This window comes from Nannobrachium achirus (assembly GCF_963921795.1).
Source record: "Nannobrachium achirus genome assembly, chromosome: 5".
Taxonomy (NCBI): domain Eukaryota; kingdom Metazoa; phylum Chordata; class Actinopteri; order Myctophiformes; family Myctophidae; genus Nannobrachium; species Nannobrachium achirus.
The window spans coordinates 62,634,279-62,763,840 of record NC_137814.1 but is presented as its reverse complement, the minus strand read 5'-3'; the positions used below and the strand labels follow the sequence as shown (position 1 = coordinate 62,763,840).

The 129,562-nt window shown below is 41.6% G+C and overlaps 4 protein-coding genes across 4 annotated transcripts; 2 read left to right on the top strand and 2 right to left on the bottom strand.

Annotated features, from left to right (window-relative positions):
* Positions 1–14,438: 14,438 nt before the first annotated feature.
* On the bottom strand, positions 14,439–24,783 carry LOC308285255 (extracellular calcium-sensing receptor-like; the record flags this gene model as incomplete). The annotated part of the gene is made up of 7 exons (XM_080725973.1): positions 14,439–15,352; positions 16,270–16,393; positions 17,505–17,732; positions 18,000–18,179; positions 20,430–20,699; positions 21,666–21,752; positions 24,523–24,783. The coding sequence occupies 7 exons, from the start codon at positions 24,781–24,783 to the stop codon at positions 14,439–14,441; spliced, it is 2,064 nt and encodes a 687-aa protein (XP_080582099.1).
* A 6,301-nt stretch (positions 24,784–31,084) lies between these two features.
* Positions 31,085–45,331, bottom strand: LOC308285254 (extracellular calcium-sensing receptor-like; the record flags this gene model as incomplete). Its single annotated transcript, XM_080725972.1, has 9 exons — positions 31,085–31,998; positions 34,795–34,918; positions 35,003–35,230; positions 37,442–37,717; positions 38,430–38,633; positions 38,926–39,195; positions 43,628–43,714; positions 44,157–44,451; positions 45,126–45,331. 9 exons carry the CDS (start codon positions 45,329–45,331, stop codon positions 31,085–31,087), a joined length of 2,604 nt encoding a protein of 867 aa, XP_080582098.1.
* A 16,000-nt stretch (positions 45,332–61,331) lies between these two features.
* LOC308285253 (extracellular calcium-sensing receptor-like) lies at positions 61,332–67,458 on the top strand (the record flags this gene model as incomplete). Its single annotated transcript, XM_080725971.1, has 9 exons — positions 61,332–61,441; positions 61,581–61,875; positions 62,460–62,546; positions 63,090–63,359; positions 64,160–64,363; positions 64,482–64,757; positions 65,476–65,703; positions 65,797–65,920; positions 66,545–67,458. The coding sequence occupies 9 exons, from the start codon at positions 61,332–61,334 to the stop codon at positions 67,456–67,458; spliced, it is 2,508 nt and encodes an 835-aa protein (XP_080582097.1).
* Positions 67,459–81,504: 14,046 nt separating this feature from the next.
* Positions 81,505–117,127, top strand: LOC308285252 (extracellular calcium-sensing receptor-like; the record flags this gene model as incomplete). The annotated part of the gene is made up of 12 exons (XM_080725970.1): positions 81,505–81,526; positions 89,987–90,283; positions 95,126–95,563; positions 96,801–96,866; positions 97,416–97,481; positions 106,580–106,728; positions 107,251–107,337; positions 108,063–108,251; positions 110,139–110,414; positions 110,672–110,899; positions 114,935–115,058; positions 116,214–117,127. The coding sequence occupies 12 exons, from the start codon at positions 81,505–81,507 to the stop codon at positions 117,125–117,127; spliced, it is 2,856 nt and encodes a 951-aa protein (XP_080582096.1).
* Positions 117,128–129,562: the final 12,435 nt, after the last annotated feature.

Sequence of the window (129,562 nt, the reverse complement as noted above, 5' to 3'; positions counted from 1 at the left end):
AATAGGCCAACAATACAAATGACGCTAGTTTTGTGGATTAATCTATTTTCAATGATTGGGCCACACCAAATGGCCCCCACCCCATTGGAACTACTTAATATTCATTAGAAACTGACCAGAACTCTGACCACGGGACTCTGGTAATCAATTAATAAATTTTTAACCACTGTTTTAATGGCAAGTATTTCACACAGCTTTATGTCAAAAATAGGTGAACTATCACTTTAACATAAAATGTCTCATAAACAAATAATGTGATTGACACAGTATCTCAGAAGGGCTACATTGGCCAATATTCATTCACTTTTGGTCATGTATTATGGAGTTTGGAAAATCATTTATATTAAAATGGCAATTTTTGAAACAGTTTGTATCGGGAAATTAAATGAGAGTGACCAGCTGACTTAAAACAGCAGGTTCATTATAAATCGTAGTTGCAACAGTCATATATTATGGGGAATGTAAAATGTATCCCGTCTTGAAAAAGCCCCCAACCTTACAGAACTTGCACTACAAAAATGGAATACTTACAGGAATAGTTCACCCAAATGATGACACACCCCATGAAGCCTTGAATTCATGGAGTCACTCCGCAAGTCTCCTACCGGAGACTCCGCAGGTCATCAAATTATTGATTGATATTAATGTGTTAATGTGAGGAACTCTCATATGTTATTGTCTCCGACAGGCCGAAGGTGTGGCCGAGACTATGTTTTCGACCCTGTCCGTCCATTTGTCAGTCCGTGAGTGTGTCTGTCTGTGAGAATGCTGAGCAGCTAATCTCAAGCAAAAAAACCTTTGGACAAATTGGCCTGTAGCACCACCATCAGGCTGACTTTTGCAGAACACGCTTTTTTGAGCGGTGGTCACACCACTCCTACAGTGTTTGTAGCTTTGTTACAATCTTACTATCTATGCGTGTATGTAGCCTGAGCATGCTGCAATACCGCTGGGGACCAAGTGGCGCTGTTGCGTCACACACACACACACACACACACACACACACACACACACACACACACACACACACACACACACACACACACACACACACACACACACGCACCACCTCTCACTTCAAACGTGGTTTGATTTTCTTTTATATTACTCCTAGTGACTTTGTCCAAAAATCATGCAAATTGGTGGGGCCTACACATTACCTCTTTAGTCATTTGATCAAGACGGATCTGTCCAATTTCAGAGCAGCTATAGCTCCAACATCGGGCTTTGTCCGGTCAAGAACTGATGGGAAAAACGTTTAAAAAAATGTCCGGGGCTTCTCCTTGGAGACTTCCCTGCAGCCTCCGACGACACACTGCAGAGCCAGCAGCAGAGCCAGAGCAGTTAAAGGACAACTTTGATTTGTCTCCACCAGCCGAAGGCAGGGGGAGAGTATGTTTTCGCCCCTGTCCGTCCGTCCGTCCGTCCGTCCGTCCGTCCGTCCGTCCGTCCGTCCGTCCGTCCGTCCGTCCGTCCTCCGAGTTTGTGTACAGCTAATCTCCGGCACCGTTGGCCCGATCGCTGCCAAACTGAGCACACACACTCCCTGGATGCCAATTCAGAACCTCTGCCCCACATTTTTCAAATGGCCTTGTTCTAGCGCCACCATGAGGCCGATGTTTGCAAAACACATTTCTGTACACTACTCCTACAGATTTTGTCCAAAAATCCTACAAATCGTCAGACAGTATCTCTACAGTCATGTGATCATCATGGATACGTCCGTTTTTCCATATTCCGTCCTGATTGGCTACAATTGGCTTCCAAAGTTTGCAGGATTGCTCCGTTTTGAACAAAATGCCTCAAATCATGAACACAGCGTGCAATCTTGGTGAAATTGAGCGTGCACGTTCCCACTAGGTAGAGGAAGAAATGCCTCTTCAAATTTCTCAAATCAGCCTCATGGTGGCGCTATAACAGGGCAATTTGTGTGGCCTGGTGGAGACCTGTGCTCGGAAGAGCACTGCTTCTAGTTTAGATTCTAATTAGAGAAAAGAAAAAGTGAGTGTCAAAATGTTTTCATTTGCTTCGTTCTATTGTTTTATCGCGTTTACCGTGGTAAAATTTGGGGCATGCGTGCGCATGGGGGCATGCGTACCTGACCTGCCAAATACCTGTTCTCGGAAGAACACTGCTTCTAGTTTTTCTTTGATTTCTTTTCCCACTTTTCTTACTTTTACTGCTTTTTCTGCGGCTTTTTTCCTTTCCCACTTTTTCTGGCTTGGCCACTTTATCGCTGCTTGCAGCTATATTTAAATTTAAATTTGTCCTAATGGAAACACATATTTTCTCAAAGATTCTGGACAGTAAGCCTATTTGTCATATAGAATTTGAATAAACCAAGTATTTGTCTACCTCCCATGTTGATGTAAGTATTAAATAGGGATGTCCGATATTGACTTTTTTACCGATAACCGATAATATCCAACTCTTAATTCCCGATACCGATATTAACCGATACCAATACCGGTATGCTAATATTTTATCTAACAGTGATTCTCAACCATTTGAATTTCAAGGACTCCCAGTTTGAAATGCATTAGGCTACTGACCCCCATTTAATGGCATTTATATATCGCTGGGACCTCAATTTATATTATAAAATCATATTAAGAGTGTACAAATGGAATGGGTCCATTTGGTTCCATTTGTACACTAAGAGTTACAGACCTGTAAGGGTCCATTTGGTTCCATTTGTAAACTCAGAGTTACAGTCCCCCAAGGGTCCATTTGGTTCCATTTGTACACTCTAGAGTTACAGCGGTCCATTTGGTTCCTAACTATCTAACATTTAGCTGGGGACCCCCTGGAACGCCCTCAAGGATCCCTGAGTCCCCAAACACTTTGAGAACCACTGTAACACTGTGTGTGTGTGTGTGTGTGTGTGTGTGTGTGTGTGTGTGTGTGTGTGTGTGTGTGTGTGTGTGTGTGTGTGTGTGTGTGTGTGTGTGTGTGTGTGTTGCTAGAAACTAGCCATATTATGCTAATATCGGCCGATAATATCGTGCGGCCGATAATATCGGACATCCCTAGTATTAAATATCTGTTTAAGGTCGTTTTAGAACAGATTTTATATATATATATATATATATATATATATATATATATATATATATATATATATATATATATATATATGGTGCATTGAATGATTGCAGTCTCCCACAGTAATAAGGAAAAGAAAAAAAAACATATTAGATTTGTTCATTTTAAGCTCAAGGAAGCCCAAAATGAGACTGAATGCCAGCAGAACAGTATTGCAGGCCATTTTGGCAAATCTTTGGTCGGCGCTTTGGTCGACGTTTGGCTGTGTTGCTCATTCAACTTATTTAGCTATACACATATACAAATACTCTTAGCTAATTATTCTCTGTCTGCTGTGTTTTCTTTTAGTTTAACCTAGGCTCAAAACCTAGATATGTTGGATGAAAATGAGCTCCCAGAAAAGGCATGCAACATTGGCAATTGCAGTGATTCCTCAAAGTGAGAATGATGCTGTCCTCAGTGATTGTGATAGTGATGGGTCAGACATGGGCTATGAGGGGCAAACAGGCCATTTGCCAGCCAGGCTGGTGGATGCAAATGCTAAAGTCATGCAAGTAGATGAGTGGAACGATAATCCCAACACCACACCCCTTTCCCACATCCACCATACCTGCTCTCCCACACCCAACCATAACAATGCGAGCCAGCCAAAAGACTCAGCCGCCACCAGCCGCCAGAGGGTCCAGTCAGAAGACTTAAGGGCCACTAGCCACCGTAGGGACCAGCCAATGTCTCAGCTGCCACTAGCCGCCATAGTGGCCAGTCATAAGACTGAAGGGCCACTGGCCACCTTAGGGGCCAGTCAGAAGACTCAGCAGCCACTAGCCCTCAGAGGGGCCAGTCAGAAGACTCTAGGCCTAGGGCCACTAGCCGCCATGAGGCCAGCCAGAAGAGCCAAGAGCAAAGCTTGATGTGGTCAAAAATAAAGATAGAGTGTTCAAACGTTCAAAGAGGCCTAGCACCGCTGAGATTCCAGAACACATAGTATACAGCCCCAATGCTGCAGAATATGTGAAAAAAAAGCTGTCCCAACCCAATGGACTTTTTCCTACACATGTATCCACCCACCCTGAAAGAAATCACTGTTGAAATGTCCAACCTCTACTACACCCAGACCGAGGGCAAGCACCTGAATCTGATTATGGATGAGCTCCTCACCTTCTATGTGATTCTCATCACAAGTGGATACAGCACTGTACCAATAAGACTCATGTACTGGTCGGCTGACAGTGATGTACACAATGAGATCATTTCAGATGTGATGCGGAGAAACCGCTTCGATGAAATAATGTCCTCAGTTCATGTGGTTGACAACACAAAGATCACTGATGACCCATCTTTTAAGGTTATACCAATCTTCTCTGAGCTCAATCAGTCATACAAAGTCATGCCATTTCAGGAATGGCTGTCAGTGGATGAGAGCATGATCCCATACTATGGCCGACATGGATGTAAGCAATTCATCAGAAGTAAACCAATTTGTTTTGGTTACAAGCTATGGATTGCACACCCTCCTCCACAGTGGTGAAAGTGAGCCGGAACGGCCGGAACCCCCGTTCCGTTAAAACATTCGGGGCCGGAACGGCGTTCCGTTAAGAAGAGGAGAAGCCAGCTGTCAAAATCCCATGTTAAATAGCCAGCCACAAACGCACGTCAAGGAAGAAAACAATAGCCTATACTAAAGTCAGATTAACATACAGTACACAAGTGTTACTAGTTATATTTTCTGATAAAGTGCTTCTAAATTATTCCCGTGGGTTTGTGTAGGTCAGTGTGATCCAGTCTGTTTGCGTTTCAGTGTTTGTTTGACACGGAGCGAGTGGGTGGGACGTTCGCGAACGAATCGAGTCTTTTGAACGGCTCTTTGAAATGAACGATAGGATTCGGTTCACAGTAGGGAGCCGTTCCTTTCTAATGAACAGTGGTGGGAAAATTACTCAATTTCTTTAGAAATATCAATACTGCAATCAAGTAGAAGTTTGGAATGTTAATGTACTTGAGTAGTAGAAGTATCAAAATGTAGGCCTACGTCTTTTGAACGGCTCTTTGAAAGGAACGGATCCCAGAGATCCGGCTCACTTCAAAGAGCCATAAATCCCATCTCTAGGAGGACTCGTGTCTGTGCCTTCTTATTATAACTCTATGGTCTGTGCCTGCATGCGGCAATACATGCAGAATGGACCAAAATGATTCAATTCTGCATCTGGAAATGGGAGATGTAGTGGAGTAGAATTAAAAGTATTGGAAATACTCCAGTAAAGTAGGCTAGGCTATACTTAAAACCTGTACTTAAATACAGTACTTTAGTAAATGTAGGTCTACTTAGTTACTTTAGATAACTGGTTATAATAATATTAATAATAATATATATAATAATAATATATATATATATATGCTTACCCTTCTGTATGGAACAATGAACAATATGAAGAGGCTTATTATAGAAGGGCAGCTAGGTGGGCCTCCCAAAATGCAGTTTTCTATGCATTTCAGGGGTTTTGGGGGATTAGAGCCTCCCAAAAAAAATTCGGCCGCGCGGCCAATTTATGACAGTTCCGGCAAGAATTTCAAACCACTTTCACCACTGCTCCTCCATGAAACAGGGCTGGGTCAGGGACCCAGTGTTGTCCTCGGTCTGGCAGAGCAAGCTCAGGTACCTCAAGGTGTTCATCCATGACAACTTGTTCACCACACTTTCACTCCTCGATGAGATGACAAAAAGAGGATATGGGAGCTCTGGAACGCTAAGGCAGAAAAGCCTGTTTGGAATCCCATTCACACCACAGATATGACTTCATGAAGCTGCCCCGGGGAACCACTGATGTACTCTGCCAAGGAGAGAAGCTGCTGGTCTTTTGGAAGGACAACAGCATTGTCACAGTGGCAAGCAACAGTGAGACTACTATCAATAGATGGAACAGGCAGCGACGTGCCATTGAGCAAGTCAAACAACCAGTGTGTATCAGCAGATACAATAAGCACATCGGTGGTGTTGACCTTCATGACCAACAGGTGTTAAGGTGCCATGTGGTGGTGGTGGCCCATCTTTGCATTGTCTCTCAACAGTGCACTGGTGAACAGCCACCTCTTTTACAGAGATGTCATCGGAGGGACCATCAACACATCGTTGCACAGTCTCTGATGCAAAGGTTTGGCACAAAACCACTGAGCCACCGGAAGGAGATCTCTAATGGCTGCTTCTGTGGAAGATCCGGCAAGATACGACGCACTGGCCAATAAGCACTACCTATGCATGTGAGAAATGCAAGCACCACTACACATTGAGTGCTTCAAGATGTACCATGGACTGTAAGAGTGAAGAGGAACTTTTTCCTCTGCTTGAAAACCTGTTCCTAAGTCCTTTGGGTTTCTGAACAATTTAGCTGAATTAGCCACTATATTTATTATACACTCTAAATGGTTGTACAAATTTCAAAAATAAACATGATTAATTATGTATGTCAAAGAGTTACTAAGGACACATGATTTGGATATTTTTATGTCTGGAAAAAAAAATCTGGATGCTGGGCACCTGGTGTGTTAAAGGGCATGACAGGCGCCACACTGATTACAGTTTACAGTTTAGGCATTTAGCAGACACTTTTAATCCAAACCGACTTACAATAAGCAAATAAACATCACAATAATAAACAAGATTAAGTGATTGATTTGATTACATTAACGGCCAAACACACCCATGACTCATACAGGGCCTTTTGCACTCATCACCTTCCCGTAGTGTGCACACTACTTGATTGATGTCTTTAATCCACGTAAATTGCATTTCATGAGAAGCGTGTATTTTGGAAGACACCTGCATGCATGCATGCGTGCGGGTGTTCTGCACAGACTCTGCGCAGACTGTACGCATCATGTACAATGACTTCAAAATGATGTTCTATCACGATAACACGCAGATAGCCAGGGTAGTGGTATTGACAGTTGACACAAATGCCTGCTTTGCAGGCGTTTCCCCGATGAGACTCTACTAGATCAGTGGTTTTCAACCCTTTTCACGTCAAGGTCCTTTAAAAGTTGATCAAAATAACAGTTCTTCTACATTCTGTAATTGTGTAGACTTCTTGTAAATTAAGTAATGCAGATGTTGCAATAATTTAACTCTTGAAACCAAATAGACCCGTAAGGGTCAATTTGGTCTCATTTTACGCTCTAAAGAGTTAAAGATCTATAAGGGTCCATTTGGTTACCAACTCTCCATCATTTTACTGGAGACCACCTGGAACCCCCTCAAGGACCACCGGTGGTCCACGGACAAATGGTTGAAGCTGTGTCAATTATTAGTTAGATAGTTTAATCTAATCTAATAGTATCTGCCTATTTCCCGTGTTGACTTCTGTGGTCTTCTTCTTTCTTTTTACCACTAATTGCGTGCTTTTATTTTTTATTTATTTAATTTTACATATATATTTCATCCTTTTTTTCATGTCTATCTAATTTAAATTGTGTTTGTGGTAACACCATAAAACAGTCCATGTCATCCCTTGTGTCACCTAGAGCAGTGGTTCTCAACCTGTGGGTCGGGACCCAGGTTCCCCAAATTATTTTTGGAGGTCTCCAGATGGTTGTGCAACATTGTTGCAACATTGTTTTCTCACTCAACAGTAAACGAACCAACATAAAGTTTAAGTGTATAGAGGGTATCTGCACATTTTGACAATTGACAATTTAAGGACTTTTTAATACCTCTAAAATGACAAATCAAACATCAACCAAATTGTCAAATATTAGAGGCAGAAACTGTGAAAATAGCAGATCTACATGCTCACAACGCGGTGTTGTGATCATGTAGATCTGCTATTTTCACAATAGAACCGTGATTTACAAAATGTAATTCCTCAACTCTTAGTGCTTGTAAGGTTGGAGGGTCCCCAGTTAAAATATGATTATTTTGGGGGTCGCGGCCTGAAAAGGTTGAGAACCACTGCCCTAGAGGAACAGGCTGTTTGTGAGCTCCAGCACCTGGGAAATTACCAGTGAGTCTCTAAACACTAAAGAATGATGTAATCTCTCAGCTTCCATTGCTAAAACTGGGTGGAAACAGTTTGAGACATTAAACTGCATGGCAGAACCAATCCAAAGGATTAAGGGCGGTCCTTCAATTGGGGTGTTGATATGATTGGTTTCTAAAGCAGTGGGCGTAGCTTTGTGTTCTTGTCGGTGTTCTTTCAACTACCTCGCATTCAGAGGTGTCCAGACATATCGGTAGGCGGACGTCTCTGATCGTCTGGCAACAACAGACTATTCCCAGGTGGATACAAATTAAACAGCTGCTGCCTGGGCAAGCAAAGGCAGGCGTGTGTTTACCACTGAAGATATCTGGCCCAGGGGTGATGGAAATAGTGGCTCAACAATATTGGTGCACTGTTGGAAATTAATTAATGTTCAGATCCAATGAGACCATTGAGTCACAGGAGATTGTTTCAAAACATGCTAACATAAGGACACAAAGTTGCCATGTTTACTATTGTAGCTTTAGGTCTATTGTTCTTTAAGTCTATGGGTCATACAGAATGAGATGACCAACAGAACAGAATCGTAAAAGGAAAATCATAACACATATTCCCCACACGTCAACAAATGCCTTATATTCTATCTCACTACCTAATCAGACTGCGTACCACAGCAATAGTGTGTATCTTTGTATCTTTGTCCATCTGTAACTCCACGTTCAGCAGTTGTTCAATTGTCTAAAATACATAATACAAAACACACGCCTACACCACACAGTAGGCGTTGCAGGGCCGGACTGGGGGACGGGCCGGACTGGGGCACCACACAGTCGGTGGAGGGCCAGAACTGGGGCACCACACAGTAGGCAGTGCAGGACCCGGCTGGGGCCGGACTGGGGTAACACATAGTATTCGTTGCAGGGCCGGACTGGGTTACCACACAGTAGGCGGTGCATGGCCGGACTGGGCCACCACACAGTAGGCGATGCAGGGCCGGGGTAAACAAAGATGTCTGCCATGTTTGAAAGATGGGGTTGCTATGGGGGTTAAACATGCAATTTCGCGATTGCTATCATGCCTACTACATTTTTTTTTTTTTTTTTTTTTTTTTAACGGGAAATTCTCTGGACTATCGGGCCTGGCAGGTAAAGACATTGAAATAATCTTGGGACTATCGGGCCTGGCATACAATGAGTTAACAACATGTGGGCACTTGGAGAGGTGGGCACCTGGAAAACTGGCCACTAGGGACTTGTGGGCACCTAGACAACTGGGCAATAGGGGCATGTGGGCACTTGGTGAGGTGGGCACCTGGACAACTGGGCACTAGGGACATGTGGGCACCTGGACAACTGGGCAATAGGGGCATGTGGGCACTTGGAGTGGTGGTCACCTGGACAATTGGGCACTAGGGACATCATGTGGGCACTTGGAGAGGTGGGCACTTGGACAACTGGGCACTTGGAGAGGTGGGCACCTGGGCAACTGGGCACTTGGGACATGTGGTTACTTGGAGAGGTGGGCACCTAGAATACTGGGCTCTAGGGACATGTGGGCACTTGGAGAGGTGGGCACTATCAGTTGGATCACTTATGCAACGTGGCTGTGAGCGCCTGCAAAGCGGGCGCGATCTCTAGATGTGAGCGGACCGAAGGGCCGCAAACTTCTAGTTTGCATAATTAGTAACACACACACACACACACACACACACACACACACACACACACACACACACACACACACACACACACACACACACACACACATTTTATGGGAAATCTCGCTCTTTCGATGGGTCATTCTTTAGACTATGAGCGTCAGCAAGTTAGCTACTCACCCGTGTCACGGGTTAGGGTTTGGGTTAGGTTTAGGCATAGAGGTTCACATTCACCCACGTCGACAGATTAGCTACTCACCCACGTCGGCAGGTTAGCTTTTCACCAGGTAAACATTCCCCCATGTCGAAAGAATGGACCGTCAAACAGATGCTATGTCGCAATATCGACACGCTTCCCCTTTCATAGCAGGGTCATCTTGCTCAAATACCCCCCCCCCCCCCCCCCTGCGCGTGTGTGTGTGTGTGTGTGTGTGTGTGTGTGTGTGTGTGTGTGTGTGTGTGTGTGTGTGTGTGTGTTTGTGTGTGTGTGTGTGTGTGTGTGTGTGTGTGTGTGTGTGTGTGTGTGTGACCCCTGAGAGGCCTCAGTTTTCATGTAAATATGTTGAACATACAAATGATACAATTAAGTAGCATATGGTTTTCTATTCAGTAACAGCTGTGCTAGTCAACAATACTTAATTTGGTTTAAAGCTTTTCAGAGCAGCACTTTCACATACATATAACATAACAGTGAAATAAACGTTTCCACTTTCCATTTTCTCTCAAGTATCCCCTGCAGTGCATCTGCGTACCCCTATAGGGGTACACGTACCCCCATTTGAGAAACACTGGTCTAATATGTGAATTGAACCAATACTAGATTTTGCACCGGATGCTGCTAAATGTGGAATTAGACAGCAATAAGGATTTTAATAAAATGTGAAAAGACACCAAATATCTACCCATCCCATTTTATCCATTATTTTGATAATGGTTTTGGAGCTCTTGCTTAGGCATTTACCTTGGGGACCTCTGTCCAGATTACAATTTAAAATAGCATGCCAATTTCCAGCAATTGTGATATTTAAAGATGTAAAGGGAGATGTCAATTCAGCCATATACTAGAAGATTTGGCAGAGAATTTGCATATACATTCAATATAAGAGTGTTTTCATATACATGACCTTGAATCAACACAAATATAGAATGGTAATTGTTTCCTAATGAGGATGTTGGTGGACTACCGCTAGCCATAGCTTTAGTTATAGCATAAGCATAGAAGGAAGGTAACATACAAAAAGAAAAAAAAAGAAAATAACTTTTTCTCAGATTAAATCTGTCCTTAACAATCCGCCAGTAACGGGACACAATACAGATTTGTCACGTACGTCATACGTATCCCATTGGAAATTATTGGGATGAGTGCGATCACACGGATTTCACGTAGTCTGTGTGAAAGATAATAATAATGTTTAAGTGATAGGAATCGCACAAAGACATCCGACCAGACCCAAAAACCCTGAAAAACTGTGTTTTTATTGCACATTATGATCCACATATTAGAAAGCAATGCAGGAGAGCAGAAAGGCACATGTTTCAACAGGAATACAGAATATTAAAGCTCTGACATTGAACCAGAAGTTGAAAACATGCTTTAGAAAACTCTACACTCTACACAGTCGGCACTTGGACACTGGTTGTAGTGGTATGAAACATTCATGCTGTACATACACATACACGTATATATGCAAATATTCCATTTACATAAAGAACCTATAGCAATGTGATGCATGGAGAAGAGTAGGTAATTTGTTCTTAATATATGTACAGTAGGTGGGGTGCATATTACTTTTCTTGCCGATCCGCGTTACCATGGCGACGTAATTCGCCAAAAACTACGCCCAAAAAACCCATTGACAAAAAAAAGGAAACTTTACCACCACATTACTTTACTTTACTTTTGCCTAGCAACGTGATTTCAGCTTTAAAACACTCACCTGACTTTGGACTTTTTCCGGGCAATAGGGACGAGCTGTAATTGATTTAGCACCGCCCCCTCTGTATTCCTATTGGCTGGGCTTTAAACAGCCAGAACTCCAGTTCACAGCATGGTACCGTCTTGAAACTTGGCCCCGACCCCCTTGGCCCCGACCCCTCTTAAGCCCCGCCCTATCTTCCTATTGCTGAGCTTTACACAGCTACCGTATAACTCCAGTTTGCATAACTGTACCGTCTCAAACTCGCTGTGTGTACTTAGACAGCCAATAGGAATGAGCTGTAATTGCTGAAGCCCCACCCCCTCTCTTCCTATTGGCTGAGCTTTAAACAGCCCACCAAACAGGAAGTGACCCCTCCTCTGGTCGATACTTGATTGTACCTTTTTTGGCTTTAACTCATCAACCGTTGTCGTACAAAATTGTGGCTGGTGTCATTTGACTCGACTAAGAGTCCTTCACCTTAATTGGTTTAACTTAGCACCGCCCCCTCTTCTGATTGGTCGAAACTTGATTATTCCTCACCATTGGTCGTACAGACATGGTGGTGGTGTCATTTGACTTTTTTCAGAGTTCTTCACCTTAATTGGTTTAACTTAGCCCCGCCCCCTCTTCTGATTGGCCGAAACCTTATTTGGCTATAACTCATCAACCGTTTGTCGTACAAACTTGCTGGTGGTATCATTTGACTTGTTTCAGAGTTATTCACCTTAATTGGTCTAACTTAGCCCCGCCCTCTCTTCTGATTGGCCAAAACTTTATTTGGCTATAATTCAACCGTTCTTGTGGGTGGTGTCGTTTGACTTGTTTCAGAGTCCTTCAGCTTAATTGGTTTAACTTAGCCCCGCCCTCTCTTCTGACTGGCCGAAACTTTATTTGGCTACAATTCAACCGTTTGTCGTACAAACTTGTGGGTGGAGTCATTTGACTTGTTTCAGAGTCCTTCAGCTTAATTGGTTTAACTTAGCCCCACACTCTCTTCTGATTGGCCGAAACTTTATTTGGCTATAACTCATCAACCATTTGTTGTACAAACATGTGAGTGGTGTCATTTGACTTGTTTCAGAGTTCGTCACCTTAATTGGTTTAACTTAGCCCCACCCTCTCTTCTGATTGGACGAAACTTTATTTGGCTATAACTCATCAACCGTTTGTCGTACAAACTTGTGGGTGGTGTCATTTGACTTGTTTCAGAGTTATTCACCTTAATTGATATAACCTAGCCGCGCCCCCTATTCTGATTGGCCGAAACTTTACTTGGCTATAACTCATCAACCGTTTGTTGTACAAACTTGTGGGTGGTGTCATTTGACTTATTTCAGAGTTCTTCACCATAATTGGTTTAACTTAGCCCAGCCCTCTTTTCAAATTGGCCAAAACTTTATTTGGCTATAACTCATCAAGCGTTTGTCGTACAAACATGCGAGTGGTGTCATTTGACTTGTTTCAGAGTTCCTCACCTTAATTGGTTTAACTTAGCCCCACCCTCTCTTCTGATTGGCCGAAACTTTATTTGGCTATAACTCATCAACCGTTTGTCGTACAAACTTGTGGGTGGTGTCATTTGACTTGTTTCAGAGTTCTTCACCATAATTGGTTTAACTTAGCCCAGCCCTCTTTTCTAATTGGCCGAAACTTTATTTGGCTATAACTCATCAACCGTTTGTCTACAAACATGCGAGTGGTGTCATTTGCCTTGTTTCAGAGTTCTTCACCTTAATTGGTTTAACCTAGCCGTGCCCCCTATTCTGATTCGCCAACACTTTATTTGGCTATAACTCATGAACCGTTTGTCGTACAAACTTGTGGGTGGTGTCATTTGACTTGTTTCAGAGTTCTTCACCGTAATTGGTTTAACTTAGCCCAGCCCTCTCTTCTAATTTGCCGAAACTTTATTTGGCTATAACTCATCAACCGTTTGTCGTACAAACTTGTGGGTGGTGTCATTTGACTTGTTTCAGAGTACTTCACCTTAATTGGTTTAACTTAGCCCCACCCTCTCTTCTAATTGGCCGAAACTTTATTTGGCTATAACTCATCAACTGTTTGTTGTACAAACTTGTGGGTGATGTAATTTGACTTGTATCAGAGTTCTTCACCTCAATTGGTTTAACCTAGCTACGCCCCCTATTCTGATTGGCCAAAACTTTATTTGGCTATAACTCATCACCCGTTTGTCGTACAAACTTGTGGGTTGTGTCATTTGACTTGTTTCAGAGTACTTCACCTTAATTGGTTTGACTTAGCCCCACCCTCTCTTCTAATTGGCCGAAAATTTATTTGGCTATAACTCATCAACTGTTTGTTGTACAAACTTGTGGGTGATGTAATTTGACTTGTATCAGAGTTCTTCACCTTAATTGGTTTAACCTAGCCACGCCCCCTATTCTGATTGGCCAAAACCTTATTTGGCTATAACTCATCAACCGTTTGTCGTACAAACTTGTGGGTGGTGTCATTTGACTTGTTTTAGAGTTATTCTTCTTAATTGGTGTAACTAAGCGCTCTCCCTCTTCTGATTGGTCGATATTCAATAGTACCTGTAACCTTTCAACCGTCTGTCATACAAACTTGTGGGTGTTGTCATGTGACTGGTGTAACTTAAGCTAATGTTAATTATAATGCTAATGATTGAAAAGTGAATGCTAATGCTAATGTTAAAAATTCTAATACTGATGTTAAAATGAATGCTAATGTCGAAACTAACGCTAAAAATGCTAATGTTAACACCCACCGCTACACAAGGTTGCACATACTTAGCGAGCTGCAGGCACACTTAAAATGTCTTAGAAATGTTCTTTTCTAGTTGTTATAAAATACAGAGACGATGAATTATTTGTTGGCACCGCGACCCATGATGGACTTCTTAGTGTTTCTCTCAGGTCTCAGCAGGATGGTATAACACTTTGGGCCAAATAGTGCTGTCAATAAACCAAAACTAGATGCTAAAATAGCAAATACCTCCACTACATCTGCATATTTGCCAGGAGAGCTTATATATGCTGGGATGAAGGCTATCCACACGGCACAGAAGATCAACATGCTGAAAGTGATTAACTTGGCTTCATTGAAGTTGTCTGGAAGATTCCTTGCCATGAATGCTAAGACGAAGCTGAGGAGTGCCAGTAAACCAATATAACCCAGTAACACTGCAAAACCAACTGTTGATCCCACATCACACTCATAGACTATCTTATCACTGCTGCTGTATTGTGTGTTTTTATGAGGAGTTGGTGAGGCAGAGACAAGCCAGACTGTGCAGATAATTCCCTGTAAGGAAGTAAGAGCCAGAACGGTTCCTCTCTGCTGCACAGCACCAAACCACTTCATAATGTCTGCTCCTCCAGGCTTGGAGGCCTTGAACACGGCCAACACCACCATAGTCTTTACCAGAATACAAGAAACACACAGGACGAAACTGATCCCAAACACTGCATGTCTCAGCTGACAAGTCCAGAGTCTGGGACGACCAATGAACAGAAGAGAACACAGGAAACACAGTTTGAGAGACAGCAATAGTTGGAAACTGAGTTCTGAGTTGTTGGCGCGGACCATGGGAGTGTCTCTGTGATAGATGAAGATTCCCAGGACAACGGCACAGATAAGTGTGCCTATCAATGAGATGGTTGTCAAGGTGATTCCTAGGGCCTCATGGTAGGAGAGGAACTCCACCCTCTTAGGAACACAGTGGTCACGCTGGGGACTGGACCAGAAGTCCTCTGGACAACTGGTGCACTCTGTGGAGTCTAACAAAGACGGCAAGATTAAAGGTCTCCACCAGGTTATGTTCAGAATTCGACAGCTGTCTGTGAGGTTGGGCAAAGTTTGTACGAGTAATATACAAACATCTGCCTCCTGGTGGCGCTATAACAGGACTATTCATCGCCCTTGTGGGGATGTGCATGCAAAGTTTCAAGGCAATCGGACACATTGAGTAGTGCTGCATTCTTCTTGCTCAAATGTGAATCTCGATTTTCCTCCACAAGAATTTAGATCACAATTCTCACATGATTCCCATTTTTAACCGTAGATAAACCGTGATCTACGGTGATCTACGGTCGCAATTACTACTACTACTATTACTATTACTATTACTATTACTACTAATGTTACTACTGTTACTACTACTACTACTATTAGTGCTATTACTACTACTACTACTACTGTTCTATTATTACTATTACTACTGCTTTGTAAAAATGACCTCCTGGGTGGTGAGACTGCTGACATCAGAATCAGATGTGTAAGTGGGACAGACAACAGTAAATGTATATTGACAGTCAGAGTTGCTAAGAATCAAAGGTTCAAAGATTTTGAAGAATAACACCCCATAAATCAAACAGCCAACATAAATCTCTCTCCTGTAGCAAAAACATCAGTAACTCAAATGAATTGGACAGCCATCTGTGGCTTTAAACAAAGTACTTAACTTAATCTCAAGTCTCTCTGGTAAAGTTTAGTTGCCAATCTTTGTCAATCAGGATGGAATATGAAAAAGTTGTCTAACTAAGTTAACTTTATACATATTAATGAAACTGCACTTGACAGTGAAGTGCTAATGTGCTCTGTTCTATCACCAAATAAACAAAATCAATCAATCAATCAATCAATCAATCAATCAATCAATCAATCAATCAATCAATGCATCAATCAATCCACCAACCTGTCTGATTGCTGATCTCTCCCTCAGAACAAGCAATGCAGTCAAAGCAGCAGACAGGTTCTCCTTTCCTTCTGGCCACACGGCTTCCAGGAGAACAGCTCTCACTGCACACTGACCGAGGAGGCTACAGAGGAAAGGAACAATGATCAGTTTTAGTAACAGAGTTACAGTTACGCCATGTAGTCGGGGATCCACAGGCCCAAAAGCTCAAGGAATAGGGTTGAACCTGTGATGTCATGCCGTACTTTTTTATTTCTGTTTTATCTATTAGTTCGGTCATTAACTCATTTCCGGCGATCCCCGCCGAAACCGTTGATTTCCCGCTGTACCACGCTGCGATGCCCGTCATTCCCGGAAATGTAATTAGCTTTAATCATTATGAAACAATTAAAAGTATGATCGCTGTATATCGCCGTTTCGGAGTCTTAGGCCCGCCCCCTAACTGTATCCGGTCGTATTTCCTGTTTAGACCGGATCTAGGTTTCCATATCCGGTCTGAGAGCCCATCGCAGCTGCGTTTTTTTTATATTTGATAGTTGTTTGATTCTTGTGCCCGCCTGGCATATGATCCGCGCACATATCGTCTGCTATGTGCGCGAACGTGCCCACGTGTTACCATAGCGCACAGCTGCTGTTTCCAACGTTTTCTTATGTAAATACTGGCGGATTCAGCAGGATACTGCCTGGCAATGGATTTGTCTATTCCAATGTTTTTTTTTTTTTTTGTTAAGGTCCACATAATGAGAGACCTGCTCTGCCGGAAACATCACGAAAAAAAGTTATGGCCATTTGTATATTCACTGCCCCATTATTATTATTATTATTATTATTATTATTATTATTACCCTGATTATTATTTTCATGATTCTGAATCCATTGCAAGCATTTGTTTTGCATGAAAAACATTCCTTGGGCTACAAATGGCCCCACAAAACTATGAAAAGTGATGAGTCATCACTTTTCTTTGATGAGTCATACATTTGTAGCCCAAGAAATGTTTTTCATGCAAAACAAATGCTTGAAATGGATTCAGAAAAGTCAATGGGACAGTGAATATATAAATGGCTATAACTTTTTTTTTTCAGGCCTCTCATTCTGTGGACCTTAATGACCAAACTAATAGATACAACAGAAATAAAAAAAAGTATGGCATGAGATCACAGGTCTTCTCACATTTTGGGTGACCGGATCCCCGACTAATGAGTTCAATAGTTATTTTAAAAAGCCTAAGTGACCTTTTTGGTTTCAAAGTTCCAGAAGATTTTGTCTTCATCAAGGATGAGTTCTTCATCTCCAGAAACTAACTTCTTGACCACACCCACATTGTGAACCATCATGCTTCCATCAGGAAGCCACACCCAGTTCATGACATCATAGATTGGTAAAGGATCACCATTCTCATCAAATGATATATCATCACCAAATGAAGTCGTGAAGTGGACCTTTTCCAGGTAATAGACAAGCTAGAAAATTATGAAGAATTATGAAGATTTTCACAATTCATTTTCAAACATTTACTTGTGTAATTGTGTAACACTTACTGTGTTACATTTTTCATTTGTTTTACCAAAGTCATATTTACATATTCACAATCATCAGTCTAAAAAAAACAGGTAACTGAATTCAAATCATACCTGCCATGGCTGTATTGTCTGCGAACTGGCACAGCTGTGCTCAATGAAAGGCCCTCTTCCTGGCACACATTGCAACATGTCATGGAGGGCATGTGCCAGAGAATACACAGCCTTGTACACATTATACTCTGGTCTGAGGTCAGACACATCCAACAGTGATGTTTCTGATGTTGCTAGGTCTTCTTGTCCAGTACACACCCTTCCACCAGCATCGACCCACTCAGATGGAAGGGGTGCAAACTTACACCTAAATGTGTGCTCCCAAAACCGCCTCATCTGAAGAAACACAATTAAGACTTAAGCATAAATATACCAGTTAAATATGAAATTAACCAAAATACTTACTATGCTATTTTCAGGTCTGCTTTCAGGGTCTTTGTCAGGATGTATTTTCAATAAGAAGTCCTTGAGACCTGGTATCTCTCCACGACGGATGGCGACACCCAGGGTTCCTCTCATGTACGGCATGAAGTGAGGAGTCTGAAGTCCAGTATATGTTGACCAGGCCTCACTGGCCATCCATTGCAGACCTGTAACATTCTGTTTTACCACCTATACAAAATGTATTAGTATCATGTCTTTGTCGGTTCGACAAAGAAACCTTTATACTGTATGTCCAAAACCGAACCTGTGTTCAAATTAATCCACTAGTAGTCATTATTTAGTCACAAGGGGCCCGATTCATCAATCTGGTCGTAAATATGGTGTATTTTTTGCTTAACTTTCTGTAAACAACGAGAACGCAGCTTCCATTGTAATTATGGCAGGACCATGTATGGTAGAGAGCATGAGCACTCTGTAGCCTGCTCTGGGAACCCATTCACACCATATAGGCTACTAGAAATTAATCACAACTTAAACTTGGCTATGCTGTTGAACTTGTGTCTTGTAAAAAAATAATAATAATAATAATAATAATAAAAAGGTGATCTATAGTGGAGAAAAAAGAATAGGGTGCCTATTCTTTTTTTCTCTATAGATCGGCACATTTACGTACACTGCCTATTCTTTTTTTCTCTATAGATCGGCGCATTTACATAAGGCTACAATTAGTCCCGGGCTACAATGGATTACTGTCGGCTTGCACAAATGGTGATCAGGGACCCCTAATAGATCTTTAACTCGAGCGCAAAATGTTTCACCCGCCATCTTGCTGTCGGTCAGTGATATAAAGCCATGACCGTTCTACAGTATTTTCCTCATGCAATGCAACTGATAGTACTGATAGAAACTATATATATATATATATATATACAAATCGGTGAAATTGCATGCCTATATTATGCAGAGGCTGCGCAAGCAGATATATAAGGGTCCACTTGGTTACAAACTCAGTGACAGCATATCCATGACTGAATATGTAATTGTTTGACATATTCTTTTATTTTTTAAATGCATGTGTTGGCACATGTTGGGCAGAATGGGCACATACATATTTTATTTGATGTTTGGCACAATATAAATTGATTTAGCATGAAGATAGACCGTGGTCGGATGGTGTATTTCCCGACCGAAAAAAGCATCCTAAATATAAGCAAAGATTTACAACATGGTCGGAGGTGACGTATTTCCCGACGTATTTCCCCGCATAAATCCAAAATAAATAAAAAAACATTGCTGAATCTGACCCCGAAGTTGAGAATTGTCCTAAATTCCGGTATGAACAAAATATGGTCGTATTTTGGTCGTAAAGTGCTTGATGAATCGGACCCACGCTCTTAAATTGCATTGCATAAAAACTAAATGCTTTTAAAAATGAAACCTGTTTTATTTTATTCTTAAAGAATGTATACCAGAAGGACTCCCTAAATCGGGAGATAAGCGACCGTCAGGTCGCATACACAAACTTTATAAGGCAATGGTAGCCAATCAGGAGGGAATATGGGAAATGGGGCAGATTCATGTTGATGACATAACTTTAGAGATACTGTGTACCACTTTGCGTGATTTTAGGGCAACATCTGTAGGAACAGTTTCCAAAAATGTGTTTTACAAAAATCAGCCTGATGGTGGCACTAGATGGGACAGATGAATGTTGATGACATGAGTGTAGAGATATTGTGTACCGCTTTGTGTAATTTTAGGGCAAAATCTGTAGAAGCAGTGTCCAAAAATGTGTTTGAAAAAATTGCCCTGATGGTGGCACTAAAAGGGACATATCCATGTTGATGATATGAGTCTAGACATAGCCTACTGTGTACCACTGTGCATGATTTTAGGGCATAATTTGTAGGAGCAGTATCCAAAAACTTGTTTTGCAAGAATCTGCCTCATGGTGGCGCTAGAAGAGGGCCATGTGAGAAATGAGGTGGAGAAATGATGGAGCCAAGGAGTGTGTGTGCAAAGTTTGGCATGGATAGGGGCAACGGTGGCAGAGATATGAGTAGGGCAAAAGTGTGACGTGACGTGACGGACAGACAACCGGTGGAGGTTTTGATAGTAACTGCGACCTGACGGTCGCAACAATTCAATCAATATAGCTAATATCATATTCCTTGATGCTGCATCATCAAACATAAACCAAACCTCCTCCAGGAGTTTAAGCATACGGCTCTTAAAAACAAATGCAATGACGACTCGAGCTGTGGACTTCTTCATCACAGTGACAATCCTCTGAAGCTCATCTGGGTCAGAGTCCATGGGCACAACCTCCATGTACGCTAGACAAGCCCAACCAGACTGGTCCAGATCAGACTGTAAGGACCTGGCAGCATTGTGTCCATAGTCATTATCAATCAGCAGCATTCCTACCCAGGTCCACCTGAAGCGCCTCATAATCTGGAGCATAGCTCGCACCTGATGGAGGGATAAGTGATTAGGCTAGAGAGGTCAGCAACCTTAAATGTCAAAAGAGCCATTTTGGACCAAAACATTCATACAAAATCTCTCTGGAGCTGCAAAACATAATTGATGTCTATTCTCGTTTTAGAGGGGGGCCCGACATAAATAGATGTTACAATTGTTAAATGTATGCAGATAGACACGACAAAATACATGGACAGAACAAAAACCACACACATACAATAACATTATGAACCTTGGCAAACATCACAGCATTAAATCAACATTAAATCCTATAATACAGTAGGCCTATATCATATCACACATTGAGAAATATTTTATGTTCAAATACACACAAATATACTGTCTGTTTTCTCCAGTTATCTTAAATGTTTTGCATTTGGAATCCATAGCGTAGCAGGAAATCACACATCGGCTGGCATCTCGCCAATAAACGTGTATATGTTTTACATTATTGGAGAACGTAAGAATGCATGTGTCATGTTTGGCCTACAAAACAACGGTTAATGAAAGTTAAATTGTGAATTTCCATCAGTGAATCTCCTTCACAGATGCCACAATAGAAAAGGTCTAATCGTTCTCCTTTGATGCTGTCAATAAAGACCTTTAGCAACCAGCGTATTACTAAGAAAGATATACAATACCTTATTAAACTCAATAGACAGAGGTATTTGTCAAATGTATAGAACATGTACTACTAGTACTAAAGTGATTCTCAAAGTGGGGACCAGGGTCCAAGGGTCCTTGAGGGGGGTTTAACCATGTTAACCTTTTAGACATTGGCTATTTAAAAAGAGCCAACATACACAACAGGGTGAGCTTGTGGATATTTTATATAAAAAAAAAGAAGAAGCATCTAGAAACAAAATATGTGAACATTTTTAAATACTGTGGAAACAAATGACATGCATATGAGAACCAATGTTCTACTATACAGATGAATAGTCTATATAAATTCACCTGGAAGGCATCACTTGGGATTGTTCTAAAGAAGGATGGGAACTGGCTATGGTCACTCAGACAGGCACAGGTGGCATAGTAACTTACCTACAAAAGGCACAGAACATCTGTTAATATATTCAGTCATCAACAACTGTCCACTGAAAACAGTGATTATAATACAACAATCCCTGTATTATTGGGCCCGAAGGTCACATTATACCCTGAAAAACCTCGTAGCTTGTCTGTCTGTCTGTCTGTCTGTCTGTCTGTCTGTCTGTCTGTCTGACTGTCTGTCTGTCTGTACGTACAGGAAGTGATGTCAGTGTGATGTCAGTGAGTCACAGTGATGTGGTACAGAATGACTCATATATGGGCATAAAAAGGATGTCACGTGACTTCACTTCCTGTACTGACAGTCAGACAAGCTACGAGATTTATCAGGGTATAAAAGTCCATATATGGTCATTCCCAGAAAAAGATAAAAACCTTTTATGTCCATACATGGAGATTTCTGATGTCATAAATTCCAAGTAGAAAATTAGAATGTTAGGGTACCATATATGGCCCATATATGGAGATCCACAGGCATCAAACCAAGGCCCTAACTCACTAAGGCCCTGCTTGGCATTACTAATTAACGTACATTTCTTTGATGCCCATCTCCATGTATGGGCATAACATATATTGTATGTATATGGATACGTATCTATCTATAAATGCGACAAATCTCTGCGTGTCTGTCTGTCTGCGTGTATGTAACCCGCGTATCTCGAGAACCGTTCGTCCCACCGGCTTCAGATTCGGCACGCGCGTTCCCCGCCGCGGCACGGAGTGCAGTGCCGGGTCTCGACCCGACCCGACGCGCGGTTTTCCCGAACCGGCGCGAAACGTTCGGAATCTCCTTATGCGGGGTTGATTGTTGACATCAGGCTGTTCCGGAGGAAATCGGCGAAAGCTCTGACTCATTGTGACATCACTTCATAAAAGGCTCTGACATCACGTACGCCACATGAGTCAACAAAAAATCGTTGTGATTGTGTATGTATGTATGTAATCCGCGTATCTCGAGAACCGTTCGTCCCACGGGCACGCGCGTTCTCCATATATGGGCATAAAATGAATGCCCCCATATATGGGCATAAAATGGATTGCAGACAGACAGATACAGATATCTCCATATATGGACATAAATGGACAGAGGCAAACAGATGGTCAAAGATCTCCATATATGGGCATAAAATGGACACAGACAGACAGATACAGATATCTCCATATATGGGCATAAATGGACACAGGCAAACAGATGTTCAAAACGGGTCCTATGACAACAGGTATAATGAGGTTTGCATTAAAGGGGGAACCGGCACTGTGTCTGCAACACAGTTGGAGGCACAGACAGATACTCCATATATGGGCATAAAATGGACGCAGATAGACAGATATCTCCATATATGGGCATAAAATGGACCCAGAACTATAACTGCAGTGATCTCCATATATGGACATAAAATGGACGCCGACAGACAGACAGACAGACAGATACAGATATCTCCATATATGGGCATAAAGACAGATGGTCAAAACGGGTCCTATGAAAACAGGTATAATGGGGTTTGCATTAAAGGGCGGGGCATTCATTCCCTATTTACATTGTTCCGAGTTGGCCAGGTCGCCGACTAGACGCTGCTTCTAGTTATTATTAATAAAGTTTAAATTAAAATAAAAAGTCCATATATGGTCATTCCCAGAAAAAAAAAAAAAAAAAAATGTATGCCTATACATGGAGATTTCTGATGTCATAATCCCAGGCCGAAAATGAGAATGTTAGGGCATCCCCTTATGCCCATATATGGAGATCCACAGGCATCAAACCAAGGCCCTAACTCACCAAGGCCCTGTTTTGGCATTACTTATGTACGTTTTATGCCCTTATATGGATATTCCTATATTGTCAATATTAAGGACATTATTAAGGATATTATGTTATCAATATTAAGGACATATATGAGCGGCGTGTTCCTCCCTCCGCGTCATCAGCGCACACACCCTAGGTGGGGTTGGCGATAGGGCCTTTCTGTGTGGAGTTTGCATGTTCTCCCCGTTTCTCCTAGGGTTGATACCCTCACAAAAACATGAACAAACTCCCCCCAGAATGACAACAACTAGAATCGTCAGAGAAACGCTGTGATTGGCCAGATGGCCAAGAATTGGCGCGACCTCGCCCTTTAGGGCCAGGTCGCATGTCACCCTGAGGACGCAACCCTGAGGTGTCTCTCTCTCTCTCTCTCTCACACATGCTTAGTCTAGCTGAAAGTCATATCATCACTGTTGGTTGGAAGCACCCGTTGGAAGACTCTTCTGTCCAAAACAGTTACTTTTCAAGAAATGGGGAATCCAATGTAGTTATTATTTAGTCACAAGCTGTTGATACTTTTCATTGTTCAATATTTATAAAGATTTTCAAAAATACCAAATAAAGCAAGGGGATAGCTTCGCTGTTTCTACATGTCATCTGTTCGACACCCAACTCTAACCCTAAACCTAACCTCCGTGGGGTGAGTCGCTAACCCTCCCGACGCTCCTTTGTCGAAATGACGGTCGTTCGAAAGAGCGATGTTTCCCCTAAAGCAAGATCTATGAGCTCAAAACCAGGTTGTAAGCTTGTAGATCGGCTATTTTTGGTACTTATATGTGACACTGTAGTATGACAAGTAGGGCATTTATGTATGAAAAAGGTTTCTGCTCGACAGCAACAATGTGTTTTATGTCTTTAAAAGACTCTTTTTTTTATTATTTTTTTATTAGTAAATAATCTAAGTAACCGAAATTAGGCATAAAATGTCATGGTAAAAGGCGGTTAAAATAGGAAACTTACCTGGGGCACTCTATATACACCTAATATTCTAGCAATAGCAATAGAACTTGTTGAGGCTTCAGTACCCACAATTCCTAGAACAGGAGGGGGGCCAACACATTTCTCATCCAAGTAAAACTGATCCTCTCGCCCAGTGACCAGTGACAATGCTGCACAAAATGTAACTCCAAGCGTCTGACAGGTGTCATAGAGACTATATCCCAGAGTCACATTGGGTAGTAGGCTGCTGTTTCTGTTGATCTCATTAATTGCAAAAGCCATGGTCTGTGCACAGCTGAAGCCTTCAATGTGAGACCTAACACACATAAATCCATTGTAACTAACCCAGTGTTGATTATTTCAACTAAAACTGTGATGGAAAGTTTTATAAAATGTAAACTATGACGACTACAACTAAGACTAAATATATTGACAATTTTGACAACAAATAAAAACTAGACTAACATGTTAGCGAGGGTGGAGAAGAGATCCAGTAGAACTAGAACAGTCAGCATGCAACCAAGTGTTAAATCAGGCATTACACTCCATCAAGGTTGAATCAATGTTGTGTTGATAAAATCAACTGTAGATTTAGTCGATTAAAATTGTATGCTATTTAGTAGATTAAAACTCAACTTCTGAGATGACTTAACTATGACGTATGAGTGAGACACACAGACATCCATTGTTCAAGGTTCAAGATTCAAGGTTGTACTTAAGTAGAAAGATGAGAAAAAGAGAGTGCAAAAGGCAAAAGAGCAACAAGAAAAGAAAAGAGCATCCTCAAATGTACATGTGCATAAAGTTTGGCATATTCTATACGCCAACAGCATATTGTAAACCTCTTCATAGTATGTTCAACAGGTTAGTTAGTATATAACTAGTATAAACATATTGTAACTAACCATAAATCTTTATCTTGGCAGAAATATACAAAATCAACTAATCCTAGTACTATATGGTGCTATCAATATATATATATATATATATATATATATATATAAAAGACAATGGTGTCAAATGGTGTCAAAAGACACCATTGTCTTGCTTGCTAAAGTATTTGTGATACTCACCCATAGCAAGTGGCCTCCTTTTGCTTGGAGGTGAAAGACAATTCAGAGTAGACAGAGTAGGCATGGAAATGAAACAAGCCACCCAGAACAAAGTCTCCAGCCTTGTACATTCTGTTCAGATTAAACTGTTCCCGTAACTCACAAGAAGAGGAAGGTGAGGAAGACGTAGCAGAGAATGAAGAGAACAATATCAAGGTCAAGTACATGTATGAAAGCAGGTGTGTGTCTAGAGAAGACCTCATGACTGTCCTCCTCTGTCTAACCCCCTCCCCCCTTTCTGAATCCATTGTCCAGTTGCTGCATTTTATACACAGTGCTGTACCGTCCCCTGTGCCGCCTTATGGCATTACGTAATCTTTCACACCATAGGCAGTAGAGGCATGCCTTAGCATGTACACTAGCAATCCTTTCATATAAAAAAAAAAATCATGAATGCTTTTCCCTTTTAAATTGAAGATATTAAATAATATCTTTAGTATTACACACATTACATATAAATGTGGTTAATGTGTGTGTGTGTGTGTGTGTGTGTGTGTGTGTGTGTGTGTGTGTGTGTGTGTGTGTGTGTGTGTGTGTGTGTGTGTGTGTGGTGGCCATGATCAATCAATAGCTAGCTGTTCTAACCATAAATTAGCCAAAATTCAACACTTAGCAGTTTAGTATTCACAATCACCAAGTCAGCATTTATCAGCATCGACAAGTTAGCATTCACAATCACTAGGTTAACATTCACAATATACATCATTAGGGTTGGGTATCGTCGGCGATACTTTTAAGGGTATCGGTATCGGTTCACGTAAAAGCGAACGATACCTTGTTTCGATACTTTTGAATGCACCCCTTGCCGGTCGCATCTGTAACAATTGGGCTACTGAGAGTTTAATGACTGCTTTAGTAGGCTACACTCGTTACTGTGAAAATAGCCGAGAATAGCCTATAATGTTTATTATTATGATAATGATCCAACGTCTATAAAATAGCCCATAGAAAAAGGCAAATAATAATTATAATAATAATAATAAATAAAAAGTATCGAAAATGGTCTAGCTAACTCATCTCATCATCATTAATGACATCATAATTTTGGTAAAAAAGCAGTCTATAGGAGCGGTTTGCACCGCTCAAAAATATATAAATATACAGTATACTACTAGTAAGACGCCTAAGGGCGACACACACCATGTCTTGGCCGTCTGGCCAGTGATGTATCGGATCAGTTACCCATATATGGAGACCCCTGGTACCCATATATGGAAATCCATGTATTGTATTTAGAGATTATGCTGTGAGACCCCAAACATTCTTACTCAGTTATTAGTTATGTGAAAGTCCTATGACGTCTATCACATCTGACATCATACATACAATCCCTTTTATGCCCATATGGAGATCCCTGTTTGTAAAACTAGCCACACAGATATGGGCTGTCTTCCTCCATGTATGGGCATTCCCATATGAAGTCCTGTTAGATATGGGCTTGATATCGATGACATCAGGGATCTCCATATATGGGCATGAAATGGATTCTGTTAGTGTAGTTCCCCTGACATCACAGTGATGTCAGAGTGTGGACGGACAGAGGCCGGGCGGATGGACGGAGTGTGTGTGTGTGTGTGTGTGTGTGCGTGTGCGTGTGCGTGTGTGTGTGTGTGTGTGCGTGCATGCGTGCGTGCGTGCGTGCCCTCGCGGTTTATAAATGCCATTGCTTTTATCAATATTTTCTTTCCCCCCCACGTGAAGGTATTGATATTTGTTTTTCCCCATTATTCTTTTAGGGCATAGTGGAAGGCAACAATGTTTCAATCTGTTTGTGCATGTTACACTTTAGCCCTGGAATTTACTCTTTTGACCACAAGTTGGTGTTATTGTACAGGAGCATTTAATGAGGTCATGTACAACTCAATGTTCATCTCCATAGAGAAATTACTTCCGGGAACCAAGGGATGAACGCGAGACATCACGGCTTCGCTACTCTATGACACGTTACCAGAGATGGCGACTCGAGTTGAAGAGTCGGACTCGAGTCGCACGACAGTGGGGACCACGGTTTTTCCAATGAACCTAAGCACAATGGTGGGGGCCAGTGGAGCGCTTCGCTGTGTTCACTTGGACCGCGCAGAGCGCCCCCACCGTTACGCTTGGGGTCGTTGGGAAAACCGCAGTAGCAAGGCAGGACAGCTGCTGCATGCGGCCGATTTAACCTTTAAGTTCGGTTCAGGTCATTTTGACCCGTTTTACAGAAAGGTAGAATTTTATATTTTTTCCACCTGAAACTCACTGGCCTTAAAGATTCCTCTGTGATTAACATGTAAAAATATATTTTTGCACTACACCCATGCTACACCCCCGTCATTTTTGTTGACCCGCTAATGCTGTTCGCGGGTCATTTTGACCCAGGGGATATTTTGTTTAAAAAACAACACTAATATAAATTTTAACTTAACAAATCATAATCATACATTGACTGTGTATCAATTCCAAACAATCCAAATGATAGAAATGGTAAAATGAACAGTGAACATAGAGTTGAAGCATCTGGCAAGAGAAAGCACTGTTCAGTGTGTCCTACAAAAGCAGACAGGAAGACAGACTGCTTGCAGGAGGTGCAAGAAGCTCATTATGTGCCTCACATGCAGTCTGCGTTTGTGAAGCATTTGCTTCCTAGTGTATACATACAAGTGTACATTCATATTTGACATTAATGTGTGTTCCCATGTCCACATATGTGTTCAGCTCTTGTTATACATGAATTTCAACTATCAGTAAAAACGCCTAGCTCTTTCAGTGTTTAATGTGATATAGCAAAGCATAAATGCAAACATTTACCATAAATATCATATGAATTGTTTGGAATTGAGACAAAGTCAATGTATGATGATGATTTGTTAAGTTAAAATTTATATTAGTGTTGTTTTTTAAACAAATATCCCCCGCATATGTGCCTTGTATGAACATTTTATTCATAATGTTATGCTTTTATACATTAAATATTTATTCATTTCTCTAAAATGTTGTTAGTGGTAGCAAACAACAGGCTGGTTCTTTCAACATTAGCACCTGGAGAATTACCAGTGAGTCCCTAAACACTTCCTTCGAGAATGATGTAATCGCTCAGCTTCCATTGCTAAAACTGGATGGAAACAACAAGAGTAAAACAACACAAATAAAACACCAATCCAGAGGCTTAGGGACGGTCCTTCATTGTGGGGTGATGATGTGATGGCTTTGTTTTAGCATTTCTAAAATTTAGCATTAGCATTAGTTAGCATTAGCATTTGTTAACATTAGCATTCATTTTAGCATTAGCTAGCATTATCATTTCTAACATTAGCATTAACATTTTTGCATTAGCATTTTTAACATAAGCATTTGTTAGTATTAGCATTTTTAACATTAGCATTTGTTAGTATTAGCATTTTTAGCATTAGCATTAGTTAGCATTAGCATTTGTTAACATTAGGATTAGCATTTTAGCTTAGCATTAGTGGAAGTAGCAGTTAGCATTATCGGTTAGCTGTTGGGACTGTGGGACCACCCACCGAGTTTGAAACCAGTAACGTGTTGGGAAGTGGAGTTATGGATGTTTAAAGCCCAGCCAATAGGAAGGCAGAGGGGGCGGGGCTTAAGCAATTACAGATCATTCCTATCGGCCGTGTAAGTACACACACCAAATTCCGAGACAGTACAATGCTGCAAACTGGAGTTAAGGGTGTTTAAAGCTCAGCCAATAGGAAGAGCATTAGCATTTATTAGCATGTGTTAGCATTAGCCTTTTTAGCTTAGCATTAGCAGAAATAGTGGTTAGCATTAGAATTTAGCCGTTGGGACTGTGGGACCACTCACCGAGTTTGAGACCAGTAACGTGTTGGGAAGTGGAGTTATGGTTGTGTAAAGCCCAGCCAATAGGGGGTGGGGCTTAAGCAATTAGAGATCATTCCTATTGGCCATGTAAGTACACAGCGAGTTTCGAGACGGTACCATGCTGCAAACTGGAGATATGGCTATTTAAAGCTCAGACAATAAGAATATAGGGGTAGGCTTAAGAGGGGGCGGGGCTTAAGCAATAAGTCCCTATTGGCCGTTTAAGTCCAGACACCAAGTTTCAAGACGGTACCATGCTGTGAACTGGAGATATCGCTGTTTAAAGCCCAGCCAATAGGAATACAGAGGGGGCGGGGCTTAATCAATTACAGCTCGTCCCTATTGGCCAGAAAAAGTCCAAAGTCTTGTGAGCATTTTAAAGTTTTAAAGCCCCGCCCCCTCTCCTGATTGGTCGAAACTTGATTGTTCCTCTATTTGCCTCTAACTCATCAAACGTTTGTCGTACAAACTTGTGGGTGGTGGCATTTGACTTGTTTCAGAGTTCTTCACCTTAATTGGTGAATGTCAGTCTCTGTGGGGGGTATTTATATGCAAATATCGTGGCCAATGGCATTGTAATACTAAACAATAGGATTTAATTGTGATGTTAATGTGAAAAAAGAACAGGAAAACTAATTAAAACATTTTTTGAAAAATGATTTAAAAAATGTTGCCAAAAAGCAACGCTGGGCCTTGCAGGGTTAGCCCCGCCACCTCTTCTGATTGGCCGGAACGTTATTTGGCTTTATCTCATTAACCGTTTGTCGTACAAACTTGTGGGTGGTGTCATTTGACTTGTTTCAGAGTCCTTCTGCTTAATTAGTTTTACTTAGCCCACCCCCTCTTCTGATTGGCCGAACATTTATTTGGCTATTACTCATCAACCGTTTGTCGTACAAACTTGGTGGTGTTGTGATTTGATTTGTTTCAGAGTCATTCACCTTAATTGATTTTTACTTAGCCCCGCCCCTCTTCTTATTGGTCGAAACTTTATTTGGCTATAACTCATCAAACGTTTGTCGTACAAACTTGTGGGTAGTGTCATTTGACTTGTTTCAGAGTTCTTCACATTAATTGGTTTAACTTAGCCCCGTCTCTTCCTCTGATTGGTCGAAGCTTTATTTGGCTTTATCTCGTCAACCGTTTGTCTTACAGACTTGGTGGTGGTGTCATTTGATTTGTTTCAGAGTCATTCACCTTAATTGGTTTAACTTAGCCCCTCCCTCTCTTCTGATTGGTCAAAACTTTATTTGGCTGTAACTCATCAACCGTTTGTCGTACAAACTTGTGGGTGGTGTCATTTGACTTGTTTCAGAGTTCTTCACCTTAATTGGTTTAATTTAGCCCCGTCTCCTCTTCTGATTGGCCGAAGCTTTATTTGACCATAATTCCACTTCCAAAGACGTTACTGGTCTCAAACTTGATGGGTGGTCCCACAGCCCCAACGGCTAACCACTAATGCTAACCGCTATTTCCGGTAATCCTATGCTAATGGTAAAAATGCTAATACTAAAAAAATTCTAATGATAACAAATGCTAATGCTTAAAAAGCTAATGTTAAAAATGGTAATTGTAATGCTAATGTTAACAAATGCTAATGCTAACAAATGTTAATGCTAATGTGTTAATGTTACAAATGCTAATGTTAGCTATGTCTTGGTGGCACCACGCCCCATGATGGACATCTTGGTGTTTCTCTCAGGTCTCAGCAGGATGGTATAACACTTTGGGCCAAATATTGCCATCAATAAACCAAAACTAGATGCTAAAATTGCAAATACTTCCACTACATCTGCATATTTGCCTGGAGAGCTGATATATGCTGGGATGAAGGCTATCCACACGGCACAGAAGATCAACATGCTGAAAGTGATTAACTTGGCTTCATTGAAGTTGTCTGGAAGATTCCTTGCCATGAATGCTAGGATGAAACTGAGGAGTGCCAGTAAACCAATATAACCTAGTAACACTGCAAAACCAACTGTTGATCCCACATCACACTGATAGACTATCTTATCACTGTTGTATTGTGTGTTTTTATGAGGAGTTGGTGAGGCAGAGACAAGCCAGACTATGCAGATAATTCCCTGGATGGAAGTAAGAGCCAGAACGGTTCCTCTCTGCTGCACAGCACCAAACCACTTCATAATGTCTGCTCCTCCAGGCTTGGAGGTCTTGAACACGGCCAACACCACCATAGTCTTTACCAGGATACAGGAAACACACAGGACGAAACTGATCCCAAACACTGCATGTCTCAGCTGACAAGTCCAGAGTCTGGGACGACCAATGAACAGAAGAGAACACAGGAAACACAGCATCAGTGACAGCAAAAGAAGGAAGCTGAGTTCTGAGTTGTTGGCGCGGACCATGGGTGTGTCTCGATGATAGATGAAGATTCCCAGGACAACGGCACAGATAAGCGTGCCTATCAATGAGATGGTTGTCAAGGTGATTCCCAGGGCCTCATGGTAGGAGAGGAACTCCAGGCTCTTGGGAACACAGTGGTCACGCTGGGGACTGGACCAGAAGTCCTCTGGACAACTGGTGCACTCTGTGGAATCTAACAAAGACGGCAAGGTTAAAGTGACAGACAAGGAAAGTACTGTATTATTTTAAAGATAACCTAAACTGCTATATCCCTTGTTGTTTTGCAGGAAAATCATGTTGGCAAGGTAACCACATTTCACTGAGATTGTGAAATTAAATCCACAGAGAAAGTAAATGAATGAATGAACGAAAAAGAAAATAAAATAGATTTTTTTTAAGTGTGCCTGCAGCTCGCTAAGTGTGTGCAACCTTGTGTAGCGGTTGGTGTTAGCATTAGCATTTTTAGCATTAACATTAACATCAGCAATAGCATTAGAATTTTTAACATTAGCATTTTAGCATCAGTATTTCTATTAGCATTAGCTTTAGCATCTAACATTTAGTTTTTAACATTTTTTGCATTTGCATTAACATTTTTAGCATTAGCTAGGATTAGCATTTTAGCATTAGCATTATTTTTTTTTGCATTAGCTAGCATTAGCATTTTTAGCATTAGCTAGCACTAGAATTTCTAACATTAGCATTTCTAATTAGCATTAGCATTTCTAACATTAGCATTAGCATGTATTAACATTAGCATTAGCATTTTTAACATTAGCATTTGTTAGCATTAGCATTTTAGCATTAACATTAGCATTAGCTTTTTTTTGCATTAGCATTTGTTTGCATTTGTTAGCATTAGCATTTTAAACATTATCATTAGTATTTTAGCTTTAGCTTCAGCATTAGCGGAAGTAGCGGTTAGGACTGTTGGTCAACCCACCAAGTTTGAGAGCAGTAAGCAGTAAGTGGAGGTATAGATGTTTAAAGCCCAGCCAATAGGAAGGCAGAGGGGGCGGGGCTTAAGCAATTATAGATCATTCCTATTGGCCATGTAAATACACACACCAAATTCCGAGACACTACAATGCTGCAAACTGAAGTTATGGTTGTTTAAAGCTCAGCCAATAGGAAGAGAGGGGTGGGGCTTCAGCAATTACAATTCATTCCTATTGGCTGTTTAAGTACACACAGCGAGTTTCGAGATGGTACCATGCTGCAAACTGGAGTTATAGCTGTTTAAAGCTCAGCCAATAGGAATATAGGGGTGGGGCTTAAGAGGGGGCGGGGCTTAAGTAATAAGTCCCTATTAGCCATTTAAGTCCAGACACCAAGTTTCAAGACGGTACCATGCTGTGAACTGGAGTTATGGCTGTTTAAAGCCCAGCCAATAGGAATACAGATGGGCAGGGTATATAAGAAAAAGAAGGTGCGCATCAGCAATGGTTTTCTCAATGGAGTGCTAGACCTAAAGTCAAATATACATAAAAAAATGGGCAGGGCTTAATCAATTACAGCTCATCCCTATTGGCCGGAAAAAGTCCAAAGTCTTGTGAGCGTTTTAAAGTTTAAATCACTTAGCTAGGCAAAAGTAAGCCAGAGTAATGTGGCGCCAAAGTTTATTTTATTTTTTATTTTATTTTTTGAGTCCCCCATTCAAAGTCAATGGGGATTTGGGCGTAGTTTTTTGCGAATTACGTTGCCAGGGTAACGCGGATTGGAAAGAAAAGTAATAGCAACCTATTTCCGGCCAAGCCGCACGTTTTGATCATAGACTGTAAAAGAAATATGGACGATGCGAAGCCATTGGTATCAATGCCACGAAAATTAAGCTTTTTTTATTACGCTGTATGGGTGTCGCCATCATTGTTTGAATGGTACCCCAGGAATCATAAGGAATGCTGTTGGCTGCCAACGGTCACGTGCAACCGCAGGGATACATGTGAGAATGTGGTCGGAGCCTCCCGAAATACAGCACACGAAGAAGAACACAGCCGGCTGGTATCAGTTTAGTTGGCCACGCCCCCCGCAACTTTATCTTCAAATTTTACATACATGGGACCATATTTGCTCAAAACGCATATCATGGTAATTGAAAGGCAGTTTTTTCACTAGTGACAGGGACCATAAAGTATTTATGACGATGTTTATTAAGGTTAGAAAATCAAAGATGAAAATGAATGGGGTCCAGTGGAGAACAAATCTTTTTGGTACCTCGCGGGGGGAAAACATCGCAAACTAGCAGCCAATCATGGGATCTTTCTCTTCCGGGAAAGCTTCATGAATAATCCAGGCAACAACACCCCTGGTTTTGATGTATATATTGTGCGGGTGGCGTAAATCGTGCAGCAGTTATTACATGCAGAAATTTGCGGGAATATTATATATATATACTTATATATATGAAACATCGGACAGTTCCGTCTTGATCACATGACTATAGAGATAATGTTTACCGTTTTGCATGATGTTTGGACAAAATCTCTAGGAGTAATAGGACAATCAAAAATGAATGTTGCAAACATCTGCCTTCTGGTGGCACTATAACAGGCCAATGTCAAATGAAAATTTGGGGCAGAGGTTCTGCTCTGGCACCCATGGTGTGTGTGTGTGTGTGTGTGTGTGTGTGTGTGTGTGTGTGTGTGTGTGTGTGTGCGTGTGTGTGTGTGTGTGTGTGTGTGTGTGTGTGTGTGTGTGTGTGTGTGTGTGTGTGTGTGTGTGTGTGTGTGTGTGTGCACAGTTTCACATCTATCGTGTCAGCGGTGCCGGAGATTATCTTTTTACAGACAGACAGACGGACACACAGACGCACAGGGTGAAAAACATAGTCTCGGCCACGCCCCTATGCCTGGCGGAGACAATAACTCTTGGATTGTTTGGATTGTATACTCAATTTACAGTGTTTATACTGTATGTCCAGTCCAGAGGACGGCGATGAAAATAAGTATTTTCTGTGCTAGCCCCAAATAAACCCAATCCATGAACCAACCTGTCTGATTGCTGATCTCTCCCTCAGAACAACCAATGCAGTCAAAGCAGCAGACAGGTTCTCCTTTCCTTCTGGCCACACGGGTTCCCGGAGAACAGCTCTCACTGCACACTGACCGAGGAGGCTACAGAGGAAAGTAACAATGATCAGTTTCAGTCTGAATTACACCATGAGTTCAATATTAGTCGTTTTAGAACGCCAAAGTGACCTTTTTGGTTTCAAAGCTCCAGAAGATTTTGTCTTCATCAAGGATGAGTTCTTCATCTCCGGAGGCTGACTTCTTGACCACACCCACATTGTGAACCTTCATGCTTCCATCAGGAAGCCACACCCAGTTCATGACATCATAGATTGGTAAAGGATCACCATTCTCATCAAATGATACATCATCACCAAATGACGTGGTGAAGTTGACCCTTTCCAGGTAATAGACAAGCTAGAAAGTGTGATGATGAAAAACATGTATATAAACACACACACACACACACACACACACACACACACACACACACACACACACACACACACACACATATATATATATATATATATATATATATATATATATATACATATATATATATATAAATGCGAGAAGTCTCTGCGTGTGTGTCTGTCTGTCTGTCTGTCTGTGTGTCTGTAATCCGCGTATCTCGAGAACCGTTCGTCCCACCGGATTCAGATTCGGCACGCGCGTTCCCCGCCGCGGCACGGAGTGCAGTGCCGGGTCTCGACCCGACCCGACGCGCGGTTTTCCCGAACCGGCGCGAAACGTTCGGAATCTCCTTATGCGGGGTTGATTGTTGACATCAGGCTGGCGGAGGAAATCGGCGAAAGCTCTGACTCATTGTGACATCACTTCATAAAAGGCTCTGACATCACGTACGCCACATGAGTCAACAAAAAATCTCTGTGAGTGTGTATGTATGTATGTAATCCGCGTATCTCGAGAACCGTTCGTCCCACAGGCACGCGCGTTCTCCATATATGGGCGTTCGTCCCACGGGCACGCGCGTTCTCTATATATGGGCATAAAATGAATGCCCCCATATATGGGCATAAAATGGATTGCAGACAGACAGATACAGATATCTCCATATATGGACATAAATGGACAGAGGCAAACAGATGGTCAAAGATCTCCATATATGGGCATAAAATGGACGCAGACAGACAGATACAGATATCTCCATATATGGGCATAAATGGACACAGGCAAACAGATGTTCAAAACGGGTCCTATGACAACAGGTATAATGAGGTTTGCATTAAAGGGGGAACCGGCACTGTGTCTGCAACACAGTTGGAGGCACAGACAGATACTCCATATATGGGCATAAAATGGACGCAGATAGACACATATCTCCATATATGGGCATAAAATGGACCCAGAACTATAACTGCAGTGATCTCCATATATGGACATAAAATGGACGCTTACAGACATACAGACAGATACAGATATCTCCATATATGGGCATAAATGGACACAGGCAGACAGATGGTCAAAACGGGTCCTATGAAAACAGGTATAATGGGGTTTGCATTAAAGGGCGGGGCATTCATTCCCTATTTACATTGTTCCGAGTTGGCCAGGTCGCTGACTAGATGCTGGGCCGCCCAAAGGGCGGCCCAGCTTCTAGTATATTAAATGGGCCCTGATGCCACAACGTTGGGAACCGTTATGGGCATATGCACTGATAAACATCAATCTCACCAAGGCGATTAGTATTACTTTACAACTGTTCCTGGCATAAGCAATATAAGTGGTTGCCTAGGGTCACAACCACTAAGGGAGCACAAATAACAGGGAGAATATTATTATTTTATTGTTTTACATATTGTTACATTATTTCATGTTTCTTCTATCCAAAGACTTGCGTCATTATTTTAATATCCAATAAAATGAAGATCTCACACAAGACACAACAGAATAAGTCAATATGCCTCCAAAATGAACATTTAGATCTGGTGCTGCAGTGGTTATGACTGTGTGTGTGTTTCTGAGCTGCCAGTCACGCGGCTGCTCCAGTCACTGTCGGTAATGAATCAATGTGTGATATACCGGTGACACCTGTATCCAGCCATATATATATATATATATATATATATATATATATATATATATATATATATATATATATATTAGGGCTGGGATGCGATTAAACATTTTAATCTAATTAATCACAGGCTCTGTGATTAATTAATCGCAATTAGCCTAATCGCATTTTAATCGCACATCGATATTTGACCTGAGAAGCATTTTCTTTTTTAAGTAAAACACATTTTGTTGTACGAGTGAATCAACGAGTGAGTTTTTTAAATCTACATTTTGCATCCACTGGGCCAAGCTATGATCGGTATTGGTAGCTTCCTTCAGCCAAATTGATATCATGCAAGTTCAATGCATTTCACTCAAAATGTATTCGCTTCGTGTTTTGCACTAATGTGCATTACGTTTTTTTTTTGTTCAATAAAGCCTCAAAATCCACCTCGCATAAAAGCTTTTGCGGATAATTAAAGTTTATTCGAATTTTGTGTTTCCATTAAAAGATTTAAGCACAAAAGCCTTAATGCGCATTAAGAGGCTTTATGGAAACGCCACAAGTGAGTACTGCATTTTTCAAATTATGAATTAATAATTCACCTGCCATGGCTGTATTGTCTGCAAACTGGCACAGCTGTCCCCAATGAAAGGCCCTCTTCCTGGCACACATTGCAACATGTCATGGAGGGCATGGGCCAGAGCATACACAGCCTTGTACACATTATACTCTGGTCTGAGGTCAGACACATCCAACAGTGATGTTTCTACTGTTCCTAGGTCCTCTTGTCCAGTACACACCCTTCCACCAGCAACCACCCACTCTGATGGAAGGGGTGCAAACTTACACTGAAATGTGATCTCCCAAAACCGCCTCACCTGAGGAAACACAATTAAGACTTAAATAAACCTTGTAAAACAGACATCACAGTGTTAAATTGCAGCTTAACCCTTAAGTTCTGTTCAGATTCACTACACCTTCGTTCTGTTCGGGTCATTTTGACCCGGTGGATATTTGGTTTAAAAAAAACAACACTAATATAAATTTTAACTTAACAAATCATCATGATACATTGACTTTGACTCAATACCAAACAATTCATATGATATATTTGGTAAATGTTTGCATTTCTGCTTTGCTATATCACATTAAACACTGAAAGAGCTAGGCGTTTTTACTGATTTAGCTGAAATCCATGTAAAAAAAACTACTTCATTTAATACTGGGCAATATTGCTCATGCTTATAGGAAGGGGGGGAGGGTTCGGAATGGGGCTTCGGAAGGGGGGTGTTAGAAGTGGGGGTGACTGTGTGTCTGTGTTTTGGCATAATACTGTGTATTTCTGTGCTTCCGGGTCAAAATGACCCGAACAGCACTTAAGGTTCAAAAAATATGAGGGGGGTGTAGCATGGGTGTAGTGCAAAAATATTTTTTTTACATGTTCATCTCAGAAGAATCTTTAAGGCCAGTGAGTTTCAGGTGGAAACATTTTTAACTTCTACCTTTTTTTTCCAAATGAAAATGTAAAACGGGTCAAAATGACCCGAACAGCACTTAAGGGTTAAATACAAAATGAAACAGAAATCTCACAATGCTATTTTCATTGCTTTCATGGTCATTGTCAGGATGTATTTTCTTTAAGAAGTCCTTGAGACCTGTTATCTCTCCACGACGAATGGCGACACCCAGGGTTCCTCTCAGGTATGGCATGAAGTGAGGAGTCTGGAGTCCAGTATATGTTGACCAGGACTCACTGGCCATCCATTGCAGACCTGTAACATTCTGCTTTATCACCTATTGTGTTGAACAGAATATAGTAAATTACCATTGAAGCCGATGGAATGCTTATTAATAGTTACTTGCACCAGCAGAGCGTGCAAGTACTGCGTTCAGTGCCGTCTGTTTCTGGCCGACAGTACAAAGGCAGATAGGGCCACACACCTACAAACTAAGCACCGATCGCAGTACGTGTGTGCCACAAGTGCAAGTATTCGAAATTTAAAATGCCTCAAATGTGTACTTAAGTACTGTACTTTAGTAAATGTACTTAGTTACTTTACATCACTGAATGCATCTTAAACCTAACCTCCTCCAGTAGTTTAGACATACGGCTCTCAAACACAAATGCAATGACGACGCGAGCTGTGGATTTCTTCATGACAGTGACAATCCTCTGAAGTTCATCTGGGTCAGAATCTATAGGCACAACCTCCATGTACGCTAGACAAGCCGAACCAGACTGGTCCAGCTCAGACTGTAAGGATCTGGCAGCATTGTGTCCATAGTCATTATCAATCAGCAGCATTCCTACCCAGGTCCACCTGAACCGCCTCATAATCTGGAGCATAGCTCGTACCTGGTTGGAGGGATACATCCTTAGTAGGGGTGTGAAAATACAATACAATACAATACACGTCACAATACAAGGTTGGCGATATATGGACAATAATCGTTCATTGACAGCGATACTATATGATAACATTATTTAAATACGATTCAGTAACCTATCCATTACATCTATCTGTGTGTAATGTATAAGTGTAGTAGAGGATTTGTCTTTAAGGGACAAAATAATTGCCATGGGTATAACTAAGTAAACTATGATTCACATTTTATTCGACCAAATTTGAACAATCTCACACCTTGACAGGCATGCAGAGATTCCACGCATTATAGATATGATACTGAATACAGTTAGGCCTATATGGCGTAAAGTCATTAAACCCCTCTTGTTTTAACATTGCTGTTTACAAGAAGTTCTTAGTATCGATAAAAAAATATTATTTGCAAGGTGTCTCAACTTTAGATTGTTTATTGTTTATTTGGATCCCCATTAGCTACTACCTTAGCAGCAGCTACTCTTCCTGGGGTCCACAGAGATAAAAAAAAAATCCATTACAAAACATTAATACATTTCACAGTACAATATAAGAAAGTTAAAAAATTGTCAAAATACAACCAAAATATAAAACAAATAAATAATTATGGTGAGTATTGAATATATGATACAAGTCACATTAAGTTCTGTTCAGATTCACTACACCTTCGTTCTGTTCGGGTCATTTTGACCCGGGGGAAATTTGTTTAAAAAAAAACTAATATAAATTTTAACTTAACAAATCATCATCATACATTGACTTTGTCTCAATTCCAAACAATTCATATGATATATATATGTGTTTGCTTTTATGCTTTACTATATCACATTAAACACTGAAAGAGCTAGGCGTTTTAAACTGATAGCTGAAATTCATGTACAATAAGAACTAAACACATATGAACATGGGAACACACATTAAATATATTTACATTCATAATTTCATAAAATATATATATAAAATAATATATTCATAATATATTCATAAAAAACAAGAGTAGTAAGATAGTATGAGGGCTGACTCACTTGCCAGAAAGCTGCGCAACAATAGCTGAGTTGATTTTTGGCAAGAGGTCAAGTTGTTAAACAACAGTAAAATGTCCCTGCCATCGTCCATTTCTGTTGAACAGGCTGGAGATGTATGTTACCATATTGGACAACCAATTTGGTTTTAAAAGAAAACACGGCACAGATATGTGTATTTATGCTTTAAAAGACATTATATCAAAGTATAGGAATCAAAATTCCACTATGTTTTTATGTTTTATTGATGCGTCTCGAGCATTTGACAGACTGAATCACTACAAGCTGTTTGATAAAATGTGCCAAAGAGGGGTACCTAGGTACATAATCAGAATTTTAGCATTTTGGTATGCACATCAGACAACGCAGGTGAAATGGGGTAATACAATGTCTGAACACTTTCTTGTTCGTAATGGGGTGAAACAAGGTGGGATTTTGTCCCCTTTTTTATTTAATCTGTACATGGATGATCTGTCAAGGGATTTGAACCTCTGTAGAACTGGCTGTGTCAATGGCAATATAGCTGTCAACCATCTCATGTATGCGGATGATTTGGTAATCTTTTCCCCGTATAGTGCAGGGTTGCTTCTGAGGATTTGTTCCCAGTATGGCACAGATTTTAATATTAAGTATAATGCCAAGAAGATTAGCATCCTGATTGTGCATAGTAGAGATGATAAAAGGGCTGTTTTCCCTAATTTTATCCTCAGTAACAATACTCTTATAGTATGCAAAGAGATTAAGTATCTCGGTCATCATATCTCTGACGATCTCTCTGATGACAAAGACATCCATAGACAACGTTGCAAACTGTATGCCCAGGCAAACATGTTAATGCGTAAATTTCACAAGTGCTCTGTAGATGTCAAGGTATCACTTTTTAAAGCATTCTGTACACCTTTGTATACTGCCCACTTGTGGAGCAATTACAAGGCTAGCAGTATGCAGAAGTTAAAGGTGGCTTACAATGACGCATTAAGGTTACTGGTTAGGGTACCAAGATGGCACAGTGCCAGCCAGCTGTTTGTTAACTTGGGGGTGCCTACTTGTCAAGCCCTGTTAAGAAACTTAATGTATAAATGTATGCGTCGTCTAGAAGAGTCTGAAAACGGTATCATTGTGATCTTAACTAACCCTGTGAAGTGTTCCAATCGGTTCTCGTCCATGCTCAGGAGACATTGGCGTAATAGCCTCTACAGACTGTGAGCATATATTTATTATTCTCTTTTATCTGACCTTTGTAATTTTTTAATGATTTTATTTTTATGTTGTTACCGTTTTTATGTTTTATGTTTTGTCATTTCTATGTTATATGGACCTGAGTCTGAAATAAAGATTGATTATTAATGTCACATATGAATGTATGTATACACTAGGAAGCACATGCTTCACAAACACAGACTGCATGTGAGGCACATTATGAGTTTCTTGCACCTCCTGCAAGCAGTCTGTCTTCCTGTCTGCTGTTGTAGGATACAATGAACAGCGCTTTCTCTTGCCAGATGCTTCAACTCTAAGTTCACGGTTTATTTGACCATTTCTATCATTTGGATTGTTTGGAATTGAGACAAAGTCATTAGAGGGTAAAACAAATGAGGGGTTGTAGCATGGGTGTAGTGCAAAAAGGTTTTTGTACATGTTTATCACAGAAGAATCTGTAAGGCCAGTGAGTTTCAGGTGGAAAAATATAAACTTCAACCTTTTTCTTTCAAATGTAAATGTAAAACAGGTCAAAATGACCCGAACAGAACTTAAGGGTTAAACAATATGTTGCTGCTTATGTTTTAAATCTATGGTTTGATCTGACATTTGGCCAAAAAGTCAGAAATTGGAATGTTTGGAAATTGGGTTTATGCTATAACTTACTGCAATAGAATGAAGTTTTATGACTATAGTACATTTTTTCTTGATCACCACCAAGGGGGGTCCAGGGACTGCAGATGAAAATTAGCCTACGGCTAACTCTGGCTCATTTACATTGAAGTGAAAAACTGACATGTCGATTAATGAGTACGGTCCCTGTCAAATAAACAAACTTTCAACTTTACATAAGCCTACCGATATAGTTTGATCATTGAAAGTAAAATAGTTTGATCATTGAAATTCAAATTGATTGCTTAGGCTAGATTATTCAAATAGTGAATCTCCTTCACAGATTCCACAACAGAAAAGGTTTAGATAAACTTTTTGTTTGATGCCATCAATAGAAAAGACCTTCAGCAGCAGCAGCAGCAGCAGCAGTATAGTAAGGGGAACATAAGAAAATTTGCGAAGTAAATCGTTGCCAAGAAATTTCTTCACCAATGTGTTTCTAATGGTGTGTAATAATATGTACTAAAAGGTTGAAATTCAACTCCTGGGGGAAACCTCATAAAAAAATGATTTGTGTTTATGTCCCATTAACTTTACTATACAGGAAAAAACACAGAAAATAAATATGCTTTAAGTAACATGTGAGGGGTCAAACTAGGGGTTTTTCATGATGCTGAATCCATTGCAAGCATTGTTTTGCACAAAAAACATTCCATGGGCGACAAATGGCCCCCACAAAACGGTGAAAAGTGATGATTCATCTCTAAACCATCGTTTTGTGGGTCCGATTTTAGCCCAAGGAATGTTTTTCGTGCAAAACAAATGCTTGCAATGGATTCAGCATCATGAAAAACCCCTAGTTTGACCCCTCACATGTTACTTAAAGCATATTTATTTTTTGTGTTTTTTTTTCCTGTAGGCCTATAGTAAATTAATGGGACACAAACACAAATCAGTTTTTTTATGAGGTTTCCCCCAGGAGATGAATTTCAACCTTTTAGTAAATATTATTACACACCTTTAGAAACACATTGGTGAAGAAATTTCTTGGTAACGATTTACTTTGCAGATTGGTCAAATCTTATAAAATCCCCTTACTAGTAGTAATACTAACAATCAAATCAGAGATGATGCAATGTCTTATTACACAAAGGGAGGTATTTGTCAAGTGTGTGGAACATGTACATTACAATTCTCAAAGTGGGGTCAGGGGACACCATTGACTATTAAATAAATAAACAAATCTTGGAAGAAAATGGGACGGTTTTGAAATATTTTGGAAACACAAATCTTGTATGGAGGTCCCTGGCACAAAATATTTTCAGATTCCATGGCCAAATACTTTAGGGCCGATGCATACTCCTACTCCGCTTTTAGAGCCAACACTCTAAACTACAATATGACGTCTTTCGGCTGTTCGTTGCCACCATGATTGTGTGACTCCCCGAACCGAACAGAAATAAATTTGTCTCTAAAAGTGGAGTATGCATTGGCCCTTAGGGGTCCTTGACATGAAAAGGTTTGAGAAACGCTGTACTACTATATAGCAACAGATCTAAAGTCCAAAGAAATTAACCTGAAAAGCGTCACTTGGGATCGTTCTAAAGAAGGATGGGAACTGGTGATGGTCACTCAGACAGGAGCAGGTGGCAAAGTAACTGACCTGAAAAGGTACAACACATCCGTTCTCTAATAATACAAAATCTATTTAACAAAATAGATTTTCTCTGCAAACAGAGAATATGAGCATATGGCAATATGAGAACAAGCTTAGTGGCATTGTGGTTAGAGTGTCTGCCCTGAAACTGGGAGGTTGGGGTTCGATCCCCGGCCGGGTCATGCCAAATACTCTGAAAAATGGCACCGAGTGCTTCCCAGCTTGGCACTCAGCATCAAGGGTTGAATTGTGGGGATGAGTCCCTGCGACTGACTAGCGTCATGTCCAGGGGGTGTTCTTGTACATGAAGCTGCCTCACGCTACATAAACAGGAGATAGGCTCTTTTCCCTATGGGCCTCATGGCTGGGCAAGGCTTACTTATAATATGAGAACATAACAATAAGCATGCAATATTGTAGTGAAATGGGGTTCAAGTAGAATACTCACCTCGGGCACTCTGTATAAACCTAATATTCTCGCAATAGCAATAGAACTAGTTGAGGACGCAGTACCCACAATTCCTAGCACTGGAGGGGAGCCAACACATCTCTCATCCAACTGAAACTGCTCCTCTCTCCCAGTGACCAATGACAATGCTGCACGGAATGCAATTCCAAGCGTCTGACAGGTGTCATAGAGACTATATCCCAGAGTCACATTGGGTAGTAGGCTGCTGTTTCTGTTGATCTCATTAATGGCAAAAGCCATTGTCTGTGCAAACCTGAAGCCTTCAATGTCAAATCTAACAGAGAATTCCACTGTAAGCAAACATGTCTTGGTAGAAAAATACTTCAACTACTCCTATGATACTATATCATCAACAACGGTACGGTCTTGCTTGCTATTGTATTTGTGATACTTACTAGTGGTGTAACGATCCATTTTAACAGCGATACGATACACATCAATACATGGTTAACGATATGATACATGGACAATTTCATTCATGGCAATATGATACAATTCGATTCAATGATTTAAAATTGATATAGTAACTATTTAGCAAAGAAATTAAATCAGTGTAAAACGTGTAAAAAATCTTATTATGGAAGTAAACACTGTGATTATCTAGCAAACCCTTGGACATTATATTTCAACACATATGGACAAACCTACCTTGACATGAACACACAGATTACACACATTTATCGATAGAACATGAGTATCTATATGGAATGGAAAGTATAATTGCTGTAGACTCCTCTTTTTAATTTTCTTTCTTAAAATTCAATTATTTGATCAATTACTTGCATTGCAAAACGATTCGATTCCGATTGCCGCATTTTAAAACAATACGATACGATACAAAGCCAAAACGGTACGATGTTTTGCTTTTGCATACAATATAGTAGATCATTGCAAATTAAAATCGATTTTTCGATTCAGTTACTATATCGTTACACCCCTAATGCTTACCCATAGCAAGTGGGCTCCTGTTGCTTGGAGGAGAAAGACAACTCAGAGTAGACAGAGTAGAGGTGGATATAAAACAAGCCACCCAGAATAAAATCTCCGGCCTTGTACATTCTGTTCATATTAAACTGTTCCTGTAACTCACAAGAAGAGGAAGGTGAGGAAGTCAAAGCAGAGAATGAAGAGAACAATATCAAGGTCAAGTACATGTATGAAAGCAGGTGTGTGTCTAGAGAAGACCTCATGACTGTCCTCCTCTGTCTAACACACCCGTCTCTAAATACATTGTCCAACTTTATACACAGTGCTGTGCCATCCCCTGTGCCACGTTATGGCATTACGTAATCTTTCACACGACCCATCTGGGCAGAGGAAGTAGAGTAGAGGCAGTGCTTAACATAAAATGTCTCATAAACAAATAATGTGATTGACACAGTATCTCATATTGGCCAATATTCATTCACTTTTGGTCATGTATTATGGAGTTTAGAAAATCATTTATATTAAAAAGGCAATTTTTGAAACAGTTTGTATCGGGAAATTAAATGACAGTGACCAGCTGACTTAAAACAGCAGGTTCATTATAAATCGTAGTTGCAACAGTCATATATTATGGGGAATGTAAAATGTATCCCGTCTTGAAAAAGCCCCCAACCTTACAGAACTTGCACTACAAAAATGGAATACTTACAGGAATAGTTCACCCAAAAGATGACACACCCCATGAAGCCTTGAATTCATGGAGTCACTCCACAAGTCTCCTACCGGAGACTCCGCAGGTCATCAAATTATTGATTGATATTAATGTGTTAATGTGAGGAACTCTCATATGTTATTGTCTCCGACAGGCCGAAGGTGTGGCCGAGACTATGTTGCTGCCCCTGTCCGTCCATTTGTCAGTCCGTGTGTGTGTCTGTCTGTGAGCAGGCTGAGCAGCTGATCTCAAGCAAAAAAACCTTTGGACAAATTGGCTTGTCGCACCACCATCAGGCTGACTTTTGAGCGGTGGTCACACCACTCCTAAGCATGAGTGTGTTTGTAGCTTTGTTACTATGATACTATCACTATGTTACTATCTATGCGTGTATGTAGCCTGAGCATGCTGCAATACCGCTGGGGACCAAGTGGTGCTGTTGCGTCACACACACACACACACACACACACACACACACACACACACACACACACACACACACACAAAAAAAAACACACTTTTGCACACGCACTCACACACACACACACGCACACACACACACACAAATGTGCATGCACACACACACACACACACACACACGCAACCCTGAAATGAACTGCTACACACACACACAGCCACGCGCGTACACACACACACACACACACACACACACACACACACACACACACACACACACACACACACACACACACACACACACAAACACACACGCACCACCTCTCTCACTTCAAACATTAGCCATTTGATCAAGACTGATCTGTCCAATTTCTGAGCAGCTATAGCTCCAACATCTGGCTTTGTCCGGTCAATAACCGATGGGAAAAACGTTAAAAAAAATGTCCGGGGCTTATCCTTGGAGACCCAATTCACTGCAGCCTCCGACGACACACTGCAGAGCCAGTGCAGAGCCAGCAGCAGAGCTAGAGCAGTTAATCTGGAAGAAATCTCTTCAATCCTTTACATTTTATTATAGGCCTACCAAATAATGTATTTTGCATCATAACTCCTGAACCAAGCATGATGATACAGACAGTGTTGTACCCGAACCTGTTCAATGAACGATCGTTCATGAACACGTTCATATTTTGGGCGAACGTGAACTGAACGTTCTTTGTTTTCGCTTGATGAACGATATTGTCGAACGCGTTCATTCTGACGCCCGTGAACGGCGTTCGTCGGCCGTTCATGCGGCGGTCCGCGCCTCCGCGGTCGTCTGTCCTCTCGTCTCTCTTTTCATTCACATGCTCCAATAGCACGCACTGCAAGCAGCTCCTCGCGAACGTTGATATGCGGTGCTTTCTGCAGCTGGGTGCTTCATCACATGAAGCACTGTGAATCTCCTCGTTACGTCTCGCAGTCGCAACTCGCAAGTAAAGCCTGACTATACTTTGTCGTATGTGTGTTGCACAGCGAAAATAGCTGATCTGTAAGCTCACAACGTGTCGCATCCACGAGACGTGAGCTTGTAGATCAGCTATTTTAACCAACGCGGAAACATGCTGTGCGCGAGGTTTCGAAACTTCTGCCTTCAGCCCTTCACAATAAGGGTGCAGGAAGACTGGGCACCTAAATATTGTGGGCACCTCAATGTTAAGTTGGATGAAATTATTGCTGTGTGTCGTTCTATATGGGCTGTGTCAATAACCTTGACAAATAATAGCTTGCAGCAACGTCTAAACATTTGTTTTCCCTTTTTTTTTAATAGCCAAAAGTATAAAACATATTATGGTTAAAAAAATAACTTCATTTTAGAAGTTTTAAACTTGAACTTGAACTAGTTCATTTTGAAAGTGAACTTTCCCAACACTGAATACAGAATATGTGATGTCTACACCTATGTTTTGATGGCCAAGGATGACAAATCATATCATATCATATCATATCATATCATATCATATCATATCATATCATATCATATCATATCATATCATAATCTGTCCAGGTGAATAGTTAGTGGTCAATTCATTGACAGAAAGAATATACATCTTTATCTTTTGCATACAAGTTGTGTAGATTTTTAGAAATATAAACCTTTGGTTCATTGCCTTAGGACCACAAGGTCATGGGTATGATCCCGGGCATTGCTAACTCAGTATATGAGTAGCATCGTTTGGGTGTGTACATTTTTGAACAGTACTCCAACGTATTTTGTCTGAAAATCAAGGAAGTTAGTAGACAGTATCTCTACAGTCATGTGCTCTAAAGGAATCTGTCCCATTTGCCATATTCTATCCTGATTGGCTAAGATTGGCTTCCACATTTTGCAGATTTGGTGCGTTTAAAAAAAAAAAAAAAAAAATCTCAAATCATGAACACAGCATGCAATTTTGATGAACCTGTGCAAGCACATTCCCACCAGGCCGAGGAAGAAGTGTCAAATCAGACTCATGGTGGCACTATAACAGGCCGATTTGTGTTTTTACCTATTACTCCACCGATCAGTGTAAAACTTTGTTTGCGCACTTCCCAGAGGCCAAGGAAAAAGCTTTGCCCTGCATTTTTCACATTTGCCTTTTATAGCGCCACCAGGAGGCCGATGGTAGGTAAAACACATAATACTCCTTCAGATTTCATCCAAAATGCGTGAAATTTTGCACACAAATTCCCACTAGGTCAAGGAACAGATGCCACCCTTCTCACATTGGCCTGTTATAGCGCAACCAGCGGGTCAACTTTTGCATAACATACTTTTGGAACAAAATGCCTCAAATCCCGCATGCAGCGTCTGATTGCCGTGAAAGGCCCAAGAACACGTGGCACCCTTTTCACTTTGGCCTATTATAGAGCCACCAGGAGGCCAAAAAAAACCTACCTGACCTGCCGGAGACCTGTTTTCGGAAGAACACTGCTTCTAGTTTTTCTTTGATTTCTTTTCCCACTTTCCTTACTTTTACAGCTTTTCCGCTGCTTTTTTCCTTTCCTACTTTTATCTGGCTTGGCCACTTTATCGCTGCTTGCAGCTATATTTAAATTTAAATTTGTCCAAATGGAAACACATATTTTCTCAAAGATTCTGGACAGTAAGCCTATTTGAATAAACCAAGTATTTGTCTACCTCTGTTGGAGGAATCAAAGAAAGACATTTCCTGTTAATGGCCAAACCAGGGAGTTCATTGTATACTGCTGTGACATTCTATCTGACTTCTATTTGTTATTCAGAAATACTCTTCCTCATAGAAACAGATGTTACCATATTCTCAGAAGTTGAAGTAAAGGTTGTTGATAATCATTACATAGAGAGTCCAAATGAATATTATTGTAGTAGCACATATAATGGATTGTAGCCTATATAATTTCCGGATGATTACAATATATATATATATATATATATATATATATATATATATATATATATATATATATATACACAAACATTTATATGATAAATAGGGGAAAAAATGTCTTTACAAGTCTAAATAATTCAAATAGATAAACTATGTAGGCTACAATATTATTCCTCTTTGAAAGCTATCTAATCAATATACATTTATTATTGCCTTTATAAATGTCTTTACAAGTCTAAATAATTCAAATAGATAAACTATTATTATTCCTCTTTGAAAGCTATCTAATCAATATACATTTATTATTGCCTTTATAAAGGGTGAAGGCTCATTGTCATTGCACATTGCAGGAATGCTCTCAAAGCTTTGTAGAACTAGACACCCATAGACTGAATAGACTATTCACATAAAACAATGAATAACAATGTCTAATGAATATGCCATACAGAGACTTACATAAAATGGGTTTGGAACACAAAATCGAATGGTGAAAAAATGTTGTACTTTATTGTTATGTTTTCTGTACAGGTAGTACAACTTGTTTTTGTTCAGCTTCCTTTCAGACAATGCATTCATTATTCCCCATTACTGCTCAAATGTTTAAGAAAAGAATAGAGGTGGAAGGGAAGATGTAGAAGCGTTGAAAATCCTTGGAGAATGAAGAGACGATCCAATACGCTGTTTATAGTTGCCTTAAAAACTGAAAAAACTACGCCCCTAGTGTTGGAAAGGAGAACTGTCCCAACCACACTCACGTACGCCTGGTTCTAGGAGGCTGGCGTCATGACGTCATCAATGTTTATACAGGAACACACTGGAAGACCAGGGGACACGAGCTGAAGTGGAATTTTGCACTTTTATCAAGTTTATATAAACGGATTTGCCTATGACCGCAGGGATGCCGTTATGAGGTGAAAATCGTCTATGCGGTCCGGCCGAAAATCACAACAATGCAGTAATGGATGTAAACAACACCTGGACCCGTTTTTTAATTACAAAATGATATAAAAAAAAAGGTAAGAGACCCTTTTAGGGAGGAATTCTCCTTTAACCCTTAAGTTCTGTTCAGATTCACTACACCTTCGTTCTGTTCGGGTCATTTTGACCCGGGGGATATTTGGTTTAAAAAAAACAACACTAATATAAATTTTAACTTAACAAATCATCATGATACATTGACTTTGACTCAATACCAAACAATTCATATGATATATATGGTAAATGTTTGCATTTCTGCTTTGCTATATCACATTAAACACTGAACGAGCTAGGCGTTTTTACTGATTTAGCTGGAATTCATGTAAAAAAACGACTTTATTTAATACTGGGCAATATTGCTCATGCTTATAGGAAAAAATGAAAATCAGACAGGGGGGGCTTCGGAAGGGGGGTGTTAGAAGGGGGGGGGGGCTGTGTGTCTGTGTTTTGGCACAATACTGTCTATTTCTGTGCATAATTATGTGCTTCCGGGTCAAAATGACCCGAACAGCACTTAAGGTTCAAAAAATATGAGGGGGGTGTAGCATGGGTGTAGCGCAAAAATATTTTTTTTACACGTTCATCTCAGAAGAATCTTTAAGGCCAGTGAGTTTCAGGTGGAAAAAATGTAAACTTCTACCTTTTTTTTTCAAATGAAAACGTAAAACGGGTCAAAATGACCCGAACAGAACTTAAGGGTTAAGGTAGTTTTAGAACAGATACATAATATACTTTTAATTTGCGATTAATCGCGATTAACTATGGACAATCATGTGATTAAACAGATTAAATATTGTAATTGATCCCCAGCTCTAATTTTTACAGCTTTTGTTCATTTTAAGCTCAGGGAAGCCCAAAACGAGAGTGAATGCCAGCAGAACAGTATTGCAGGCCATTTTGGCCGACGTTTGGCTGTGTTGCTCATTCCACTTATTTAGCTATACACATACAAATACTCTTAGCTAATTATTCTCTTTTTGCTGTGTTTTCTTTTAGTTTAACCTAGGCTCAAAACCTAGATATGTTGGATGAAAATGAGCTCCCAGAAAAGGCATGCAACATTGCAGTGATTCCGCAAAGTGAGAAAGATGCTGTCCTCAGTGATTGTTATAGCGATGGGTCAGACATGGGCTATGAGGGGCAAACAGGCCATTTGCCAGCCAGACTGGTGGATGCAAATGCTGAAGTCATGCAAGTAGATGAGTGGAACGATAATCCCAACACCACACCCCTTTCCCCCATCCACCATACCTGCTCTCCCACACTCAACCATAATAATGCGAGCCAGCCAAAAGACTCAGCCACCACCAGCCGCCAGAGGGTCCAGTCAGAAGACTTAAGGGCCACTAGCCACCGTAGGGACCAGCCAATGTCTCAGCTGCCACTAGCCGCCATAGTGGCCAGTCACAAGACTCAAGGGCCACTGGCCACCATAGGGGCCAGTCAGAAGACTCAACAGCCACTAGCCGTCAGAGGGGCCAGTCAGAAGACTCTAGGCCTAGGGCCACTAGCCGCCAGAGAGGCCAGCCAGAAGATCCAAGAACAAAGCTTGATGTGGTCAAAAATAAAGATAGAGTTTTCAAACGTTCAAAGAGGCCTACCATCGCTGAGATTCCAGAACACATAGTATACAGCCCCAATGCTGCAGAATATGTGAAACAAAGCTGTCCCAACCCAATGGATCTTTTCCTACACATGTATCCACCCACCCTGAGAGAAAACACTGTTGAAATGTCCAACCTCTACTCCACCCAGACCAAGGGCAAGCACCTGAATCTGAGTATGGATGAGCTCCTCACCTTCTATGTGATTCTCATCACAAGTGGATACAGCACTGTACCAATAAGACACATGTACTGGTCGGCTGACAGTGATGTACAGTGTACACAATGAGATCATTTCAGATGTGTGGCGGAGAAACCGCTTCGATGAAATAATGTCCTCAGTTCATGTGGTTGACAACACAAAGATCACTGATGACCCATCTTTTAAGGTTAGACCAATCTTCTCTGAGCTCAATCAGTCATACAGTCATGCCATTTCAGGAATGGCTGTCAGTGGATGAGAGCATGATCCCATACTATGGCCGACATGGATGTAAGCAATTCATCAGAAGTAAACCAATTTGTTTTGGTTACAAGCTATGGAGCCTTGCCTCATCTAGTGGATACATGTACCACATGGAGCCATATGCTGGATTGCACGCCCTCCTCCCTGAAAACAGGGCTGGGTTAGGGACCCAATGCTGTCCTCGGTCTGGCAAAGCAAGCTCAGGTGCCTCAAAGTGTTCATCCGTGACAACTTGTTCACCACACTTTCACTCCTCGATGAGATGACAAAAAGAGGATATGTGAGCTCTGGAACGCTAAGGCAGAAAAGCCTGTTTGGCATCCCATTCACACCACAGATATGACTTCATGAAGCTGCCCCGGGGAACCACTGAAGTACTCTGCCAAGGAGAGAAGCTGCTGGTCCGTTGGAAGGACAACAGCATTGATCACAGTGGCAAGCAACAGTGAGACTACTATCAATAGATGGAACAGGCAGCGACGTGCCATTGAGCGAGTCAAACAACCAGTGTGTGTCAGCAGATACAATAAGCACATCGGTGGTGTTGACCTTCATGACCAACAGGTGTTAAAGAGGTGGTGCCATAGTTTTGTACTTTTTCTGTTTTTCATGTGTCTAGGAGGTTGAAAGTACTTCATTAGACCCCCTGATGTGTTTTTTTTTTTGTTGAAAAATGACGTATTCTCTTAGTATTTGTTTGTTTTCTCTTGGAGGCTGCCACCTTGTGGCCAAAAGTGTCAGTTAAAAAACACATATACTAAGGGTGTCACAGTATCAACTCCCCAATTGCCATTCACCCAACACTGTGGGGTGATATAGGCCTATATCAGCTGGGTCACCACCCACCATGCCATCCATGCATACTTAATGAACTGGGGGTGTGGCCACATAAAAACCCAATTTTAACGCTTTCTGTATACTTTTTTGGAAAAAATCTTCCTCCTAGTATAATCATAATACCTGATAATCATGTTTTAGAGGGGGGGGGGGGGGGGGGGGATCATGGCACCACCTCTTTAAGGTGCCATGTGGTGGTGGTGGCCCATCTTTGCATGGTCTCTCAACAGTGCACTGGTGAACAGCCACCTCTTTTACAGAGATGTCATCGGAGGGACCATCGACGCATCGTTGCACAGTCTCTGATGCAAAGGTTTGGCACAAAACCACTGAGCCACCGGAAGGAGATCTCTAATGGCTGCTTCTGTGGAAGATCCGGCAAGATACGACGCACTGGCCAATAAGCACTACCTATGCATGTGACAAATGCAAGGCACCACTACACATTGAGTGCTTCAAGGAACTTTTTCCTCTGATTGAAAACCTGTTCCTAAGTCCTTTGGGTTTCTGAACAATTTAGCTGAATTAGCCCTGCTGTAGGATAACTATATTTATTATACACTCTAAATGGTTGTACAAATTTCAAAAATAAATATGATATGATTAATTATGTATGTCAAAAGGTTACTAAGGACACATGATTTGGATATTTTTATGTCTGGAAAAAAAATCTGGATCCTGGGCACCTGGTGTGTTAAAGGGCATGACAGGCGCCACACTGATTGATTTGATTAAATTAACGGACAAACACACCCATGACTCATACAGGGCCTTTTGCGCTCATCACCTTCCCGTAGTGTGCACACTACTTGACTGATGTCTTTAATCCACGTAAATTGCATTTCTCCACACATGAGAAGCGTGTATTTTGGAAGACACCTGCATGCATGCGTGCGTGGGGGTGTTCTGCACAGACTCCGCGCAGACTGTACGCATCATGTACAATGACTTCAAAATGATGTTCTATCACGATAACACGCAGATAGCCAGGGTAGTGGTATTGACAGTTGACACAAATGCCTGCTTTGCAGGCGTTTCCCCGATGAGACTCTACTAGATCAGTGGTTTTCAACCCTTTTCACGTCAAGGTCCGTTAAAAGTTGATCAAAATAACAGTTCTTCTACATTCTGTAATTGTGTAGACTTCTTGTAAATTAAGTAATGCAGATGTTGCAATAATTTAACTCTTGAAACCAAATAGACCCGTAAGGGTCAATTTGGTCTCATTTTACGCTCTAAAGAGTTAAAGATCTATAAGGGTCCATTTGGTTACCAACTCTCCATCATTTTACTGGAGACCACCTGGAACCCCCTCAAGGACCACCGGTGGTCCACGGACAAATGGTTGAAGCTGTGTCGATTATTAGTTAGATAGTTTAATCTAATCTAATAGTATCTGCCTATTTCCCGTGTTGACTTCTGTGGTCTTCTTCTTTCTTTTTACCACTAATCGCGTGCTTTTATTTTTTATTTATTTAATTTTACATATATATTTCATCCTTTTTTTTCATGTCTATCTAATTTAAATTGTGTTTGTGGTAACACCATAAAACAGTCCATGTCATCCCTTGTGTCCCCTAGAGCAGTGGTTCTCAACCTGTGGGTCGGGACCCAGGTTCCTCAAATTATTTTTGGAGGTCTCCAGATGGTTGTGCAACATTGTTGCAACATTGTTGTCTCACTCAACAGTAAACAAACCAACATAAAGTTCAAGTGTATGGAGGGTATCTGCACATTTTGACAATTGACAATTTAAGGACTTTTTAATACCTCTAAAATGACAAATCAAACATCAACCAAATAGTCAAATATTAGAGGCAGAAACTGTGAAAATAGCAGATCTACATGCTCACAACGCGGTGTTGTGAGCATGTAGATCTGCCATTTTCACAATAGAACCATGATTTACAAAATGTAATTCCTCAACTCTTAGTGCTTGTCAGGTTGAGGGGTCCCCAGTTAAAATATGATTATTTTGGGGGTCGCGGCCTGAAAAGGTTGAGAACCACTGCCCTAGACTCTATAGGAACAGGCTGTTTGTGAGCTCCAGCACCTGGGAAATTACCAGTGAGTCTCTAAACACTAAAGAATGATGTAATCTCAGCTTCCATTGCTAAAACTGGGTGGAAACATTAAACTGCATGGCAGAACCAATCCAAAGGATTAAGGGCGGTCCTTCAATTGGAGTGTTGATATGATTGGTTTCTAAAGCAGTGGGCGTAGCTTTGTGTTCTTGTCGGTGTTCTTTCAACTACCTCGCATTCAGAGGTGTCCAGACATAGGTAGGTGAACGTCTCTGATCGTCTGGCAACAACAGACTATACCCAGGTGGGTACAAATTAAACAGCTGCTGGGCAAGCAAAGGCAGGCGTGTGTTTACCACTGAAGATATCTGGCCCAGGGGTGATGGAAATAGTGTCTCAAAAATATTGGTGCACTGTTGGAAATTAATTAATGTTCAGATCCAATGAGACCATTGAGTCACTGGAGATCGTTTCAGAACATGCTAACATAAGGACACAAAGTTGCCATGTTTACTATTGTAGCTTTAGGTCTATTGTTCTTTAAGTCTATGGGTCATACAGAATGAGATGACCAACAGAACAGAATCGTAAAAGGACAATCATAACACATATTCCCCACACGTCAACAAATGCCTTATATTCTATCTCACTACCTAATCAGAATCAGAATGCGTACCACAGCAATAGTGTGTATCTTTGTATCTTTGTCCATCTGTAACTCCACGTTCAGCAGTTGTTCAATTGTCTAAAATACATAATACAAAAATCAATAACGCTTCTGCCTTGCTGACCATCTACTTTTCCACCTTCAGATGTATCTCTACTTCTCATAATCACAAAATGTTTAAACATTTTCCCCAAATATTGGCCTGTAGGCGGTGCAAGGCCGGCCCTGCAACGCCTACTGTGTGGTGCCCTGTGGGCCGGACTGTGGAACCACACAGTAGGCGTTGCAGGGCCGGACTGGGGCACCACACAGTAGACGTTGCAGGGCCGGACTGGGGCATGAGCCGTACTGGGGCACCACACAGTAGGCGTTGCAGGGCCGGACTGGGGGACGGGCCGGACTGGGGCACCACACAGTAGGTGGAGGTAGAACTGGGGCACCACACAGTAGGCAGTGCAGGACCCGGCTGGGGCCGGACTGGGGCAACACATAGTATTCGTTGCAGGGCCGGACTGGGTTACCACACAGTAGGCGGTGCATGGCCGGACTGGGCCACCACACAGTAGGCGATGCAGGGCCGGGGCTGGTTGGCTTCCTGGGGCCCCAAACAGTCAGGGGCTTTTTGGCCTGTAGGTGGTGCCACCAGTGACATGTGGGCACTTGTAGAGGTGACCACCTGGACAACACAGCACTAGGGACATGTGGGCACAGGGAGAGGTGGGCACCTGGACAACTGGCCAGCAAAACCATATAGGCCTTAACAACATGTGGGCACTTGGAGAGGTGGGCACCTGGAAAACTGGCCACTAGGGACTTGTGGGCACCTAGACAACTGGGCAATAGGGGCATGTGGGCACTTGGTGAGGTGGGCACCTGGACAACTGGGCACTAGGGACATGTGGGCACCTGGACAACTGGGCAATAGGGGCATGTGGGCACTTGGAGAGGTGGTCACCTGGACAATTGGGCACTAGGGACATCATGTGGGCACTTGGAGAGGTGGGCACTTGGACAACTGGGCACTTGGAGAGGTGGGCACCTGGACAACTGGGCACTTGGGACATGTGGGCACTTGGAGAGGTGGGCACCTAGAATACTGGGCTCTAGGGACATGTGGGCACTTGGAGAGGTGGGCACTTGGGCAACTGGGTACAAGGGACATGTGGGCAAGTGTGCAAGGACTGACAGATACAGATTTCCATATATGGCCATATCAGTTGGATCACTGATGCAACGTGGCTGTGAGCGCCTGCAAAGCGGGCGCGATCTCTAGATGTGAGCGGACCGAAGGGCCGCAAACTTCTAGTTTGCATAGTTAGTGACACACACACACACACACATTTTATGGGGAAATCTCGCTCTTTCGATGGGTCATTCTTTAGACTATGAGCGTCGGCAAGTTAGCTACTCACCCGTGTCACGGGTTAGGGTTTGGGTTAGGTTTAGGCATAGAGGTTCACATTCACCCACGTGGACAGGTTAGCTACTCACCCACGTCGGCAGGTTAGCTTTTCACCAGGTTAACATTCCCCCATGTCGAAAGAATGGTCCGTCGAACAGATGCTATGTCGCAATATATCGACACGCTCCCCCTTTCATAGCAGGGCCATCTTGCACAAATACATTACTTAGCTACATTGCCATTTGCACAATTGAGCAAATGCAGCATGCGCAATGGTTTCTCAATAATATGTCATGTTTTAACAAATTTCCTTAACAAACAATCAAAGGGTATAGCCTACTGCACAAAAATGGGTAGGCCTAATTCAGATTAATCTTTCATGTCCATACTGTCTCTGACCACCAAACTTCTCACCGGAAAGTTCTGGTTCAACTACAAGATGAGGTCAATCACATCTTCTGAAAAGCATTACCCCGAATCAGAGTTCGGAAAGCTGCATGTCGGAAAGTCGGTACTCTCTGACGAAAAGTTTGGTGGTCGGAGACAGTATGGACAGGCCTTTAAGTTAAGGCATAAGAGCTGGTACTTAAGACAATCAAAATACAGCCCTAAGGGTCTGGAACTCTGAGAGTGAATAAATGGAACCAAATAGACCCCTACTGGTCTGTAACTCGGAGAATGTACAAATGGAACAAAAATAGACTCTTACTGGTCTGTAACTCGGAGAGGAACCAAATGGACCCTTATGTGTCTATATAACACCAGCCAGAAGGTTGTCTTGAGTGTTTGTACCAGCTGACTCTTGCTACCATAGCAAGAGTCAGCTGGTTGCTTATCTGTTGTAGAACGTACAACCAAATCATGGTCTGAATGGGAAAAGAAGAGGGTAGGCTATGCCATTCATGAACTGGGGCTGGAACCTGTGAATGTTTCTTCCGACAGTCTCTTGAAGATAATTCATTGTAACAGCTCAACAGCCTGCAAGACACTCCGCTGCTCTCGTAGAAGGTATGAACTACCATATACCATATCAATGTTCATTGGTTCTTTATATTGTGTATTTGTTTTATGTGGGCCACAATGAAAACAAGCTTCGGCTTTCTTGAATGTCCACATAGGTGATTTTATGACATGACAACATTGTTGTAATTTCCTTTATGTCAATAAAGTATTCTATATATCTATATACTTTGGTCTGTTCTTCCAGAGGATTCTGAGGATTGCAATGAATAGTGCTCTTATAAGACAAGTATAATGGGTGGGTAAAACTGGCTTAGTGGATTACTTGACTGCTTTTACGGTAGTTATTCAAGCCCTTGAATAACTAAATAACTAATAACAAGGCCTTTTCTCCCCCAATTGTGCCTATTATTTCCCCGCCACACACACATTTGTGTGCCGCCCCAGCCTGTAGGAGTATGTGCAATCATTCTCTCCTCCCGGCTTCCCTCCCCCGGGCCTAATATGTTCGTTCAGACGCTCGACAAAGCTGGATGCACCACGGTGGATTAGAACCATAGACTGTAAAAAGCTTGTTTTGCCCTTGTATGGATGCTACCATCATTGTTCTAATGGGTACCATTAAATGCTATTGGCTGCCAACGGTCACATGCAACCGTAGGGATACCTGGGTAAATGTGTTGAGCCTGCCTGAAAATAAAGCACATGAAGAAGAATCATCACAAGCCTATGATCACAAGCCCCTCCTACAGCATACACTGCTTTAAAGGACAACTTTGTTTTTTTACAACAAGGGTTCATATTTTAGATTGTAATTAGAGAAAAGAAAAAGTGATTGTTAAAATGTTTTCATTTGCTTGTTTTATCGCGTTTACCGTGCTAAAATTTGGGGCATGCGTACGCATGGGGGCATGCGTACAAGTGGCTAAATATGTCTTTTTAGACACAATAAGCTAGCAGTTTCTTTATTGCTATTTACAGTAACACTTCTAGCCCCATAAGTCACATCCAACCATGAAAGGTTGCGTTGTATCTTGGGAATGGGCTTATTGTGTGTAAAATGACATATTTAGCCACTTGTATGCATGCCCCCAACCACTGAAATAAGAATCTCTAAAACAATAGAAAGAAGTAAATGAAATAATTTTAACACTCATCTTTTATATTCTTTAATTACAATCTAAAATATGAACCCTTGTTGTAAAAAACTAAAGTTGTCCTTTAACATCAATTATAACATAAATTGGACTATATTTTCAAACAAAACGCGTATCAAGGTGATTGAAACAAGGCTTTAAACTAGCGACAGGAACCATAAAGTATTTATGACAATGTTTATTAAAGTAAGAAAATCAAATTTGGGGGAAATGAATGGAATCCTATGGAGAACATGTTGCTTCTGGTACCAGAACAGCGCAACTGGCGGCCAATAGGAACTTTCAGTTCTGTGTTTGCTTCATTTGAAATCCAGACAACTGCCCCCCTGATTAGAACCCACAACCTTGGTGGGCAGGCAGCCACAACGCCACATTAATGTTCATTTCATGGGGGCACGGTGGCACAGTCGGCACCTCACAGCTCGATTCTGGCCGGGGAAGCTGTAGGCAATGGGGGCATGTTCTCTCCTCCGTGTCACCAGTGCCCACACCCTAGGTGGGTTTGATGAAAGGGCCTTTCTGTGTGGAATTTGCATGTTCTTCCCATGTCCCCTGTGGTAGGTACCCTCACAAAAAACACACAGTAATCCTTTTCTCTATACTGCCTCCGCCTGGTCAACCGGTCTGCCTGATGGAGGGGGAAGGAACTGGTTGGAATAACGTGTTCCTTCCACGCGCTACGTTCTGCCTGGAAAACTCCCCCTTGTCAGGTGATAAGAGAAGTGGCCTGTCAGACTGTCACTGAATCCTCTATCATAGTCCAAGGTGAAGAGCCATCACCTTGGATTATGATGGAGGCTTCAGACTATCCTCACTCATTGAAGAAAGCATGAGCTCAGTTCGGGGGCTCTCCCCAGAGGGAGAGTAGCGCCCAGGATTACAGCTTAGGGCACTTGGCAATCGGCACTGGGTGAAAAGTTTGTTACAAAATCGTGGAATAATAATGTTTATTTTCAATTATAAAATAATTTGTTGTTTTTATATATTATTATAACAATTCAACAAAAACAAACTCACATTCCCTGAGCCCTTAAACCTAGGGTTAGACACACAAACACTTTTTATTTTTACTTTTGAGCAAATGGTAGGCCTACACAACAACAAAAGTACATATAGAAACAAAAAAAAAACAACAAGATTAACCCAAAGCCAAACCGTACCAATGCAACTAATTGAAACCATTATCCCCAGTGGCAGTTGCAAGGAGTTGCATTGGTGTGACGTGGCCTTTAAACAGTTTTGTTGCAAGGAGTTGCGAGTAGTTACATTGATGCGGTATGGCCTTAAAGGAGTAGTTCACCCCCAAAATGACTTTTTTTCTATTGATTAGTCACGCCATGGAGACTAGAGTTCAATAATATTTTTATTTTTTTGTTCCGGATGGGGACCCGTTTCGTCGGAATCAATGGGGGTAAATTTAATCGAATAAAAATTTTGACTTAGGAATGTGACAAAAAACTAAAAATATACTATATATCTACTCTCCATGGCATGAGTAATCAATAGAAAAAAGTCATTTTGGGGGTGAACTACTCCTTTAAGCAGGGACGTGCAGAGAATGTTAAAGAGGCAGGGGCTGACATTTCTAAAAGGGCCTTTTGGTGAAAATACTGAATTGCTCACAACACGTCCCAGCGCGACACGTTGTGAGCATGGAAGTCGGCTATTTTCTATACTTATTCATGGTCTGGAGAGGGCACTTTTTAAAGACGGGTAAAACGCCCCGGTTGATGTCTACGTGTGTGCACGTGCCTGGCCCAAAGAACAAAAGACAAAAAAGAGGACACTTAGGCAGGATCTATGACCATCACAAAGCAGGGATAGTTAAGTCCTGCCTCTACCGCCTCTGCCCGGATAGGTGCTGTGAAAGATTACGTAATGCCATAAAGCGGCACAGGGGACGGCACAGCACTGTGTATAAAATGTAGCAACTGGACAATGGATACAGAAAGGGGGAAGGGGGTTAGACAGAGGAGGACAGTCATAAGGTCTTATCTAGACACACACCTGCTTCCATACATGTACTTGACCTTGATATTGTTCTCTTCGTTCTCTGCTATGTCTTCCTCACCTTCCTCTTCGTGTGAGTTACAGGAACAGTTTAATATGAACAGAATGTACAAGGACGGAGACTTAATTCTGGGTGGCTTGTTTTATATCCACCTCTCACCTGTCTTCCCCGAGTTATCTTTCACTTCCAAGCAACAGGAGCTCACTTGCTATAGGTGAGTATCGCAAATTCAAGACAATAGGTAACGTTTTGAAGTACAATGGAGGATTAGTTGATATTAGTTAGTTTATTTATTAGTTAGTTGCATATTTCTACCAAAATATGTTTGCTTACAGTGGAATTATCTTTGTTAGATTTGACATTGAAGGCTTCAGGTGTGCACAGACCATGGCTTTTGCCATTAATGAGATCAACAGAAACAGCAGCCTACTACCCAACGTGACTCTGGGATATAGTCTCCATGATACCTGTGTGACGCTTGGAGTTACACTCCGTGCAGCATTGTCATTGGTCACTGGGAGAGAGGATCAGTTTCAATTGGATGAGAAATGTGTTGGCTCCCCTCCAGTGCTCGGAATTGTGGGTGCTGAATCCTCAACACGTTCTATTGCTATTGCTAGAATATTAGGTCTATACAGAGTGCCCCAGGTAAGTTTTGTACTTGAACCATGTTTTACCATTTTGGTCATTTGGTTGTTTACAAATCTTAAATATGATAAATAATGCATTTGGTCTTTTTCACAGCTTGAGAGACATAGAACATAATTATTGTCGCCGTCGGGCAGAACATAATTATTGTCGCCGTCGGGCAGAAACCTCATATCTCCATATTCTAATTTCTTATGTTTTTCTGTAATGTGTCATATTTGTCACACAAAAGTGGCAAAAAATCTACAAATTCAACATTGTAGGTAGGAAATTGTTTCTGCAGGATTTATAGATATTGAACCGATCAAAAGTATTAACAAGAGCTTGTGACTAAGTAATAACTACATCGGGTGCACATCTTTTGTTTTCTCCCTTTTCCATTCAATGTCTCTGTAATCTGCAAAGTCTGATTGCTAATTCCTTGTGTCAGGGAGGCTTTTTCTTAAATCATCAGTCAATTTGAAATGGAAGTGTTGGCTTCTGGCCGCTTTACAGGAGAGAGTGGGGATTCCGGTGATTATACCACAGGATGTATTGTTGTATTCTCATACAATATGCTCGTATACATTTTGTAACTTTTGCAGGTCAGTTACTTTGCCACCTGTTCCTGTCTGAGTGACCATGATCAGTTCCCATCCTTCTTTAGAACGATCCCAAGTGATGCCTTCCAGGTGAATTTATATAGACTATACATCTGCTGGCATATACATTTAGTTATACGGTAATACATATCATCACTGTCTGGCAGAAATCTTGTATCTCCAAGTTTCAAATGTGTATGTTTTCTTTTTGTAAAGTTAAGCTCTGCTTCATCATACAAGACTGCCGGACAAAGCTAGAGAAAATAACCGATCTACAGGCACGCACCGCCTTGAGGTGCGAGGCGTTGTGTGCTCGTAGATCAGCTATTTTCACTAGTTGAAATAATTTTTAACGTGATACAAAACGAACAGTTGTGGACATACAAGGTTTCCACCTGTCAACAACGATATAATGTTCCACACACTTACAAATACCGCCCTGTAGTGTGAGAAATACACATCTGATGCTTGTTAGTAGTAGCCTACTGCGGGTGCTGAAGGTCTTTAATTACAGCATCAAAAGGAAACGATTAGAGTAGACCTTTTCTATGGCGGAATTTCTATAGATGTATTGATTCACTGTGTGAATAATCTAGCTAGAGATTCTATCTTAACCACCTATCCCTCCACCAGGTGCAAGCTATGCTCCAGATTATGAGGCGGTTCAGGTGGACCTGGGTAGGAATGGTGTTTGCTGATGATGACTATGGTCACAATGCTGCCAGATCCTTACAGTCTGAGCTGGACCAGTCTGGTTTGGCTTGTCTAGCGTACATGGAGGTTGTGCCCATGAACTATGACCCAGATGAGCTTCAGAGGATTGTCACTGTGATGAAGAAGTCCACAGCTCGTGTGGTCATTGCATTTGTATCTAGGAGCGGTATGCCTAAACTCCTGGAGGAGGTTTGGTTTATGATTTATGAAGAATACATAATGATAAGGAATATTCAATAGCTACTGAAGTGAACAGATTCTTTCAGAGTGAAACAAATAGATTTGATTTCTCATAGCCTCACTATGTAACTTTTTTAAATGGATAAAATGTGATTTATCCTATCTGTATGGAGTGTGTTAATTGCAAATCCAGGATGCGAGTTTCTAAATTCTAGGAGAGCTATAGCAAGGAGCGCTCGTTTTCACCAGCGTCGGCAGGTTAGCTACTCAGCGTCTGTTTTACTGAGGTTAAGGTTAGGGTTAGGGTTAGGGTTAGAGTTAGGGTTAGGGTTAGGGTTAAGGTTAGGGTTAGGGTTAGGGTTAGGGTTAGAGTTAGGGTTGGGGTTAGGGTTAGAGTTGGGGTTAGGGTTAGGAATGGTTAAGGATAGGTTCAGGTTTTGGTGCACCTCCGCGGTCCAAGTGACTACAATGTAGCGCTCCCTATCTCCGGTTCAGCCAATCACAAGCTTCAAAAATGAGTCCGGGGCGTGGTTTTGCCTTAGCTCTCCTAGAATTTAGAAACTCGCATCCAGGATATATAGAGGAAAGTGACATAAGCCTCTTTGAGTGGTGCTAACCACTCCTACATCTGGCTTTGTACGTCCTGCGTCTGTCTGGACTGTCATTGGTCAATTGGTGTCTGTTTGTACGCCCAGGTTCACATTGGCCAAGCTTAAATTGCCCCCTATTTGCTTTTGCCCACAGCACTTAGCTAAATATTGAACCAATGCAAGTATTAACTACACAATCTTTATTATCCAACACAATAGGTGATAAAGCAGAATGTAACAGGTCTGCAATGGATGGCCAGTGAGTCCTGGTCAACATATACTGGACTCCAGACTGCTAAGTTCATGCTGGTCCTGAGAGGCCTGGGTGTTGCCATCCGTCGTGGAGAGATACCAGGTCTCAAGGACTTCTTATTGAAAATACATCCTGGCAATGATCCTGAAAACAACCATGAAATTAGCATAGTGAGTCTTTTGTTTAATTTACTGTTTAAGTTGCAATTTAACACTGATGTCTGTTTTCAAAAGTTTACAAGGTATATTTATGTCTGTATTGTGTTATGTTTGTATTGTGTTCCTTCAGGTGAGGCGGTTTTGGGAGATCACATTTCAGTGTAAGTTTGCACCCTTTCCATCAGAGTGGGTGGATGCTGGCGGAAGGGTGTGTACTGGACAAGAGGACCTAGCAACAGCAGAAACATCACTGTTGGATGTATCTGACCTCAGACCAGAGTACAATGTGTACAAGGCTGTGTATGCAGTGGCCCATGCCCTCCATGACATGTTGCAATGTGTGCCAGGAAGAGGGCCTTTCACTGGACACAGCTGTGCCAGTTTGCAAACAATACAGCCATGGCAGGTGGGATATTATAACTCATTTAACGCGGTCGGATGAATTTGACAAGTTATTTAAATAGTCCAGGCCGACATGGGATGGGTTTTACAAGTTCGTTATTTTAACGCTGGATGGCGCTGTTCGCTAGCTTATGGGTCCGGGGTACTTGGAAGGTCACCTGCTGCTATCTTTGGAGTGGATTGTCACGAGTGGACAGGGATTATTTTCCAATTCAAGGACACCCGTGCGCTCTTTGAGGGCTCCCGCGAGCAAATCGGAGCGAAGCAGAATGTTCTGAAAATCTCTCCGAAAGCGTGGTAGCTGACATACTGTAAGTCGAAAAACAATGTTGGTATTCACTGAGTTACAGTAATTCACAGTTTGCCTGTTCATGTTTCTAGTTGGACTCACATTTAGCAATTTAGCAATAGTGAATATGACTTTGCTAAAACACTTAACAAATGTAGTATTAACGTTCTTATGGTAATGTTAGGCAATACTAATTGCGTGGCAGCAAATTATTATCAGTGTTTGGAGCAGCAAATTGAATATTTGGTTAAAACCTAAAAGTTAAAGCTCTACCATATTGTGATAGTAACCGTGGCTACAGACTAGAGTAACAATTCCCATTAACCGTTTTGGATCAATGCCCACTTGGAATATCTTTGTGGCCCACCAGTTGTAGCCAGCCCAAATGTTTATAAGTCTCGCTCGTCATAATTTTTCTCATCACATTTTGTAGCTTGTCTATTACCTGGAAAAGGTCAACTTCACCACGTCATTTGGTGATGATGTCTTATTTGATGAGAATGGTGATTCTTTACCAATCTATGATGTCATGAACTGGGCGTGGCTCCCTGATGGAAGTGTGAAGGTTCACAATGTGGGTGTGGTTAAGAAGTCACCCTCCGGAGATGAAGAACTCATCCTTGATGAAGACAAAATCTTCTGGAGCTTTGAATCCAAAAAGGTGACTTTGGCATTATACAATAATTAATGTTGACCTCACAATGTGAATGTAATTTAGTGTTTAGACTGAAACTGATCATTGTTACATTCCTAGCCTCCTCGGTCAGTGTGCAGTGAGAGCTGTTCTCCTGGAACCCGTGTGGCCAGAAGGAAAGGAGAACCCGTTTGCTGCTTTGACTGCATTGTTTGTTCTGAGGGAGAGATCAGCAATCAGACAGGTTGGTTCATGGATTGAGTTTATTTGGTGAAAGCACAGAAAATACTTATTTCCATTGTGGCACCCTGCACATGTTTATATAGACTAATACTGTCAATTTAGCATACTGTACATCAAAACAATCCGTTTCTATTGGTCTTCAGAAAGAAGCTTTCAGCTTTACCCATTATGGACGGGAACCCCTTTTTGTGCATTTACCCCTCAGGCTGGGAACACATTTTTGTGTTGTACAGTAGGCCTACATGTACAGAATGTAGCAACATATTTGTTTTTGTAAATGGGTTTTTAAGAAACACTCCAAAAATACACAGGGTTGCCGTTTATAAACACAATGAGGTCTGAAGGAGTACAATGAACTCAACAGCCAAAAAAGAAACAGGCAATATCATTAAAATCATGGTAGTCCATTTAAGTTGGGAAAAGGGCAGTGCCCATGTGCAATATCAGATGGATTGGTCAATTCACTGAGGAGATTAATGGATGAGGACAGACTAAACAGAGAGACAGACAGACAAAGGATAGACTGGAAAGTAGGCCACACTACAATAGAAGGAAGTAGCAGTGTAGGTTATCTTTAGGATGATACAGTACTTTACTTGTTTGTCCCTATAACCGTTTTTGTTAGACTCCACAGAGTGCACCAGCTGTCCAGAGGACTTCTGGTCCAGCCCCCAGCGTGACCACTGTGTCCCCAAGAGCGTGGAGTTCCTCTCCTACCATGAGGCCCTGGGAATCACCTTGACAACCATATCATTGATAGGCACACTTTTCTGTGTCATTGTCCTGGGAGTCTTTGTCTATCATCGAGACACTCCCATGGTCCGCGCCAACAACTCAGAACTCAGTTTCCAACTGTTGCTGTCACTGATGCTGTGTTTCCTGTGTTCTCTTCTGTTCATTGGTCGTCCCAGACTCTGGACTTGTCAGCTGAGACATGCAGTGTTTGGGATCAGTTTCGTCCTGTGTGTTTCCTGTATTCTGGTAAAGACTATGGTGGTGTTGGCCGTGTTCAAGGCCTCCAAGCCTGGAGGAGCAGACATTATGAAGTGGTTTGGTGCTGTGCAGCAGAGAGGAACCGTTCTGGCTCTTACTTCCACCCAGACAGTAATCTGCACAGTCTGGCTTGTCTCTGCCTCACCAACTCCTCATAAAAACACACAATACAACAGTGATAAGATAGTCTATGAGTGTGATGTGGGATCAACAGTTGGTTTTGCAGTGTTACTAGGTTATATTGGTTTACTGGCACTCCTCAGTTTCATCCTAGCATTCATGGCAAGGAATCTTCCAGACAACTTCAATGAAGCCAAGTTAATCACTTTCAGCATGTTGATCTTCTGTGCCGTGTGGATAGCCTTCATCCCAGCGTATATCAGCTCTCCTGGCAAATATGCAGATGTAGTGGAGGTATTTGCTATTTTGGCATCTAGTTTTGGTTTATTGATGGCAATATTTGGCCCAAAGTGTTATACCATCCTGCTGAGACCTGAGAGAAACACTAAGAAGTCCATCATGGGTCGTGGTGCCACCAAAACGTAGACGCAGAAATGAAATGTTAACACATGGTCTATGTATTTTATAACAATAATGTATAGATATTTGATTGATAAACTTGAAAAAAAAAACAGTAATCCGGTCAGAGCAGTAAAAATGTATTATCTATCACAAAGAAAAGTTGGTGAAAAGTTGATGACTGTAGTAATGGTTAGCATTAGCAGTTAGCCGTTGGGCCGTGGCACCACCCACCAAGTTTGAGACCAGTAACGTGTTGGGAAGTGGAGTTATGGCCAAAAAAAGCTTTGGCGAATCAGAAGAGGAGACGGGGCTAAGTCAATTAACCCTTAAGTGCTGTTCGGGTCATTTTGACCCGTTTTACATTTTCATTTGGAAAAAAAAGGTAGAAGTTAAAAATGTTTCCACCTGAAACTCACTGGCCTTAAAGATTCTTCTGAGATGAACATGTAAAAAAAATATTTTTGCACTACACCCATGCTACACCTCCCTCATATTTTTTGAACCTTAAGTGCTGTTCGGGTCATTTTGACCCGGAAGCACAGAAATACACAGTATTATGCCAAAACACAGACACACAGTCACCCCCACTTCTAACACCCCCCTTCCGAAGCCCCATTCCGAACCCTCCCCCCCTTCCTATAAGCATGAGCAATATTGCCCAGTATTAAATGAAGTAGTTTTTTTTACATGGATTTCAGCTAAATCAGTAAAAACGCCTAGCTCTTTCAGTGTTTAATGTGATAGAGCAAAGCAGAAATGCAAACATTTACCAAATATATCATATGAATTGTTTGGTATTGAGTCAAAGTCAATGTATCATGATGATTTGTAAAGTTAAAATTTATATTAGTGTTGTTTTTTTTAAACCAAATATCCACCGGGTCAAAATGACCCGAACAGAACGAAGGTGTAGTGAATCTGAACAGAACTTAAGGGTTAAGAAATGGTAATGCTATAAATGCTAATGTTACAAAAATCTAATGCTAATGCTAACACCAACCGCTACACAAGGTTGCACACACTTTCTTAGAAATGTCTTCGACATATTCTTTTCTAGTTTAGTATGTATATTAGAGGTCTTCACGTGTCCAATATTAACTACCCCAACCCAAAAGGACCCAGGGAAAATGGAGCTGGACACAAATGGTCCCGTTACCCGTTTTTCGTACAGACTTGTGGGTGGTGTCATTCGACTTGTTTCAGAGTCCTTCAGTTTAATTGGTTTAACTTAGACCCGCCCCTAGGCCTGGGGCGGTATGGACATTTTGTTACCGCGATTACCGTCTTCCCATTTACCGCCGGTACTGCGGTAATTACCGCACCCCCATATCTATTAATTAAGGTTCGGCGATAAGCCAAAATATTGCAATCATCTTCCCAAAAGTCGCCTCTCCACAGTGGAGAGGCGACACAGCCTGACTGCCCGAGTTATACTTCTCCGTACAGCACAGCGGGTCTGGCTTTCAAAGGAGCAGATCTACAAGCTCACAACACATCGCATCCGCGATGCGTTCTGAGCTTTTAGATCTGCACTGTCGGGTTACCATAGTAACGTAGGCTAGCTACTTGGGCTTTACAGACACAAACAGCTGTGTGAACAAACCAGAAGAGGAAGGGTAGTCAGATCGTGTACAGTGATTCTGTAAACTCACGTCACGTCTCAACTCTCAAATCGCAGTGATTGAGTGCTGCTATATACAGGTTTTAGTTACAAGACTTGACAGAAAAGGTTATAAAATCGCCGACGCGCCGCTGGACGGAGCACAACGTGCGACGCGGTGGAGAAAGTAAAATAGTTTCATTTTCGCTTTTAGTCCACGCGGCCCGCGCTCCGCCAGTAATCCGTATGAATAAAAAAAGATATGCCACAACACAAGGTATGTATTAACATCCTTGTGTCGAGTGGATTACAGAGAAAGTTTATGCTGCTCTGTCATAGAGTTGTGCTCCGTACTCTACTGCCCTGCGTGCACTGTGTGCACTGTGCAGGTCTGTGTGTGAGTGACGTATGTGGCTTCCAACGTGTGGTACACGGCCCAGAGCAGAGCGGCATGGAGCGCATGCGGTCCTCGCTTCTCCCCCGTTTTAAAACTCGCTTGTTTTCCAATAAAAAATAGACCTTTTTTTTTGTCTTTTTACCGCGGTAAGCACAATGACACCGCGGTAGACCTCGGTATACCGCGGTACGGCGGTACGGCGGTTACCGCCTCCAACCCTACCCGCCCCCTCTTCTGATTGGCCTGAAATTTATTTGGCTTTATCTCGTCAACCGTTTGTCGTACAGACTTGTGGGTGGTGTCATTTGACTTGTTTCAGAGTCCTACAAATCAATTGGTTTAACTTAGCCCCGCCCCCTCCTCTGATTAGCTGACAATTTATTTGGCTTTATCTCGTCAACCGTTTGTCATACAGACTTGTGGGTGGTGTCATTTGACTTGTTTCAGAGTCCTTCAGCTTAATTGGTTTAATTTAGCCCCGCCCCCTCTTCTGATTGGCCAAAACTTTATTTGGCTTTATCTCGTCAACTCTTTGTCGTACAGACTTGTGGGTGGTGTCATTTGACTTGTTTCAGAGTCCTTCAGCTTAACTGGTTTAACTTAGCCCTGCCCCCTCTTCTGATTGGCTGAAACCTTATTTGGCTATAACTCATTAACCGTTTGTCGTACATACTTGTGGGTGGTGTCGTTTGACTTATTTCAGAGTTCTTCACCTTAACCCTTAAGTTCTGTTCAGATTCACTACACCTTCGTTCTGTTCGGGTCATTTTGACCCGGTGGATATTTGGTTTAAAAAAAACAACACTAATATAAATTTTAACTTAACAAATCATCATGATACATTGACTTTGACTCAATACCAAACAATTCATATGATATATTTGGTAAATGTTTGCATTTCTGCTTTGCTATATCACATTAAACACTGAAAGAGCTAGGCGTTTTTACTGATTTAGCTGAAATCCATGTAAAAAGAACGACTTCATTTAATACTGGGCAATATTGCTCATGCTTATAGGAAGGGGGGGAGGGTTCGGAATGGGGCTTCGGAAGGGGGGTGTTAGAAGTGGGGGTGACTGTGTGTCTGTGTTTTGGCATAATACTGTGTATTTCTGTGCTTCCGGGTCAAAATGACCCGAACAGCACTTAAGGTTCAAAAAATATGAGGGGGGTGTAGCATGGGTGTAGTGCAAAAATATATTTTTTACATGTTCATCTCAGAAGAATCTTTAAGGCCAGTGAGTTTCAGGTGGAAACATTTTTAACTTCTACCTTTTTTTTCCAAATGAAAATGTAAAACGGGTCAAAATGACCCGAACAGCACTTAAGGGTTAAGCTGAGTAATTTATATAGGAATAACATGTAGGGAAAAAATAGGACCACAATTAAGTTCTCTTTTAAACCAAACAATCAAACCAACAGCTGACATCCTCCTGTGACTTCTACCTCTCTGTGTCAGCATGATCTGTACTGTCTGTAACTATTTCTATGTTGCTTTATCTTTAGAACATAACCTTATAAGACCATGTTACCATGTTAGAAAATGTTAGAAATCAGCTTGAGGAAGGTCTACCGACCGAAACGTTGCTTTTAATAAATTTATACTTGGAACCTGCAAGTGGCAGTGTGCGGGTGTATTTTCTTCATTGAAGATTCATTCATTCAACCATGTTAGAATAGAATCTCTGTCAGAATGGACTATAAGAGCTGCATGATAATGGTGGAGGGGAGGGTTGTGCCCGGAGGGGCTGACAGGAAAGGCCAGGAGGCCTGCTCCTCTGATGCCGTGAATGCTGTATACTCTGTTCAACTTTTTGCCCTTTTGAATAAATCTTTGTCAATTCTTCAAATCCTTCATCCTTGTGAAACATTAATTAATTTCTAAAACACTTGACGATATTAAGTGATAATAGAAAGATTTATTCACAGCGCTGTAACAGTCACACAACTTACAGATACATAATTTGCTAAAGAAAACACAATAAAATATTGGATCACCTCTACTGAGCTGTTTTTAGTTGTAAAACAAGGGTGTAAAACTCTTCCTGGTGGCAGTGTGACCTGCAACCTGTACTCACAGCATTCTGGCCCTATCTAAGCAGATAGCAGACTTAGCCCTGTTTCTCAGTGCATAGCCTTTTAAGAAAACAAGCTCATCAATGCTAAGCAATATATATTTGCTTCATCAGCACCTAGGCTCTAAGGTAGCCTGGTTCGAGTCCTGTTCCTGATTATCTCTAGTGCATTGTGTTTTTTTATTTTTACTGTATGTCACATGTACTCTTTCTGTGCTTGGGGGACTGAGCATTGGTTCGACCCCCCGTCGGTCGGACCAGGTTAACATTCACCAGGTTAGCATTCACCAGGTTAGCATTCACCAGCAAGGTTAGGGTTAGGATTAAGGTTAGGTTTAGGTGGTCGGACCAACGAGAGGTGGAACCAATATCATGTTACCCTGTGCTTTCACCAAATAAACTCAATCCATCAACCAACCTGTCTGATTGCTGATCTCTCCCTCAGAACAAGCAATGCAGTCAAAGCAGCAGACAGGTTCTCCTTTCCTTCTGGCCACACGGGTTCCAGGAGAACAGCTCTCACTGCACACTGACCGAGGAGGCTGCAGAGGAAAGGAACAATGATCAGTTTCAGTCTAAACACTAAATGACATTCCCAACATGAGCTCAACAGTAGTTAGAATACTTTAGAAAGCCAAAGTGACCTTTTTGGATTCAAAGCTCCAGGAGATTTTGTCTTCATCAAGGATGAGTTCTTCATCTCCTGAGATTGACTTTTTGACCACACCCACATTGCGAACCTCTGTGCTTCCATCAGGAAGCCACACCCAGTTCATGACATCATAGATTGATAAAGGATCACCATTCTCATCAAACGACACACGATCACCATTTGCTGTGGTGAAGTTGACCTTTTCCAGGTAAAAGACAAGCTAGAAATTGTGACAAGGAAAATCATGAAGACTTCACCAAGTAGCCAATATACTAGTCCAAACACTGATGAACATTTACTGCCAGGCAATTAGTATTACTATAGTATTACTATACTGGTATTTTGTTATGGTTAATATCATCTTTTTATCAATTCATATTGACTGATGGATATGATTTATGATACATAAAGGTAAGATAAGATTAATGTATGAGGCTCACATGACCATAAAGGTACATTCTGTGAACTACTGTCTGAACTTACAGTATGGGTCATTGTTACCCTGAGACCATGTCTTGGTTGTACTGTAAGTTCTGGCTAGTGGAAAGTTACCAGCACTCTACGTGTCTCTGTATTCTTGTTATGATATGGGAACCAATCAATGAGTCCCACGATCTAACTGTCATATATTGTATTCTTTACATACTGTATGTCTTACCACCATCTTTGGAAGAGAGAATAAAATGCTGCCACCAGGATGGTGGCAGATGGTGGCATTGTATTTAAGTTATCTAACAGTTATCAATATACAAATATTAATTCAAAGGTCAATTAAAAAGTCATGTTTCATCCTACATCATTTTTTTCTCATTCAACCATTGCAATGTTATATTGGCATATTCACTAATATCCCACCTGCCATGGCTGTATTGTCTGCAAACTGGCACATCTGTGCCCAATAAAAGGCCCTCTTCCTGGCACACATTGTAACATATCATGGATTGCATGGGCCAGAGCATACACAGCCTTGTACACATTATACTCTATCCTGAGGTCAGATACATCCAACAGTGATGTTCCTGCTTTTGCTAGGTCCTCTTGTCCAGTACACACCCTTCCACCAGCATCCACCCACTCTGATGGAAGGGGTGCAAACTTACACTGAAATGTGATCTCCCAAAACTGACTCACCTGAAGAAACACAATGAAGACTTGAACATAAAAATAAAAACAGACTTCAGTTGAAATTGCTTTAAATACTAAATGAAAAGACTCACAATGCTATTTCCGCGGCTATTGCCAGGACGTATTTTTAACAAGAAGTCCCTGAGACCTGGTATCTCTCCACGACGGATGGCGATACCCAGGGTTCCTCTCAGGTACGGCATGAAGTGAGGAGTCTGGAGTACGGTCGATGATGTCCACCCCTCACTGGCCATCCATTGCAGACCTGTCACATTCTGCTTTATCACCTTTTGTGTTGAAAAAAGTGTATTAGCATATTTTTGCTGTTTTACAGAAACCATACACATCCAAAACCGTTGGACACAGGGGGCAAAAATAAAAGTTATTCCAATGGATTGAATTGAAAATGTTTTTCAAAATATTAAAAACTGGCAAAAAGATACTGTATAACTGTTCTGATCCCTGCCTATGCAGACCTTTCTTTTCACTATTTAAACCACTTTTTTATTGTTAAAATGTTTGATCAGTTCAAAATACAGTAGCTAAGTTCATGCTCTTTGTCATCATGAATGCATCACAAATCATGAAGCAAACCTCCTCCATGAGTTCAGACAGATGGCTCTCAAACACAAATGCAACGACCACGCGAGCTGTGGATTTCTTCATCACAGTGACAATCGTCTGAAGTTCATCTGGGTCAGAGTCCATGGGCACAACCTCCACGTACGCTAGACAAGCCAAACCAGACTGGTCCAGCTCAGACTGTAAGGACCTGGCAGCATTGTGTCCATAGTCATTATCAATCAGCAGCAATCCTATCCAGGTCCACCTGAAGCGCCTCATAATCTGGAGCATAGCTCGTACCTGGTTGGATATAATGGGATTAGTGCTGCTGAGGCTACATTATTCACCTTGTGAATCTGTGAAAACGCACCATTTGATTGGAATAATCTCTCTCTCTCTCTCTTAGATCCATTACATGATTACACCCTTATATCACTTCAAGACTTACCCATATTCACATCTTGATACAACTTGTTTAACAGCTGGTGGTATGAATGTATCTGTATACTTGTATTGTATGTGGGCCACCTCGAAGATGAGATGCTCTATCTCAAGGGACTATCCCTTAAATACAAATCTGTGAAATCAGTGAATATCCAACGCAGATTTCACAATAGAAAAGGTCTAAGTACCTGAGATGAAAAACAGTCTAAGTCCATATTTCAACATTTTGAATATAGATATTTTTTTGATTTACCAGACTGTAAACCACAAACTAGTAGTTTTTAATCTGTTAAATTATTTATGCACTCCCCCCTCATTTTGTTGAATTAGATTTTTTTTGTAGGCTATATATGATGGGTGAGTGCATTAACAATTTAACAATGGACTTAAGCCCTTTGCACACAGGACAGTTGCGTTTTTTTCGTTTGCGGCATGAATAAAACACATTGGATTTGGTGTGCAAGGCTGTGCGGAATCGGCGCTGCGGATCCAAAAAGGAGTCATAAAAGGAGTGATGAGTTTTTTACCGCATGCGACAGGACGCACAAATCGAACTGGTTTCCATCGAGAAAAAAACGCACGGCGGCAGCCACTCGTCGCATGGCTAATTCGGAGCCGGTGTGCATGAGGTCATGGAGAATCATTGTTTTCTTTTCAAAAAATGATATTGTCCGTTTTATCCGTGCGGTTAAACGCGCCTGTGTGCAAAGGGCTTTAGACTGTTATTCGTCTCAGGTACTCAATTGTTCTCTTTTGATGCTGCCAATGAAGACCTTCAAGCAGCAGCAGTAATACTAACAAGCAAATCAGATTTGATGCAATGTCTTATTACTCACTATAGGAAGGGATTTGTTAACTGGGTGGAACATGTTCTAACTACTAACTATACAATACCAACAGAAACATAGAAATTCACCTGGAAGGCGTCACTTGGGATCGTTCTAAAGAAGGAGGGGTACTGGTCGTGGTCACTCAGACAGGAGCAGGTGGACCAGTAACTGACCTACAAAATATACAAATCATCACAAATGCCCCCTGCAAACAGAGAATAATGAGCTTAAGTGCAAATTGGGTGGAAACCGTACAGTATGTCCAAAACCGTCTTTTTTTTTTACGATTTAAAATAGTGAAAATAGCCGATCTAAAGTGTGTGCCTGTAGATCTGCTATTTTCACTACTTTTATGTGACACTTTTGTATGATAAAGTAGGGCTTTAATTTACCAAAAAACATACACATTTGAAACTTGGAGATGCAAGGTTTATGCCTGACAGTGACGAAATGACAATCCCCCTCTCCTCAAAGCATTTGAGTGGACACTAAAGCAATGTGCTGTAAAGCAGCAGAAAGTCAAGATTTCAAATTGTAACCTTTGATTGATTGATGATACAAAACCATAACTGACACAACTAATTAACAATCAGACATTGCCAATTACAGAGAAATTAGAATCACGGAGATATGTTCTGCATACCTGTTTCAATGCATTTTGTATAATAGCATCGTTGTAACCTTATTATGTTTTTTTATCACAGTGATGTAAGGTTTAATGTTTCAGTTTATCACTGACAGGCACGTGTGCACCCCTGAGTAAAATCCTGTTCCTGAACCTAGTGTTATTTTAATATGTGATATTCCTCTAAATATGGCTATTTATGTGCCAAAAATTCTCGCCGGCACCCAAAAGGTGCCCCTCTGATCATGAGACAGTGGGGGGCAGTAGGACACCTACTCTCAGGTCCAGGCAAAGAATCAAACCTCGAACACACGATGCACTGTACTCTAACCTTTTGAAAACCTGCTTCACTTACCAGTCAAATTATGCCTGCTCTGCTCATATGCTCCAGCTGAAAGTACATATTGTTGATGTCGGCTCGTAAATGCTCATGAGAAAATATGTTACTTGTCAGAAAATGGTGTTCCAGTGTATGTTGTGTATTATGTATTGTGTAATTTAATGGTTAATGTAGTTCTTATTTAGTCATCTCTTTCATTGGTTGAACATTTGTGTGCTGAAGTGTGGGTTCAGGCAGCATTATAAATAAACGTATGTATTTATTTACAAAAAATACATATAACAGATCTACAAGTAGGGCATGTATTTATGGAGAAAAATATTAATAAATACATAAAACCGTTTTCTATAATTATCATGCAAATAACAGAGTCAATCAAGAAAAAACGTCATGGAAAAGGTGGTTCAAGTAAAGGAAACTTACCTGGGGCACTCGGTATAAGCCTAACATTCTAGCAATGGCAATAGAACTTGTTGAGGTTGCACTACCCACAATTCCGAGCACTGGAGGGGAGCCAACACAGCTCTGATCCAATTGAAACTGCTCCTCTCTCCCAGTGACCAATGACAATGCTGCACGGGATGCGACTCCAAGTGTGAAACAGTTATCATAGAGACTATATCCCAGAGTCACATTGGGTAGTAGGCTGCTGTTTCTGTTTATCTCATTAATGGCAAAAGCCATGGTCTGTGCAGACCTGAAGCCATCAATGTCAAATCTAACACACAGAATTTCACTGTAACCTAACATATTTACCTTGGTAGACATATACAATCAGGGGCGTCACAAAGGGGGGGAGGGGGACTGAGTTACTAAGGCCCGAGGTGGAGGGGCCTTAATTATTTTACACTATAGCTATTGAAAAATAGCAGATATACAAGCTCACAGCGCGGCTCCGAGTGCCATGCTGCAAGCTTGTAGATCTGCTATTTTAGAAAATTTGTGAAAATGTGTGCAAATCTTTGAGATGCGGGTTCGAGGCCAAATACATATCATTTTGGGGGTCCTTCACATGAAAAGGTTTGAGCACCTAGATATAGACATAGACATAGAAAATAAATCCTTGTACCCAGGGCCCAGAATTAGGTGCGACACCCCTGTATACAACATCAACTATTCCTATGGTATCATCTATCAAAACATGTTACCTATTGTTTTGCTTGCTATTGAATTTGCGATACTCACCTATAGCAAGCGAGCTCCTGTTGCTTGGAGGTGAAAGACAACTCAGGGAGGACAGATGAGAGGTGGATATAAAACAAGCCGCCCAGAATAAAGTCTCCGGCCTTGTACATTCTGTTCATATTAAACTGTTCCTGTAACTCACAAGAAGAGGAAGGTGAGGAAGACATAGCAGAGAACGAAGAGAACAATATCAGGGTCAAGTACATGTATGGAAGCAGGTGTGTGTCTAGAGAAGACCTCATGACTGTCCTCCTCTGTCTAACCCCCTTCCCCCCTTTCTAAATCCATTGTCCAGTTGCTACTTTTTATACACAGTGCTGTGCCGTCCCCTGTGCCTCCTTATGGCATTACGTAATCTTTCACACCACCATGGCAGAGGCAGTAGAGGCAGGGCTTAACATATGTACATGGGCAATCCTTTCATATAAAAATAATGTGTGTGTGCGTGCGTGCGTGCGTGCGTGCGTGCGTGCGTGTGGAAGGTAGGTTTGTTTCACCGACACCATCCCTGGGTTTTTCTTCGGGTGATTTTTACCCAGCGTTAGTGATAGAGGGTAAAAACGAAATCCCATACTCCCACAAATGTCAGCTGATGCAATTTGCCATGTATTGTTCTACTTTAATATATATTTGATGAGAAATATATTTTTATGGAATGTATTATATCGGGCATAATATGTCCAACGTTAGCGATGGTGTGAAACACAGCAGGCAATAAAAAGAAAATGTAAAATAAATAGTACATAACTTAACCCACTGGAATAACAGACAGGCATTTTAGCCAACAGATAAAAAAATCTCTTTCTCCAGATATTTTTCCATTCAAAGTGGATGGTAGATACAGATAAAAAAAAATTCTACCACAGATATTTACCACAGATACTTTTATCTGTGGCAAATATTTTTTTTATCTGTATCTACCATCCACTTTGAATGGAAAAATATCTGAAGAAAGAGATTTTTTTATCTGTTATCTGGCCCAGTGGGAATGGGCCTTTAATCTGGATGTATAGCATGAACTGCTCACAATGATGCTGTTAGTAGATACAGTACACCCAGCTGTTGCATGGACAACAACGTATCTCTTAGCAAAATACAAGCACACAATTCCCGATGAAGCCGGTCGATTTGACAGATGACCCCGAGTGTGTGCCAGCAACCCTCGACCCTATGTTCTCTCAGCTCCACTGAGGTTAGGGTCAGGGTTTGGGTTAGGTTTAGGCATAGTGGTTAACATTCACCAGCGTAGGCAGGTTAGCTACTCACCAGCGTCGGCAGGTTTAACATTTTACCAGGTTAACATTCTACTGCGTTGGTGTCGCAGAGGGCCCGAATATATTTGGACAAGTACTACAGTGTGTTGTCTATGGCAGCCACACTAAATAGGTATTTTCCAGATTGGATGAACTATAATTCCTAGAGTCATGCAAACACGAGTTGACAAACCTCAAACCTATAGCCCTGTATTCCCCATAACAGCCAAGTAACGTGTACATTTACTCAAGTACTGCATTCCCCAAAACCGAGACCAGAGAAGCCAGGAGCTGCTTTAGCTTTTTCTCCAATGATAAAATGTACTAGTTAAATCTAATAGTGTCTGCCCTATTTGCTGTGTAAACTTTCACTGTGTCTTTATGTGCCTTGTATGAACTTTTTATTCATAATGTTATGCTTTTATACATTAAATATTTATTCATGTCTCTAAAATGTTGTTAGTGGTAGCAAACAACAGGCTGTTTACTTTGTGAGCTGAGCTCCAGCACCTGGAGAATTACCAGTGAGTCCCTAAACACTTCATTCGACTAGAGAATGATGTAATCTCTCAGCTTCCATTGCTAAAACTGTATGGAAACAACTAGAGTAAAACAACACAAATAAAACACCAATCCAGAGGCTTAGGGGCGGTCCTTCATTGTGGGGTGATGATGTGATGGCTTTGTTTGTGATGGCTTTGTTTGTTTGATGCCAGAACAGAACCTCTGCCTCAAATCTTTCGCATCAGCCTGTTATAGAGCCTCCAGGAGGCAGATTTTGGCAACCAATTGTTTTATATAACTCCTACAGATTTTGTCCAAACATCACACAAATCTGTACACATCTCTAAAGTCATGTGTATAGTCATTGTGCAGCTCTTTGAGCTCTGCTAAACAGTAACCTGCAAAAACTGACACTCTACCCCTGCAACAAGGTCTTGGTCTGCTGTGGAATCTCCAAACAGACTGCTTCACCTTTCAAGTGTCGAATGAAAACAAACCTTTCACCCGCATACTCAAGTCCAGTCTCCCAGAACAGCGGCACTATATTGCAACTGAAAGTAATCCAGCTGACCATAGCACAAGACTTCTACCAGCAACCGTAAAGAACATTAACTGGTTCTCCGGCCGAAATTTCCTACAGCAGATGGAAGAAAAGGAATCATCTCCAGAAGCAGCCTTCACGCTCGGCTCGCCAGCAAAGCAGAAAATGGACAGAGGATGAGTCCTCCTTAAAGATAGTCAAGCTAAACACATTGAGTGGACTGTTGAAGTAATTCAAAGACCTTCCCCAGTGCTGATGGAAGAACACGTAACACAGAAGTTGTTCTCATTCTTTCAAAGGATACTTAGCTTTTCTTAAAGGGCCCCTAAAAATGTTCTCTCTTTAATAGTGGTATGTAATACCAGGCGGGGAGTGTGCAGCTCTTTGAGCTCTGCTAAACAGTAACCTGCAAAACAGTGCCCCCTAAGGGTGGCTTTCTTATTATACATACTCCAGTATTTCTCCCAAACTCACTTCCTGTTTTGAGCATGCAACAGCTATGTGCAGCTCTCTCTTCTAGTTGAAAAGTTTGGTCGAATATACGTCTGTAAGTACTGTTCTTATGTTTTAGTCTCAGCTATGATGAAACATAATTGCCAACAACCCTTTTGAGAGCCTAATTGTGTATTGGTAAAAACGGCATGTTTGTTACTATTCAGCTCCAGTTATGTGGCCTAGCATGTTAGCTTATGCTATTTTGCTCTCAACTAATACTAAAATCACAAGGCAGCAAGATGTAATTCCCCTTTCAGACATGTCTTTTATTTGTGAATATTGGTTGGTTTCTGTATTTTATGTCGTTTCAGTTCTACAATTTAAAAAAGATATTAACACATCTGTTGCCATGGCTTATTTCTGTCTGTACTGTGCTCTTGCCATGTTTTTGACCAACTTCGAAGACAGCCTCAGCATTCAGTTTTGTCATGACAAAATCACACAGCACAGGGAATGAAAGAGGAGATTCTCTAGTTTCACCCGGTCCAAGAACCATGTTTCTACGATGTTTGCTTCTGTATTTATAGGCCAGACAAAAAAAAAAAAAAAGGGCAAAAATGACCCCTTTTTAGACCTTGTTTTGAGAAAAACAGCTTTTAGTGAATGATACTGTATCAGGCTGAAAACTCACTTGATCTTTTTAGCTTTGACTTCAATGACTTCAATATTGTATTTACAGTATTTTTCCTTCAAAGAACTGTTACTGTTTTCAATCAAGTGTATTCTTGCTAGTTCAGAGTTTCTCTGGCTTGTTCACATTGTTTCTCACATTGGGCCTCATTCATCAATATGGTCGTAAATAGGGTGTATTTTTTTCCTTACATTTCATCTTAAATTTCAGTAAGTCCAAACGTCAGTCAAATTCATCAAGCAGTGTGTATATCCCATTTTGTGCTTATCCACAGGTGTATGTCATGATGAATTTGGACGTAAATTTAAGTGCAAAAACAAGGGTAAAAACGAGAGAGCAGCTTCCATAGTACTTACGGCAGGACCATATATGGTAGAGAGAGCATGACTGCACTTTCTGCTCTGGGAACCCATTCACACTATAGGCTACTAGAAATTAATCACAACTTAAACTTGGCTATGCTGTTGAACTTAATTGTGTCTTGTCAAAAAAAAAAAAAAAAAAAAATATAGAGAAAAAAAAAGAATAGGCTGCCTATTTTTTCTTCTCTATAGATCGGCACATTTACAAGGCTACGATTAGTCCTCAATCACAAAATAATAAACATGGGATGGATATTATAATCCTTTTCTACTGAACATTGCCAAAAAGATAATGTTGAAGGAATATACAGTATGAGCTGTGCCTGTGACAGGTTGCTTTCCGATATGGACCAGACCAGGTCACGAGCTTTATTGATTATTTATCCTATATGTTGAGGGGAAATTCTTTTTTTAAATTAATATTTCAACACTGTCCTGTAAAGCCACATGTATTCTTATCAGACCGAAGGTAAGAGTTATTTTGCTTTTGCGTGTAGCGTTATGTGTTGATGTGATCAATAGGCATACAGTAGCCTAGTCTATTATAAATTAAAGCCTAATCAGTGGAGGGTCGCGACGCCCCCCACCTTCTCGCCAGCAGAGGAACTTGAACTTGGACTTGCTGCATATAAAAACTTCAACTTGTCTCGTCAAAAAACAAAGGAAAAAAGGAAAGAAAAACATATCGGTATCACATTGACAACATAGGATATGAATTAAAACTGTTCTGATCCCGCAGATTACAAAATGGATGCTGAACGTAATGCTCTAATGTAGACTATAATAGCATGAAGTGGTTTACAAGGTTCAATCCATCACGGAATAATACACAAAACAATTATGCGGAAATATCCACGAAGTGAAACGCTGCTTCATCAGAGGTAAGAATATAGGCTAGTGGCAAATACAGTAGGCCTAGGTAGTGCAGTGGGTCTCAACCAGTGGTCCAGGGACCTCAGTGATGTGCTGGGGTTTTCTGGTGGTCTCTTGCCAAACAGACCCTTGGGCCTTTATAGATCCTTAACTCTTTAAAATGAAACCAAATGGACGAGTGCGGGCAGTCATCATGCGGTGCGTGAGTGGTCGCCCATTGGCGGGTCCATTTGGTTACAAACTCAGTGGCAGCTAATCCACGACTGAATATGTAATTGTTTGACAATTGACATATTATTTTATTTTTTAAATACATGTGTTGGCACATGTTGGGCAGAATGGACTAATAAATATTTTATTTGATGTTTGGCACAATTTAAAATTGATTTAGCATGAAGAAAAAAGCATTCTAAATATACACCGTGGGCTGATGGCTTATTTCCCGACCGAAAAAAGCATTCTAAATATAAGCAAAGATTTACACCATGGTCGGAGGTGGTGTATTTTCCATCGTATTTCCAGCACAAATCCAAGACCAAAATACAATGATGAATTTGACCCCCAACTTGAGAATCATCCTAAATGCCGGTAAGAACAAAATATGATCGTATTTTTGGTCTTAAGTGCTTGATGAATGAGGCCCATTGTGTGTGTGCGCGCGTGCATGTTCTGAGTCTGCATGCGTGCACAGTTCAGAGGCTGCGTGCGTGCATATGTGCATGTTCAAAGATCAGAGGCTGTGTGCATGTTCAGATGAGGCCGGTCAGAAACAGCAGGCCAAGTTTTCAGTTCTCCAAAGGAAAGTCAGCAGGCTCCCAAGGTTTCTCTACACCGAACCACTCTACCTGTAAATATAGAAAAATAAAATCAATTTACAATACAATACAATTTGTCGCGCGCGCGCACACACACACACACACACACACACACACACACACACACACACACACACACACACACACACACACACACACACACACACACACACTATTTCTCTCTCTCCCCTCCCTCTCATAGAATACATTCTCTCTCTCTCACACACACACACACACACACACACACACACACACACACACACACACACACACACACACGCACACACACACACACACACACAAACTATTTCTCTCTCTCCCCTCCCTCTCTCATACACACACAACAATAGAATAAATTCTCTCTCTCTCTCTCTCTCTCTCTCTCTCTCTCTCTCTCTCTCTCTCACTCACACTCTCACACACACACACACACACACACACACACACACACACACACACACACACACACACACACACACCAATAAAATACATTTATCTCTATCCCTCCAGCCCTATCTCTCTCTCTCTCCCTCACAAATCAATTTACATATTTAGCCTAAAGGTTTTAGGCGTTTAGCAGACACATTTATCCTACCCAGAGCGACTTAGATTATAAAAAATACATTGATTCATCTGACGATTATATAGGCTATATATATATATATATATATAAAATAAAATCTCACTGGAACGTTGGGGTCTGGCCGTCTGGGATCAGATGTGTGCCTTTTCTTTTACCCTATAATTTTTATCCCGCAATTTTGTAACCCATTTTTTCACCCAGTGCCAATTGCCTATGTAATCCTGGGCTCTGCTCTCCCTCTGCCAACCTGGGGAGGAAACGGACTGAACGCATGCTTCCTTCTATGCATGAGGAGTCCAAGTTGCTTCTTTTCACCTGACAGTGGATATTTCCCTGGTTTGGACGTAGCGCGTGGAAGGAACACGTTATTCCAACCAGTTCCTTTCCCCTCCATCAGGCGCCCCGGCTGACCAGGGGGAGGCATTATTGAGACCAGGATTACGTGCATGTTTTTGTGAGGGTATCAACCCTAGGAGACACGGGGAGAACATGCAAACTCCACACAGAAAGGCCCTATCGCCAAACCCACCTAGGGTGTGGGCGCTGATGACGCGGAGGAGGAACACGCCGCCAGTGCCCACAGAGTCCCCCGGCGGGAATCGAACCCAGGACCTTCTAGCTGTGAGGCGAAGCGCTAACCACTGCGCCACCGTGCCCCTAGATGTGTGCCTTTTCGCTCTCGCTGTGCCACTCTCCACCCGAGTCAGTCAGAGGACTCACAACGCCTCGCCATGCGACGCGTTGTGTGTGCTTGTAGATCGGCTGTTTTAGACTGCGACTTCTGAGAGCTGAATGGACTCTCCAACATCTGTGAATGATTGAATACATTTCTAAATGTAATCGTGGATCACTATACCACCGGCAGTTCGCGATAGACGTTACTCCTGAAATACAAATACAACTTCAGGAACAGAAAAAAGGTGGGAAAGAAAGAGAGAAATATTTACCTCACGCGAGCCGCTGGTTTGGCAGGAGCACGACGCGGGGCCTTTGTGTGGGCTGCATTGACGGTCCAGCTGGACCTCGTCCGTAGTGGATCGCGTTCGCGACTGGTTCCACTTCCAACCTCAATACCGAGGACGTAGTCCGACTCCTCGCACCACCGCGACCGCGGGTGAGCCCTGGACCACTGGCTTCTCTCGCTCTCTCTCTCTCTCTCAGTGACAAATGTCCGATTACAAATCCCTCAAACAGGTATGTTTTAGACTCCATTATATAGGTTCCTGTTGATAACAACAGGCGATGGGTTCTTCCTGTTATCGTGGAAGGGACGCAAAAGTAGAACGTACAGCTGCTGTTGTACCGCCACCGTCTTTGATGGAGGTGATCGACATAGTAGAAAATGTTGTGCAGAATATTGTAACGATAGGCAGACTAATTCCAGGGCTAGACTAGTTTGTTGCGTGGGTGATAGGTCACATGACCTGGGGGAAACACACACACACACACACACACACACACACACACACACACACACACACACACACACACACGCTGGCTTCATTGGTTTCACTTCAGCCACTAATCTGACAATGGCGCCATCGTGTGATAAAAGGTGGAATTTACTAGCCCAATTTACTAGCCCGTGCACTAAAGGCATAGAGAGATATAGAGAGATATGATTTTTTTACATTTGAGCCATTTGAGCCATGTTTTAGCAATATTGTGGTTCATGGGAAGCATTTGTCTTTGTTTTTGATCACATCACATGTTGAATATGTGATTTCTGACTTATTTTTTATCACAGAAGCACCAAACTTTGTCACAAGGTGGGGGAGAGTGTAATTAACCTAATTAAGTAAGTAAGGCCAAACTCGGGAAACTCGGGGTTGGCACAGCGGTCTATTTGAAATCAAACTCGGGAAACTCGGGGTTGGCACCATATGTGTTAAAAGAAGGAAAGGAAAAGAGAATCAAAACCCAAAACAAAGACTTTGCCTTCAAATGGAAATCAGTCTCCTCCTGGTCCTGTTTTTGGTTATCTGATGTTAACTGTCTGCCTAGCTCTGCAAGGATTGCTACACGCATAGCGAGGGCAGAACAGTGATATTTCAGATTCCATCCAGATTTACTAAGATTGGCTTACAAAGTTTGTAGGAGTGGCCCGTTTTGAACAAAATGCCTCAAATCATGAACGAAGCGTTCGGTTACCGTTAGACTTTGCACGGACATTCCCACTAGGCCAAGGATGAAATCTGCGTGTGTGTGTGTGCGTGCGTGCGTGCGTGCGTGTGTGCGTGCGTGCGTGCGTGCGTGCGTGCTTGCGTGCATGCATGCGTAAATCTATGTATGTATATATTAACCGTTGTTTCCTTTTGAGATTGTCACATTTCACCCAGGTTTTTTCATCTCTCTCAAGTCATGCACTTTGTCTGCTGACCTCACTCAGCAACGAAAAAAAAAACATGGATTATGAGTGTTCAAAATAATGGAGATGATATGCTTGGGCCTGAAGTCTGGTGGCCGTGGTACACCAATGCACCTGGTGGTTGCTTTGATCCCAGTGGATTCCTTGTGACTCGCGTTAGTGCAACCACACGTGCAATTTCCAAAGCATTGCAAGTTAACTTTCTAGTTAAGATTGTCTCCTTTTAACTTCAATTAGTGGAATACTGGATTATTGACTCAGGAATGCAACTAATACTAGAAAAGAAAATTCCTACGAAATATCAAGTGTGCCTGCAGATCGCTAAGTGTATACATTAGCATTTTTAATATTAGCATTTGTAGCATTAGCATTAACATTTTTTTACATTAGCATTAGCATTTTAGCTTTAGAATTAACATTTTTAACATTAGCATTAGCGGAAGTAGCGGTTAGCATTAGCGGTTAGCCGTTAGGTCTGTCAGACCACCCATAGAGTTTGAGAACAGTAACATGTTGGGAACTGGAGTTATGGCTGTTTAAATACCAGCCAATAGGAAGAGAGAGGAGGTGGGGCTTATCATTACAGCTCGTCCCTATTGGCCATCTAAGTATTCACGCCAAGTTTCGAGACGGTACCATGCTGCAAACTGGATATATAGCTGTTTAAAGCTCAGCCAATAAGAATATAGGAAGACAGGGGCACGGCTTGATTGATTGATTGATTGAAGAATTTATTAGAAGTTTGCAATAGAAAAAGTACAGTTTCATGACAGTACAAATCACTGGTACAAGGTCAACTAAAAGGAGATCCTAGAAAGCCGAGGCTTATTTCCACAGGAACCACACTTTAAGTATCTCATATAACATTGAAAGACAGACGGATAGAACATAGTACTTTTTTTTTTTTTCTAAATTTTTTATCCCACGATTTTTGTAACCCATTTTTTCACCCGGTGCCAATTGCCTAAGCTGTAATCCTGGGCTCTGCTCTCCCTCTGCCAACCTGGGGAGGGCCCCGAACTGAGCTCATGCTTCCTTCAATGCATGAGGAGTGAGCAGGCCGCTTCTTATCACCTGACAGGGGGAGCTTCCCCGGTTGGACGTAGCGCGTGGAAGGAACACGTTATTCCAACCAGTTCCATTCCCCTCCATCAGGCGCCCCGGCTGGCCAGGGGGAGGCTTTATAGAGACCAGGATTACTGCATGTTTTTGTGAGGGTATCTACCCTAGGAGACACGGGGAGAACATGCAAACTCCACACAGAAAGGCCCTTTTGCCAACCCCACCTAGGGTGTGGGCACTGATGACGTGGAGGAGGGAACACGCCCCCAGCACCCACAGTGTCCCCCGGCGGGAATCGAACCCAGGACCTTCTAGAACATAGTACTTTATCTAGGATAATATCAGTTTCAAAAGCATAACATCAAATACAAAGGCAGAAAAAAAGAAAAGGGGGGGGGGAGCATGGGGGCTTAGTCTAATTTACTTAAGAGGGGCGGGGCTTGATTAATAAGTCCCTATTGTCTGTTTAAATTCAGACACCGAGTTTTGAGAGGGTTCCATGCTGCAAACTGGAGTTATAGCTGTTTAAAGCTCATCAAATAGGAAGACAGAGGGGGCAGGGCTTATCATTACAGCTCTTCCCTATTGGACATCTAAGTACCAAGTTTCGAGACGGTACCATGCTGCTAACTAATAAGTCCCTATTGGCCGTTTAAGTCCAGACACCAAGTTTCAAGACGGTACCATGCTGTGAACTGAAGTTATGGCCGTTTAAAGCCCAGCCAATAGGAATACAGAGGGGTTGGGGCTTATCATCACAGCTCGTCCCTATTGGACATCCATGTACTCACGCCAAGTTTCAAGGCGGTACCATGCTGCAAACTGGAGTTATAGCTATTTAAAGCTCAGCCAATAAGAAAATATGGGCAGGGCTTTAGAGGCTTTAGAGGCTAAAGCAATAAGTCCCTATAGGCCGTTTAAATCCAGACACCAAGTTTCAAGACGGTACCATGCTGTGAACTGGATATATTGCTATTTAAAGCCCAGCCAATAGGAATACAGAGGGGGTGGGGCTTATCAATTACAGCTCGTCTCTATTGGCCGAAAAAAGTCCAAAGTCGTGTGAGCGTTTTAAAGTTTAAATGACGTTGCTAGGCAAAAGTATGCCAGAGCAATGTGGCGCCAAGTTTCTCTTTTTTTTCCCCCCATTCAAAGTCAATGTGGTTTTTGGGCGTAGTTTTTTTGCGAATTACGTCGCCATGGTAACGCGGATCGAAAAGAAAAGTAATAGCACCCCATTCCCGGCCGAGCCACACGTTTTGATGTATATATTGCGGGGGTGAGGTAAATCGTGCAGCAGTTATTGCGTGACAAAATTAGCGTGAAGATTATTATTATGTAGTGAAGTATGGCAGATTAAGATAAGTGTTTTGCCATTGCATGGCAGGCACAATAAATTACTCCAGTTTGCAGAATGGTAACCTCTCAAAACTCGGTGTCTGACCAATAGGGACTTATTACTTAAGCCCCACCCCATTTGACTTGTTTCAAAGTCCATGTCCTTAATTGGTTTGATGTAGCCCCGCCCCCTCTTCTGATTGGACGAAACTTGATTGTTCCTCTATTTGCCTCTAACTCATTAAACGTTTGTCGTAAAACTTGTGGGTGGTGTCATTTGACTTGTTTCAGAGTCCTTCAGCTTAATTTGTTTAACTTAGCCCTGCCCGCTCTTCTGATTGGCCGAAACTTTTTTTGGATTTATCTCGTCAACCGTTTGTCGTAAAGAATTGTGGGTGGTGTCATTTGATTTGTTTCAGAGTTCTTCACCTTAATTGGTTTAACTTAGCCCTGTCTCCTCTTCTGATTGGCCGAAGCTTTATTTGTCCATAACTCCACTTCCCAACACGTTACTGGTCTCAAACTTGGTGGGTGGTCCCACAGCCCCAACGGCTAACTGCTAATGCTAACCGTTATTTCCGGTAATGCTAAAGCTGAAAATGCTAATGGTAAAAATGCTAACACTAAACAAAGGCTAAAGATAACACATGATAATGCTAAATAAGCTAAAGTTAAACATTTTAATGGTAATTCTAATGGAAACAAATGCTAATGCTAACAAATGCTAATATGATAATGTTACAAATGCTAATGTTAGCTAATGGTAAAAATGCTAATGATAAAATGGTAAAAATGATAATGCTAAAAAATGCTTTTTAATATCAAACACATAGTTGTTGTAGTCTTCATGGCTTGTCCTCCCATCTTCCCTTGATGTGCGTTTGGTTTCACTTGACTAGTGGGGACCAGTGTCCAGTGGCTCTCACACCGCATGTGTGTCTCCTTGGGTTGGTATCCTCCTGCGGCAAATGTCTGTTGTTGTTTGACGTGGTGTCGATTCCATCACCTCTGCTGTCAATCTGTGTGATTTGGTGGTAGGCTTGCTTTTCTTGTTAGTGAACAGCAAGCTTCCCTCTGTCCATGATGTTGGAGCTGTCTTCACAAACCAGATTGATCCGTGAGGTTTCATCCTTGTAGATCTGCTGAAAGTCAGTTCTTGTTGATTCTGTAGTGGTCTCCTCTTTGTTCTCCATGGTGGTGGACCTGCTTTAGGTCTGCTTTCAAAAATCTCCTTTCCAAAAAAAATCCTTCACCCACAGGTTCATTTGAGCAAGTATCCATCAATGGTAAAAGATGAAATATTGCTCCTGGCTAGCTCGCCAAATTGTTATAAAAATTAATTAACGTTTCACAAGGATGAAGGATTTGAAGAATTGACAAAGATTTATTCAAAAGGGCAAAAAGTTGAACAGAGTATACAGCATTCACAGCTGTCAGCCCCTCCGGGCACAACCCTCCCCTGCACCATTATCATACAGCTCTCCTAACCCTAGTCCATTCTGACAGAGATGCTATTCTAACATGGTAACATGGTCTTATAAGGTTATATTCTAAAGATAAAGCAAATAGAAATAGTTACAGACAGTACAGATTATGCTGACACAGAGAGGTAGAAGTCACAGGAGGATGTCAGCTGTTTGTTTGACAGCTGCAAGCAAATCTACATTAGTGTGAGATTTGCTTTAAACTAAATTCTACAAAGTTGAATATACTTTAAGTAGATACATATTTGACAGTCTATAAATATTTCTACTACACAAGGTTTGCTGGTCTTTTGAGAGTTGACATTCCACTAGACTTTTAGACTGGAATCCATATCAAGGATTTCCAGTCAGTGCCCAGACCTTATACCTTAGTTGTATGTCCCTTTAACCTTGCTGCCTTTGTTAGACTCCACAGAGTGCACCAGCTGTCCAGAGGACTTCTGGTCCGGTCCCCAGCATGACCACTGTGTCCCAAAGAGCGTGGAGTTCCTCTCCTACCATGAGGCCCTGGGAATCACCTTGACAACCATCTCATTGATAGGCACACTTTGCTCTGCCATTGTCCTGGGAATCTTCATCTATCATCGAGACACTCCCATGGTCCGCGCCAACAACTCAGAACTCAGCTTCCTTCTTTTGCTGTCACTGATGCTGTGTTTCCTGTGTTCTCTTCTGTTCATTGGTCGTCCCAGACTCTGGACTTGTCAGCTGAGACATGCAGTATTTGGGATCAGTTTCGTCCTGTGTGTTTCCTGTATTCTGGTAAAGACTATGGTGGTGTTGGCCGTGTTCAAGGCCTCCAAGCCTGGAGGAGCAGACATTATGAAGTGGTTTGGTGCTGTGCAGCAGAGAGGAACCGTTCTGGCTCTTACTTCCACCCAGGGAATCATCTGCACAGTCTGGCTTGTCTCTGCCTCACCAACTCCTCATAAAAACACACAATACAACAGTGATAAGATAGTCTATGAGTGTGATGTGGGATCAACAGTTGGTTTTGCAGTGTTACTGGGTTATATTGGTTTACTGGCACTCCTCAGTTTCATCTTAGCATTCATGGCAAGGAATCTTCCAGACAACTTCAATGAGGCCAAGTTAATCACTTTCAGCATGTTGATCTTCTGTGCCGTGTGGATAGCATTCATCCCAGCATATATCAGCTCTCCAGGCAAATATGCAGATGTAGTGGAGGTATTTGCTATTTTAGCGTCTAGTTTTGGCCTCCTGGTGTCACTGTTTGGCCCAACGTGTTATATAATCATGTTTAAACCTGAGAGAAACACAAAGAAGTCCATCATGGGTCACGGTACAACCAAAACATAGAAGCAGAAATTCAATTAAATAATTATTTTCTGTATTTTATAAAAATAGCATGTAGATACTGGATATTTCATTGCTGATAGTGATAACCTTGTTTTCTAACAACTAAAACAGTACTTTGGTCAGAGATGCAAACATCTAGCCTGGCGGAGCCAGACGTTATTATCTGTGTTCATTCCTTCCACAGTATAACGTCTGGACTTTTGGCCTATTGGCAGCTTGAAAAGTGGGCGGGTGTACTTGCCTTGACAGACAGACTCCTCTAACCAATCAGCGTAGCAGAACATCTCTCAGCCAGTCGGAAGAACGGCAAACAAACACGTCTTTTCGGCCGATAAACTCCACTAGCGCATCCCCCGTGTTCCTTTTAAATTGTTGTAATTGATTCCAACTCTGAAATAACTGCACTTATTGCTTGTTTTATGGTTAGAGCGTTAACTGTTACACTTGTTGCATCGCGAGGGCAGCCATTGTTGTTTTGAAAATGCTGCAGCAGCAGCATGCATCTACGTCACCGTCTACACATGGACCAATCAGGGGAAGCTTTCCACTTCTTGTCAGGAAGACTACGTTTGTTGTGCGGAAGCATAGTGCGGAAGCAGTCACTGATTGGCCCCGATCAGAGAATAATCGGTATACTCGCTGCCAATCAACGGAAGTCCAGACGTTATACTGTGGAAGGAATGAACACAGATAATAACGTCTGGCTCCGCCAGGCTAGCAAACATCTACCATGAATAAAAGCTGGTTAAAAGTTGATAATGCTCTTCTTCATGCATAAATTACTACAAGTGCAAGTACTAATGGCAAATTGACAATGTTGCATAACACTACAACCAGTGTGCATGTGCCGACCATCCATGTAGAGTTTTCTATAGGATGTTTTCAACTGCTTGTCCAATGTCAGAGCTTTATTATCCTTCTGTGTTCCTTTTGAAACAACATGTGCCTTCCTGCTCTTCCCTCCCATTGCCTTGCTTCCTAATATGTGGATCGTAATGTAAAATAAAACACTTGTGTAAATACCATTCACTGTGAATAGCAATGTCATCAACTGCTTTTCAGTGTAGATAGATAGATAGGTAGATAGATAGATAGATAGATAGATAGATAGATACCTTTATTATCCCAAGGGGGGAATCAGTCGCCCAGAGGCGGCAGCAGTTAAGGTTACAAGTACAGAGAAGTATGAACATAAAGTAAAAGGTACTGTTGTGTACAGCAAAAAATAAATAAAGCAAAGAAGAATCAACAATACAGAACAGTCATAAACGTAAAATTAAACAGAAAAAAAAGACATTAACTCAAAAAGAAAAATTCTAAGAAATTTTAAGTGTGCCTGCAGCTCGCTAAGTGTGTGCAACCTTGTGCAGCAGTTGGTGTTAGCATTTTTAGCATTAACATTTTTAGCTTTTTTAACATTAGCTAACATTATCATTTTAGCATTATCATTTTTATCATTTGTTAGCATTTGCATTTGTTGGCATTAGCATTACCATTACCATTTCTAACATTCGATTTTTTTGCTTTAGCATTTGTTAGCATTAGCATTTTTTTTAGTATCAACATTTTTACCATTAGCATCTTTAGTTTTAGCATTAGTGGAAGTAGCGGTTAGCATTAGCGGTTAGCCATTGGGGTCGTGGGACAACCCACCAAGTTTGAGACCAGTAACATGTTGGGAAGTGGAGTTATAGTCAAATAAATCTTCAGCCAATCAGAAGAGGGGGTGGGGCTAAGTTAAACCAATTAAGCTGAAGAACTCTGAAACAAGTCAAATGATACCACCCACAAGTTTGTACAACAAACAGTTGACAAGATAAAGCCAAATAAAGTTTCGGCCAATCAGAAGACGGGGCGGGGCTAAGTTAAACCAATTAAGCTGAAGGACTCTGAAACAAGTCGAATGACACCACCCACAAGTCTGTACGACAAACAAGTGACCAAGATAAACCCAAATAAAGTTTCAGACAATCAGGCGGGGCTAAGTTAAACCAATTAAGCTGAAGAACTCTGAAACAAGTCAAATGACACCACCCACAAGTTTGTACAACAAACAGTTGACAAGTTAACCCTTAAGTTCTGTTTGGGTCATTTTGACCCGTTTTACATTTTCATTTGGAAAAAAAAGGTAGAAGTTTACATTTTTTCCACCCGAAACTCACTGGCCTTAAAGATTCTTCTGAGATGAACATGTAAAAAAAATATTTTTGCACTACACCCATGCTACACCCCCCTCATATTTTTTGAACCTTAAGTGCTGTTCGGGTCATTTTGACCCGGAAGCACAGAGATACACAGTATTATGTCAAAACACAGACACACAGTCACCCCCACTTCTAACACCCCCCTTCCGAAGCCCCATTCCGAGCCCCCCCCCCCCCCCCCCACCTCCCCCCACACACACCTAACCCCCCTCCCCTGATGCACATAAATACAAGGAATCATGTACAAACACAGATACACAATCACCCCCTAACCCCTTCCACCCCTCCCCCTCCAACCCCCCTCACCTCACCCTTACCCCCTCCCCTCCAAACCCCCCAACCCAACCCCACCTCCCTCCCACCACCCCACGCCACCCAAGATGCACAAAAATAAAAGAAAGCATGTATACTAACACAGACACACAGTCACCTCCTCTCCCCCTCCTCCCCCATCCTATCGCCCCCCCCCCCCCCCCCCCCCGCCACACACACACACACACACACACACACCCCTCACCCCCTCTCCTCCTCACCCCTCCCCTCCTCACCCCTCACCCTCACCCTCACCCCTCACTTATCTGAAGTTTTCCTTGTGACTGTACTGTATCTTAGGGGAAATTTTAAATTATTTTACATAAACATGAGGTGTTGTAAAGTAACACTGTAATTCAGGGGCGCTGTGGATGAAAATGTTGTTTACAGGGGTGCCCTGAGACCAAAGTGTTTGAAAACCTCTGGCCTAGTGTATACGTTCAAGTTTATATTCATATGTGACGTTCATGTGTGTTCACATGTGTGTTCAGCTCTATGTGAGAATGATGTCCTGTTCTTGAACCACAAGTATTCAATTAATGGGCATGTTGGAAAAAAAAAAAAAAGTTCATAAAAACATTGTCTGATTTTATTTTTTTCCTATATGCATGAGCAATATTGCCCAGTATTAAATAAAGTAGTTTTTTTTACATGAATTTCAGCTAAATCAGTAAAAACGCCTAGCTCTTTCAGTGTTTAATGTGATATAGCAAAGCAGAAAGGCAATTATTTACCATATATATCATATGAATTGTTTGGTATTGAGTCAAAGTCAATGTATCATGATGAAAGTTAAAATTTATATTAGTGTTGTTTTTTTAAAACCAAATATCCCCCGGGTCAAAATGACCCGAACAGAACGAAGGTGTAGTGAATCTGAACAGAACTTAACACTTTGTAAGCCGGGCCGTACTTGCCCGTACTTGTCCGGACCACCGAGTGCGCCGCTCGCACTTTCCCGTACTTTTGATCAAAATGCGTTTACAACAACTTCAAAGCCTTCTGCAACTCCTGACATTGTTTGGGGTCAAGCACTTCAAAGGAAAGAGTCGAGACGCCCCTTCAAACATCAACAAGCCGTCTCAGATCAAAGAAAATCAAATCACATGACCAAACAATCACCACACTATAAAATGCCTGTGGGAAACTCCTCACATTGTGGGAGTAGGTACGTTATTGCATTGCGCAAAGTGAGAGACTGAGACAGAGAGATTTTGAGCGGAGTATTGAGATAGATATTGATAGTGGACAGATTGAGATAGTGATTGATTGTGAGAGAGAGTGTGTGAGAGATCGAGAGAGAGAGTGTGTGTGTGTTTGAGGAGAGAGGGATAGAAAGGGAGAGAGTTGAGCAAGTTTGAGAGGAGGAGGAGAGGAGAGCGGTTAGTATATTTTTCTTTTTTTGAGTGAGTATAGCCTTTTTTTTGTAAATTTAGTGTTTTTTTTATAGGATTTATATAGGATTTTTGTTATATAGTAGCATAGTAGTAGTTGTAGTTGTTATATTTACCTTTTGTTGTATAGTTTGGTGGTGGTGGTGGTGGTGGTGGTGGTTGGTGGTGGTGGTGCAGTAGTATCCAGTGTAGTTTATCCAGTGTAGTCAGTTAGCCTAGTGAGGTCTCTCACGATGCCCAAGCAACAGAGTAAGAAAAAGAACCCTGCGCCGCGTGCGCGTGCTGTCCGACCCCCCCAGCCTGATCCCCCCGCAGGCGCCGCTAGCGTGGATCGTGGTCCGCGCCAGCGGACAATGGACAGCTACTTGAGGCAGGGAGCTGCCAGGCCTCGTCCTGAGGCGGAGAACCAGGACGCCATTCCTCTCCCCATCCCCCCGCGCCAGGTGGCGGCGGTGCCTCCGCTCCAGGATGAAGCGGAGCCTGTCGCCGTTCCCCTCCCCGACCGCGCTGAGCAGCCAGGGACCTCGGCTGCTCCCGTTGAGGCTCCGGACGAGACGGACGACGAGACGCTGGTTTCGGATGCCGAGGAGGAACCAGAGGCGCCGTTGCTTTGTTCACCTCCGCTGAGGCGGAGCGTCAGGGCAACTGCTGCCCGGGAGTATGCAGAGAGCCCCCTCACCTCCCAGGATGATCCATTCAGCGAAGTGGAGGAGGCGGAGGATGAGTGGATTCCAATGCGTGTGGACACTAGCGGTAAGGAGCATTTTATTGTATTTTGATGGTTTTATCGTGTTTTATTCTAAAGTAACGCAGCATGTGTATTCCTCTCTGTGATAGACATGTGCGCGCGTGTACTTGTTCGTATCAGACACGCGATCAGTGCACTGCATTCTGATAAACGTGTGTGCAAGAAGCCTATGGGTTTATAGTGTTTTATTCTAATTCTAAACGTAACGCAACACTGTTCATTCCTCTGTGTGATAGACATGTGCGTGCGTGTACTTTGCTCGTATCAAACAAGCGATCAGTGCACTGCATTCTGATAAACGCTTGTGCAAGAAGCCTATGGTTTTATAGTGTTTTATTCTAATTATAAACGCAACGCAACAATGTCCATTCCTCTCTGTGATAGACATGTGCGCGCGTGTGCTTTGCTCGTAACAAACAAGCGATCAGTGCACTGCATTCTGCAAGAAGCCTATGGGTTTATAGTGTTTTATTCTAATTCTAAACGTAACGCAACAATTCCATTCCTCTCTGTGATAGACATGTGCGCGCGTGTGCTTTGCTCGTATCAAACAAGCGATCAGTGCACGCATTCTCTGAGAAACGCATGCACGAGAAGCATACAGACATCTAGCCCAGCGGCGTCAGTTCAGAAAAAGCCTGTTGCTAAGGTATGGCGACATGACTGGTGTCTTGCACGCGCTCGAGGGCGCGCGTGCAAGACACCAGTCATGTTGCCATACCTTAGCAACAGGCACGATTACAGCACATTTTATTATTTCCCCCTGTAGCCAAGGTATGTCATCTGCCATAGCTTGCCATACCCAATTGACGCCTCTGATCTAGCCAGCCATGTGTCTCTGCACTAACTAAAATCTAGGAAAGAGAGGGGGGTTGTATTGTGTACACTACACTTATGCTTTGGCAACGTAAACGTATACTATGTTTTCTCATGCCAATAAATCCCATGTGCGCACATGTTGCACGTTCTTGCACGTTGCGTGCTTGTTGCTCGTAAACTCAGAGTTATGTCTCTGCACTGATGGTAACTGTATCAGCACTGAGAGAGAGAGAGAGAGAGGGGGGGGGGAGAGGGATGTGGGCGCGCGAGAGAGACTGGGATGTGTGTCACGCGCCCACATTGTGTTGAAAATCTATTCATTGAGATAGATGTAGAGCGCCGCCGAGTGGATGACAGGCGTACCTGCATGTGTCAGGATTATAATTGTGCATTGTCTGTGTCTGTGTTCTCCATGTGATGTAGACTCGGAGTTTGAGGAGCCAGTGGCTACTGCGTCTGACTTGGAGGGATCTGCTGGCTGTAGTCAAGGTGAGGTTATTTTTCTCACAGATGGCCTACATTTATCCTATCTGTTTGTTCAATGCTTTTATCAAGCTATCAAGTGTCAAAATGCATGGCCCAGAGAGACATAGAGATGTAAATAATCAATTGATTTTGTGAACATGTTTACTTATTAGCATAACTATAACTAGAGACATGAAAGAGATGTAAATAATCACTTGATTTTGTGAACATGTCTACCTTTAGCATAACTATAACTAGAGACATGATGGGAATATAAATAATAATTGATTTTTATAACTAGAGACATGAAAGATGTAAATAATCACTTGATTTTGTGAACATGTCTACCTTTAGCATAACTATAACTAGAGACATGATGGGAATATAAATAATAATTGATTTTTATAACTAGAGACATGAAAGATGTAAATAATCACTTGATTTTGTGAACATGTCTACCTTTAGCATAACTATAACTAGAGACATGATGGGAATATAAATAATAATTGATTTTGTGCACATGTTTCACCTTACCAAACTATAACTAGCCCATTTGCCATTTTGTGATTTCAGCTACTGAGCTGGGCCAGTCACAGCCAACCGCATCTTCTAGACCACCTGTTGGCAGTGCCAAGAGTGGTAAGCAACGTTTCTCATCACACTTGCCACACACAAAAAGATATTGTAGGTAACAATGATGTACCCCCTCCAACCTTAGTTTTTATGTTGACACATTAGTAATGTAATTGTATGTTTTATCATGCCAACAAAGCTCCTTTGAATTGAATTGTAGTGTAGTGTAAATACAATGATGCACCCCCTACAACATTCGTTTTTATTTAGATGGCCTACATGCCTACAAGCACTGTGCTTGTAGATCGTCTGACACATTAGCAATATAAATGTATGTTTTCTCATGCATGTTTTTCTCTAGGCTTTCTCTAGGTAAATGTATGTTTTCTCTAGGCTTGTGAGTCACAAGCCTACATGGCCTACCAGCACACAACGCCTCGCACCGCGAGGCGTTGTGTGCTTGTAGATCGGCTCACACATTAGCAATGTAAATGTATATACATTTACAAGCACACAACGCCTCGCACCGCGAGGTGTTGTGTGCTTGTAGATCGGCTGACACATTAGCAATACACACTAAAAACTCATGGGTCATTTCTTGACCCAAATCATGGGTCATTTGTGTTAGGTCAAATTTCGGGGTCATTTCTCAGAGCCACAACCCTTTCTTAAGTTATTGGGATATTATTTTGACCCAATTCCAGGGTTGTTCGAGTTAGGTAATATTTATCTGGGGGTGACCCGTTTTTGGGGTTAGTGGTAACCCCTATACTTGGGTCAGTTGTCTAGCTTTGGGCCAATCAGGGGACAGGCACCATAAACCTGTTTGCAAAGCATGCTGGGAAAAGCATTTTTCTAGGTTTCCAGAGACATTTTCTAAGCTGTTGGGAGCTAAAAATGCTAAATATGTCATATCCATGTGTCTGTCTCGGCAAGCTGTCTGTCATATGTCTGAATTTGATTTGTCAATATTTGAGCCTAAACCCTAACCGTAAGTGCTTGGCTGCTAGGTTAGGGTTGAGCTCCCTCCCTAACAGCTTGTCTGAATGAGAAGAACTCATAGTAATTCTGAGATTATTTTTGTGTATCTTCTCTAAACTAATCTGATTATAGTATTATCAACATTGTTGCATAATATATTTTATGCACTTTTATGTTGATATTACCAATCTTTGAACAAATCATCTGAGAAGAAACCCTGAAACATTTCTGATGTTATGTTAATGACAGATAATATTGACATTGTCATTATAAAGATCATGCATATGTAGGTTGTATTCATTTAGCCCACTCAACCCCAAAACTTGGGTCATATTGACTACAATCTTGGGTCATTTTAAACAAATAATTTGGTTATTTATTTGACCCAATTTATGGGTCAATATTCATAACCAAATTTCTTGCGTTAAAATAACCAAACCTGGCATTGGTCCCTATTTGACCCGTGAGTTGGATCAAAAATGACCCAAGTTGAGTTGTTTTTGACCCAGCAGTTTTTAGAGTGTATAAATGTATGTTTTCTCATGCATGTTTTTCTCTAGGCTTTCTCTAGGTAAATGTATGTTTTCTCTAGGCTTGTGAGTCACAAGCCTACATGGCCTACCAGCACACAACGCCTCGCACCGCGAGGCGTTGTGTGCTTGTAGATCGGCTCACACATTTGTTATTTACTTGAAAAGCATTACTGACCGGGGGTGAAATGGGCCTTTTATTCTTTATTTGTTATTTACTTGAAAAGCATTACTGACCGGGGGTGAAATGGGCCTTTTATTCTTTATTTGTTATTTACTTGAAAAGCATTACTGACAAGGGGTGAAATGTTCATTTCTTCCCCCGTTATTTACTTGAAAAGCATTACTGACAGGGGGTGAAATGTTCTCTTTTTTTCCTTTTATTTTTATTTACTTGAAAAGCATTACTGACCGGGGGTGAAATGTGCCCTTTATTCTTTATTTGTGATTTACTTGAAAAGCATTACTGACAGGGGCTGAAAATGCCTTATTCCCTTGAAAAGCACTACTGACTGGGTGAAATGTGCCTTTATTCTTTGATATTTCCTTGAAAAGCACTACTGACAGGGTGAAATGTGCCTTTATTTGTGATTTACTTGAAAAGCATTACTGACGGGCTGAAAATGCCTTATTCTTATTTCCTTGAAAAGCACTACTGACTGGGTGAAATGAGCCTTTATTCTTTGATATTTCCTTGAAAAGCACTACTGACGGGGTGAAATGTGCCTTTATTCTTTGATATTTAGTTATTTACTTGAAAAGCACTACTGAGTGGGTGAAATGTGCCTTTATTCTTTCATATTTAGTTGTTTACTTGAAAAGCACTACTGATGGGTGATGGGGTGAACACTTTTGTCATTTCAAAAAGCACTATTGAGACTGAACTGTAAATGCATTTGAAGTCTTTATTTTTTTATTTGTATCTCCATCTGTTTGAAAACATACTGCAGATGTCTGATGCATCATTGAAGCCAAAAATAAAAGGCTGAAAAGAGTTATGTTTGAGAGCATCTTTCTATAACATGCATTCAGAGAGCTGTTTTGGTGGTAACATGGCCTACAAACTGCCCCATTTCTAAACAATAGAAAATGATAGCAACTTACTTTTTGGTGGATTTGTAAAGAGGGCGAATTGATCTTTCCATACGTATATGGAAGTAGGTATATTCACAGTAGAGAAAAAGTTATTCTATTTGTTATACTAAAAAGTCGTTTATCTCAAAATGACTCTCAAAAAGGCTGTGTTTTAGCAATTTCATGCCTTATAAAGTTGTCACTTACTAGTCCATAGAACAAGATACAGAGATTCTGGAGCGCGGGCAGGCCTTTCCAGAAATATGGGTTGGTGTACAATACACACAATACACAAAATACACAATGAGTAATCGCCCCCCAAAGACGAGTGAAAATCGCCAGAAATCCTGGCAGTTTCTCTGCACAGCCATACTTCAGATGGCTGTCAAAGTGTTAAGGGTTAAACCCAAATAAAATTTCGGCCAATCAGAAGAGGGGGTGGGCTAAGTTAAACCAATTAAGCTGAAGGACACTGAAACAAGTCAAATGACACAACCCACAAGTCTGTTTGACAAACAGCTGACAAGATAAAGCCAAATACATTTTTGGCTAATCAGAAAAGGGGCAGGGCTGAGTAAAACCAATTAAGGTGAAGAACTCTGAATAAAGTCAAATGACACCACCCACAAGTTTGTATGACAAACGGTTGATGAGTTATAGCCAAATAAAGTTCCGGCCAATCAGAAGAGGGGGCGGGGCTCAGTTAAACCAATTAAGCTGAAGGTCTCTGAAACAAGTCAAATGATACCACCCACAAGTCTGTACAACAAACGTTTGACAAGATAAATCCAAATAAAGTTTCGGCCAATCAGAAGAGGGGGTGGGGCTAAGTTAAACCAATTAAGCTGAAGGACTCTGAAACAAGTCAAATGACACAACCCACAAGTCTGTACGACAAACAGTTGACGAAGTAAAGCCAAATACATTTTCTGCCAATCATAAAGGGGGCGGGGCTAAGTTAAACCAATTAAGCTGAAGAACTCTGAAACAAGTCAAATGATACCACCCACAAGTCTGTACGACAAACGGTTGGCAAGATAAAGCCAAATAAAGTTTCGGCCAATCAGAAGACGGGGCGGGGCTAAGTTAAACCAATTAAGCTGAAGGACTCTGAAACAAGTCGAATGACACCACCCACAAGTCTGTACGACAAACAAGTGACCAAGATAAACCCAAATAAAGTTTCAGCCAATCAGGCGGGGCTAAGTTAAACCAATTAAGCTGAAGAACTCTGAAACAAGTCAAATGACACCACCCACAAGTTTGTACAACAAACAGTTGACAAGATAAAGCCAAATAAAGTTTCGGCCAATCAGAAGACGGGGCGGGGCTAAGTTAAAACAATTAAGCTGAAGGACTCTGAAACAAGTCGAATGACACCACCCACAAGTCTGTACGACAAACAAGTGACCAAGATAAACCCAAATAAAGTTTCAGCCAATCAGGCGGGGCTAAGTTAAACCAATTAAGCTGAAGAACTCTGAAACAAGTCAAATGACACCACCCACAAGTTTGTACAACAAACAGTTGACAAGTTAAACCCAAATAAAGTTTCGGCCAATCAGAAGAGGGGGTGGGGCTAAGGTAAACCAATTAAGCTGAAGGACTCTGAAACAAGTCAAATGACACAACCCACAAGTCTGTACGACAAACAGTTGATGAGATAAAGCCATATACATTTTCGGTCAATCAGAAAAGGGGCAGGGCTAAGTTAAAACAATTAAGGTGAAGAACTCTGAAACAAGTCAAATGACACCACCCACAAGTTTGTAGGACAAACGGTTGATGAGTTATAGCCAAATAAAGTTCCGGCCAATCAGAAGAGAGGGCGGGGCTCAGTTAAACCAATTAAGCTGAAGGACTCTGAAACAATTCAAATGATACCACCCACAAGTCTGTTCAACAAACGGTTGACAAGATAAACCCAAATAAAGTTTCGGACAATCAGAAGAGGGGGTGGGTCTAAGTTAAACCAATTAAGCTGAAGGATTCTGAAACAAGTCAAATGACACAACCCACAAGTCTGTACGACAAACAGTTGATGAAGTAAAGCCAAATACATTTTCGGCCAATCAGAAAAGGGGCGGGGCTAAGTTAAACCAATTAAGGTGAAGAACTCTGAAACAAGTCAAAAGACACCACCCACAAGTTTGTACGACAAACGGTTGATGAGTTAGAGCCAAATAGAGGAACAATCAATTTTCGAACAATCAGAAGAGGGGGCGGAGCTACGTCAAACCAATAAGGACAAGGACTCTGAAACAAGTTAAATGGGGCGGGGCTTAAGCAAAAAGTCTCTATTGGCCGTCTAAGTTCAGACACCGAGTTTTGAGAGGTTACCATTCTTCAAACTGGAGTAATGTCTGTTTAAAGCTCAGCCAATTGGAAGACAGAGGGGGCGGGGCTTCAGCAATTACAGTTCGTCCCTATTGGCCAGAAACAGTCCAAAGTCGTGTGAGCGTTTTAAAGTTGAAATCACGTTGCTAGGCAAAAGTTTGCCAGAGTTACGTGGCGCCAAAGTATCTGTTTTGTTCTGCTTTCCTCCATTCAAAGTCAATGTTTTTGCACAGTGTTTTACGAATTACGTTGCGGATCGGAAAGAAAAGTAATAACACACCATTACCGGCCGAGCCGCACGTTTTGATGTATATATTCTGGGGGTGGCGTAAATTGTGCTGCATTTTATGAACAGACCAATGAATTTGAATTTCAAAATTGTATTAAATGAATATCACACATAAGCAGAGAAAATAACCACACTTTTAGACAGACTGTGGATAATTTCACAGGTTATAAATGATAGGCAACTAATACAAGTTTAAAACACAAATAAAAAGCTTTTGAAAATAAATTATGATGTCACTAATGACGATGACATTAGTTAGCTAGACCAATGAAACACTTCGATTCTGTTGCTTTGTCCATGATGTCATAGTCACAGAGGCACCCGATTGGTTCACCCTGATTTAGAACGCGTTTAGGCCGGAGAAAATACGTCATAAAAAACGATGTCATAGACACGGAGGCACCCGTTTGGTTCACCCTTTAGGCCAATGAATTTGAATTTCAAAATTGTATTATATAATATATATATATATATATATATATATATATATATATATATATATATATATTACTTCTATGTAACTTTGTAAATAACCTTATACTGCTGTGCTGCCTCTGGGCAAATGATTTTCCCCCTTGGGAAAATAAAGGTATCTATCTATCTATCTATCTATGCACGTTGACACCGCTGGGCGCAAGGACTGAAAATAAAGTAAACACTGCATAAATGATGAACTTTATATGGACCACCCCATTTAAGTTGGACTTGGATAGTTATTAACTGCTACTGTACATATAACGACAGAAACCATCACAGAGGAATAGTAGCAATTAGTGGAGCAAAATTCTGGACATTAAAACTCATTCTTATAGGTGAGTTATTAAATGTAGGCTAATTTATAGATAAACTGCCAGACAGACGCATGCTATGTGACATGAATTAATATTTGACATCCTTTTGTCCGAAATTATAATGATCTACTGCCTTGTTAAAGGAGGACTTCGGCACTTTTCAACCTGTCTTCATATAACTAACGTTCATGATAAAATAGCAAAAAAAGAAAGAAAATACTGTCTGGGTCTCATAGGAGAGCTGTGGGCGGGTCAAATCCATCCACCAGTGACATCATCAATGGGGAATCCAAGCTAATAGAAACTGCAGGCTTTCTATTCCTGAAAAGTGGAAGCCATTGTTCTTGTGATAATATATTTTTTTTCCAAAAATATTGTTAAAATAAATCAAACGATGATGTCACTGGTGGATGGATTTGACCCCCCTACAGCTCTCCTATGAGACCCAGACTGAGTAGAATTTGTTTTTGCTATTTTATCATGCCATTATATGAAGACAGGTTGAAAAGTGATGAAGTCCTCCTTTAACCATTGAGCAGCCCATTGAAGTCTGGTTTTGCAACACAATTCAATCAGGCTGTCTAGAAATACTATTCATGAACTATAAGTAACGCTAACGTGTCATTGAGTAGCGTAGCCGTGACGTCTCTCGTTCATCCCTTGGTTCCCGGAAGTAATTTCTCTATGGAGATGAACATTGAGTTGTATAATATGACCTCATTAAATGCTCCTGTACAATAACACCAACTAGTGGGCAAAAGAGTAAATTCCAGGGCTAAAGTGTAACATGCACAAACACACACACACACACACACACACACACACACACACACACACACACACACACACACACACACACACACACACACACACTCCGTCCATCCGCACGGCCTCTGTCCGTCCACGCTCTGACATCACTGTGAGTGTACATGCTAAGCCATGCCTCTACTGCCTATGGTGTGAAAGATTACGTAATGCCTTAAGGTGGCACATGGGACATGGTACAGCACTGTATGGTACAGCACTGTGTATAAAGTGCAGCAACTGGACAATGGATTCAAAAAGGAGGGGAGGAGGTTAGACAGAGGAGGACATTCACGATGTCTTCTCTAGGCACACATCTGCTTTCATACATGTACTTGACCTTGATATTGTTGTTTTCATTCTCTGCTCTGTCTTCCTCACCTTCCTCTTCTTGTGAGTTTCAGGGACAGTTTAATCTGAACAAAATGTACAAGGCCAGAGACTTTATTCTGGGTGGCTTGTTTCATATCCACCTCTCATCTGTCTTCCCTGAGTTGTCTTTCACCTCCAAGCAACAAGAGGTCACTTGCTCTGGGTGAGTATCCCAAACACAGACATTTTTTTTTGCCTTTGGATAGATAGCACCATATAGTATTAGGATGAGTTGATCATGTTTCTACCAAGATAAACATGTAGTGTATGGTTAGTTAAAATGGCTTTCTGTGTGTTACATGTGGTACTGACATGTAAGTCATCTGAAAAGTTTTAGTTTTAGTCGACTAAATATTATAAGATTTAATCGACTACAGTAAATTTTATCAACCAAACATGTATTCAACTTTGATGTAGTCGAATGCCTGATTTTACACTTGGTTGCATGCTGAAAATAGCCGATCATGCTCAGCTTGTAGATCTGCTATTTTCAGACACCCAAGCGCATCCAAACAAAGTAAAGGTGGCCGTACACTACGCGATAATCAGGGCATTTAATTACCCTCCCGACAGTCGGGCTGCCTCCGACTGAAACGGGCCCGACAATCGGGCGTCAATGTCGTCTAGCGTGAGGGCTCACAGATTCAATCCCAGCCCCGCCGAGTGGCTCGGAGGACGATCGGGGCCAGCCCGACTCTTTTCAAAAATGTTTGATATTTTTCTGGGATCCCGTCTGGAACAGCAGCGGGTGACCGAGAGAAAGACAGCTGCTGATCGACAGATCTCTCTCTCTTTTTCTTTCTCCATCTCTCCCTCCCTCCCTCACTCTCTCTCACTTACACACATACATTCACACGCGCACGCACGCAGACCCCCTTTTCATACCGTCCACATCCATCCGCCCAGGTTGTATCATGATTGCTTGCGATGGGAATTAAAACTCAATGGTAGCGAGTTTGTTTGATATCAGCAGAAATAGTCACTACCAGTCACTGACTGGAGTGGGAACAGCACACGAGTGACACGACACATCTCGCTTTGCTCTTGCAAGTACACGCCCACTGCCTGATCTACAAACCCTACAATGTGGCACGGAGGGACACAGTTTGATCTTGGAAATCTAATGTTCTGTGCGCCACACATTCATACGACTAATCATAAATCAGGCACGGAGGCACCATGAGAAGCAGACAGCACGCAGCAGTGATAGAGACAGAGAGGGTAAAAGTCAGAGAGTTGAACAGGCATGGATGGACATGAAACGTGTCAAAGTGAACTCATATGATCATCAAAATGGGACACAATAAGCGATGGTGTGTTGTGTGGATAACCTTTTATGTGTTGTGTGCGTGTGTGTGCGTGCGTGTGTGTGTGTTGCAAGGCGAAGAACAGCCACCGTGACATTTTGTATTCATTATATTATGTATTATTGCTTTGTTCAGGCCCGACTCAATCTGAATAGAATCCTGTAGCGTGCGGAGCGCCCGACTGTTCAAAACGGCTAGTCTGAGCCTGTTTAGATTATCTGGTCAGATAATCTGAAAAAATTATCCTGTAGTGTTTAATTCTAACCGATTCAGTCGGGCCCGATTATCTTGTTTGTGACAATGAAGAAGTTGTGTTCTTCTACTGGATCTCTTCTGCACTGGTCCCTCCCTAAAAGTTTACTCCAGTTTTTATTTGTTAACAAAATTGTCAATTTATTTAGTCTTAGTTGTTGTCATCATAGCTTAATTTTTTGTTTTCATCTGTGAAAAAAGGGAGTTGATGAACATTTTTTATCAAGTTTTAGTCGACGGAATCAACAGTGGTCTAGTTACAATGGACTTCTGTGTGTTAGGTTTTACATTGCAGGCTTCAGGTTTGCACAGACCATGGCTTTTGCAATAAATGAGATCAACATAAACAGCAGCCTACTACCCAATGTGACTCTGGGATATAGTCTCTATGATACCTGTTTGACGCTTGGAGTCGCATCCCGTGCAGCATTGGCTTTGGTCACTGGGAGAGAGGAGCAGTTTCAATTGGATGAGAGATGTGTTGGCTCCCCTCCAGTGCTAGGAATTGTGGGTGCTGCGTCCTCAACTAGTTCTATTGCTATTGCTAGAATATTAGGTTTATACAGAGTGCCACAAGTAAGTTTCCTATTTGAACCGCCTTTTACCATGACATATTGTATGCCTAATTTTGGTTACTTACATTATTATTATTCTACATTCAAATGTTGTTTTTGAAAGACATAAAATACATTGTTGCTGTCGAGCAGAAACCTATTTCATACATAAATGCCCTACTTGTCATACTACAGTGTCACATAGAGGTTTTTTGTTTATTTCTTTTGTATTTTTTACATTTGTAATGTGTAAAAAGTGTTTCCGTGGGTTTAATAAATATTGAACAATGAAAAGTATGAATAGCTTGCAACTAAATAATAACTACATTGGATCCCTCATTTTCTGAAAAGTAACCGTTTTGGACAGAAGAGTCTTCCACCCAACAGTGATAACATGACTTTCAGCTAGACTAGAGCATGTGAACAGATCTGGCTACAGGGATTGTTGTTGATAATTTATCATATGCTCGTATGACAGTTGTTGATGATTGAATATATTATATATTATATATTATATATAACATATGTTTTGTGCCTTTTGTAGGTCAGTTACTATGCCACCTGCGCCTGTCTGAGTGACCATAGCCAGTTCCCATCCTTCTTTAGAACGATCCCAAGTGATGCCTTCCAGGTGAATTTATATAGACTATACATCTGCTGGTACTGTAGTAGAACATTGGTTCTCAATACATGTCATTAATTGTTTCCACAGTATTTCAAAATGTTCACATAAAATATCCACAAGCTCACAAGGTTGTTTATGTTGGTTCTAGCCTGTCTAAAAGGTTAACGTGGTTAAACCCCCCTCAAGGACCCTTGGGGGTCCCTGGACCCCACTTTGAGAATCACTGCAGTAAAGTAGTACATGTTCCATACATTTGACAAATACCTCTGTCTATTGAGTTTAATAAGGTATTCTTTCTTATTAATACTCTTGTTGCTAAAGGTCTTCATTGACAGCATAAAAAGAGGACAATTAGAGCTTTTTCTATAGTGGAATCTGTGTAGGAGATTCACTGATGGAAATTCAGATTTTAACTTTCATTTATTGTTGCTGTAGTAGGCCAAACATCACACGTAAAATATATTATTGGCGAGGCGCCAGCCAGGTGGCTTGTGTAAACAAAGTGGTGTGTAGATTCCCTGCTACGCTATGTATTCCAAATGCAAAACATTTAAGACAACTGGGAAAACAGACAGCATATTTGTATTTCCTTCATTTAGCTATAATACACACTTAATAGCCATCAATATGTTTTACAGCTCTTTTTTGTATAAATGTGTTGGTCCAAAATGTCTCTTTTGACATTTAAGGTTGGCTGACCTCTCTAGCCTAATCCCTTATCCCTCCATCAGGTACGAGCTATGCTCCAGATTATGAGGCGGTTCAGGTGGACCTGGGTAGGAATGCTGCTAGTTGATAATGACTATGGACACAATGCTGCCAGGTCCTTACAGTCTGAACTTGACCAGTCTGGTTTGGCTTGTCTAGCGTACGTGGAGGTTGTGCCTATAGACTCTGACTCAGATGAACTTCAGAGGATTGTAACTGTGATGAAGAAATCCACAGCTCGCGTTGTCATTGCATTTGTAACTCAGAGCCATATGTCTAAACTACTGGAGGAGGTTTGGTTCATGATTTATGATGCATTCATAATTATAAGGAATATGATAATTTGCTATATTGATTGAATTGAATACATTCTTTAAAGAGTCATGAAACACAAAATCATTTTTTCTATAAATATATATTATATCACTGAGTCACTTGTGATAGGGCTTCAGAGCTTTCTGCTGTCTCTGTAGGTATTTCTGTGTTCTTCCAGTTTCAGGGTAGAAAAGAAATATTTGGCACCACTCATTAAATATTAGCTCACTCTGTTTCATTTCTGTGACGTGACGTAGGCATATCTAATTAATATTAACGTTTGTTTTATATAGATTTGTATCAAGAGGGGCGTGGTTTCATTGTACTGACCACAGAGAGAAACACCCGCAGTTGCCTTATTTGGAAATGCACATGAGTTCTGGGCACAGTCACACTGTGTGCAGACAGTGACTGTCTTTCCAGGGTATAGTTTAGGGTATATTTTCAATGGTCTTAGTCGTATTCAATTTGAGTATTTTAGCCATGGCTTGTTGTCTCGTTGTCTCGTTCAGAACCGAAACCACCGTGTTACATGCCATGGAGCGCTGTTTGGCGGCTGCTGCTATGGCTACATAGCTACATAGCCTATCTACAAGCTTACAATGCATCGCAAATCTTTATAATTTTTACACCTCCAATGGCTGGTTTTTAAAAAAAAAATCTGAAATGCAAACAGCAACAAGTGCAGACAGCTTCTCTCTAGTCTAGTGTCAGAACATAATGATATGCACGTATTACTCCGCCCACAACAGCAGATAACCACGCCTACATTTTAGATTTCTTTTCATATTCTCAAGTCTGATAAAACAAATAAAGAGGCGGGGTTTCTTGATCCTTAAGAATACAATGAAATAGGTTTAATTTTTAAAAACATTTCGTTTTTATGCAATGCAATTGAATCACTCTAGATTCATCAATTTAAATGCTCAGCAATTGTGTGTATTTGTGTATTTTACACATGTTCTTATTTCCCTTTTGATCTCAGCTTTGGTTTTGGACATACAGTATAAAGGTTTCTTTGTCGAACCGACACAGAAATGATACTAATACATTTTGTTCAACACAATAGGTGATAAAGCAGAATGTGACAGGTCTGCAATGGATGGCCAGTGAGGCGTGGACAACATCGGCTGTACTCGTACAGACTCCCAGGTTCATGCCGTACCTGAGAGGAACCCTGGGTATCGATATCCGTCGTGGAGAGATACCAGGTCTCAAGGACTTCTTATTGAAAATACATCCTGACAAAGACCCTGAAAGCGGACATGAAAATAGCATAGTGAGTAATTTGGTTAATTTCATTGCGACCCGAGGTCGCAGTTTACTGGCAGAACCGGCACAGCTTGTCCGTATGTATGTATGTATGGATGTATGTATGTATGTATGTATGTATGTATGTAGGCCTATATATATATACGTGTAACGCCTGATACTGTGGTGATGTGTCACTGTGACATCACGGGTGACATACCAGTGATGTCAGATACTCAGAGCAGGGATCTCCATATATAGGCATAAACAGGTGACATCACAGTGATGTCAGATACTCAGAGCAGGGATCTCCATGTATGGGCATAAAAGGGATTCCGTTAGGGATCTCCAAATATGGGCATAAAAGGGATTGTATCCCAGATGATGTCCTGTTAGGAGAACCGCACTAACATAATCCATATGGCCAAGACAGATGGCCAAGACAGATGGCGCGATGTCGCTTTTCGCCCTTAGGTTTCTTACTGGTATTTAACTGGTTTAATTATGTTTAAGTCTTAATTGTGTTTCTTCAGGTGAGGCGGTTTTGGGAGATCACATTTCAGTGTAAGTTTGCACCCCTTCCATCAGAGTGGGTGGATGCTGGTGGAAGGGTGTGTACTGGACAAGAGGACCTAGCAACAGCAGAAACATCACTGTTGGATGTATCTGATCTCAGACCAGAGTACAATGTGTACAAGGCTGTGTATGCTCTGGCCCATGCCCTCCATGACATGTTGCAATGTCTGCCTGGAAGAGGGCCTTTTATTGGGCACAGCTGTGCCAGTTTGCAGACAATACAGCCATGGCAGGTATGATGTGAATTCACAGTTCACCTATATAATGACTGGATGAATGTGGCTGGTAAACAAGGAAATGTCTCTTCCTGTTGGCGGAGAAGTGCACTTTTCTTCAATATTGGAATGATTTTCATGTTGCCATATGGTAACCGTTTTAGAAAAGCAATACACCACGCTCTGTATCTGTCAGCAACGCAGCACCCTGGAAGCCTACAATTAGATTTAAATTACACAAGTAAATGTTGAAAATGTTCTTCATAATTTTCTAGCTTGTCTATTACCTGGAAAAGGTCAACTTCACCACTTCATTTGGTGATGATGTATCATTTGATGAGAATGGTGATCCTTTACCAATCTATGATGTCTTGAACTGGGTGTGGCTTCTTGATGGAAGCGTGAAGGTTCATAATGTGGGTGTGGTCAAGAAGTTAGCCTCCGGAGATGAAGAACTCATCCTTGATGAAGACAGAATCTTCTGGAGCTTTGAATCCAAAAAGGTCACTTTGGCTTCCTAAAATATCTAATATAATATCATGGTGTAACTCAAACTGAAACTGATCATTGGGCCTGATTCACCAATAAGATCTTAACTTTTCCTCTTAACACTCGGGTGACTGAAACAAATTCACTTCCACTCCGCCTGCATTTATTGTTCATTTTGACCGTTAAATTATCTCCCTTTTGGCCCACGAGAGCAACACCTCCTCCCCTGCTGCCAGCGGGGGTTCTATTGTCTTCCAAATGTGAATTAGCATTTCAATTGACCTCTCAAATACTCTAGCTTTCAAAGTTCACTTCATGGTTTAGCAGAAAAACAGGCTTTGGAAAATGACACTATATAAACGCTAAGGATTTTATTCCTGTTATTTGTAGAGTGTGGTATAAAAACGTTTGAGAAGCCCTGGATTAGACACCGGACAGAACAAGCTCACCGAAGCCACGCAGTTTGTGAGCTTATATAATAATCCTAATGTCAAGGACCCCCAAATTGAAAAATATCCAATCTACAAGTTCATCTCAGCGACAAACAGCACACTGCAGAGCAGCATTTCTTTTCCTCAAGAAACTGTCCCCTCCGGACAAGCGGCGCCGGACCAGTGGCACCAGTGATATGGGAGCAGCCGGAACGTCTACCAGCCCGTCCACCAACCTGGACATGTCGGCCCTAAGCCAGGTGGTGGACGAGATTGTTCTGGAAATCTGACAGCCCCAGATGGCCAACCTGCAGGCCCAGCTCCTCCAGGTCAGAGGGAGAGGCAGCAAAAGAGGAGCTGTGTGCCTGCAGGGAGGACCTGAGGGCTGTAGCGCGACGCGTTGTGAGCTTAGAGGAGGAGCTGCAGGAGATGGGCCGGCTGAGGGAGGAGCTGCAGGAGATGGGATGGCTGAGGCAGAGGGTGGTGGAGCAGCAGCAGCAGGAGCTCGCCAGACTGCAGGAGGTGACGTGTGGCATTTACCACGAACCTCTGGATTTGGAGGAAAGGTTGCCCCGCCTCCTGCGGTGTGGCCACTCCTGCTGCACAAGCTGCCTGGCTCAGCTGCAGGGGGGCAGCACTGCAGGCAGTAGACGCCGCTAGGGGACTCTGGGGTTCAGGGGCTCAAAAAGAACTTCGCCTTGGTGGAACTTCTGGAGAACCCCCACTGAGGAGAGAGGGCATCCAGCTCTTCAGGATGGACTCCTCCTCCTTCTTCGATTCTTCGAATTTTGAATATTACTTGAATATAGGGGGAAATGTATAACGACACAGAAGAGATACAGACATCGGGAGCTCCCGGCCAGCAGGCTGGTCCTTTGGGAACCGACGCGCGGGCATCGATCGCGAGGACGTTCCACATTAACGTATGTGGACGGCCTGAAGAAGGATGCGGGAGCTGAAAGCTCTTCGGAGCTGGCCGGGTGCATGGAGAACCGGAACGACTGGAGACTCCGATGGAAGCTCGTCTGAGGACGACCGAGAGAGAGAGAGATAACGACAGAGAGAATTTATAACGACACAGAAGAGATACATTTATAATGACACAGAGAATTGCTGTTCTATGAGCTCAATTATGTATTTTCATGTTTGTTTCTTTTTGTTTGTTTGTTTTTGTCCTCCTGTTCTTAAACTGAACAGGAGGAGCATCATCAGAAGGTTTACCCTCCTGGCCCCCAGGCTGTGGAATAAACTCCCTAGCTGTCACTCGCTCACTCGCTAGCTTTCGCTGTGGACTTAAGACTCACCTTTTCAGAGTCCACCTAAACACATAGTGCTACTGAAACACTCAATGACCATACATGAAGCTAGTTAGCATTTGTTTTTTAGGTTTATTAGAACCTTTTTTTTCCTTTATTGATTATATTGTTTTTTAGATTGATATTCATATGCATTTGTCATATTGTTGCTGATGTTCTGACATATTATCTTGTTTATTATAGTGATGTGTTATCTGCTTATTGTAAGTCGCTTTGGATTAAAAGCGTCTGCTAAATGCCTAAACTGTAAACTGTACAAACTCAAAATGGGCTGTAAATGGTAATGTGTTGTGAGCTTGTAGATCGGCTATTTTCAAACAAAGTTTAAAACAGGGTTGAAGTGGTAAAACTGTTCCTCGTTTTACTGTGGACCCCCTGGCACTTCCTAAAGTACCCCTGGGGGTCCCCAAACCACACTTTGAGAACCACTGCTCTAAAGATATGATACATATATATTGGTGATTTAAATCATATTATTATACAACTGTAGAATTGAAGAAACTTAAAGAATAAAGTATATGTGCACAACATGTCACACTTAAAGGACCTACACCATGAATTTTCACTTTTTCTATTTTAAAACCTTTTTTTGGGGTCCCACTGGCACCTATCCTCACAAAGTCCTATTTCTGTACATTGTGTCTTTCTCTGGTTTTGGGAAGACAGAGATGAAAAGCTTTCCACGGGTTCTCAGAACAGTGCTGTTCTGAGAGTTGATCCTTGTGACGTCACACGGATTCCGGTTTTTTTTTCAGAGTCAAAAATGTTTTTTTTCAAAAACATTTTTTGACTTTTTTTTTTCAAAAACCTTTTTTTTTCAAAAACCTTTTTTTTTTATAGTAGAGCTAGAACAAACAAAAAGAATGGTCAGAGTCTTTGTTGAGGGTTAAAACCTGTCTAAGACTCAATTTTGAGCATATATTTATACAAAAAATATACTTTTAAAAGCATGGTGTAGGCCCTTTAAGAACAAAAAAAATAAAAAGCGTGCTCTGGAGTGTGTTTTTCTTAACATAAGAACAAATCACAGCTAAGAAAACATTGGTGTATGCCAAATCTTCTTAAACAACTTCTTAAAGGGGTCTAAGAAGAAATGTCTTCATAAGAACGTTCGTACTTAAAGGGATAAGAAACCCCGCCTCTTTATTTGTTTTATCAGACTTGAGATATGAAAAGATTTCTAAAATGTAGGCGTGGTTATCTGCCGTTGTGGGGGGAGGGGGCGGAGTAATTCGTCTTTATCAGAGAGAGACAGACCGAAGCTGTCAGCACTGGGCAGTTGTTGCTTTTCCATTTCGGAAACATTTTTTTAAAACCAGCCATTGGAGGTGTAAAAAGTATAAAGATTCGGCAACTCCAGGTTCTATAACTAATGTGCAGGTATTTTACAAACAAGCTGTCTGAGCTTTTATCCATGGACAAACTTTCTCCAGCCCTGGACCACGGAACCAGTGAAGAATGGACGCTAGGCTAGCGATAGCTATTTGCTGTGTAGTGTGTGTGTGTGTGTGTGTGTGTGTGTGTGTGTGTTTGTGTGTGTCGTGACAGTGCGCGCGCACACGCGACGTCCACACACGAAAACTAGCAGATCTACAAGCTCACAACGCGTCGTGAAAGCGACACGTTGTGAGCTTGTATATCTGCTATGTAGCTATGTAGCCTAGCTAACAGCCGTAGCATAGCAGCTTCTCATGTAACCACGTTGGTTTCGGCTCTACGGCTATTAGCTAGGCTACATATATAGCCGATATACAAGCTCACAACGTGTCGCTTTCGCGACGCGTTGTGAGCTTGTAAATCTGCTAGTTTTCGTGTGGACGTTGTGTGTGTGCGTGCACTGTCACGACACGCACGCACGCACGCACACACACAGGCTACACTACACAGAAAATAACAGGCTCCACACAGTGTAACTGTCTGTTGACAGAGCCTGCTCGTCTCTCTGGCTGAAACAAGCATACAGTGAAACCACGCCCCCCCCCCTTGATACAACTCTATATTAAACAAACGTTAGTATTAATTAGATATGCCTACGTCACGTTACACCACAGAACATTGATAGCTAATATTTAATGAGTGGCGCGAAATATTTCTTTTTGACCTAGAAAGTGGAAGTACACAGAAATAGCTACAGAGACAGCAGAAAGCTCTGAATCCCCAAGCCTATGGGCAAATTGAACCATATCACTGCTCCCTATCACAAGTGACTCATTGATATAATATATATTTATAGAAAAAGTGATTTTGTGTTTCATATCCCTTTAAGTTGGTGAATCGGGCCCATTGTTCCTTTCCTCTGCAGCCTCCTCGGTCAGTGTGCAGTGAGAGCTGTTCTCCTGGAACCCGTGTGGCCAGGAGGAAAGGTGAACCTGTCTGCTGCTTTGACTGCATTGCTTGTTCTGAGGGAGAGATCAGCAATCAGACAGGTTGGTTGATTGATTGATTGATTGATTGATTGATTGATTGATTCATTGAATTCATTGATTCATTGATTCATTGATTTAGTTTATTTGGTGACAGCACAGAGCACATTAGCACGTTACAATCAAGTAAAGTTGTATAAATGTAATGTTTATAAAAGTTAACTTAGTTAAACCCTAAAACATTTATGTATTGTTATTGTCTCTGCCAGACCAAAGGCATGGCCGAGACTGTTTTGCACCCTGGCCGGCTCTCTGCGAACAGTTAATCTCTGGCGCCGTTGGCCCGATATCACCAAAACTGTGCACATACACATACATCCCTGGTTGCCGGTTGCCAGAGCTGAACCTCTTACTACTACATATTTTGTCCAAACATCACGCAAATCCGTACACAGTATCTCTATCGTCATGTGAACAAAACAGATCTGTCCGATGTTTCATATCCCATCCTGATTGGCTAACATTATTGGCTTCCAAAGTTGGTCTGTTTTGAACAAAATGACTGCAATGTGCAATTTCCTTGACATTTTGCACGCACATTCCCCCTAGGCAGAGGAAGAAATTACACTCAAAAATGTTCAAATGATCCTCATGGTGGCACTATAACAGGCCAATTTCCGGTTTGCCTTTATGTTTAAGTCAAGCAAAGGATTTTGAGTACAAGAACCATAAGAGCCGTAGTTGAACTGTGTGTTACGGCTAGGGTTTCTTTTGAATTATTCTTAAGCTGTAACCTGTAAATGTTTTGTTTTCATATTCAGCACTGAAAAATATTTTTTGGTATTTTGAGTAAAAAGGAGGCGTTGTAACGTGCGAGCATTCCTCCCTTTAAGCAGTGGCGGAACTAGGCCCCGATGTGCCCCAATGCGAGATTTTCACCAAGTGCCCCTCAACAACAATAACAACAACACCCTCCCCACTTGAGCAAGAATCATGCAGCACTACTCATTGTCCGATTGCCTTGAAACATTGCATGCACATCCCCACTGGGCCGAGGAATAGTCCTGTTATAGCACCACCAGCAGGAGGCAGATGTTTTTATATTACTCGTACAAACTTTGTCCAAACATCACAGACAGTGGTCGAATTCAGAACATAACCTGGTGGAGACCTTTAATCTTGCCGTCTGGAGACCTTTAATCTTGCCGTCTTTGTTAGACTCCACAGAGTGCACCAGTTGTCCTGAGGACTTCTGGTCCAGTCCCCAGCGTGACCACTGTGTTCCTAAGAGCCTGGAGTTCCTCTCCTACCATGAGGCCCTGGGAATCTCCTTGACAACCATCTCATTGATAGGCACACTTATCTGTGCCGTTGTCCTGGGAATCTTCATCTATCACAGAGACACTCCAATGGTCCGCGCCAACAACTCAGAACTCAGTTTCCAACTTTTGCTGTCACTGATGCTGTGTTTCCTGTGTTCTCTTCTGTTCATTGGTCGTCCCAGACTCTGGACTTGTCAGCTGAGACATGCAGTGTTTGGGATCAGTTTCGTCCTGTGTGTTTCCTGTATTCTGGTAAAGACTATGGTGGTGTTGGCCGTGTTCAAGACCTCCAAGCCTGGAGGAGCAGACATTATGAAGTGGTTTGGTGCTGTGCAGCAGAGAGGAACCGTTCTGGCTCTTACTTCCTTCCAGGGAATAATCTGCACAGTCTGGCTTGTCTCTGCCTCACCAAGTCCTCATAAAAACACACAATACAACAGTGATAAGATAGTCTATGAGTGTGATGTGGGATCAACAGTTGGTTTTGCAGTGTTACTGGGTTATATTGGTTTACTGGCACTCCTCAGCTTCATCCTAGCATTCATGGCAAGGAATCTTCCAGACAACTTCAATGAAGCCAAGTTAATCACTTTCAGCATGTTGATCTTCTGTGCCGTGTGGATAGCCTTCATCCCAGCATATATCAGCTCTCCTGGCAAATATGCAGATGTAGTGGAGGTATTTGCTATTTTAGCATCTAGCTTTGGCCTTTTGGTGTCACTGTTCGGCCCAAAGTGTTATATAATCATTTTTAAACCTGAGAGAAACACTAAGAAGTCCATCATGGGTCGCGGTACAACCAAAACATAGAAGCAGAAATTCACCTAGAAAAGAACATTTCTAAGACATTTTAAGTGTGCCTGCAGCTCGCTAAGTGTGTGCAACCTTGTGCAGCGGTTGGTGTTAGCATTAGATTTATTAACATTAGCATTTTTAACATTAGCATTTTTAGCATTTTTATTAACATTTTAATTAGCATTTTTAGCATTAGCTAGCATTAGCATGTTAGCATTAGCTAGCATTAGCTAGGATTAGCTTTTTAGCATTAGCTAGCAATAGCATTTGTAACATTAGCATATTAGCATTCACATTTGTTAGCATGAGCATTTGTTAGCATTAGCATTACCATTTTTAACATTACCCTTTTTAGCATTAGCATTTTTAGCTATAGCATTTTTAGCTATAGCATTAGCGGAAGTAGCGATTAGCATTAGCGGTTAGCTGTTGGGGCTGTGGAACCACCCACCAAGTTTGAGACCAGTAACGTGTTGGGAAGTGGAGTTATGGTCAAATAAAGTTTCGGCCAATCAGAAGAGGGGCGGGGCTAAGTTATACCAATTAAGCTGAAGGACTCTGAAACAAGTCAAATGACACCACCCACAAGTCTGTATGACAAACTGATGACGAGATAAAGCCAAATAAAGTTTCAGCCAATCAGAATAGGGGGTGGGGCTAAGTTAAACCAATTAAGGTGAAGAACTCTGAAACAAGTCAAATGACTCCACCCACAAGTTTGTACGACAAACGGTTGATGAGTTAGAGCCAAATAAAGGAACAATCAAGTTTCGACCAATCAGAAGAGGGGGGGGGGGGGCTACGTCAAACCAATTAATAGCAACCTATTCCTGGCCGAGCACGTTTTGATGTATATATTGCGGGGGGTTGCATGAGTTGTGCGGCAGTTATTACGTGCAGAAATTTGCAAAAACATGACTTACTGACTTACTTAAGTATGGCGGATTACAATAAATGTTTTGCCATGGCAGGTGTAACGGTGGTGATCCTAACCTCCCCACCCGGTTTCGAGCCCGGGTCTCCCGCGTGAAAGTCCAATATCGTAACCATCACTCCAAAGGGACATCCCTATGGAACGAGAGCAGATAGTAGACTTTTGAGGCTTCAGGCTGGGGCTGCGACTATCACACTGTTTTATGCTGTGATCAGGGTGTCCTTGAAAAAGAGAGCTTGCTCTCAATGGGTTCCCCTGAATAAATAAAGGAAAAAGAAAGAAAGAATATTTCATTGCTGATAACCTTGTTTGTAGATTCCGTTTTCTAACAACTAAAAGCAGTACTCCGGTCAGAGATGCAAACATCTACCATGAATAAAAGCTGGCGAAAAGTTGATTACCCTAGGTTTGGTGATTTGAAAAACGTGCTCTTCTTCATGCATCAAATTACTACAAGTGAAAGTACTAAATGGCAAATTGACAAATGTACATGTACCGTATGTGTATGAATGTTTCATAACACTACAACCAGTGTGCACGTGCCGACCATCCATGCAGAGTTTTCTATAGGATGTTTTCAACTGCTGGTCCAATAGATCTTTAAATCCTTCTGTGTTCCTTTTGAAACAACTTGTGCCTTCCTGCTCTCCCCTCCCATTGCCTTGCTTCCTAATATGGGGATCATAATGTGCAATAAAAACACTTTTGTGTAATTCACTGTGTTAACCCATATCAGTTAAGGTTACAAGTACAGAGTAGTATGAAAAATAAAGAAAAAGGAAAAAGAAATAAAGCAAAGAATTAGAATCAACAATACAGAGCAGTCGTAAAGGTAGACATTAACTAGAAAAGTGTACTCCTTGGAGCAAAGTTCTCTACTAGGCTGTTTTGCCTACCAACTCCCAGGGCCCACAAACTTTGTTCATATAGCTGAAATTATGAAATGGGATGTGAAAAATCAAACTTTTCGACAATATCTGTAGGAGTAGTGGCAAAAGAGAGAGGTGCCTTATACTGAACATGTCAGTTGTATACATTGCAGTTGAACGTTATTTGTTGCCCGCACAAAGTTCACAAGACCGGAAAATATAAATCTCTCCGGACATCCTGACCGGTGACAATGACACAGTGGTTCATTCCGAGGTGGAAAGTTTGGTTACACAAGGTTAACGTTATGGCTAAGTTACACCTATGTCCTGGTTAAGTTACACCTATTTCCTGTTAATAGTAACCAGTGGGACATGCAGCAAGGACCTCCCTAGGGAGGCGCTCATACTAGATCCCAGAACCACCTTCCAATTGAAGGAGCTGCGGTATCTCTAAGGTAGATGCCAGCCACCAGTCTGAGAAAACTCATTTTGTCCGCTTGTATCCACAACCTTATTCTTTCGGTCATGACCCACACACACCCAAAAAAACGTTGGGGTCCCATTGACTTTAGTATACAGGAAAAAAAAATACAAAAAATTAATCTGCTTTAAGGAGCATGTGAGGGATCAAACTAGGGTTTTTTTCTTGATTCTGAACAAAACTATGGTTTAGTGATGAGTAGGGGTGTAACGATACATTTTAATAGCGATTCGATACATATCACGATACATGGTTGACGATACGATACATGGACGATATTGGTTCATTCATGGCGATACGATACGATTCGATTCAATGATTTAAAATCGATATAGTAACTATTTAGCAAAGAAATTAAATCTGTGTGAAAGGTGTGCATAGTGCAGGTTTTTAAGGGAAACATGTATTATTATGGATATAAATAAGTAAACACAGTGATTATCTGCCAAATACATGGACAAAGTATATTGACAAACTTCCACCTTGACATGAACCCAGTGATTACACACATGTATCGATAGACCAGTGTAGCTATATGGAAAGGAAAAGTAATTAAACCCCTCCTTTTAAATTTTTCTTCTTAAAAATGCTAAATACAATGCACAAGTAGGTAGTATCGATACAATCGATTCTTTGCACTGCCGATTCGATATGATACAAAATAAAACGATACGATTCGATTTTAGCTGTTTTCATTTCGATATACTTCGTTTTTTTAAGTTAAAAACGATATTTCGATACAGTTACTATATCGTTACACCCCTAGTGATGAGTCAACACTTTCCACAGAAACATTTGGTGCAAAGTGAACGATTGTGTCACTAAGCTGCCGGGTTATAAGGCAAATTTGCACATATAACCCCACGCCGTGGTCTATTAGAGTAATGTTAACTTCATAGACAAATACAAAACAGAAAAAGTACAAAACTATGGCACCATGCCACCTCTTTAAACTCCTTAAGCCTCATTCCATATCAGGACTGCATAATCCAATGTTTTCCTGCTGAGAATCATGGCCTCATATTACTAATTATGCAAATAAGTCACTTTGTTGTCTTTTGGGGAATGTGTTGCTCATCTCATTCTGTATGACCCTGAACAATAGACCTATAGCTACAATAGTAAGCTTTTACAATAGCTGTTTAATTTGTACCCACCTGGGTATAGTCTGTTGTTGCCAGACGATCGGAGACGCTCACCTACCGATACGTCTGGACATATCTGAATGCAAGGTTGAAAGAAAACCGACAAGAACACAAAGCTACGCCCACGGCTTTAGAAACCCAATCATATCACCACCCCAATGGGAAGGACCGCCCCTAAACTCTCTAATTGTTTCCTCACAGTTTTAGCAACGGAAGCTGAGAGATTACATCATTCTCTAGTTGAGTGAAGTGTTTAGAGACTCACTGGTAATTTTCCAGGAGCTGGAACTCACAAACAGCCTGTTCCTCTAGGGCAGCGGTTCTCAAACTATGGGTCGCGACCCACAGTGGGGTTGCGGGCAGGTGACAGTGGGGCACGCATTGAAAATAAATAAATAAAATAAAATCAAGTGGGAAAAAATCAAGTTTTATCCTTGCAGTCGTGTGTATTTATTGTCATGTCTTACCCCTTCATCAACTGAGGCCAACATGTATTAACCTTGCATCACCATACTTTCCAAAGACAGCCAGTAGCCTAGTCAGTACTGTCTCATAACTAAAGCACTTTCAGGAGGGGGGGATAAAGCTGATTTGAATCACTTAGGTCAGGTATTGTAACATGGACACTCGCAATGGATAGATTTGTTGTCAAGCGGTTTGCTGTGCGTTCCAAGAAGCTAATACAGGCAAAAGAAAGGCAGAATCTAGTAGTAGCGACACCAGCACAACGATAACGAAACAGAGTACAATAATGATCCCAAATACCTGGCAAACACCTACATCGCACTGAGGGCGGATTCACACTGCGGTCTCGGGACCGGTCTCGAGGCTACTTGGCAGATGTTTAGACCGGTTTTGACAGTGTGAAGCCTGCGGTTTTCCTCAGAAACGGATAGCCTCGAAACCACCTCAAGAGGTAGTCTCGAGACTGCATTGTGCGACCTCGAGACCGGTGAGCTGCAGTGTGAAGCAACCGTCCTCAAAAACGGTATTGATGTTGAACGTGACCTCATATAATTTCGACGAGTCAGGTGTCGGCACAAATAAACACTGGGTAACAGTTGTCGACATGGCCATGGGATCAGCGACTTCGTATCACAGAGAGATTGCTTGCTTGTAGGGCTGTCTTCTAAAATTCGTTTATATTTTTTAGATCACCAGTTATAGCCTACTACTGCGGTGCGCTGGACTGGTGTCATGTACTTCCAATTGAGAGAAGTAGCAATTGGCGAACAGTTATTTATTGTCTCGCACCAGCGCACTGAGGGCAGGGGTGAAAGTGAGACGGAACGGCCAGAACCGGCGCTCCGTGAAAACATTCGGAACACGGGACTGTAATCATCATGTGTATAACCCGAGAGGACCCGATAGGACCCGTACTGTGTGTGTGACGTGTGTGTACTTTTTGCTTTTTATGCAAACCGTAAAGCAAGCAATCAATCAATGCGTGTAGTTGTGTGCTGTCACTGCTGTGCTGTTTAGGCTGACCTAGGATCAGATTCAGGTCCGTTATTAGCCGCGAGGCAGCGACATGAAGTATGGCTGTAACTGTGAGATGATAATGCTGCTCTAGTATCAGATTTACAGCGGGGGGAAAAGAGCTTGGTGCGTGCGTGCATGCATGCGTGTGCGTGATGCGTAGCAGCTACTCCTGCTGTCGCCCGTCCGGAAAGAAAAGCAGAAAGAGAAAGCACTAGCCTACAAGTTAAACCATGAAAACAAACCGAAAATGACTTACCGCTGTTGATAGAAAATAGCCTAAAAGTATTCCTTTATCCCTGACTTTTGTTTCGATGTTATAGATGCCTTGGCACTGCTGTGCCTGCTTGACGTGCCCTTAATGTGAATATTAAGCCACACTGTGGCTTGTGAAAGCGTTTCAATTGTAGGCTACGTTGATTATTAAATAATACAAATAATAACGTGTGCTGCGCTGGACGTCTGAGGTCTGACACAGTTACTCGCTCATCATTCTGCACGTTTATTACTCGCTCATCATTCTGCACGTTTCTGCCCCTGGAAAATAGCAGATCTGCAAGCTCACAAAGCGTTGCGGATGCAAGGCATTGTGAGCTTGTAGATCAGCGAACGTCGCTCGACACCAACTATACAGGTCTATGGATATGCAAATAGGCTTGTTTCTTTGTTAAACAGTTGTCGAGGTGTGAACTTCGGGGGGTGCGAGACCCCAGCTCAGAAAAGGTTTGGGTCGTCTGGGGCGCACGACCCAACACCGCGCTGTCACGCGTCATTGAATTGTTACATCAACTTTCGTGCCTGAATTTCTTGGCGACCAGAATCAGCAATGTTGCATAGTTGATGACGTCTGTATTCAACAGCGTGCATACCGCCACCTATAGGATCGGGACGTATAGTGCTAGTGATCTCCAGGGAGGCCAGAAGGCATGCCAATGTGAATGCTGGCCAGCATGAACCAGCAACCGTTTTCAGAATCAGTTCTAATCAAACGGATTGCAGTGTGAATCCCTGAGTCATAGTGTCTAGGCTTTGTCAGAGTACCTGTTGTACCCGTCTGTCTGTGTCCCTTGTATGCCCCTATATGGGGATCAGTCTTTGATTCCTTTTGCCCATACTGGAAATTTGTCCTTTGAATTAAAATATTATCCAGTGTCCTCATCGGGATTGAGAATTAATTATTAGATATTAACAATGCATCATTACTTCAAAACGATTTATTTCGAGGATCTTTAGTTCTGATCAGGGACCCAAAATATGACAGCTGAAATATCTTGCTGTACATATCTAGCACCACTTCCCACTGACTGGCAGGTACGCCATAATGTCTAGCTTTTCAGGATTTTCAGGAACATGTAACAAACTGGGTCACTAACAACTAAATGCAATTTATGCAAGTTTCCATCCACTTTCCGATGCGATTATTGGGGGTTAGTTTATGAAATTAGCAGCAGGTAGCGCTATTTTGCCAGTTGTGATGTTCTTTTAGTCAAGTGACTACTAAGAAATATTTTACATGGCCTGCCTGCATGATAGGGCATTGGGCTCCACGCTCTCTATCTGTCCAAAAGGGCCTGTCTGCAGGCCCATTTATGAATGACATTAAGTTGCAGACAATGCTTGAATTGGGTCGGTACCAGTATTCACCGGGACAGTGCCACTATTCTTTCCCACCTGAGCACCCAAGCTTAATAATTATATTGCTAATTATAATGCAGGGATAATGTGGGCACTGATGGGCGCAGGGAATACCACAGCACCTCTTTTCTCGCAGTTACCATTGCTCCTTGAAAATAAACATTACATAAATTATAGACTTTATTGGACCACTCCATCAAAGTTGGACTTGGATAGAGATAACTGCTACTGTATATATGAGGACAGAAACCATCATAGAAGAATAATAGCAAGACATGAATTAATGGAGCAAAAGTGTGGACATTAAAACTCATTCTTAGGTGAGTTACAGTATGAAGTGTAGGCTAATATATAGATAAACTGCCAGACAGATGCATACTGTGACATGAATTAACATTTGACATCCTTTTGTCCCAAAATATATTGATCTACTGCCTTGTTAACCATTGAGCAGCCCAATGAAGTCTACTGGTTTTGCAACACAATTCAATCAGGCTGTCTAGAGCTACTAGTCATGAACATTAAGTAACGTGTCGTGTCTCTGGAAGTAACATGGAGAAGAACATTGAGTTGTGCATGACCTCATTAAATGCTCCAGTACAATAACACCAACAAGTTGGAAAAAGAGTGAATTCCAAGTGTAACATGCACAAACAGATCGAAACATTGTTGCCTTCCACTGTACCCTAAAAGAATAATGGGGAAAAAACTAACAAATATCAAGGCTTCACATGGGGGGAAAAAAACATTTATAAAAGCATTTATAAAACGCGAGCGCACGCACACGCGCACGCGCACACACACGCGCACGCGCACACACACACACACACACACACACACACACACACACACACACACACACACACACACACACATAGCCCTGGTGTGATAGTACAGTATGCTTGACATATTATGGGACACACAACATAATTGTGACCGAAGGTCACAGCTTAGTATGAGAAACGGCACCATATCTATCTCATATATGTGTAGTTCTACAAACAGTGCTCTCCATATATGGGCATAAAAGGGATTGTATGTATGATGTCAGATGTGATCATAGGACTTTCAGATAACGAATAACTGAGTAAGTCTGTTTGGGGTCTCACAGCATATCTCTATATACAATACATATGGATCTCCATATGGGTACCAGGGTCTCCATATATGGGTAACTGATCCGATATACATTACTGGCCAGACGGCCAAGACGTGGTGCTTGTCGCCCTTAGGCGTCTTACCAGTATACTGTATGGTGCCCTCCACACTACGGTTGCCGTCGGGGCTACCGCTAGGATCAGCGGTGGCCGTGCCGCGGTGAGACACAAACACACTCGCTCAGCGAGTAAACGCCACACAGTATTTCACAAAGATGAACACAATCCATCTCTCACCGCCCACGTACGCATGCACAAACGAGCCCGCTCGCGTGGATTTCACGGGACCGCGCCCACTCTCCTCGCCGCCCCAAAACTTCGCCTCTCATTGAAAATGAATTGCTAGGAGGCGGTGACCGCGCGTAGTGTGGAATCTATTTTTTTTTATATATGAAAGAATTGCTAGTGTATGTTAAGCCATGCCTCTACTGCCTTTGGTGTGAAAGATTACATAATGCCATAAGGTGGCAAAGGGGACGGTACAGCACTGTGTATAAAATGCAGCAACTGGACAATGGATTCAGAAAGGGGGGAGGGGGTTAGACAGAGGAGGACAGTCATGAGGTCTTCTCTAGACACACACCTGCTTTCATACATGTACTTGACCTTGATATTGTTCTCTTCATTCTCTGCTCTATCTTCCTCACCTTCCTCTTCTTGTGAGTTACAGGAACAGTTTAATCTGAACAGAATGTACAAGGCTGGAGACTTTATTCTGGGTGGCTTGTTTTATATCCACTTCTACTCTGTCTTCCCTGAGTTGTCTTTCACCTCCAAGCAACAAGAGCCTACTTGCTATGGGTGAGTATGACAAATGCATTAGCAAGCAAGACGATGTATGACTTTTTTTTTATGCCATATACTAGGATTAGTTAATTGTGTATATTTCTACCGAGATAAACTATGTATGGTTAGTTACATAGATTTATGTGTGTCAGGTAGTCACATTTAAGTTATCTGAAACATAGTTTTAGTTGACTAATCTACAGTTGATTTTATCAACAATGTCTTTATTTTGATAAGTTGATGGAGTTGAATGCCTGATTCTACATTTGGTTGCATGCTTTTTTTTTCTTTATAATTTTTATCCCACAATTTTGTAAACCATTTTTTCACCCAGTGCCAATTGCCTATGTAATCCTGGGCTCTGCTCTCCCTCTGCCACGCCTGGGGAGACAACAGACTGACTTCATGCTTCCTATGCATGAGTAGTCCAAGTTGCTTCTGGAAGGAACACGTTATTCCAACCAGTTCCTTTCCCCTTCATCAGGCGCCCCGGCTGGCCAGGGGGAGGCAGTATATAGAGACTACTGCATGTTTTTGTGAGGGTACCTACCCTAGGAGACATGGTTAGAACATGCAAACTCCACACAGAAAGGCCCTTTCGCCAGTTACAATGGATTTCTCTGTGTTAGATTTGACATTGAAGGCTTCAGGTGTGCACAGACCATGGCTTTTGCCATTAATGAGATCAGCAGCCTACTACCCAATGTGACTTTAGGATATAGTCTCTTTGATACCTGCCAGACGCTTGGAGTTACATTTGGTGCAGCATTGTCATTGGTCACTGGGAGAGAGGATCAGTTTCAATTGGATGAGAGATGTGTTGGCTCCCCTCCAGTGCTCGGAATTGTGGGTACTGAGTCCTCAACAAGTTCTATTGCTATTGCTAGAATATTAGGTTTATACAGAGTTCCCCAGGTAAGTTTCCTATTTGAACCGCCTATTTATGATGACATATTTTATGTTTAGTTTTGGTTACTAATCTAAAACATGTTAAATATTACATGTTTTTTTTTTTACTTGAAAGACATAGAACATATAGTTGCTGTCGAGCAGAAACCTTTTTCATACATAAATGCCCTACTTAGTCATACTACAGTGTCACATAGAAAGTACCAAAAATAGCCGATCTACAAGCTTGCAACCTGGTTTTGAGCTTGTAGATCTCCTACTTTTTGATAATTTAAAATAAATGTAAAAGTGAAATTAAGGTTAAAGTGCTTCTGGGTTTTATAGATATTGAAACAATGAAAAGCATCAACATTTTGTGACTAAATAATAACTACATTGGATATCCCCTTTTCCTGAAAAGTAACCGTTTTGAGTCTTCCACCCGATATTGATATGACTTTCAGCTAGAGCATGTGAACAGAGCTGGAATATGTTGAATGGAGCGTAAAGGTGCTCTTCAGAAGGTTGGAGCAGAGAGAGAGAGAGAAAGAGAGGGAGAGGGAGAGGGAGAGGGGAGGGCCTGATTATAACAGGCTTATTATAACACAGGGATTGTTCATTGTTGTTATATTCTCCCATGCATCTCACATTATAGTCTCATAATGCTCTTATTGCCTGTTTGCAATGCATAGTTAATTATTTACTGCATTAGAGAACCTACAGCATGGGTGGGCAACTTTGATGATGGTGAGGGCCACTATATTTCCACCTTCATTCCAGAGGGCCACAATGCATATTGTTACGTCCTACTTTGATATACAAAAGAAGCAAATATAGCCGATCTACAAGCTCAAAACGTGTCGCAGTGCGACGCGTTTTGAGCTTGTAGATCTGCTATATTTGCTTCTTTTAAATTGAAATGCTGAATATTTTTTTGTTAAATTTAATTGGAATCCTACTAATATAGTCTGAAGTAATTAAAGCGGGTCATGTTTGCATGTTTGGAATTGTACTGTAACAGCTGCGGGCCGTATTAAGTGAAGATGGGGGCCGCATGTGGCCCCGGGGCCTCCAGTTGCCCATGTATGACCTATGGTATGTAAACGTTTCAGGTCAGTTACTTTGCCACCTGCTCCTGTCTGAGTGACCACAACCAGTTCCAATCCTTCTTTAGAACGATCCCAAGTGACGCCTTTCAGGTAATTTCTTATAGACTAGATTTGTAAGAAGTAATACAGTGGTTTTCAAGAAAAAGTGCCTAGAAAATGTATTTAGTTCCCACGTCTGGGCACTACTTTTTCTTTGCATTTTTGCTGAGACAATATCATTGTAAACTTTGGGTTAAAAGTTCTCCACACAACATCTGTACAATTTTGTCACCAGCCAGAAATGTATGTAAAGTGAAAAATAAAATAAAAATAAAAATAAAAATAAAAAAAAAGACAAAAATGTCATAAATACATCTACCTAACATATGAAACAAGTATTGGTGGCTTAGTATACTCATTTGAATTTAGATCATGAAATGTAGCAAATGTGTTGAAGAAAACGCTTCAATGTATGTGATTGGCACCCAACACAATGAAACATACGCATTTAGCTAAAAGCTTATGTTTCATACATAAAACATTTCACAGCCAACTGTGTAATGAAAGGTACTAAAAACAGTACCCCTGGCCAGAAATGGCTGAAAATCAATCAATTCGCTATCACACCCCCCTAAATTGGAACAATGCCACAAATGGTCAAGACTAAAATAAATGCATTAAAGGTCAGAATTATTACAACATATGGTATAAAATATTACCACAGTGTGTCACAGCATCTGTCATTTGTACATCAACCCCACCCCCAGACAAACAAAAACAAAAACCCAAACAAATGCATCACACGTGTAAGCATTGCATTTAAATGTGTTAAAAGCAATTCCTGAAATAAAACAAGGAGCATATAGCAAGTTTTACATGGTGACATGGTGCGTTTATTACTCATCCCTATCACTTTCATCTAGGGATCATCAATATGTCCATACACGGACAAATGTGTCTATGGCAAAATTTATATTTTATATTTTACACACCATTATAATGTTCTTATTTTTTTATCATAAGACCCTATTACTGAATGTCAAGTCTACAGGTTTTCTTCAGAATATGTAGCCCCCAAAATAATGGAAATTCACTTCCCAAAACTCAAATATGATTTGAACCACAGGGCAACCACACTCGCAATTTCACAAATTGCACATTTTCTAGTTATAGATAGCCGGCCAGTATTTGGACAGGTGTGAGACTTTATAAAGCACTGTTTGTGAAATCTGAATGTTTGTGTAGTTTGTATAGGCTGACGAATTCGCCTCCGCAAACCCAGGTAAATCCTCACCCATGCAAGTTGTATATCATGTTATCAGCGACCGTCATGTTTCAGGGCTAAACGAGAGAGAGACTGATCTTGTCTCGGTGCGTAAAGAGTGCTATGTTTCTCCATGCAAAGGTACAGTATGTTAGCCTGACACTCAGCCTGAATTGACATTTCGTTTCACTCCATTATTCAGTCTGAGGTTGCTCCCCCCCAGGGCGATTGCTGGGATGGGCGTTGTCAAAGAGGCAGTCTTCTGCGATTGGTTCAAGATCTGACCAACACATGACGTAGTGTTGTTATGTGTGGCTGGCTAGTGGCTAGCCTGTTGCTTGCTAATGCTACTTGCTAACCAAAGAAACAGGCAGAATAGGAGCACTACGAACTAGTAATCAAACACAAAATAACATGCCTGCTACTGGTGTTTCATTTTACTGCAATTTACCGCATTTTACCGCGATGCGCGGTACGGTGGCGGCGCTGGTTTACCTGGAAACGCACATGAGTTCTGGGAAACCCCCACCCACGCTGATCACAAGACGCTGATTCACGATGCTGATTCGCCGTATGGATATTCGAACGAGGCAAGCCTCTTCAATGAGAGCAATTCTAGACCCCTGAATCGCTGAAAAAAATTTTTTCAAGGGGTGTGGCTAGCGGTTCAGGGTCTGGAACTAGGCTAACAGTATGTAGCCGAGAGTGCTTCTCCATATTTCCA